Source organism: Botrytis sinoallii (genome assembly GCF_014898435.1).
Source record: "Botrytis sinoallii strain Bc 23 chromosome Unknown BSIN_012, whole genome shotgun sequence".
NCBI classification, from domain to species: Eukaryota; Fungi; Ascomycota; class Leotiomycetes; order Helotiales; family Sclerotiniaceae; genus Botrytis; species Botrytis sinoallii.
The window spans coordinates 167,628-311,806 of record NW_024066039.1 but is presented as its reverse complement, the minus strand read 5'-3'; the positions used below and the strand labels follow the sequence as shown (position 1 = coordinate 311,806).

General features: G+C 36.6%; 18 protein-coding genes across 18 annotated transcripts; 7 read left to right on the top strand and 11 right to left on the bottom strand.

Moving 5' to 3' along the window:
* Positions 1–27,691: 27,691 nt before the first annotated feature.
* On the bottom strand, positions 27,692–29,534 carry EAF02_007159 (uncharacterized protein; the record flags this gene model as incomplete). The annotated part of the gene is made up of 5 exons (XM_038903207.1): positions 27,692–28,025; positions 28,080–28,364; positions 28,433–29,062; positions 29,181–29,252; positions 29,301–29,534. 5 exons carry the CDS (start codon positions 29,532–29,534, stop codon positions 27,915–27,917), a joined length of 1,332 nt encoding a protein of 443 aa, XP_038756686.1. The 3' UTR covers positions 27,692–27,914.
* A 1,956-nt stretch (positions 29,535–31,490) lies between these two features.
* On the top strand, positions 31,491–32,084 carry EAF02_007158 (uncharacterized protein; the record flags this gene model as incomplete). Its single annotated transcript, XM_038903206.1, has 1 exon — positions 31,491–32,084. One exon carries the CDS (start codon positions 31,491–31,493, stop codon positions 32,082–32,084), a length of 594 nt encoding a protein of 197 aa, XP_038756685.1.
* Positions 32,085–35,821: 3,737 nt separating this feature from the next.
* EAF02_007157 (uncharacterized protein) lies at positions 35,822–38,025 on the bottom strand (the record flags this gene model as incomplete). Its single annotated transcript, XM_038903205.1, has 3 exons — positions 35,822–36,958; positions 37,022–37,547; positions 37,717–38,025. The coding sequence occupies 3 exons, from the start codon at positions 38,023–38,025 to the stop codon at positions 35,895–35,897; spliced, it is 1,899 nt and encodes a 632-aa protein (XP_038756684.1). The 3' UTR covers positions 35,822–35,894.
* Positions 38,026–41,583: 3,558 nt separating this feature from the next.
* EAF02_007156 (uncharacterized protein) lies at positions 41,584–43,235 on the bottom strand (the record flags this gene model as incomplete). The annotated part of the gene is made up of 3 exons (XM_038903204.1): positions 41,584–42,601; positions 42,852–42,984; positions 43,136–43,235. The coding sequence occupies 3 exons, from the start codon at positions 43,233–43,235 to the stop codon at positions 41,584–41,586; spliced, it is 1,251 nt and encodes a 416-aa protein (XP_038756683.1).
* A 2,750-nt stretch (positions 43,236–45,985) lies between these two features.
* On the top strand, positions 45,986–51,659 carry EAF02_007155 (uncharacterized protein; the record flags this gene model as incomplete). The annotated part of the gene is made up of 6 exons (XM_038903203.1): positions 45,986–46,390; positions 46,512–46,560; positions 46,642–47,502; positions 47,630–47,724; positions 47,797–50,462; positions 50,510–51,659. The coding sequence occupies 6 exons, from the start codon at positions 45,986–45,988 to the stop codon at positions 51,657–51,659; spliced, it is 5,226 nt and encodes a 1,741-aa protein (XP_038756682.1).
* A 1,148-nt stretch (positions 51,660–52,807) lies between these two features.
* Positions 52,808–54,708, bottom strand: EAF02_007154 (uncharacterized protein; the record flags this gene model as incomplete). The annotated part of the gene is made up of 5 exons (XM_038903202.1): positions 52,808–52,899; positions 53,028–53,258; positions 53,331–53,676; positions 53,752–54,077; positions 54,189–54,708. The coding sequence occupies 5 exons, from the start codon at positions 54,706–54,708 to the stop codon at positions 52,808–52,810; spliced, it is 1,515 nt and encodes a 504-aa protein (XP_038756681.1).
* A 3,635-nt stretch (positions 54,709–58,343) lies between these two features.
* EAF02_007153 (uncharacterized protein) lies at positions 58,344–58,691 on the bottom strand (the record flags this gene model as incomplete). The annotated part of the gene is made up of 2 exons (XM_038903201.1): positions 58,344–58,515; positions 58,636–58,691. The coding sequence occupies 2 exons, from the start codon at positions 58,689–58,691 to the stop codon at positions 58,344–58,346; spliced, it is 228 nt and encodes a 75-aa protein (XP_038756680.1).
* A 5,349-nt stretch (positions 58,692–64,040) lies between these two features.
* On the bottom strand, positions 64,041–66,026 carry EAF02_007152 (uncharacterized protein; the record flags this gene model as incomplete). The annotated part of the gene is made up of 2 exons (XM_038903200.1): positions 64,041–65,378; positions 65,475–66,026. The coding sequence occupies 2 exons, from the start codon at positions 66,024–66,026 to the stop codon at positions 64,041–64,043; spliced, it is 1,890 nt and encodes a 629-aa protein (XP_038756679.1).
* A 798-nt stretch (positions 66,027–66,824) lies between these two features.
* EAF02_007151 (uncharacterized protein) lies at positions 66,825–67,399 on the bottom strand (the record flags this gene model as incomplete). The annotated part of the gene is made up of 4 exons (XM_038903199.1): positions 66,825–66,876; positions 66,937–67,120; positions 67,188–67,313; positions 67,384–67,399. The coding sequence occupies 4 exons, from the start codon at positions 67,397–67,399 to the stop codon at positions 66,825–66,827; spliced, it is 378 nt and encodes a 125-aa protein (XP_038756678.1).
* A 1,489-nt stretch (positions 67,400–68,888) lies between these two features.
* EAF02_007150 (uncharacterized protein) lies at positions 68,889–69,098 on the bottom strand (the record flags this gene model as incomplete). The annotated part of the gene is made up of 1 exon (XM_038903198.1): positions 68,889–69,098. The coding sequence occupies one exon, from the start codon at positions 69,096–69,098 to the stop codon at positions 68,889–68,891; it is 210 nt and encodes a 69-aa protein (XP_038756677.1).
* A 641-nt stretch (positions 69,099–69,739) lies between these two features.
* Positions 69,740–71,342, top strand: EAF02_007149 (uncharacterized protein). The gene is made up of 2 exons (XM_038903197.1): positions 69,740–70,167; positions 70,298–71,342. Exons 1-2 carry the CDS (start codon positions 70,023–70,025, stop codon positions 70,924–70,926), a joined length of 774 nt encoding a protein of 257 aa, XP_038756676.1. The 5' UTR covers positions 69,740–70,022; the 3' UTR covers positions 70,927–71,342.
* A 1,849-nt stretch (positions 71,343–73,191) lies between these two features.
* Positions 73,192–74,454, top strand: EAF02_007148 (uncharacterized protein; the record flags this gene model as incomplete). Its single annotated transcript, XM_038903196.1, has 1 exon — positions 73,192–74,454. The coding sequence occupies one exon, from the start codon at positions 73,192–73,194 to the stop codon at positions 74,452–74,454; it is 1,263 nt and encodes a 420-aa protein (XP_038756675.1).
* A 190-nt stretch (positions 74,455–74,644) lies between these two features.
* On the bottom strand, positions 74,645–77,866 carry EAF02_007147 (uncharacterized protein; the record flags this gene model as incomplete). Its single annotated transcript, XM_038903195.1, has 4 exons — positions 77,259–77,866; positions 75,930–77,041; positions 75,619–75,882; positions 74,645–75,571 (listed from the first exon to the last, which is right to left on the bottom strand). Exons 1-4 carry the CDS (start codon positions 77,509–77,511, stop codon positions 74,645–74,647), a joined length of 2,556 nt encoding a protein of 851 aa, XP_038756674.1. The 5' UTR covers positions 77,512–77,866.
* Positions 77,867–78,054: 188 nt separating this feature from the next.
* Positions 78,055–81,034, bottom strand: EAF02_007146 (uncharacterized protein). Its single transcript, XM_038903194.1, has 2 exons — positions 80,658–81,034; positions 78,055–80,603 (listed from the first exon to the last, which is right to left on the bottom strand). The coding sequence occupies exons 1-2, from the start codon at positions 80,985–80,987 to the stop codon at positions 78,444–78,446; spliced, it is 2,490 nt and encodes an 829-aa protein (XP_038756673.1). The 5' UTR covers positions 80,988–81,034; the 3' UTR covers positions 78,055–78,443.
* A 260-nt stretch (positions 81,035–81,294) lies between these two features.
* On the top strand, positions 81,295–82,884 carry EAF02_007145 (uncharacterized protein; the record flags this gene model as incomplete). The annotated part of the gene is made up of 1 exon (XM_038903193.1): positions 81,295–82,884. The coding sequence occupies one exon, from the start codon at positions 81,295–81,297 to the stop codon at positions 82,882–82,884; it is 1,590 nt and encodes a 529-aa protein (XP_038756672.1).
* Positions 82,885–83,798: 914 nt separating this feature from the next.
* Positions 83,799–84,805, top strand: EAF02_007144 (uncharacterized protein; the record flags this gene model as incomplete). Its single annotated transcript, XM_038903192.1, has 3 exons — positions 83,799–84,094; positions 84,147–84,272; positions 84,361–84,805. The coding sequence occupies 3 exons, from the start codon at positions 83,799–83,801 to the stop codon at positions 84,803–84,805; spliced, it is 867 nt and encodes a 288-aa protein (XP_038756671.1).
* Positions 84,806–84,996: 191 nt separating this feature from the next.
* EAF02_007143 (uncharacterized protein) lies at positions 84,997–87,316 on the bottom strand (the record flags this gene model as incomplete). Its single annotated transcript, XM_038903191.1, has 5 exons — positions 84,997–86,256; positions 86,309–86,498; positions 86,681–86,786; positions 86,837–86,903; positions 86,987–87,316. 5 exons carry the CDS (start codon positions 87,314–87,316, stop codon positions 84,997–84,999), a joined length of 1,953 nt encoding a protein of 650 aa, XP_038756670.1.
* A 2,418-nt stretch (positions 87,317–89,734) lies between these two features.
* EAF02_007142 (uncharacterized protein) lies at positions 89,735–91,516 on the top strand (the record flags this gene model as incomplete). The annotated part of the gene is made up of 4 exons (XM_038903190.1): positions 89,735–89,947; positions 90,014–90,492; positions 90,548–90,885; positions 90,936–91,516. The coding sequence occupies 4 exons, from the start codon at positions 89,735–89,737 to the stop codon at positions 91,514–91,516; spliced, it is 1,611 nt and encodes a 536-aa protein (XP_038756669.1).
* Between the last annotated feature and the right edge of the window lie 52,663 nt (positions 91,517–144,179).

Here is a 144,179-nt window from a genome sequence, read left to right as displayed (position 1 = left end):
TCTAATACTTGTTTCTATAGGGTTAATATTGATAACCGTCACTTATACTAGGCTTATCAAAAGATTTAGCTTTATTGCTAAACCAACATCAATTAAATTGATTATCAATCCGGAATCTGGAATTGCTTTAATAGATCCATAACCATTAAGAAATATTCTAACATAAGAAAGGTTTTCCCTATCATCCTAAAAGAGTATATTTACCATATTGTAAATAACTTCCAAATGAATTATCTCTAGAGCTCCAATGTATTCTACCAATTTGAAAAAAATAAGAAGTTTATTAATCATCTTTATTATAAAACTATTAAATACTAAAAATCTTATTGGATTATCTACCTTCATAGTCCATCTTTTCCATATATTGGAGTATTCCTTAATAATGAAATCTATAATAATTAGGATCTTAATTGAAAATATCTTTTGATTGATAACTTTTATTGTGCTATAATTATTGTTTATTACATGGAAGATTATTTTTTGCCTTAATTTCTTAATCTTGTTTAATATCTTTTCAATTATAATTTTTATAATAAAGTTTTCTATATCATAAAATTGAATATCTATAGGACTTTCTTGTACAATACCCTATAACAATACATCAACAATAAATTGTTAACAATTGAACTTAAGAATTTTATTTGTAAATAAAATAAAAGATTTTGAAAAGGTATTTGAATATGTTTTTGTTATTCTGTTTGAATTATTATATAATAATCTGTCTTACCTTCTTTATGCATCTTCCATAACATTGATATACTTTTGGATTGTATATGTTTTATCATCCACTAGGGTATTGATTGGTTTATTTTTTATATTTACAAATTGTGTAATCTCCTTATCTTCCTCAAACTTTATTTAATTATTCTGAAGAGCTTGAATTCTGATTTTCTTGATTAAACTTGGGTTGCTTTTGCTGTTATACATAATTAGAATAGGATTATTTGATTTATCCCTAAATCCCCAATTCAATTAACCTATTTTGTTATAATGTATAAATCCTCTTTTGATATATTCTTGAAAGATTGGATAATCTTTCTTAAGGTTATATTTCTTATCTTTAGGTTATTTATTATTACAACCATAGTATATCTCTTATAGACTAAATACACAGCTTCTAGTATTTTGAGATTAATAATAGTATTATCAATAACTATATTAATAATAACAAGAGGAGAAATCTGAATTAACTCACAGATTACAATCTGAGGTATTTCTATAGTATTAGGATCAAAAAGAATCCTTTTTATTTTAATCTTTTCTCCAACCCTAAATCCTGTTATAACTTGTTTCTTCAGAAAAAATATAAAATCTTTTAGGGCCTTAATCATTTTTTTTATTTCATTTATTTTTTGAATTACTGAAACTTTTTTTCTTTCTCACGTCTTCTTGATTGGAATAATAGATTTCAGTAATTTATCAAAATCAGAATCCTTGTTATTACTAATATTAAAAAGAATATTGTCACGGATCGCACCCCAATCGCAGCTGCGATCGCTCACGTGCGCGCTTGCGCACGTGCACGATCACGTGTACATAGCTAGTATATAGGAGTGCTCTACAAGCACTTTGCTTCCGATTCTGTAGTTGTAGATTCTAAGAATAAATTGTACCCTGCTCTTGCAGTTCTTCTAAGGTAAAGTGTCACATTATCTACAACTCACTATACGATCGCACGGCCATCTGGTGGCCGATCAAATAATACCTTATAACCATAATACCTTCTTGGATATATCGAGGACGTTCGATATTACTTATAGAAAGAGGGCTGATTCCGAATAAATCTATTCAACAGAAAACAACAAACCCTCAACATACAGAGTTACAAGTACCGCTATCATATCCGACCCATTTACCTCAAAGAAACTCCATCGCTTTCCCCCTCTCGCCGGCCGAGTACCCCCAGCCAACGACAGTCAATCTCAACGGAGCGATGGTTACAATCCTTACAGTTCTAATATAAATACTGGTAAACATGGAAAGAGTAAACAACCTGGAAACGACTCCTCGATCGAGGCATTAACTCTCGAGGGTAGCATACCGACACACACTCTCCCATCACAGGAAGAACAAGTGCCGACCCTTAGAGACTTTGAGGACTTATGAAACGAAATCGTAAGACTCAAAAACGAATTGCTATAATATAGTTTTAATACCGCTCACCCATCTCAACCTCCAAAACACCGATAGCAATATCACACAGATTCCCTTGCAAATCGCGAAGTCCGGATTCCTGATATTCTAGTTGATTTTATTGAAAGGGCATTTCCTACTACCAGAAAAAGGAAGAATAAGAAAAACCCCCGCTCGCAAAGTCAGTCTTTACAACGATTCTTTCTGAGTACCAATAGCAGACCCCTCTCAAACCCGATCGCCCTGCCGAGCGACCCACAAATTCACCGAACACCCCACTCTCATTTACCTACCACTGCAATAGAGCATCCATACATTCCGAAGCCCACCAATCTTTCATCCAAACTCAAAGATGGTATAGAGCCGAAAGCAAGCCTCTAACAGCTATTGGTCACCGAGCGACTCGAACTTTACGAAAATTCGCTTATCTCGGAAACGCAACAGCGATCTTATATAATAGATCAGACAGAAGGAGAGGCACAAGAATACATGTTCTCGCTGTACATTCAAGTACCCCCGCTTGATAGGATAGCAATTAATCAATCAGCTCGCAGCCATTTACAAGAACCCGGCTGAAGCCGATTATACACGAACTGAGTACGAACACTGGGTTATGCCTAATAACATCTAACAAGGAAACTTCCTAGTATGGTATCGCAGGTTTAGATTATTAGCTACACAGGCAGAAATTACCGATCCGACAACTCTCCTCCGCAATCTAGAAAGAAAAATATCCGATTTCCTTCGACAAGCTATTAGCCTCCATATCAACGAATACTACACTGTTGAGGACCTAGCTACCAAGCTTATTGAGATCGATGAACTTGAAGTTACGCTTCAAAAACGCAATCGTTACAAAACGACTAAAGAGACACTTCTTAGAAAGCCATCTAATAACACCGATTCATTAACTATCCCTAAAAGCACTCTTTGCTTATCGGATAATTCGAATCCATCTACTCAGTTTCACACTTAATATCCTTTTTGTATTCCTATTGGCTATACAAGAACCTTCAAGCCAAACAATACTCCATTTCTAGGAAACAATTTCAATTGTAGTACTACCGCCTCTGTATCGGGAGTGAATCGTAGTTTCACGCTATACACAGGTAATATAAGCACTATAGCCGAGATCCAAGAGATTGGAGAAAATAAAGAGTTCTACGATGTAGAAGAGAATGTCGAGAAGGATGTAAACCAAGAAGTGTAAGTGGAAGCTATCGAGTCTATTTGCATTGCCAAAGATTAACATTTAAATCAATACGCTTAGATAGAAGTTTTCTTCTAAACACGATCCGGAACATGAGATTCCTCGATTTGATAAAACTAATAGGAAGTGATTCCATAAACCTATCATATACACTTTCGAAGAACGGATATTCATACAATACTTAATCTCTCATAGATTCCGGAGCGAATAGCTTCGTTTTTATCGACAAGACACTCCTTTCATTATTATTCCCTATATTCAAACCCCACTTTATACTACTCGAACTACCGATTGAAGTCAAAAGCTACAATGGTATACAAAGTGAAGCTATTATTCATTTTACATTTCTTAATTTCACAATTGATGCTCGATAACAATCTTATTTGCCATTTCTCATCACCGATTTGGATTCATATAGTATAATCCTAGATCGCAAATGATTAGCAGAGACCCGAGTTAAAGTCGATTGTTTTAACCGATGCTTCGAATAGCCTCCCGAACATCCTCCTACTGTTTCCTTATCAAAAAATATACTTTTAACCAAAAACAGTCTTCAATAACCCAGAATCAGTCACTTGAGACAGAAAGATGCTGATAATCGGAACGCCCGATTGGAAGAGATGTACCACCGACTTGATAATAAACAACCGACTATAGCACCGATCGTATCTGAGATACTTATTACCCCTCTCCAAGAGACTAATATAGTAATCTCAGATGCGATCGAAGCTCAGGTTCCAGTCAATCTGAAGAAGAAACCTACTCTCGATCAAATCTCTATTCAGTCTGTTTACGAATCCCTCCCGCTTCGTATCTCCGACACATTCAACATCTATGCACTCAAGCCGACTCAATTTCAATTCACCTGTAAGAGAAGCAAAGATTATGAGATCTTTACAGTCACATATACAGAGATTAACGACATCATCTCGATTCACAAATCTAGTCAAGACAACAACCATCAAATCTCAACCGCAATTGCTGCCTTAAACAGTTCTAAACCAGAAACTATCACTGCTCTCAATCGCGTCATCGCAAACGTCGAGACAGAGCCTCCGATCCCCGAAGCTTACCAGCAATATCACCAAGCGTTCTCCAAACGCAAATCCGACATCCTACCTCTCTCCTGGTCGTACAATTACAAGATTATACTTAAAGGAGAAGGTGAAAAAGCTCTCAAATACAGTCCCCTGTATAAGATGTCGTTCGAACAGCTTGAGGTCGTTAAAGAATACATTACAGAGAACCTTGCCAAAGGATTTATAGAACTCAGCCAAGCACTATTCACAGCACCAATTCTCTTCATGAGAAAACCGAATGAAAGCTTAAGGTTCTATATAAACTTCCGACTATTCAATTCTTTAACACACAAAGACAGGTACCCTCTACCTCTTATTAACGAGACACTCGTACAACTCACTGGTGCGAAGGTGTATACCAAATTAGATATTCGACAAGCATTCCATTGCATCCGCATGGATCCAGTTTCCGAAGAATATACTACCTTCCGCACTCGATATAGTTCCTATAAATACAAAATTTTACCTTTTAGACTAATAAACAGCCCTACAACTTATTAACGATATATAAACGATATCCTATTTAACTATTTAGATAACTTCTGTATTACTTATCTCAATGATATTCTTATATATTCTGAAAACGAAAATGAATACAAGGAATATGTCAAGCACGTCCTCAAACGACTTGAATCTGCTGGCCTTTAGGCAGATCTCAAGAAGTACGAATTCAATATCAAACATACAAAGTATTTAGATTTTATTATCTCTACAGACGGTGTACAAGTTAATCCAGAAAAGATTGAAGTGGTCGCTACTTGGACTTACCCCACTACTGTAAAGGGTGTCCAATCGTTCTTAGGTTTTTGTAACTTTTACCGCCAATTCATCAAGGATTACAGTATAATAGCAAAACCTCTTTATGAACTTACAAAAGCAAACATCAAATTCCACTTCGATGAAATCTATCAAATCACATTTGATATACTCAAAGACAGACTCATCTCCACTCCTCTCCTGTAGCATTACGATTATATACTATCCTGTATACTGAAAACCAATGTATCCGATGGTGTAGTCACTAGTGTGCTATCTCAGAAGCATAGCGATAAATGATTACTAGTTGTTTACTTTTCGAAAACGATGGTTGTCACCAAGCTGAACTATGAAGTTTATGATAAAGAAATGCTTGCGATCATCAAATCCTTAGGTCACTGGAAAGCCGAACTTACCGGATCCCTGTATCAAATCAAAGTGTACACCGATTATAAAGCACTCGAGTACTTTATATCAATTAAACAGCTGAACGCTCGACAAGCACGCTGGATAGAACTACTCGCCGATTATAACTTCATTATTATATACCATACTGGAAAGAACAATCCACTCGCAGATGCACTTACACGCCGCATTGATGAGTTGGATCAACAGAACAGTATTAAGAAGAAGAATCGTCTTCAGCAGCTTATAAAAGATGATCAGATGGATACAAAGATCATATGCGAATCTCTGTGGCAAGACCTGGATGTAGTCGCAAATATCGATATATACGCAATCACACTGCTTTTCGATATCGTAAATTGTATTATTGAAGCAAATAGATTCCATCCGAGTTTAGAAGCTCTGCACGTTCAGATTACCAAATCGCACAAGTATTTCACATTCGAGAAAGGACTCTTGCTTTACAACAATCGACTTTACATACCGAACACCGAAAATCTATAAACCTATTTGATTCGCGAAGTTCATGATTTAGTTTCTATTATATATTCTGGTGTTAAAAAGACCTATACTCTTTTGGCCAATCAATACTATTGAAAGAACATAAATGATACAATCGATTAATATATACGGAATTACCACAAATGCAAGCACAGCTCCATACTAAGAGATCGCACTCCTGGTCTCCTCCACCCGCTCCCGATCCCTACGCGAGCATAGCAATATATTACCATGGACTACTGCAGTTTCAACAAGGATAAATACAGTTACAACAATGTATTCGTCATTATCAACCAATTGACCAAACAAGCTATTTCGATACCCTGTCATAAATCAATCAATTCAAGAGATCAGGCCCGCTTGTACCTATACCATATATACAAATACTATAGTGCCTTGGAGACTATAATCTCTAATCGTAGTCCTCAATTTATATCCAAATTCTGGTAAGAATTCAATAATATCTTAGAAACGCAAGTTAAGTTATTTATCGCTTACTATCTGCAAACTGACAGTTAAACTGAGATTTATAATCAATATCTCCAATAACACTTGTAATCCTTTATAAGCTATTATCAAAATGATTAATCTGAATTCCTATTAATAATAAATTATGCTCAATTTACGCTTTCCCATAAATCACTAGGTGATCAAACCTCATACGAGATCTTGTATGACTATTTACCCCCACAATCCCTGGGATTGGAAACCTGATTCCACCACGCCTATCAACGATTTGAATATAACCGATGCTAGAGAGTATGCCAAACACAATAAACTAGTATTCGATCGAGCAAAAGAAAATATCTTGTGTGTGCAAGAAAAGATATTTCGATCGGCTAACTTGTATCACCACTTAATCGACTTTGATGTAGGAGACTATATATAGCTCAATATGAAGGACTTTCCGATACAACAACCATTCAAAAAACTGGATTACCCTACTCAAGGGAGATTCAAGATCATTGATCGGGCCAGAGATTCCTTCCGATTGGACTTACCGCCCACTATGAAAGTCCACCCCGTGTTTTTCATCTAGCAAGCTCTGCAAAGCAACAAACAACCCACTTCCCGGACAAATCCTCGAACCATCGCCTTTAATAAATATCACCAGTAATACCAAATAGGAAATGAAGCGTATTCTAGTTGTAAAAAAAGTATACTAACAGCTTAAATACAGAGTATCGTGGCTGAACGCCGATAACGATCTCATCTGGTACCCCGCCTCTGACTTAAAAACTGCCTTGTATTACTTTTGTGATTTCCATCTACAAAATCCTACTCTGCCAGGACCCCCTGCGCACCTACCGGAATGGATTCGTTTCTACAAGAATGAAAAGAATAATTACGATTTCACAAATAATAATCAATATATGAATGAAAAAGACAGAAAGAATTTCTTTAATTCATTATTGTAATAAAGAAAATCCTAATCACACGAGAGGCTGAAAGCAACCGGACAAAGATGAAATGTCAACAAAGAAAGTCTTTTCCTCTGCCCAGCAGGTTTAAACTAAGCCAGAAAGAAAGCCCCTACAACCATCAACAATTACAATCAGGCGAGGCACGACAGCAAAGACTGGATAGTTTAAACCGAAATACCAGTCGAGTCCCCAACCAACAGCAACGACAAGCACATACAGGACAACCACAAGCCGAAAGACAAAACGACCCTTAATCACAGCACACATGATAACAAGACTGAGCTGGCGTTTAGTTGTATCTAACCACTTGCGAGCTACCGAAAGCTTTGTTTTTATCTGAATTACAATAAGCTGGTGCTGCTGCTCCAATTTGTTTCCCTACGCTGCAACCTTTGTTACGTGATACTCCACAGCTTCTTGAGTAAGAGTAAGAGGAAGCATTTCTTTCGAAACGCGACTTTTTAGCTTCTCCTGTATATCAAGCTATCTCAAGAGTTAACTTTGCTAAAAGCTAGCAAAAGTTGTAACTTATCTCTGCCATATTGCTGTATTCAGCAACAGCCAATTAGTATTAAAGAAACATCTTGTATATATCCCTATCAGGCAAGCGCTCACATTTATACTTGCTAGCCAAACAAAGCAGACAACGAGATTGACCAGACGATTGTCCAGGAAGTCGATAGCAAACGCTATCTCCCTTGCTGGAAACACAATTGCGTATACAGCCAGCACAAACCCAGCCGTCCTCCCGAACGCATTGTTCCCGCTGTGGTACCGTCTTTTTTGGTGACCTCTTGCTTGGAGATCCCCACTCGTCAACGTCAATGAAGCCAATGCTTCTGCAACGGGATGTATCGAATTTGCGATCAGGTTGACTTTAACGCAAGGCCTTCAGGATGTCTTCCTTAACTATCTCGCCATCATTTTCGAGATCACGAAAATGACGTACCGCTGTGGTTAACTTGTTAGCGAACTTCTTTTGTAATTATCAATACGATCAATCAAGGGATCATATTCTTCCTTCGAATTCTGCCTCAGAAGACAATAGAATGAATACATCCAATAAGCATATCGAAGATCAACCCCATTCTCAGATATATTGCCTTCGGTATTTGTAATCACACTTGTTAGACAAGCCGACCGCAAGCTGGAGATACTAAAAGAAAGTCTCATTTACATGTATCTTTGTTGTCCAACCCATCTTCCTCATTATCCTCCTCCTTACCAATAGGATCACTGTTACTCTCGCTGCAGCTCAACTCTTTCTTTTTTTCAACAGGACGCTTGCCTTGCATAACAGAAAAGGCAAACACTCTTTTTGCCGCAAGCTGTAAAGAAGTATATCAGCAAAGCAAACGCAAAAGAAAAATAAACAATTCATTGTTACACGTATGTCCTCCTGTTGCTTTAGCTGCGCTGGCGACAACTTGCTCTTGCTACTGTATTTTCTTGATAGTGTGGAAGGCATGTTGATTATTGATCAAAGGATATGAAGAAAGTAAGTGACCAGAAAAGATTTGGAAGAGAGAGGGAAATTCGAGCGATCTATATGTTTCGAAGGCTTCGCATTGTTGCTAGGCTACAGAACGGTTTCCTCTGTTTCCCATACGCCTTCCCATCGCGAAAAAAGCAAAATTTGCGTATATGCTTGTTTATCATACTATGCTATAATGTAAACAATGATGCCTTATTGGGATCGCTGATGCGTTTACGGATTAGGTAATTGTGAAGCTTAAGGGCAAGCTTTTTCGAAAGGGGGGGTAGTATTACGGATTGCACCCAATCGCAACTGCGATCGCTTATATACGCGCTTGCACACGTGTACGATCATGTGTATATAGCTAGTATATAGGAACGCTCTACAAGCGCTTTGCTTCCGATTCTGTAATTGTAGATTCTAAGGATAAATTGTACCCTGCTCTCACAGTTCTTCTAAGGCAAAGTGTCACAAATATATTGAGATTCAGATTCCATATACTATACCACCCAACTATATACTCTATCCCAATCCATTATACTGAATCACTTTATATCACATTTGACTATAATAATACACTTTTGAGAGACTTTGGGCTGTATATTCCTAAAAAAGAGTTTGGTAACTTCGCTTTTTATCAAACTTTATCCTTAATAAACCATTATACGGGATACAATGACTCTCACCTATATGTGGTATATCCTACGAACCTTCGATCGTACGATCGAAGAGCTAAGTAGAATCAGCTGGAGCCGGGTGGTGGTTATACACTAATCGGAGGCTGTACTGGAAGTGAAGATACGCGTAGCTAATCACCAGAGGGTGATCGTGAAGATACTCGGAATAGAGGACTATCAGTAAAACGGAGATGAAAATTATTTGATGGTAGAAGGGAGATGAGAGTGGGATTGATGCGGAATCATATTTTTATGAATCTGTGTGGGGAGCAGAGCTAGAGTATATTGTGGCAGAGCATTTGCAAAGCGAAATTAGCTTTGAAATAGTAGATAATGAAGCTTCTATAATATAGCTGAGTCTGATTGAAGTTTGTGTTGAGAGCAGGGCCGATATCCTTAATTTGACAAACGAAAATCGATAGAATACCTTTGGGACATTAGTGTGCAGAGTTTTCACAATCCAATAATATATATAATCTGTAGGTATACTGAACCAGATATTTATAAATGATAAAAGGAGTAATAGGAAATATACAAAGATTAGAACAATATTTATTGAGGCTGGCAGGAGTATATATAAAGTAGGAGAAGGGATGTTTTTAATATCTTATCTTCAAATACACAAGAGTGATATAACGGCAAAAAAGCTTCAGTATAGGAAGGACACTTTTAGCAAGCCACACTCGATAATGCTCGATCAGTATTACAGTGGTGGAGGATCTTAGGCAAAGGCTAATCCTATAATATATATGTGCAACACACTTCTAGTGCTTTATTTTCGATTACAAACTATATATTGAGAGAATGGATTTTATAAGCAGAGTTTTGATTAATGGATTGGAAATATTATAAAAGGGCTGCTTGGCTAGAGATCTGAAATAACAAACCTGCGAGATATAGTTGGCCTTGTTGTATAGGAGAGATTCGTAAGGTAACGCGAAACGGTTATTAGCCGCGAGGTGTAGTATATAATGATAGCGATAGTGATACTATCTATATAGCTTGAGAGGATAGATATGTATATCGATCTATAATCGAATACTATAGAGCAAAGGGTATGATGAAGATATCAGATAGGCTTTAAGAAGCAAATAGGAATAGAGGTGTGAAGGAATGGTTTTGGTTCTGGCTAAAATTTCCAAAGGTAATTATGCAATAGGTGATTTAATGTAGTCAGAAGATTCTATAGAAGCTTAGTATTAGTAGTTTTATCATAAGTGAATCGGGAAAGTGTTTGTAGGTGTAGTGAACCTACTTTGTATTATAATATATTCTAGAAAGTAGTTATAATATAATTCATTTCTGCCCCTGCCCTATTTTTCAGCGACTGGTGGTGTTTAGAACCGGATATGGGGACTTCGTGTTCTACCACCGATGCTTTCAGTACAACAATGTTACTTCAGAATGCTCTTGCGGATACAGCAAAGAGCCTAAGCACTTGATACTCTGCTAACACTCTTGTACCCAATTCGACAACTAGCCGAACAAACCCGGCTTAATCCTGCGAGACACAAAGGGTGCAATCGATTATTTCTCTCTTCTTCTGAAGATTTCAACAAATTTTATAATCTTTTTAACAATCATTAATCACTTCGAGTAACCACGCTCAATTTCTCCAGAGATCCTCTGATTTCCTATTTTCATATTGCCAACCGGGGCTGTACCCTCTCTGAAGCCGCTTTCCCTCTTCCACTGCTGTGTATAAACTGTATCAAACAAAAACTGATAATATAGGGCTCTCTGGCTAGTTGCAAATTTGAGTTATTTAGTATGAAGTAGGTTAAACAGTACCGATATTGTAAGCAGAAGACAAGCGATAGGAGTGTGTACAGTGCTCCTGGCTGCTTTTCTCCTCAGTCTGTATCACAGCTGTAGAAGAACGGAACGTGTGGCTATGCCGGCACCCCCGCTAGTATAGTCCATCCCTAGTACCCCCTGGGAGGTCGTGGCGAGCCCCTGCAGCTTGCCCCCTGGATGTAAATTAAAATAAATAAATAAATAAATAAATAAACCATTATACAATCTAATTAAATTATTAAATATAGTGATTGAGGTCCTCAACTTCTATACCTCCCTCTTTTTTATACTTTTTGACAAGCTTTCACAAATAATCGCAAAAGTATATCTTTTGAATAAGGTTATTATTGAGATACTCTTTAAGAAAAACAGATTTGAAACACTTTTTCTAATTTCATTCTTTTACCTACCATTTTTTTATAACTTTAATCTTCTTTTGAAGTGAACATTCCATTTGGAGAGGTATATGTATTCGGAAGTCTTTGGCTTGTATTCGATAATTCTAAAGAAGGTGTTCCATCCCCTCACATTATTTAGTAACATTGGAACCTTTGAACTATAGCATTCCAATTATCTCAAAAGGAGAAACTAGAGATGCAAAAACTTTAGAGAAGTAATTCAAGCAGACTGTAAGCTATTTAACATTGAGGTTTCCTTCCATCTATTTTAAATCGAAACTTTTATTGGGTTTTTTGTTATCACTTATCTTTCGATTAGTTGGAGTTGTATTTGGTTCGGAGAGTCCTTTTCTTGATTATCAATATTGATAGTATCGATATTGAATAATAAGTTTGAAAATTCAGATTCTGTAATAAATAAATTATTATTCTGAAACTTAATTTCAAAATCGGGAGTAGACATATTATTAATTGATTATTATTCTGTATGGGATTATATTGATATAATATAAAGAGTAATTAAATAATTGAATAAATAGCACTTCTGTATACGATATAAGTACAGATTCCTCTTATCTCCTCTCCTAATAACTTTGCCAAAATTCAGCAAAGTTATATTCTCCATAACTCTTATTCCCTTAAATCTTATGAGAGAAAAAAAATAAAAAAATATGGTTTGGTATTTTATTATGGGGAACCTCAACCACAAATTTCTCTTGAGAATATTTCTGAATATTCTAATCTTGAGCCAAATAGGTCTTTTCTATAAATAATTTTTTATTTAGATTAAATAACAATTCTTCTCTGATCTCACTATGAAACTATTTTGAGTTTCTTAGAATAATCAAATCCCATTTAGGTATAAGCGATATCGGAGGACTAAAAGGTTTCTCAGAAAACTCAAAATTTTTCATACCTGAATATAAGAAATAAATCTTGTTTAATTCTTTTTAAATCCACTTTGTGAGAGAGAACTTTTCTTTTCAAATCAGATTGTTTATTCAGATTCCTGTGAGTACCATCGAAAAGATTTCTATGAATTATTCTTGTAGCCTTTTTGTAGTGATAAGATATAATTTATTTAAGGATAACACCATCCTGTTTCAAGCTTGTACAAGGCCACAGATTGGTTTTAAAGGGGGGATTGTTTTTCCCCCTCTCCATCCATCATCGGACTAACATCGTCCAACTCTTTCGTAATACTAGGTAACTCCTTGTTTCCCCATTTTCTATCGACTTTTTCAAACCAGTGACTTTCTGCTTTTTGAAGCAATTCAAAAGCTCAGGTTTGTATACAACTTTCTGACCTTTTAACATTCTTCTCCCTGCATAGATCACCAATATAAAAGAGTAGAAAGTGATAGGGTCGTAAAATAATCCTTCATAAATACCACAAATAAGTTATTAAGACATAACGCCTCTGGTAAAGAAGAAAAGGAGAAGGCTCTATATAGCGCGTTACAAAAACATACAAGAAGATAGATGGAAACTGACTGCTTTCTCTAAACTACACAAAGAAGACCTATAAATACTAGCTACAGAAAGAGGTCACGTGACCAGTACCAAGTTTCGCTCACAATATAATAATAGACAAGTATTTCCTCAAAATCAAGATTTTCTTTTTTTGATAATATTCTTAATATAACTATCATAAATATATAGAATAAGCTTAAGAATCTTTGAAGAAAGTTTTTATCTATAAATATTTTAATTGGTACTTTGTATATAGATAAATCACTTTTTCAAAGTTTAGTCTTATCTTTTTCTAATAAATATAAAGTCATTATTAATATAATTTGTATTATCAATTCTATTTTAAATATTAATAATAAAATCAAGTATTTACAGGTCAAAGAAGTTGAAATACAGAATTCTGGAGATTCAGTATATCTTATAAAAGAAAGGAAATATGTTTTATTTATTGTCAGTATAAAGTCAGTACAAACTCGGAGTTTGATATATCTGTTGTCATTTGCGAACTTTGCAACAAACCTGATTATTCAATTCTAAAATGCTTTTAATTCTGATATATTAAATGATTTTGAAATCCGATTCAAAGTATAAATAAAAAAGAAGACAATTTATTTTTTTATTGTAAAGAGATAAAAAGTATAGGGAATATAAGACTTATATTGCTAAATCAAGCTCTGATATTACTGAGAGTATTGTTAATGATGAGTTTGATTCTGAGTATTGTTTATTTTATTAAGAAAAGTATTAATAAGGTATCCTTATTGTAGTGGTATGCTGATACTGATATTATCTTATATATATCTGATCAATATTCTCTTTTTTTTTTTCAATTTTACTTTAAGCATTAATAATAAGATCAAGCATTTATAGATCAAAGAAATTGAGATATAAAACTCTAGAGATTTGATATATCTTATAAAAAAAAGGAAATATATTCTATTTTCATTTCTATATGAGTTTATAATAATTATATCTATAGATATCCCGAAATCATATTATACAATATATATTAGTGCGATTGCTGTAGTATTTCGAGTTGTTTGGTTTGAGAATGCTGTTATAATAGAATTAGAGAGGGCTGGCGAGTTAGCTGTTATTTATAGGGATAATGGACTTCCGATCGATTTCGATAATTGTTTCTCAATTATTATTTTGAAGAGAGTATGGATTAGCAACAAAAGTATTGGTCCCTTTTTAAGCTTGTTCGAAAACGGCCAGAATATTATTGAAATAGTTGTAAAGATAGTTATTCAGAAGAAGATTGATATACAATGGAAGCGTATTACAAACAAAACTCTAGTACTCACCAGTTTCGAAATGATCCTTATACAATTCGCAATACAATTTGTGGAATAGGATTTAAGTTGATTGGTAGGAGAATTGATATATAAAGTATTAATAGTTATTATAGATGGTATAAAAAGGATCTTCAATTTGAAGTTAGTATAGAAAGTATAAAGCCAACTATATAAATGTATGTGGGGATGTTTTGAATCTTTAAAATTGTAATTGCTATTCTTTTGGCTCAATTGTGAAAGTAGGAACTGTAAATGGGCCCAAACGGGTGATCAGTGGAGTATCGAGATTAAATATATAAACAAAAAAATTCTTTTTTCGATTCGATAAACAAATCAAAATAAAATTGTTCTTATAAGGGATTAGATAGGTGTTAGTAAAGGCAATCCTAGAGATTGCTATTCTAGGGGCTAGAGCTATTGTGGTAATAACATTTATTCAAACTGGATAGACAGTCACAGTTTCCCTAGAAGTCTGTATAATCCTTTTTGTGAACAAGCAATAGATTATAGTAATTATTAAAGTTATAGATCTTGCAATCAATGAGTTATGGTATACATATATAATACTAGGGGTCCCAATGATCATTATTGATCTCCTGGGAATATCCATAGAGATTAGGGAAAAACAAATAAGGGAAGAAATCTGATATTAGATAGGATTATATTTAGTATAGATAGCGAGATCCAAGTTCGGAGTAGATAAGCAGAATCGGATTATCTGGATATTATCCTTCCAGAAACAGTTACTCTTCATTGTAACCTATTCAACAAGATCCGAATATTTCTAGTAAGTAGAAGACAAGCTTTGGGAAGATATAATCTAGAATATCAGTAATATTGTAAAAACTGGAAATACAAAAAAGAAGTGATATACAGAAATATATATATCTGCTATCTACTTATAAGCTAATTGGAGATTATAATTATTTAATATAATGTGTAGGATATCGCGGGCCCTTCTTAACGGATCATGATAATTACCTTACCAAGCTTTAGTAGGTAAACAGCAAGATAGTATATTTAGATTGAAAGCAGATCTAGATTATTTGATGAGTAGAGAAGATCAATATTATTATTGTTTTAGTATTAGCAGTAATAGTTCAAATACTGGTGATAGTGTAAGGAAGGAAAAGGAAATCTAGAATGGATGTAGTTTCTTGATACAAAGATGGCAGCAATTCGGAAAGCGATATTGGAAGAGAGCAAGTGAATGATATTTTGGGGAGTTTAATGGATGAAAAGCGGGATGTGCAAGGTTAATGTATTATTTGTAATAGGGTAGTAAAGATTAATAAGAATTTCAATCTTGAAGCTTTGAGTAATTAGGTTATGATTGGGGGATATGATATAATAATGGAAGATTTATATGAATAGATTGAATCTGTTATTTATTGTTTGGATAAATATATGGAAAAGTCTTGTATTGTATGTAGTAGTATTGCAGTGAGTGTTTGAGGAAAAGATTGATGTAATATGTATATAAGAGTTTTGGGTATTCAATATATATACTCAAATATATAACGGATACCAATGTCTGTTCTTAGTAATCTTTGAAGGGGGAGTGGGATGTGTGAGGAAGGGTAGGGACACTTACGAGTAATGATATATATCAGAATTGAGATTAGATTATAAGTGTTACAATTAGTAGGAGAGGAGTATAGAGATTATATGTGGTTTTCTATAAATGGAATTAAATTATTAATCTATATAGGGAATTGAATATCTTAGGAGTTCTGGAGATGATCCTTGATCTAATATCAATTGGGAATACGATTATTGGGGGAGATTTCAATGCTTATTATATATTATTCGAGTTAGATGTGAATATAGTGTATAATGGCAATCGGCTTGTGGAATGGTTTAGCGATAGAGGCTTCAAGTTTACGAATATCCGGGTCAAGTGATATATAGAGCAGGATATGTGATAGATCTAATCTTTTCCAATATTTTAGGAATATATATAGAAGTAAGGGCTGATATGTAGTGCGGATCTGATTATAATATCCTTTTTATTATTATATAAAGAGCAAGCTTAGTATTGAGATTTCAATATATGTATTGTATTAGAGAGGAAGACTTATTTCTATTTCAAAGAATGGTATCAATTAATATAATAGGAATCAAATGGAGGTACAGATAGTAGTTATAAGTATAATCCTGAATCGAACTATTGAAAACATGTAGAAGGTATTACAACAGGTAATCAGAACGATAGGAAGACTGGATTGGAAGATAAGAAAATCAGTTCCCTGGTGGATATCCAATTGTATGATTATTTGAGATATATATTTCTGAAGCTGTATAATCAATAGTAATTACTTTACAGAATATAGAGTATTCTTATCGTGTATATGATAGGCTAAAAGAGGGTACTAAAGGAAATTCCTTAATGAAATGAAATCAGATCAAGATTTATATAGAGTAATCGGATAACACGACCTGAATCTTATATATTGCTTTCTACTAATCATAATAGGTAAACATATTGTTATATCAAATAAAGAAAAGACTGAGCTGCTATGCTTGGAGATTCTATAGTATTTCAAAGTTATTGACAATCTTCTGAACTTTGGATACAATCAAAGTAAAAAAAAACTACCCTGGGGGAGTTTATCTCTATAAAGGAAATGGAATATAATATTATAGGGATCTTGAGTATATCCCCAAGAACAAACCAAATCATAGTGAAACTACTGAAACTATCTGGATGGAAATAGACCCAGTTCTATATACCATTTTCAACAAGTATTTATAGCTCAATCACTTCCCTACAGCATGGAAGCAAGCAGAGGTAGTTATATTATCAAAAGTGGGGAAGACAAATTAAATATCCCCACAATCATGGCGGCCTATCATCCTCCTCTTCTATATTGAAAAGGGTCTGGAAAGGATTATAGCAAAATGTCTAGTGTAAATAGCCCTAATACAAGAAATACTCAGCCTATAATACTGCAATGCCCTTCTGAAACGATCAGCTATAGACTTAGTAGCATTGTTTGTTTATAATATAGAAGTAGTACTTAATAAAAACTACGAGATTATAATGGTTATACTAGATATACAAAAAGTATTTGATGTTCTATTTAAAAAACAGATTTCTGAAACGAATGAGGGGATAGAGGTTTTTATAGAATCTGATTGTTTTGATTGATTCCTTCTTAACTCAAAGGCAACTTAGGGTTAGATTTAACAAAGTAATAACTGGTTATAGTATAATGAAATATGATACCCTATAAGGCTTACCCCTCTCACTAGTTCTGTATATACTTTATCTTACAAAGCTACTTCAGCAAGACTCTAAACTCCGATTCGGGTATATAGATGATATCTGTCTATACCAATCATCAACAAATATTCAACAAAATATTGTAATATTAGTAAAAGATATGAAAAGCATATTCCACTAGGGAGTTAGGAACAAAATAATCTTTGTATTCGAAAAGATAAAGATGATTTACATAATATAACACAAGCATTCTATCAACCCGGTATGCGAAATAAACCGCAATTGCATCATCTCTCTAATCGTACCAGGATTGGCTTTATGATGGCTAGGTGTGTGGTTTGATTGCAAGTTTACATTCAAATAGTATATCAAAATACAAGTAGTCAAAGACCGGAAATTGGCTTATCACATTTAAGAACTAGCCTGAATCATAAACAGACCCCCAGCAGTATCCTTATGAAAAGCAGTAATCACTTGCTTATACTCAGCCCTATTTTATGGGGCAGAGGTATGGTATACAGGACAAACAAAAACCACTGGATAGTATTGAGATGGGATATCAGTAATAATAAGTGTTCGATTAGAAGAAGTGATTCTAACTATCAATAAGATCCTACAAATAGCAATTAAAGAAATTCTTTTAGTTTAGCGAACAATTCTGAATATAGTAATAATGAGGGACAACACTCTCCTACTAGCAAAAGTAATATTAGAATAAATAAAATGGAGAGCAGCCCTTTATGTTTAAATTATTGATCCAAAACATCCTCTTTATTACCAAGAAATAAAAGCTATCTATTTTTCTGATAGCAGAAAAGGCTAATTGCAGTTAGTTAGAACAAAGATCCAGGTAATTAATCAATACCTTTCCTGAATTAAGGAGACGATTTTAGTAGGGCTTCACTATATATTAGAGTATCGAATGGATTCCATTAGAGGCTTTACAAAAGAGATAGCGGTAGAATAGTTTCAGGAATAGTGGAATAAGTGTATATACAATCAGATTACTATATTCTCTAATAAATCAAAACAGATTAACAAGGATGGTAAGTGAATAGGATATGAATATATTGTATATAGAGGATAGACAATAGTATATAAAGGAAATGATAAATTACATTATAACTCTTATATATTCGATGTAGAAGCGATTGGGGTATATCAAGGCCTCCAAATAGCGATTAGAAATATTATTGGTATAAAACAAATAGAAATCTGTATATACATTAATAGCACATCAGTAATATAAGGAATGAAAAGCACAATCTCTATTACATCACAATAAGCTTTCCTCAAATATTACAAATTGATGTAAACACACTCAATCCAAATCAAATAGTTATTAGGTCATATAGAGATCGAAAAAAATAAATATACAAATACATTTACTAATAAAGGAATAAGAAAATCAGTTTCAGGGTATGCAAATCGATCTACAATAAACGATATCCACTTTATAACAAAAACTACTATGAAATCGACAGTACAGATATAATGAATCAAACAGAAACCAATGCTCTCCAAATAATACTAGAAATGAAATCCAAGGAATACAAATAAATACCCTAATAAACTAGAACTCTTATGAGTTATTTTTTATTGTATATTAGCAATCCACTCAGTATATAACAATTTCGAAAACTATCACTGACAATTTAAATACGAGGAAGTAATAATCCATTACTTATGTAACATATATAAATCCCCCAAGTATATTGTATACTATCACAAAGTCCTTACAACCTACAAAACCTAGCCCTCAGACATTAGGCTCAAATACCTATCTTACAATCGGGTGGCTTAAGAACGATTATTGAAACAGTTAATATACATATTAGCTAAGTTCACTGAATTTATTACTATAATAGACTTCTATAGGAGTATATACTCTAAAACATTACCAGAAGAATAGGAAAAGGAAATGGAAATAGATTGATTGATCTGGATGAATACAAATATAGAATAGGAGATAATTGATATAGTAAGACTATAAAGAACAAAATTGATATATGCAATACTCTATGCTATACTAGAATATATATAAAAGCTACCCTTATAGAATAAAGCAACTTTTAATCAAAACATTATATAAAAGATCGGAAAGTGTATACAGAGGTACTTAGAAGATTGAAGACAAAAGTATAAGCACACTAACTATCGCTTGGGAGGCTATTGAGGGTATTGAGACCTCATTTTTAGGAGAGGGGGATCATATAAATTAGAGATTATCCCGCAGTTAGCCCAACCGTAATGCCCCCTGGGAGGCTCGCCTATACGGCCCGGTTGAAAATTACTAATAATAATAATAATAATAATAATAATATTCTCTTTTTAAAAATCTAATCTATACTTTACAACGAAGGATAACAATTAGTAGGGGAGCTATATATTTGGATAAATAAGGAACAGTGGATATGATATGCAAGGATGGGATAAGAATATTGTTAGCTAAGATGCTATATATATTAGGATTAGGGGTTATATCACAGGGGCAGGCGGGCGGGATAGGGTTCTAATAACTTTACCCTAATCTGGCAAAGTTATACTGATTCGGGTAATAGGTTCAGATTGAAGATTAAGACGTAGCTCAAAGAGCTATAATACAGGATCTTCTGAGTTGAAGATATACGGAATTTTCATAGCGAGCTAGCCCGATCGGGCTCTAGCTCGCTTGCGCTCCGGTGCGAGCGCTCCTTTCGGTCCTCTCCGATAGGACCAGCATATCACGTGAGCTCACACCGTGACAGGTTAACCTGTTTTTAGCTAAAAGAATTTGTAAGGCAGGGTTTAAGGGTATATTCAGTCTTAAGGAAATGTATTTCACATCAGAAAACAATAAGAATAATAAGATTATCAAAGTTATAGTGAAAGATGGGATATATATCATTTTATATATGAAACTAGAATACAAGGATTCTGTATTCTTTATATTTTTTGCAGAGATTATTGATAGAATAAAAGAGGAAATCGAAAAATTAATTATAACGAAAAAGAAAGATATTTTTTTTGGTATAAACACTTTCTCGATCCAGATCAAATGGTCGCCAGGCCACACAGGGATCGAAGGGAATGAGCGTGCGGATGCACTCGCTGACAAAGGGACAAGAAAATCAGCCTCAGGGCATGCGAATCGACCTACAGCAAGCGGTATCCGCTCTATAGCAAAAACTGCTATGGAATCGGCAGCACAGGCGTGGTGGATCAAACAGATACCAACGCTCTCCAAACAGTACCAGAAATGGGACCCAAAGAGCACAAACAAATGCCCTAAGGAACTAGAACTCTCACGAGCAACTCTCCACCGCATGCTAGCGATCCGCTCAGCACATGGCGACTTCGAAAGCTACCACCGACGATTTAAACACGAGGAAGCAACAATCCACTGCTCATGCGGAGCATTCAAATCCCCCGAGCATATTGTGCATTGCCGCAAAGTCCTCGCGACCTATGAAACCTGGCCCCCAGATATCAAGCCCAAATACCCACCCTGCAATCAAGCAGCTCAAGAACGACTACTGAAACAGCTAATATATACACCAGCCAAATTCGCTAAATTCATTGCTATAACAGATTTCTATAAAAGCATATGCCCTAAAACACTATCAGAAGAATAGAAAGAGAGAAGGAAAGGGATCGATTGATCCAGGCGAACATAAGCAGGAAGTAAAAGGGGATAGATCTAGAAAAGCTATGTGGAAGAAAATTGAAGTATACAGCATATCATATTGTAATAGAATGTATACAAAAGCTATTCTTATAGGATAAAGCAGCTTTCAAACAAATACTATATAGGAGATCGGAAAGCGCGCATGGAGGCGCTTAGAGGATCGGAGACAAAGGCGCAAGTGTGCTAGTTATTGCTTGGGAGGCTATTGAGGGTATTGAGACCCCATCCCTAGGAAAGGGGGATCATGTAAACTAGAAGATCATCCCGCAGTTAGCCCAACCGCAATGCCCCCTGGGAGGCTCGCCTATACGGCCCGGTTGAAAATTACTAATAATAATAATAATAATAATATAAACACTTTAATCATTTTAGTTCTAATAAAATCAGGAATCTGTATAAAATCATTATACTCCAGAGACCAATCAAGATTCCTTTAATTCTTGATATTTATAAAATATATATTCTTATAAAGATAACTAATAGAATCCCAAGTCAACTAAATGCACAAAAGTCTAAAAGGCTGGAATTGATTTATTTCGATGTTACTGGCCCTTTCCCAAAAACCATTCGAGAACATAAATACTTCCTCCTTATTATAGATAGTGCTATAAGGGTAAATTAGGTTATTCTATTGAAACAGAAGAGCAATGCAATATTCTTACTGAAAGTCTAAAAATAAGAGATTGAACTTACTACAGAAGTAACTGTAATTGCTATCAGAACCAACAATGCACCAGAGCTTCTTCAAGCCATTTGGGAATGGAAGATTGGTGTACAATCAGAGATTATAATGATTACATTATCTCACCAAAATGACCCAGTCGAACACAATATACGCACTACAGAAACCAATATGAGAGTAATATTGAAAAAAGCTCATTTACTATTAGAGTTTTAGAACGAAACTATCGAATATGATATATACATTCGAAACTGTATTAGTATTAATCCAAATGCAAATAGAATCGATTAAAGCTTACTTGAAGTATTTACAAATATATTATTAGATATCGATATATATAAGATCTAGGGGAGTCAATATTATACTTATATCAATTTCAAAACTATTTTAATAGGATAAAGGTATAATAAATTTTGCAATATAGTAAGGGTTGGGATATTCCTGGATACTCAAAAGATATCATTAAGCATATAAAGGTTTATTCATCAGAATTAGATTATACTTATTATTCTTATCATATTATAATCAATAAAAGCTACAAAGAAGGGAATCTGAATCTCAAACTCAAAAATTATACAGTTGGATCATAAGATACCAAGAATATAGAATCTAATTACAAATCTTGCGATAGATTTAAGAATATCTCTGAATCATTATTTATTTCAGTTGATTTATTAATATTATTAAATAAAATAATCACAAACTCAATAAAGGTATACTTATTAATACTAGAATAAACAAAAATTGGAATATTATACTTTAATAAAGATAAATATAGAAATATCCGATAAGTGATTGATGATTTATTAAAACTAACAAAGGAAAACAATAAAAAAATAGAGATTATCTTATCTAAGATTACTTTAATTTCTAATTCTATATTATTGGATTTGACTATATTATCTTATAAAACTTTATTATCTATAGTATCTGTATTTACATCTACTTTAATATTATCAAATTCAAGGTATAATTTTAGAAAAAGAAAGAGAAATAATAACAATAATATGGAAGGATATACCTCCAAGATTATCCGGTTTCTACTTGTCTTTTTAAATAAGCCAATGTCAGAATCAATCGAGTATGTTATAATTTGCGATCCCAAATATTCATCAATTCGAGATAAAAACGAATGATGAAATTGCTTCCAGGATTTTGACTCTTTTGGAGAATATATCAATAGAGATTAAAACCGCTTTATTAGTAATATAAATACTAGGGATCAGGATATTAAATATATATAAAGATGCAATAGTAGATAAGAAGTATACAAAGATTAGTAAGCTGTAATTTAAGAAGAAGTAGACTTATTAATCAAAAATAACATTTAAAAAGAATTTATTTTATTATAAGGAAACAATCTAATTTTAACAAAATAAATATTTACTATCAAAACAAAAGATAATAAGATAAAGCGATTTAAAGCCAGATTGGTGGCTAAAAGATTTAGTCAAGTTTTAAATAAAGATTATAATAAAACCTTCATTTCTACAATTCGATTCGATACTCTTTGCCTTTTTCTTATAATTGTTATAAAAAAAGATCTTGAATGTTTTCATTTCGATATCAAAAATGTATTCACCGAATCACATTTGAAAGAAGAAATCTATTTAGCGCCTTCTCAAGGTGTTCAAGTTTGTTATGATTGTATTCTATATGCATTTTGGAGTCTTTATAGGCTAAAGCAAATTGGTAGAAATTGGAGTCTTTTTCTAAAAGAAGAATTAATCAAGATGGGTTTTATACAAAACCTTTCAAACCCATATTTATATATTAATTATTTACAATAATTATTTCTTTTAATTTATATAAATAATATTATTATTATTATTATTATACAAAAACAAGATATTAAATGGTTTTATTATAACCTTTTAACTTAATTCAATATTAAAGATCTGGGGGAGATTAGTAAGATTTTAGGAGTGTGTATTATTTGTAATAGATCTGAAAGAGTGTTAACTATAAATCAAAAAAAGTATCTGGATACAATGCTTATCCGTTTCGGGATTTCCTATGGTCAATACATTTCAAGGAAGATATTAATTTCGAATTATAATTAATTACAATCAATGCTTCTAGATAATGAGCTTATTGATATAAACGAATATCAACAAGTAATTGGCAGTACAATCTATTTTATGGTTTATATTAAATCGGATATTGTATTCAGTCTTAGAAGATTAATACAAGCTATATCGAATCCTGCCAAACATTATAGTGTTGTATTTAAAAACCTTATAAGATATTTGAGGTCGATTATCAAATAGAAATTATGTTTTGGGCCTGGGGAAATTCAATCAGATATTTGTAAAGAATATAACCTCTTATAATGGATTATCAAAGTATATATTGATGTAGACTGGGTAAGTGATAGAATCAATTGAAAAAGTATTTTTAATGGAGTAGTAATATTCTATAATAAATCAATTTTATAGATAAACAAGAAGTAGATATTTATAACTATATTTAGTATAGAAGCTGAATATATTTCTATAATAATATTCACCAAATAAAAGTAATGGATAGCTCAATTTTTAAGAGACTTAAAGCGATTATAATATATCAAAAACAATAACGAAGTTCAAATATTTGGAGATAATTAAGGAGTACTAGTATTAATCAAGAATCGATATCTATATAAGTGATCAAAGCATATTAACATATATTATTATTTTATTCGGGATTTTATAGAAAAATGTTTAGTCAATATTAGCTATATCAATATAAGTGATATGGCTACAGATGGATTAACAAAACTATATACGAGAATAATATTTAAGAGATTTAAGAATATGCTAGAGCTTCAAAACTAACTATAGAAGCTAAAAGAGTATACTCTCTGAAGGAGTATTGGAAGTTGTGGTACATATGCTACGCTACTATGTATATATCATTTCTACTTCATAGTTAGATTTTACCTTAGTATTATTAATCTATATAGTCAATATTACATGCATTCCACTGGCCTGCTCCTTTATTGTGAACATTAATGTATAATCATATTTGTTTCTGGTAGGGGTGATTAATGATATTCAGGAGGCATTCTAGTCCCCGCCACGCGTTAATCGCCTCAGCGTCAAAAACATGCGACTGTTCGCGTACACGGCCGTAGCCGCTGTCGATCTGTTGCTATATCAATTTATATAGGATAATACTTTTATATATTGTGCTTATAAGATATTAGATTAGTTTTGGGAAAAGAGTATTTCTTTAGTTGATCTTTGGCTTTCTTATAGTCTCGAGTTCAATTTTATAGAGTATATCTGGTGGTATTTAAAAGTATATATTTTTGAAATGTTTTTAGATATTGTAATGAATAAAAGCAAATCAAAATATATTAAATAAAAGCTAGAGGAATACTCTGCAAATAGTTTGGGATATATTGAATAATAATTTATTTATAAATTTGGGAGCAAATATAGGGAACAGAATAAAGACCTATATTACAGCAGATAATTGGTATACTAATATTATTTATTTATTTATTTATTTATAGTGATTAATGTCTAATATCTGACCTCCCAAAGGGTTATTCTAGATATACTAAGAAGTGGGCTTATAGATCGCTAGCATTTTAGTTGCTTATAGTAGTGTAATATTAGCTAATTAGAGGCTTATTATTTTTGATATTTTCTGTTTAGTATTGCTTGTAGCGATCTTATAGTTGTTTTGTTTAAAGGTTTGTGATTTTGTTTCAAAAGGTTTTGTTTTGTATATTATTTAGGTGTGGGTGGATAATTAGATTGATTATTATTGATTAGAAAAATGCTTAAAATGCTTATAGTTGGTTGATGTGGGTTTTAGGTTGATTAGGGTGGAGAGTTTATTCTTGGGGTATTAAAGTAAATTGGAATTTGTATAATTTTGTATAATTTGAATATATTCTAATATAAAATTTGGATTTAGTAAGAAGATCAATAAAGCTATATTGTATTTACAGGATGTAATGATATATATTATTATATTTCCATTTAGATCGAAATCGATTTGATACAAGTGATTAATTGCTGTATATTTGATTATTGATTGAATATTGAAAGAAGTATAATGGGCTTTCTCAATCCTGTATATATAGATGTTTATGTTATTTTTGTGATTAAATTTGATGTGATAGGCTGTAAAATCATTATATTCAATCTATATCGTTATAAATCTATGTAGTATCTTATAAGAAAGCTGAAGCTTTCTGGTTTTGAGGTATTATATATTGGTTTCTATGTATTGTATGTTTTAGAGATTAGGCCTTTTTTTTCCTTTTATTATTTATTCTTAGAGTACTGATACTTAGTAGTATAGAATAAAGCGGGAGCTGCTGGATTATAGAGAAATAGGATAGGCTAGGGTTAAGCAATCTAGTTATATTTTTAATCAATAAGACGATTGGTTTATCTTGGTGCCTTTAATCTTAATATATTTAGGGAATCATTTGATTATACTATCGGAGTATTATATTATTTGATAATACTTATAATAATATTTATTAAAAGGAGGCAGTAGTGTTTTCCTTATATTCCCCAGATTACGAAGTGCTATCAATATATAATCATATTTGTTTCTGATAAAGGCGATCAAATAATACTCAGGCGGCATTCTAGTCCCCTACCACACGCTGATTGCCTCAGTATCAAAAAACATATGACTGTTTATGTATACAGCCATAGCCACTGTCGATCTGTTGCTTGCCGCGATAGATTGCAAAGCCGTACCCCACGCGGTGACCGTGTTCATTGTATTGTTCAGACCCGTCTGAAAACACAGAGTAGTCTTCTTAAGGGTTAAATCCCACCATTCCCTTGAATGCTTTCGCGGCGTCCTCTTTGTCCATACCATTCGTTGGATATACTAAATATTAGGAAGATTGTATTATAATATTTCAATGAAACTTTATATTATTAATATATATATATAGATTAAGAATATGTTCAAATTTTAAAATAAAATATTGAATAATTGATTTAATAATAATGATTGAATTGAATATTGATGTTAATGAATTCTGGGTAAAATCCGGCCGGCTAGTAGCAGTGCGTTAGTACTGTATATCCCGGAATACCGTGATTTACGCCTATGCATCAGGTCTCGCATAGGGATAGGTTTGAAGCTGAAACCGGTTGATGAGTTAAAGTGATTAATAACGTGTATACGCAAGTGCGTACCCTGAGAGCCCTTCGGACGCGTTATGACGTTGCCCCTATCCACCAAGGGGGTTGTAGATCGTCTTATCGGGTTCAATCTACGCTGGGGGGGAAGATGGTGTGAAACAAGTTACCGTATCAAATTGACCCAATACTTCAAACGTTTAAATTCACCTTTTAATATCTTACGACCTTCAGAATGAATAAATTCCCAGAAATCCTAGCGACAGTTTATTCCATTTCATCATCTCAAGAATTGTTTTTGTGGGGGGGATGGGTGTATCTTGGTTGTTATCCGCCAATGGAAACGGTCCACAAGCAAACTGAAGTCTCCCTGAGCATGAAGGGGAAACAACATAGCCGCCTACCCTCGATCGCAATTTGCAAACATCACCGTCACATATGCCATGGAGTTTGTTATTTATATAATAGTCCACGCAAAAACTCATTAGCACCTATCATAATACAATTCAGGTTATCGAAAACTCAACTCCACACATTAATCATAACTCGGTGTTTTACAATGGCTGGCAGAATCCTCACGTCCACCAGTCAGTGAGTGTCTCATGCCCATTAAAGTGGAACAATTCCACTTGGAGACAGAACTTGTGGTCTCTTCGCAGTAATCACATGGTTCCCTAAAATACCTGCTCGGAAGCCTGCTTCGCAATAACTAAAGTAACCCTAGAACAAACATTAATAACGGTTGACTTCTTGCTATGAATATTTAACACTTACAATCCACCTTCTTTGAAAAGTTTCAAGATCTAACAGCGTCATGTCTCCTCTTTCTTTCATGTACAAAAGTTTAGTCTCATCCCAGTTCTGGATAAAGTTTTCCCTCCATAAACGCAAAGTTCGCACATAATGAGGACCTATACTTTGCACACTTTCAAGCTCTAGAGACCCAGTAGATCCCGCTTCAAGACGTTCAATAATCTCTCTTACGGTGGGGAGATATCCTCCTGGGAAAATGTAACGCTCCATAAAAGTGTCGATCTTGGATCGAGTTTGGTGGAAGGCCTGTTGGATATTTAATCAACGTACTGATTTCAAAGAATGAAAATTGGACTCTTGAAGATTTTAACCACCATAGCCAACTCAAGTGGCTTGGATTGGACGAGTCGAAGGGTATGTGAACTGACCTGATTCGTTTCGGTTGTACTTTGTATTACCATGATTCCATTTTCTTTGTTCAACAATTCGCTAATCGTCCTAAAATAGGCCTCCATGTACTCCTCCCCAACATGTTCCACCATTTCGACACTGATTATTCTATCAAACCCCGCAGGACTAGGCTTGGGAGTCTGCCTATAATCGCAAAGCAATATCTCAATTCGATCTTTCATTCCCGCCTCTTCTACCCTTTTCTCGCCCAGAGTTTTTTGCTCAATTGACAGAGTTGTCACCGTGAATCTACATCCAGTTTTCTTCACAGCTTCGATAGCTAGATAAGCCCATCCGCCTCCAATTTCGAGGATGTGATGTTCTGGCTTGATATCCGCTTTATCAATAATATTATGCACTTTTCGTCTCTGTGCTTCCTCGAGAGTCTCTTCTTTACCAGTGGTATCCCATATTGGACATGAGTAACTCATGTCTGGGGATAGAAATGATGAGAAAAGTGCGTTCGAGGTATCGTAATGGGATGATGCGTTCTGGAGAGCGCGTCGACTATCATTTGAGGGTCTGAAGAAGAATTTTTGAATACGGGGAATTATCTGCAGAAAGATATTACCAGTTCCAAAAAGTGCGTAATTTTGTATGTATATCTGTGGTTTTCTATTGTGAGCCCAGATAATTTAAGCTTGATGGGGTTGAAATCAGAAGCCCACATACGGAAACAAGAGCAACAAGATCATCACACTCCAATTCTCCTGCCATGAACGCCTCAGAAAACCCCTCGAGAATCTGATTAGTACCTGCGACAATAATTCAATCATGTTCAATGAGGCTCACCAAATCAACATTGATAGACATTCGAGTCCAAACTTTGGGACTATTAATGATAACTGAGCATTTGGGTTCGCTTGAATCGATCGACTCTAACGATGTGTTACCGAAAATTCTTGGTTTCGTCTCATTCTGATCTTTCATTGTGATGTATAGTCTTCCATATTTAATGCTAGAGAGTTTTTCAAAGATGAACGAACGATTGAATGAAGAGAAGTGGGAAATAATTGAATTTTCCATTATCGTTATTGCTAAAAAAAAAAAAGTGTGTACCGTTGAGTTTCAAAGATTATTATCAGTATTGAAGAGAGTGAGAGGGAAACTAGACGATTTCAGTGCGGTTGATATCTATAATAAGAAAATGAATTTTGTGTCTTAGATAGATTGCGCAACAGGTACCTGCAAAGCAGGAGTATTTGCTTGTAGATAATCTGCTGATCACTGCTTGCAAGGCAGATTATTGGAAAGTTCAAATAAATGATCTGCAGGCATATCTAAGGTTAAAGCCTATTTTTTATTGACCCAAGCTTAGATTTATAAAAGATTTATAAAAGATTTATACTTGATTATACTTGATTTATACAGATGTGTTATATTACGAAGCAGATGATAGATTATAGATAATGTGCAGAATAGGTAGGGACTTGGGAAGGTGGGAAACAATTTGACGATTGATGTATCATACAAATCTGGTAACCTAGATTCGACGTGCGAAATGAAATACATAGGTATGACTCGGTTACTCTTAATTTAAGTCCTTTCAGCTTGTGTCAATCTCTAGATCCCGTCTGATTTTTAAGGCTAGTTCATAGTCTGCAAAAATCAGTACCACCTCTGTTCAGCTCTCCAATCTCTATCAGCCTTTGCGGTTGTTCCTATCACAGCGACAGCAGGCAAAATCGTAATGTCAATTACCAAATGCCCCGAAAGTATAAAGATCTCCGCAGCAGTCCTGATGACCACCGGAGTCAGCTTAATGTCTCACCTAAACATCGAATCAAACGATGCGAACATGCAGCAGGTATAATAGGTCTTCCTCATCTCCCATAACACACACATCCTTCATCAAGTGAGCTCCGAGTGAAGAAGAAAACTTCCTCAAACCAATGGTGAATATTGTTACATCAGCTACTGAGTGGCTATGTATTCATACCAATGGATACTTTGGATCTCCTTCAACCTCTCAGATTACAGAGTAATCACATAACTGCATGGTTCGAAGCCCCGACTTGAGCCTGTTACAAAACTTTAATAAGCAGCGTTCTTAAATTTTGCGATGAAACTTATTTACCAATGGATGTTATCAAGAGAATCACTCGGTAGAATGTTTTATTTAATCACTCGTAATCAATTCAGAGCTCATTCTCAACATTTTGAATGAGCAAGATGATCTGGGGAGTAGATGAATTATTGGTACCCGAAAAGTTCCCGAAAAGTCCCCGATAACACAGCATAAACTATCCGAATAGACCACCGACAAAGTTACCATTCTCAACCATCAAAATGTGTCATATTAGTCGAATCTTTTGTGTCCGAAATGTTTCCAGCTCTGAATATAAGGACCAATTGCAAAGCCATTTCATATACTGTGATCTAATTTCATTGAAAACAATCAACGAATATTTAAGTAAATCATTCTAAACAATTGAAAGACACATTGCAATCCGTGGCTTCGACTCACCTTACTATGTCTCCAAAGTCACTTGTAGACGTCCTGATCATTGGAGCCGGTCCAGCCGGAATATCTTGCGCCGCCGCTCTTGCGCGGCTTCGTCATACCGCTATCGTATTTTTCAGCAATAAATTCCGGAACGAAAAGTCTAAGCACATGCACACAGTCTCTACATGGGATCATCGAGATCCTTCGGAATTTCGCGCTGCTTCTTGAGAGGATATTCTGGCCAGGTACAAGACCATATGTTTTGAAGACGTGGGCATTCAAACTATAGAGAAGATATCCAAGGATGGAGAGGGGGAGGGGAGTGGTATTTTCAAGGCAATCGATGATACTGGAAAAGATTGGTGGGGAAGAAAAAACTCGTTCTTGCTACTGGTGTGAAAGATATGCATGGTAGATATCTAAGGCTATGAAAAATGCTGGGCTAACAGCATGTAAGTGCACTTCGATAACTCTTCCCTGATTGGATGTTTTTCGTCCGAGCTTTTACTTCAATCCATTATCTTTCCATGACTAATATGACTACAGCTTTCACTGTCCTCTATTGCCACGGCTATGAATCGTCTCCTGCAAAGTCGGCTGGTGTACTTGCAATTGGTGACTGTGCTTCACCCCATTTAGCTCTTCATCTAGCTCGTCAGGCACTTCGATTGTCTGAAAATGTCACGATATATACGCACGGAAACGATGCCTTAGCTGAAGAAATAGAAGCTGCAAAAGTTGCGTCAAATCCGAATGACAACTCCAAGTGTCGCAGTAAAATCGAAATCTGCAATTACTCGATTCAGAAATTCATTCCAAATGATGATCCATCGTCTGGTCTCACTGTTTCTTTTCACAAAAATGGTGGGGCGGGGCCGGAAGATCATACACACGCATTCCTGCTTCACAAACCAGTAACCGAGCAGACCAACGATCTTGCTCATCAACTCGGGATCGAATTAACCGAGCAAGGAGATCTTAAGGTCACGGCGCCTTTCAACGAGACAAGTGTAAGAGGGGTGTTTGCAACTGGAGATTGCGCGTCAATGTTAAAGAATGTTGTAGGTGCTATGTATAGTGGGACTTGCGCTGCTACTGGTGTTGGCTCTCAGATTCAAGGAGAAGATTGAACCTTTTTATGTCTCGGAATAGCTGTGTCGCTTGTCAATCTCTCTTTTCTACTTCGCATGTACAGTTTGACTCTCTTGGCAATCTTCAAGGCTGTAAATAGATCGTTGACAATGCCACCTCACTTCTTGTATTGCAATTTATAATGTAGCCTCCGCGCTTTAGCGTGTGAGAACCTCAATTTAACAGTAAATGTATTAGTAATCCTTTTATGTCAATGTGATCCCATAAGCGATAAGCATCATCTTCATTATCAAGCGAGTCTCAATATAGTACGCGAGTCAAATCTCCAGTATTTATAGTACGAAATCTTACAAACCGATGTTAGGGATAAATATGGAAGATGTAATTATAACGAATCTAAATAATCTGAACTCTGAATATCAGCAAGTCTACACCTCTTCTACACCTCCAACGACCCCCTTCACCGGCTCGCTTTTCTCAAGGTGAACCAACATCATCATTCGCTTATTTCAATCATTAAGTATGTCGTGGTAATATTACCTAAATGCCATACAATTCTATTCACCTCTATTTTCTCAAGACCAATCCATTCCCAGAATAGCAAGTAGAAGCTACTTCATTGAGTTAGAAATTTGATAAAGATGTTAGGGACGTTGCTTGATTAGGACGACTGCAATATGCGGTATATAACTATCGGATTCAGGTGCCACTATCATACGTCAAAAAGATAACCATTCGCGAACTCACATACCTTATGAATATAATTATTCACATCATTTACGAATTAATACGGCGAGTGCGACTCTAAGATTTATATCATCTCATGATATTAGATAACTAGAATGATGAATCCTTTCGTACTCAAAACACGCGTCTGGAATTAATCTAAACGATCTCTATCTGCTGCTTTTCCCCTCGAAAAATCATATCCACACTTCAACCATCCACCAATCTTCTCATTCACTACCATATTGCTAACCCCTCTCTAATGCTTACTCATAGCCGCTAATCAATATCTCACCATCGAGAACTATTTAAAGCTTCAATTATACACTCTAGCCTTGAAACCACGCATCAATTCGTAGTAAAAGCGCGCCCCAAGTGTCGAGCTCCTGGGTTTTGTGTTCTAGCTTAGAAGATTGAAAAAAGAAAGATACGGATATTTGCGGTTAGGGATATGCAGAAACAGATGTGGAAAAATGTTTTCAAATGAGATTTTGGATATTGATGCTGTCAAAATTCGAAAAGTCACTATCGTTTACAAACTTAATATGGTAAATAGACGAGATGAGATATAGAACCAGCAGTGTAAAAGTCAGAATTTCTGCCAATATGAAAAATTAATTCAAGTGTTGTTAGCGCGTCGATCTGTGAAACACATCAGTCTCCAGATCTAGTCTCTGCTTGCTTGTCATGTTTACCTAGTCTAAGATGATGTATTTATAAAACTATCAAACCAAAATATTTTCCCTCTTTCGCCAAAAAGTCGGTTGTAAGTTTTAGAGTGAATCTAACCATAAATTACAAAGTCGAGTGCCATCTACCGTTACTACCCCTATATTCTCTCTTTCCCCTCCTCATCCGCGAAATCCTCGTAAAGAAGATACGAGGGTGAATTCCTGTGATTCTAGCTTACCCGTAAGTGTAGATCCCTTTTTCTATAAAAATCCACAATGAGCACTCTCAATATCAACGATTAAGGAAGCAAAAATTCACAAGTTCAAGAACAAGAGAAAATTTGCCAAGGTAGAAGATCAAAGATAGTAATATTTTCCTCATTTCGCGGATTGGAATTTTCGAATCAGGACTTCTCTTTTCATCTCCTGTAGCGGATGAAAGATGCAGGAAGATCAAAGATGAGTTCTAGATGTTTTGTTGTCGATTTTGTAGAGAACAATGATTGTTGTTACAATTGTGCTACAATATTATTATCGATGATTTACAACTCATTTAAGAGGTAACTTTTCGTTGTACACTCTGAATCTACTCTTGAACACCAGCTTAAGCTGAAAAGGGGGGGATAGAGACTATGTGAGAGTATTACTGATGCTCTGAGACCCCGATTTGCTTGTTTGCTTTTTGTGTTTGACTTTTAGATGTCTAGCCCAGGGTAGCTACTCATACAAAAGAGTTGGAAGTCTCATTGCCAAGATGTAGTGATTCCTATTATGTACGGGGATATTTCAGTGAGTTCTGGTATATGTCAAGCTCTACCCTCTGATTCACACATATCTTTTGGCATATTGAACTCATACTCTCCACTCCCTTGATTACCCTCCAGTCCCACTCCGGATTTACACATAAACATTTCTCCTTTTTTATCCCTGCCCCCTCTTCCCCCCTTAAACTTCTCCTCAAACTCTATATAAACCCCTCTACCTACTCCCTCACAAACCCAGATTTAGAATAAGTTCGAAAGCCAAAGTAATAAGGAGCTGTGTGTTACAATCACCCTACGTATCTTATTCGCTTTTATTATTTCCAGAATTATAATCTTGCCTCGATTTCCGATTCAAAAGTTTAGAGGAAGAAAAGAATTGGGAAATAGAGTTGAGGAAAAGAGAATTGTTACCGTCATCTTATTCCTCATATCAAACTTTAATGGTTATTGATTCATCGTATGCATTGTCGCTGGACTTCACTTCCCCACCGCCACATACTAATTCTCATCAAGAACCAAGACACCAGATAAACATTTACATACTTCCTTCCCTTCTCCCTCCCATTCCCTTCATATCTCACCCCAGAGCCCTTTCCCCCAAATCATCTCCTCCCAGTAATCTCTGAATCATACTCAACTGCGAACCCAAAATATAGCGGCAATATTATCTTAAAAGGTTGTGAAACGTTGCATGATAATTTGTATTTTCTCAGAATTAATGAAGTTGGAGATATTTATACACCTATATACTCGTACCTTTAACTCAGGTATCTAGCCGGGGAGAATATAATTAGATTACCTATGTGGATAGAATACGTGGGGGTGTTGATAAATCATGTATATTCATGATGCATGAGAAACCCTCCTCTCCCTTTCTATCTAGTTACCAATTCACCCCCTTACTACCCCCTGCCTCAAACTCAATCCTCAATCCCCAAGATGTCACTTCTCACCTCTCATCTCTCACCTCTCACAAATCCTCTCTATTTAATCCCTCCGTCCGCCGCTCTCAAGATCTTCGAAAAACCACCACCAAGACTCACATACAAATGCATACTGACTCAGGAATCGCTCTCAAATTTATTCTCATCCTCATCCTCATCCTCATCCTCATCCTCATTCTCATCTAAGTTTTAAGTTAACCAAATCATTAGACATGGCGCGCGAGGCGCAAAACACAAGGTACAAGGTACAAGGTACAAGGTAAAAGGTACAAGGTACAAGGTAGTAATGAGATAAACCCTTCACGATTTCCATAACCTTAAACGACAATCCCAACATCCGAAAATAAACAACAGCAACGGTGGAACATATCACCAATCTATCGACAACAAATTCTCGAAATCAAATTCTCGAAATCAAACCCTCTTTCTTCCATTCATCTCCCTTCCTTCAAAAATCAATTCAAAACATCTGCATCCTCAATTCTTCATATTCACTGCCATTTTCACATTACTTCCGGATCCGAGAATTGCCCATTTCTGTCTTTAGTTATCATCATCTGTCAATCTTCGCAAGACCTACCTACCTGGATAGATATTGATATTGCTAAAGACATTGACGATAATCATGTATGGATTTACCATCGACTTCTATTTTTGAAGAAAAAAAACACCCAAAGAAAAATTCATATCTCATTATTCATCTTCTCTTCAAAAGCGGTATCTACATAATTCCCCTCCTAGATTTAAATCCCGTAAACATCCAATGCATGTTCATTAATATACGCAATTCCCTCTTTCCTGTACGTATCATCCTCAGTATAACTACCCGTGACATTGAACACCAAGTTCTTTTCCCCTTCCGTGGTATTTCCCGCATAATTGGGCCAGCTCACTCCAGTCTCCCCATTCGGAACCCCATGGACAATAAATCCTACCCATCTCTGACTCATTTCTTGAGCCAGGTCAAAGTAGTTCTGGGTTTTATTCGCGAATGGATTGACCGCGACTAAAGTATCATATCCAAGTCCTTGAGTATTATTAAAAACAAATGGTATCTCCTGGAAATGTGTCGCTCCAGTAGAAGCCGGTACACCATTTACGAGAACATCGAATCTATAGGTATAGACAGGCACACCGAACTTGGTCCAAGAATGGGCGGTAAGACGTCGAGGCGCTTGCATGGTGAGATCTCCTATGTAAGCGCAAACACGACGGTACTGAAGGCCGACTTTTGCTGTTAATGGGTTCTCGGGTGTGTAAAGCTCGGGATACATTTCGAGACTTGGAATGCCGACAATTTGATCATTTGGGTAGAGTTTCTGAATCTCCAAATTGGCATCGGAACCGGTGAGCAATCCGAGGCTGTTTAGCATGTCTGAGAATTCAGAGTCGCTGTTGACTCCAGTACCATTGGGTCCATAGCCGGATCCAAAGGCCGTTCCTTCATCGGTATTCGTACCAATGAGATATGGAACTCTGACGAAATTTCCAGAGGAAAGTTGTTTGCTGGGATAATCGGCGATGAAATCATTGTCGAGGTATGCGAAGAAAGGACCAATGCCACCAGCTGTTGTGTTAAGTGCTGCATTCATCTCTGAAAAGGGAAGTTTACGAAGACATTCCAAGGAATCTGTAGAGGTGGTGTTGAGACCGAGAAGATCTGCACAAGTTGTGTTTGCGACGACGGATGTGAAGAGTTTTTGGGGTGTTGTGGAGTTATAGACACCGGGGTAATCATTTGGGAAAAAGGGAACTGCTGGACCACCCGATTCAGAAATTGCGGCGCGGAATAAACCATCATCTCGTCCTATTTATTGTTAGTAAGTGGTCAAGTAGAAGAAGGAGTCGAGGAATCAATAGAGGAACAAACCATTGTAAGCCAATATTTGAGCACCAACACTGGCAGCTCCAGCGCTTTCACCCCAAATAGTAACCTTTTCTTTATCTCCTCCAAAAGATCCGATATTTTCATGGACCCATTGTAAAGCCAATCTTTGATCTCTGAAACCCAAGTTTGTATTTCCAGTCTCTAACATCTCACTACCACCCAAAAAGCCCCATGCAGAGAGTCTATATTGGACTGAGACACCTATCATTGGTGTGCCCATATCTACACTGTTTTGAACAATGAATGATAGATTATAGCGAGCATCTCCTGAGCCACCTTCATAGAAACCACCACCATGGATCCAAAAGGCTACAGGTAGTGATGCATTGAGCGGAACGGATGACGGGCGGATTACGTTCAAGTAAAGACAATCTTCATCAGTTTCTTGTTCGAAATCATCTGGTCCATATCCTACACAGAATGGAGGGTATTCTGTTGCTGATTTGGAAGTTGTCCATGATTCATTTAGACTTTGAGGTACGCGGAAACGGAGGTCATTAATTGGTGGCTGTAAGTGTGAGGGTTAGTCACATATAAGGAAGAGGAGGGTGGAAAAGGAAATAGGGAGATGGAGAGGAGGGAGAGAAAGAGAGAGAACGAGGGAGAGAAAGAGAGAGAACGATGGAGAAAAAGAGAGGATCAGAAAGATGGCATAAAAAAGATAAAAGATGACCAACCTGAGCATAGGGAATTCCCAGAAAGAAATCTTGATTATAGTAACTATTGTGAAGTCCCGTGTAGGATCCATTCTTGACCGTAACACTCGGTGCGGTGGAAAGAATCGTAGGAATTGCCGAGACCAGAGGAGCCCAGAGGGAAAGGACGGGTATGAGATCCCGATGGAGGAACATGATCAAAGAGGTGACAGTTAAGAGAATAAAGAACTTGATGGGAAGAGCTGGATTGGTGACGGCGGAATCATCGTGTATTTGTACCTTTCTCGGAACGCTCTCTCCATTCTTGTTTATGGATATTGCCTTGGCCATCTTAATTCTCATCCATACCCATATCAAAGACTCGTTTGTCATCTGGTATACGAAGGGTAAAATGATAAAGTGGAGAAGTGACGAGTGACGAGTGACGTCTCGATGGATTCGATCTGTCATTGGATGGATTGAGAAGAGGATCCATTAATTGTTTGAATTTGCGGAGTGCATGGGTAAGTGCCGAAGATTTACCTTTAATTTTACTGTCAAGTGAAGGATGAAAGAGAAAGGGTGGATTGTCGATGGTGGATGGTGGATGGTTGATTACTAGGTAGTGTGAGATGCAAAGGAGGATGGGGTTGGGGTAACCGATATCCCTACATCGTGCACATCCCTGTATCGTGCACACTTTTTTAGCTTTCAAAAACATCAATATCACTATCTAAATATCGCGACAATATATCTTTAGAAAGCTATATAGAGCTTGTGCTAGATTATATTAAAAATTAAGAATGTTCTAAATATATTTAGATAGCTTATTTATATGAAGTCGATTGTATTACATTCTCAAAACAATATAAAGGCAAAACCACCTCCTATAAGATAGGCTATACTGATATACACCAATATCTTTATTAGAATAGGAAAAGGCTTTATTAGATTAGATTAACAAGTTAATATAAAGATCTATGTTTCCTACAAATATTATAATTAGGAATTTAGTAGAAGAAATAAGAGAATGCTCTATAAAGAAGAATTGGATAGTTAATTTCGTTAAATAGTATAAAAGTTGTATTTAAAGTTGGTATCTTTATTGTATTGATAATTTGTATATCAAGACTGATAATATGAATATGTTTGAATACTTTTATAATCTTATTGATACTATTTTATATTGTTATTGATTTATATTATTTAAAAAAGCTTTTGCTAATCTCTTTCTTTTATTATTTAGTTAGCAAAAGCGATTATAAAATATGATATTGTATCAAAAAATATATATAATTGGGATAAAAGGAGTTCCTGATTGGTTTTGAGAAAGTTATAAAGAGGATAATGAGTATTAATATATATAAAAGAAATAAAGTTACAAAAGCTAAACAAAACGAATCGAAAAAGTTTATTATTTTTTTAGTATATATAGTTGCTAACAGTACAGCTCTATTACCTACCTTAATCTATAAAGGGAAATCAGGCGATCTATAAGATATATAGATTAATAAGGTGGATATAAAAGATCAAGCTTATTTCGGAGCCTCAAGTAATGGGTAGTCATTTAATGCTTTTGGGCTTAATTAGCTTATAAAAGTCTTTCAACATTATATACATCTAAAAGCAGGTAAAGGATACTGGTTATTGATTGTAAATAGTTATTCTAGCTATATCAATATAGAATTTATATCAAAATACAACGAATTGAAAATCATATTATTGATTCTGCCTCCCCACTCTATATATCGATTATAACTACTCGATATAAGCTACTTCCTCCCTCTTTTAACGAATTATAGTATAGAACTCAATAATTGGATATATAAAAGCAGAGGTTTAATTAGCATATCGAAACACAACTTTTGGGTTATCTTTAAAGTGATTTGGGCTCAATCTGCGACTTCTCATAATATACTACGATTCTTTGAAAAAGTAGGTATTTATTCATTTAACAAGGAGGCTATTATATCTAGCATAAAGCCAGAAAAAGTTACTATACTATTTATATCGATACAGCTTATAGGGAATAAATTTAAAACACTATATACATCAAAAGCTCTATATCGACTTAAATTAGAATTTCGACGAAATCAGAACCTCGAGATCATTTCGAAGCTTTTTAAGACTGCCTTATTAATATAGCTAAAGCTGATATTCAATTGTATAAAGTAAAAGGTCTAGAAGAGGCTCTAAAGATAGAAAAGAAGAAAAAAACTCGTTCCAAATATTTAAATCTTATAGGGGAAGAGATTAGTGGTGCTTTTTATATTCCTTTTTTCAGATTGAAAAAGCTAAGATCTTTTAATCAAAGAAAACGCTTATTATAGAGTAGGAAAAGGAAGTTAAGATATAGGAGAAGATTAATAAGAAAGCTAAAAAGGAAAAGGAAATGATTGAAGTTAAAGAGAGGGTAGTATAAAGAAAGATGGATTGTTAATTTACAAAAGATATTAAAGAGGAGATTAAAAGAGTTTGTAAATCAATAGGATCTTTTATTAAAAGAGATTTAAAAGCTTCAAAAAGGTTTATATATTATAGATCTAATATCTAAGAAAACTATAGAGCCCTTTAATATAATAATGGTGGATAAATCAATAATAAAAAAAGAGAAGGGGGTTATACGGTCGAAACAAGGCTGATAGATCAAGATTCCTATAAGGTTTAAATAAGAAAGTTTTAAATCTTCTTTTTTAATCTATTATATCTTATTATACTTTTAGATAACTTATAGCTTATATCTTATTGAATATATTTATTATTAAATATTGAAGTTGTTGTAGGGTGAGTTTAAAAAACGTGCACGATATAGGGATGTGCACGATGTAGGGATATCGGTTACAGAAATCTTGCAGAATTCCCAGGAGATTCCCAGAAGATTGGTGGGCAGTGGGGTAAAATGAAAAGTGTGGAGATGCGGAGATGAGGGGGGGGGGATGATTGTTTCCTTGGATAGCCTGGTGAGCGTGATGAAAGATAAAAGTTGAATCGGCAATTAGTCTTCACAAGTTTGAAGACGGGAATCAAAAGGTCATCGAGAATCAAGTCAATTCTTGGGATTGATCGATGAAAAATGTAACCTCTCATTGAGGCATTTAATTGACGGGCAATTGATGCGAATGGGTGAGCAATGCTTCTGATTAGGTTGGACCTCGGGAGATGAACCTACAGTATGCGTACGATGTTGTTACTGGGTGGTGAGGGTAGTACTGGGTAGCAGGTATACAAAGTAAGTCAAGTGTCAATATGATGGTGGGGTTAGAAATGGAGACGCTTGGGTCGCCGAGAGCAAAAGACTTTTCTTTCGCCGATGGGATGAACTAGTCCTGTCTCTCTGGAAGGATACCAGTCTTGGTCATCTTTCATCAAAGGTATAGAGAGATGTATACAATATATTAAGAACGTATGCTCTGTTGAAAAGTGTCAATGAGACTAATGAGAGTGGATTATCTTTCTAAAGAGCTTCTACCATCATCGATAATGGATAACGCGTAGTAGACAATGAATCAACCATGATAGATTTGACGTTGCCATTGGCTCACCGCTGGATAAGATAGAGCACATAACAGTAGCCAGAAGTGATGGTGAAAGTGGGAGTTCGACTAAAGAGCGAGAGTCCACAATCAACTTGCACTCCACTCCAACTTTCGATTTGGTGTGATTTGGATTGAAGAAGCTCGAGTACATACCGAGTACCTAATACCCGATACGTATACTCTAATCCACACCTGGGCATGTCATCATCCCCTGCTTGCAGACATCTGACAAGTATATATCGGGTGTCGATTCCAAACAGTTCAATTGTAAGATTACCTCGAATTCGAACTCATTAACTCACTCCTAAGAATTGAGTCCCTGGTTCGAAGTGGATTGTTTCAAATATACATAAACTCTATTCAAATTCCACCGTCAGGCCAATTCTTCCCCTTCATCCGAATCGCTATCCTCAATAACAGTAATAAGCTTTGGTTTGGTAATAGGACCGATTGTCTTCTTCCGCTTTAGTGATTTACTGCTTTCCATACTGATATTGGATACAGCATCGGAGTCGTCGGGATCAAGATAATCCATGAATTCATTCTCCTCTCGCTCGACATCTTGTGCAAGAAATTCGTCTGCATCAAAGTAATCTTCTGATTCCTGTTCCTGTTCCTGCTCATCCTCTTCTTCCCCTTCATCGCCCTCAGCTTCCACAATTACCTGCGATGTTGCAGGGCCCTTTCCCTTCCTTGCTCTTTTTGGTTTCAATAATTTCTCCACCACTTTTTGACCTCTTGTTCGAAGAGATAATTCTTTCACCACATCATTCCATCGAATTTCGGTCTGACAACCAGGACACATCCCTTTGACAGGAACCAATTGTTCACTTGATTGCTCATCCTTCTCGCCTTGGAGAAAGTGTTGACTCAAGCATGTCATGTGGGTGATCGAATTACAATCTATGTTCGGGCAAATAGTGTAGAGACCCGAGTTGTGTTGAAGGTCTTGGTCACAAATATCGCACGATTCTTTCATATCAGAACGAAAGACTCGTTCCCCTTTCTCTAAATGCGATTTGATGTCCTCGTAGGCTACCTTCAAAGCTTCAATTCCATAGGGTCGGTCTCTGGTCTCACCATCCTCGTCACTCACTTTTGATTCCGCTGGTGGAAAATCTGTAATGATGGGCAAAGTATCCCTCAGAGATCCAGTGGCCGCTTTCGACCATTTAACCCAAGCCTTATGAACATCCGGTGCAAAGAATCTTACTTCTAATGGCCATCGTGAAAATGATGGAACACTAAGTAAAATATGTAGGTTTGATAAGAGTGATTGAAGGGAATGTCGAGGTCTTTTTGGATGACCCGATCGTTTCTTTCGAGTAGCATGTGAAATTCGTGCTGATGGTGGGATATGAAGAGTTATGTGTGGATTTTGCCAGGCCCATCTGCTGGAGGTTAGTAAGTGGAGGGTGTGAATTGAGGAGAATCATGGTGAGCGTTGAACGAAGGGATACTGTAAGGGAGGGAAGAAAGGGTGAGTAAGGTAATGTATGTACTGAAGGGGTATATATGTATACATGTATGTATCAAGATATTTCAATTATAGAAACGTCAACTCTCAAGGAGTGTCACGTGGATGTATCAAGATGTATTAAAGATGTATCAAGATGTATTGTTCAATATCAAGAAACTTACTCAAATTGTAGAGCGGCAATGGAGGTAGGAAAGCCGGTAACGATACAAGCCATTTCCCATGGTCTTAAATTGCCTCGACTTGTTCTCACGGCACCACCCTTTGCCAATCCATTATGTTGCCGAAGTCGTCTGACTATTTTTTCATGGGGTTAAATGTCAGAAAATGTAAGCTCACTCAAGTCTCTCGGTTTGTTATGTTATGATATGTTGCATGGTTACATCTGATTATTGTACGTGGCCATGGATTGGATGTTGGGGAAGATTTTGAATAACCTCGGACTTACCTGGGTTTGGAGTGGAACCAACATATAAAGCACTATGTCGAATCGTTGAGCGAAGAAGGTAACAACAATAAAATGCAGGCATGGGACGATCGATGGCCATTTTTTGGTGAAGAAAATGAAGATATACTATAGAAGTACTTTTTTTTGACAATCCTCTTTATTTTTTCTTTGTTTTGTTCGGATGCCGTTCTTGACTTAATTGCCACGCCACTTATATCATTCTCTACGCACGCACGATGAATAAATTTGACGATATGGGTACTCGGTGAAATGGCCGATGTGACGGCGGTCCGGGGTAAATTCCCCAGTTCCTGGTAGTCTTATGCGGATAGTATCAAGGAATGTAGAGTTAATGTGTTCGATGTGTTGTGTTGTGTATGGTTTGTGTGTGTGTGTGTGTGTGTGTGATGTGTGGTGTGTGGTGTGTGGTGTGTGGTGTGTGGTGTTTAAGGTTGTTACCTTTGATCAATAAACAAAATACAATACTGTACCTAGGTACCTAGTACTCTAGACCATCAAGCCAGCATCAGCATCAGCATCAGCATCAGCATCAATCCTTGAACATCAAATGGCATTGGAAAAGCGCCAGAACCGCACATCTGGGAACACACCAACATATCAGATGAAAAGCAGGAAGGGATGGGGTAGGCAGGTAGGTAGGTAATCAAAACGACCTTCCTAATTGAAATTGATTAATTATTATTAATAGTATCCTACGTGAGATTTCTACAGAGTACTACCTAGTAGGTATATACACAACAAGAACCCAGCAGTAAGCAATAAGATGTTGGTTCAAGTACCTAGTACCTACCCTACATAGACACCTACATCAGAAGTTCTCTTCTTCTCAAGTTCCCCCGTCCCTGGTTGAATTGACAATTCTGACCACTTCCAGGTTTGAAGCAAATATTGATTGTACGCTGTATCCCCAAAAGACTCGGGGTAGTGTTTATCTTAGACTTGCATAAATGATTTCATACCGACGGGAGGAGCACCTACTTATCGCTGGGTGTCTAGGTATTGATAAGGCAAGGGCAGGTAGATCAGATCAGATCAGATCACCAGTTCAGATCAGTCAGTCCATCCGTTAATCTGAATTGCTCCAAATGAAAGTCACTCAATCACCCATCAACTCATTTACTCATCCACTCACTCATCCACTCACCAGTAAGTAGTCTTGTACTGTAGTCTACCTAGGTACTACTTATCCTACTCACTCATCAATCATCACTCCGCTCAACATCCCAAAATCTAGAAGAATTAACTTTGGCTCACTCCACTCCGTGAAAAAACCTGGAAGCCACTGATCCATTTATCCCGGTATACATCTAACACATCTAACACATCTTTTCTGAATTTTGATATCACAACCTAGGCAAGCTTCCCAAGCTAAACGCTTTTCGTCATTTGTCAACGTCAAATGCTTTTCATTGGTGAGCCAAACGACTTCTGGCCTGAGGTTGCAAAATGACCCCATGCAATATAAATCGCATAAGGAAAGCTTCGAATTAGTGCCTAGTAGGTGGGTAATAAATTGATACGGACGGGAGAACGGAGGAATGTCAATGTGAAGGTAAAATGGAAGAAAATGGGGAAGAGGAATGAAAACGATGGGGAAAATTGGATGAATGGAAAAGAATTGTTTCGTATCAAGATTTCCAATCAACATTATCATTCTTGCTTCCATCTGTATCTCAATTTATGATCCTCATCCCCGTCCTCATCCACGCCCTCACACTCACACACCACACAGATGCAAGGATAGTCGATATCATGCTAAGAGAAATAGGAACAGAACGCAGCTCGTATAGAGTATCAAGTCAGTCACCTCTCACTCTCACTGTCCATGGTACAATTTGAATGATCGAACGTGAATTCATTTTCCACATCTGTAATATCATATCAATTCACCAAGAAATAATCCCCAACCATACACCACTCTTTGTGCCGTAGCGTTCCCATACAGCAAGACATGCCTACCTACCTACTACCTAGGTAGATAAACCAACCCATTTTCCTTTCATCTTCTCCACATTTATCAAAATCCCATTTGATACACCTGGGTACCGGTACACCTGCCAGCCTACCTACGAGCCTACCTGCCCGCGTACGGACGGAATATGTGTTAAGGGTTTCCTTAGCGGCTTAACCGGATCTCTCTCTCTCTTGTGAGTCGTAAACATCCTATCCGCCCTCCACCATTCTCAAATCAAATCCTCCACATCCAATATCACAATATCACATCCACATCCACATCCACACCAAAATCCACACCAAAATCCACATCCACCCACACCATACTTCATTACTCGAACTACAAACCAACCTCACTCAAACTCATTCTCACTCTCACAGGCGAATCATCACATCTTTCTCCCCAGATAATTAATACGCCCTTCACAAGATCTCTACGTACCTACCTTTGTCTACCACCTTCGTTCACGCCCAATTCAATTCGCCCTTTGATAACCACACCAGGGCAATCAAGAAGTGATAAACCTTCATTACTTGATTTCGAGCCAAACTATTTTAGTGTATTGACCTTAGGTTCCTGATATGCGTTTGCATTGATTAGTTTGATATCGGCTCCAAGACACCACAAACCACACCGTACCGTCATTTTTCTCATCCTTTCTTTCCATCTGCCTTACCAGCCCAGTACGAACGAGGGGAACGATCTTCCACGATTCTTTCACATAACGATCACAACGATTGGTACACGAATATCATTTCACCATCTTTCTTAATTCGATGTCGATAATTTAACCTTCGTCTTCATTTTCGCAATCAACATCTACCTACGAGCATTGCACCTGTCTGCCTACCCCTTTGGTGGATTAAATCGCCAATATGGTTCAGGTACCCATGAATACAACGGCTTCGAGCTCGACCATGAGAGCCTCACCTTCCATCGGTACACCAAATGGCAGCTCAAGTTCCAATCGAGGAAAATCAAATGGAAATGGCAATGCTTCCAATCCAGCTGCGGCGCCTACAGCTTTGAGTGCGATGATCTCTCCACCTTTGGATTTGACCAGCGTAGAGAGGAGGGGACAGCCGACGGCCAGCCGAGAAAATCCAAAAAAGATGCGTCCTCATGGTTTGGAAGAAGCCCCAACCTATAGACCAACGGCAGAAGAGTTCAAAGATCCCTATGCATACATTCGAAGTATTGCGCCAGAAGCTGGAAAATATGGCATTTGTAAAGTTATTCCACCAGATTCCTGGAAACCAGAGTTTGCGATCGACACCGAGGTACGTTTTCACCACCACTTATTCATTACCATCGCAACCACACAATTACCTTGCGAATCTGCGACTCACACCATTTGGTCACAACATAAAACATTTGCAGATCTATTCTAATGATTCATAGCGTTTTCACTTCCGCACGCGCAAACAAGAATTAAATTCAGTCGAAGGCAGTAAGTTCAATCGCAACCTGGATCCATCCCTATAACCCAATCCTATTAACACTACCCATTTCCACTACTAACAACATCTAGGCACACGAGCGAATCTTACGTATCTCGATCAACTTGCTAAATTCCATAAACAACATGGCACAAATCTCAATCGGTTTCCTAGTGTCGATAAACGACCTCTCGACTTGTACAAACTTAAGAAGGCCGTTGATACCAGAGGCGGATTTGAGAAAGTCTGCAAGCTTAAGAAATGGGCTGAAATCGGGAGAGATTTAGGATACAGTGGGAAGATAATGTCCTCATTATCGACGTCATTGAAGAACTCATATCAAAGATGGTTGCATCCTTACGAAGAATACCTACGATTGGCCAAACCAGGAGTACATCAACAACTAGAATATGAATACGGAGGACCACTTACACCATCTCCTGCAAACTCGCCGATGAAGAGATCAGTACAACATACACCATCGAGTCTGAGGGGTGAATCTCCTGCGATGCGCGCATCGGATGCTTTGAACACAAGTGTAATGAAGGAGGAGTTCGAAAAGAGCATGAAGAATATTCCGATGTTAGATGCTCCGGTTGTACCAAAGTCACAAGCTACATCTAGTTTTACTCCGGTGAATGCTGGCGGGTTTACAGCTGTCAACTCTACACCTTCATCATTTACACCTGTCAATAATAATCGCCGTGAACGAGAGTCAAGCGCTACTTTTACACCAACGCCAAGAAGACCATTCGATAGTCCGATTTCATCAGCTAAAAACACCCCCGAGTATAAACCATCTGCGCTGAGTTCAGCTCCGGTATTGAATGGTTTTACTTCTAATCCATTACTCAAGAGACAATTAAGTCATGAAAGTTTGGATTCGGGTAAAGGGAGTCAACCACCGGAAGATTCAGACAATGGTGGAAGACGTAGCAAACGACTTAAGAAAGGTAAAGTTACATTTCTCATATTCATCATGCATCGAGCGAATGCACCATTGTAACATTGTAAGGTTTAAATGAGAAACCTCGATGTATCATTGGCGGTCAAGGTTCCCGGCTAACACTACCCCTGCAGATGCTGTACCAACTGTGGCTGGATCACATATGACCCAATTTCGACCAACACCACCTAGAAATCCAGGAGAACGTGGATCCTCAACACCTGGGGAGGTCAGTAGTGATTCTTCTTTATCTTCTATCTCCTCTACCATTTGTTCGGACACATACTTAGATTCAGATCAGAAATGTGAGACTTGCGGCAAGGGTGATGATGCTGATAAAATCCTGATTTGCGAATCTTGCGATTATGGTCATCATATGCAATGTCTTGATCCTCCCGTGACCCATAAACCAGATTTTGATTGGCATTGTCCTAGATGCTTAGTTGGAGATGGTCAATTTGGATTCGAAGAGGGTGGAATCTACTCACTAAAGCAGTTTCAAGAAAAGGCAGCAGACTTCAAGGAAGGATACTTCCAAAACAAAATGCCATTTGATCCCGTTCTCAATTGCCCTCGACCAGTTACGGAAGATGACATTGAAAGAGAATTCTGGAGATTGGTTGCGAGCCTAGAAGAAACTGTCGAGGTTGAATACGGTGCTGACATTCATTCAACTACACACGGAAGTGGATTTCCTACCCTGGAAAGACAACCACAAAATCCCTACTCTACCGACCCCTGGAATTTGACGAATATGCCACTTCATGGAGAATCCCTATTCAGACATATCAAATCGGATATCTCCGGTATGACTGTACCTTGGTTGTACGTTGGAATGATCTTTTCGACTTTTTGCTGGCACAATGAAGATCACTACGCATATTCCGCAAATTATCAACATTTCGGATCAACAAAGACTTGGTACGGGATTCCAGGGGAAGATGCCGAGAAATTCGAAGACGCCATGCGAGAAGCTGTACCCGAATTATTTGAAACACAACCTGACTTATTGTTTCAATTGGTCACATTATTGACCCCAGAACAATTGAAGAAAGCAGGCGTCAGAGTGTATGCTTTGGATCAAAGAGCTGGTCAATTCGTCATCACCTTTCCTCAAGCATACCATGCTGGATTTAACCATGGTTTTAATTTCAATGAAGCCGTTAATTTCGCACCCACGGACTGGGAACCATTCGGGGATTCTGGAGTTGAGCGCCTTCAACAGTTCAGACGACAGCCATGCTTTTCCCATGATGAACTCTTATGGACTGCAGCTGAAGGTGCGGCAACTGGCGGTGTTACCATTCAGACCGCCAAATGGCTAGCCCCTGCTCTTGGACGACTTCGCGATCGAGAGGTTTCACAAAGAAAAGATTTCACTGATAAACACAAAGAAGATGGTCATACATGTGTCATTACTGATGTCATTGAAGGTGCTGGTCCCAGGTGTCAGATTGGATTCCAGATCGATGAAGAAGATGTACCAGAGGAGGAGTATCAATGCACTCACTGCAAAGCTTATGCGTATATCTCAAGATTCAAGTGCAACAAGAGTGGCAAGGTGCTGTGTCTTCTCCATGCGGGTACTTATGAATGTTGCGATATCACCGAAGCAGAAAGATTTGCGGGTACTGACCATACTCTTCATTACCGTCGTACAGAAGAAGCCATTTCAAGTATGCACCAAAAGGTCGCTGATAAAGCAGGTTTGCCTGAAATCTGGGAAGAAAAAGTGGAAAAGTTTCTCGAAGAAGATGCGACTCCATCGTTGAAAACTTTGCGGACCCTTTTGAATGAAGGAGAGCGCATCCCGTATGATTTACCATCCCTCCCTTCACTCAAGAAATTTGTTGATCGTTGTAACGAATGGGTGGAAGAAGCAACAAACTACACCGTTCGAAAACAGCAAAACCGACGAAAGAACGAAAAGGCCTGGCGCAAGGGCAGTAGAGCCGCAGAAATGGAAGAAAGGGACCGTGAATTAAGAAAATTCGAAAACGTTGTCAAGTTATTGAAAGATGCGGATAGAATTGGCTTCCATTGTCCAGAAGTTGATCAATTACGAGAGCGAGCGGATGCCATCACGAAGTTCCAGACCGATGCCAGAGCGGCTTTAGCCCACCCAAGTTCACGTCGTACGACTGAGTTTGAAGAACTTCTAGAAGTTGGACGAGGATTCAATGTCGACATGGTCGAGATTGATAAGCTTGAGAAGGAAGTTCAACAAATGAAGTGGAATGATCGAGCCCGTGATAATCGTGGAATCTTTCTCTCTCTAAAGGAGGTCAGCGATATCATCGACGAAGCTACAAAACTTCAAGTTTCCGACTATAACGATTACTTGAGCTATTACAAGGAACAAAAGATCGCTGGTATGAATTGGGAAATCAAAGCCAAAGAAGTTATTGGTGCAGAGACTGTTCACTATCCACAGTTGGAAGCTTTGTCTCAACAAGCTCAGGCTGCGTCGCTACCTGTATCACAAGAAACATTGGCTAAGGTTGATCAAATCCTGAACAAGCATCGAGAAGTTCATAAACAGATCGTTTCGCTATATGACCGTTGTAGGGATCCCGATTTCATGAAACGTCCTGCCTATGCGGAGGTCGCTCTTCTTCAAAAGGAACTCCAAGGATTGGGCAGTAAACCAAGCGGTACTCTTGATTTGGAAAAAGAAATCAAGCGACATGAGGATTGGATGCGAGAAGGGAAGAAATTATTCGGCAAGGCAAATGCCCCTCTACATATTCTCAAACAACATATGGAGTATGTTATGGAACGAAATGTGGATTGCTTCGATATCAGTCAGGATAAACCACGACTTCCGGCTGAACCGTTATCTCGCGAACCTTCTCCTTCAAATGAAAAATTACACAGTTGGGAAGATCCAAGATTTCGGGAGGTATTCTGTATTTGTCGAAGGATTGAAGCCGGTATGATGATTGAGTGTGAGCTTTGTCATGAATGGTCAGTTATTCGTCTCTTTTCCCTGGAGTCTTGCTAATTAACAATAGGTACCATGGCAAATGCTTAAAGATTGCTCGTGGTAAAGTTAAGGATGATGATAAATATACCTGTCCCATATGTGATTGGCGTGTAAAGATTCCTCGCGATGCGGCTAGACCAAAGCTCGAAGATCTACAAACATGGCAAGATAAGATTCCGTCATTACCATTCCAGCCAGATGAAGAGGCTATCCTCGAATCAATCATAAACAATGCTCAGGAATTCCGAAATCATATTGCACCCTATTGCAATCCAGTCATGTCAACAGCAGACGAATCTGAAACCCAACGATTCTATTTACGAAAGATTGAAGGTTCAGAAATCTTACTTGCCTATGAAACCAACTTCTTTAGACAAGAACTTCACAAATGGTCACCAGTCGCGCCAGATCCTCCGCCAGTACTTGAATCTTCGAAATCAACACGAAAGCCTAGACCAACAAAACTTCAAAAGTTGATGGCACAGCATGGTGTTAATGACCCCGAAGCTTTGCCACAAAATTTGAGAACCAAACCTCATAACTTCAAAAGGAAGAGTAGTGAGCCTAGTGGAAGTCGACCAATGCCTTTGCAACCTGCCCCAGGAAGATCACAGCCTGGGACCCCTACCACTCATAGTTTTGGAACTAGTTCTGGACCAAACATGGCAACTATGGGTTCACATGGTCCGATTCTAAGTGGTCTCCCAAGTGCTCATGATCATGCGCATCCTTATGCATCTTACGGCCACGATCCGTATACCAGCATGGCGGCTTCGGCAAATCCATCTCCGGCTTTTGCACCACATGCTTATCTGAATGCAAACGGTACCCCTACATTCGGACATGCATCTCCTCAACAACCAAATATTTTCAGTGAGGCAGGATTGTCAAGGATGGATCCTTCTGTTTCACTCCATAGTCCAATGAGAGATAACTTTGTGATGGGCGTTAGTAATGTTGGTCACACTCCTCTAGGTGTTACTGCTGGCGAAGACAAACTTTTGGGAGATAGGATGTTTGAACAACTTACGAATGTCAGTGGAGATGAGGAGCCGATCGGGAATAAAGAGTCAACATCGATTGATAGGAAACCAATAGATGATGATAAAGATTCAGCCGACGCGACTAAATGGGACGTGGAAAATAATAATATCGAGTTATTCTTCGATGCACCTTGATTAGTGCAATGGTTGGTCATTTGCGGCATTTGCAATCACACAAAAAGTCATATAGGATTTATGACTAGCGAAGGAAAACATAGAAATGGCATCGGGGGCCGGCTGGTAGCATACATACGGTGTTTACTCCCGTGGGATGGTTACTTTATGGATTCAAGGCGTTTTTCATGGGATCGGGTTCCAAATTCCGACTTGCCTTACGATGTATTATTTAACGACTGATTTCTGATTTTCTCGTCTCATGCATGAATTAATGGATCAAGTGTCGAAATGGCTTCGGTTTGGGTTTGTTATTGTGTCTAGGTTTCGGTACGCGTCCAAGTTTACACAATACAGAGATAGATGATGATTGAGGTAATTGCATACATACATTTGGGTTTATGTTTACAATGCAATGGGCGGGTTTATGTTGGGGGATTGCTATCTTTGCTTTGCTTTTTCTGGTGGGTGGTACTGTGTGAGGCGAAAATGGGCATGCGGGAACGGGTCGAGTTTTGAGGGGGAGCATTTTTGGGTTAACAGCGATAGCTCGCTTTGGCTGGCTAGGTGTATAGCTAAAAAGTGGGTGGCTTTTTATGACGCGTAGAGAGAGAGCGGTATGATGATTATCTTCGCAATAGAGTTGCATAATACAACTAAAAAAATACTTGTGCCGATGCAGTGAATGAAAACTTCAGAAATATACTATATACTCTCGCCTTTCCTCGATCAAGATATCCGACTTACACAAAGCTCGTTCAAATATGTAATTATGCCTCGCAAACTATGGAAGCATTGAATACATTGATTCCTCTTTAGATCAGAGGTTCGTTTGAATAAATAAAATGGAACAAAATTCACATTGCAAATGCATGTGCTTCACTCCAACCATTGGCATACATCTGGAGCAAACTCAAAAATCAAAAAAGGTGGCTAGAAAATAGCTATGCTTCGAGAGAGCAAAGAAATTCCTGTAATGACAGACAAAATACGGAAAACAAAATGCAGAAATCTTAGACCCACAACCTATCCGTCAATTTATCGCTCGAAAACTTCTAAACCTCCTCTTGTCCAACATCTGAGTAGATAAGCCCGAATTATTGTACAATTCTTCCGAACTATTAGAGAGATTTCTTGTAAGATCTGGCTTTGAAAAGTCATGATGACTCCTAAGAACACGGTGGGCAACTCTTCAACCAATCTTTGATAGGCTGAGAAGCATAATCGAGGAACTTATGGCCCCAGGCATCTTGGGCACATACTATTTTCATATTAGTGTCCATTCAAATTCGTTCATATGCCGTTTATTTACTAGGCTGCTGCTTCCATCACGCACTCTCCATCATCTTCGACTATAATTTGGAAAGGGGGAGAGAGACATCTACTCACGGCAATCACAAGGAGGATCCTTATGCATGTTATCACTCTGTTTCCAATTGTAACCTTTCAATTCACAGACGGGCAAGGTGAAAAATCCAGCGGTGGAATATGCTTTGTTAGCATCATTGTTGCCGACGAATTCACGTGCGATGTTGTTCATGTGCCAGGTGATGTCTTTGTAGGCGTCGAGGCCATGTCCGGTGTACATGTTGTAGGTGCTGGCGTAGAGTTGTTGGAGTTCTGAGAGAGAGTCAATGGAAAAGCTTAGGGGGAATAGGAGGAATAAATTAGATGAGAAGAGGGGAGACGAACGAATATTGAATCCTCCAATAGAAGCAACCTTCCCATTATCAATACCCGTCGGAGCAGAAAACTTGGAGTTGTTGTCAACGCCTGCTAAAATCATCATACCCTTTTCGCCGCAAAATCTTCTGGGATCACCAGCATTCTTTCCACCGGTATTACCGTGCCATCCCGAACAATCTTTGACGACATCTGGGATGTAGATGAAAAATGCATTTTGCGCTTCCCAATATGCCTGCAGGAGTTTGATAGCTGCATAGCGGGAAAAAAGTCCGTCGAGACCATTCTCGCCACCAACATAAGCTTGTAAGACTTCGTCGCCGGCGAATGCACCGCCTGTGAGGAGATCTTTCAACTAGATGACAAAGTTAGTTAGGTAGTTAATTCTTCGCACAGAAAGCAAAGCATGCAAGAAATGAGAACAACATACAGTCCCCACACTATTCCCATTCACCTTTCCATTCGAAAACGTTCCGCTGTGAGAAAATTCCAGCGAGCTCAACGCCAGTTGTTTCATCACCGGTAAGTAATCCGAGAATTCCAACACGCTCAGTTCATCAGATTCCTTGCTATCTTGAATGTCATTCGCGATGGTGCCGGCTAAACTTGCTGTTCCGGCAGCAATGCCAGTACCAATTGTGAGCATACCGGCGGTGATCTGTGTACCAAGTACCGGGAGAGTAAAGGCGAGGGCTCCGGGTACCCAGCAGGTTCCGATTACAGCTGCGACGGCAAGACCGCCGGAGATAACCGTCACTGCGTTTTTGGTACCGATTTTTGCACCAGGGGTGGTAGGAGCAAAGTTCTAGGGGATGCTGTTAATATTCTCCTCTTTTCATTGTGAAGGAAAGATTTCGAAAAACGTACAGATTGAAAAATCCGCACTAGTCTGCGTAAGCGTATCAAGCGAATTACTCATGACTTTTTCCCATTGCAGATACATCTGCTGCACATTCATCATCGCTTTGATTCCCAACCAACCCTGTTCCTTTTCTGCAGGCGTTCCGCTCAGAGCGCTGCAGCTGGCGGGGGTAGTGTCGCAGTTATCGAAGCTGTTGGGACAGTAGAAATCTACATTGTAGCGGTTGCCAAATGTTTGGTGGAAATCGAAATTGGGATCGCTCATTCCAGTTGAGAATATGTCGCTGATTAGTTGGTCCATGTTGTGGGATGTCCATGTGTCGCGGTTGAGAGTGATAGGGCCATTGCCGCAGTTGTCGGAGGCGCCGCCGCCGTTGTTGGGCTGTATGGCGAAGATTCCGGGGTTGAAGTTGGAGGGGATGGGAGCGAGTGCTTCGCGGGCTTTGACGGGGGCGGGAGAAGCGGTGGTTGTAAGGACTTGGGAGATGATGAGACAGAAGATGGCTTGGGATTTGGAAGAATGCATTTTGTAGTGATGGGAAGAAAAGAGGAAAGAAATATTTGGGAGAATGAGGGAGAGATGAAAATGGAAAGAATGTGTTTTCAACCAAGTAAATAAGGGAGAGAAAAGGAACAGAAAAGCTGATCGGAAAAACACCAGAGAAAGAAAAGGGTATAGATATGTGAACTGAGGAATGAAATTGATAGCAGATCAAGAACTTTTATATTCTCAAGATTTCCAGTTTCTTTGATGACGACTTGGCAGAATTCAAGATGCCAAGATCATTACTCACAAGAAGGATTCGATACTTCAGCCAAAAAATGTACCAAAAGCGTCGAAAGTTTGCATTTGGCTCAAAATACATCATATACATGATGCTAACCTTGGCTGGCGTTAGTATCCCTAAGAACTTCTAAAGCGCCATCTCTGATGTTCTACACATGTAGAACGTTCATAGCCCAGCTAAGAGACAAGCCAAGCGCTTATATCGAGATACTAGATGATGATGTGATAGAATGCTGAGAGGCTGATGATCGGATAGGCTGTTCAACTGTTTTTGCGATTCTGTATTTTCTTTCTTTAGAGTTATTCTACGACTTGGGGTTTGCGAATGAGGAGACAATCTCTACAACCAATCGAAATAGTTAGCGAAATGATAGGATATCCAAATCGTCAGCTCGTTGAATTGGGATGATAATGTGATCGATATGTAGTAAGCTTATGCCAAGTTTTCCCCCAGATGTATTTGCGTTGCGGCTCAGCCTTCAGTATTGATGATTAAGTGTGAGCCAAGAGCGCCGTCATGTCGCCAAGAGAGTACAATGAGTGATGGGATGGATTAATGCTCATGAGTTTAAGCTTAAAAGATCAGATCAATGCAGGCACGATTTTGGAGGAGGATTTACGAAGCCCCTCAATTCGCCAGTCCAATTTGCCTTGTTTATTATCACCGACTGGCTACTCAGAGCCCGACAATTGCTTATTGGGCCCATGAAACCATTTCCGTTTCGAGTTCTTTTTCGAAGGGCAAACATGTACTTTGCCTTTGAACGGGTGAATGTTCGTTCGTCGAGAAAAATATTCCCATACTTACGTGGTGATGACATCGTAGCAATTGAACCCCATTCAGGACTCAGGAGAAGCGGGCAATATATACAGTGTACATTTGACAATGACTCTTGAATTTTCAGGACTGGGATGGTTTTTTGGAAAATCATCTGCCAGGGTGACAAGCTTGTCTTTGATTCACCAAGAACTGAAGATATCTCAATGAGTGGTCTCAGCAGTTAATAAAATGTATCAACCAAAAAAATGAAAAAATTAAGAGAATTGATGGCCCAGTTGTACCTTGCCATCGATTTAGAGATGTAGCGACTGATCAGCTCTAGCAATGTTGAATACTACCTCGCCGTCTCGTACCGTGGTAGCAACGACGATCTTGAGCTCATGTCTTGGCATCTGAATCCAAGAGAGTTCCTATTGTCGTACGAAGGAAACAATACATATGGAACTCATGACAGTTCAGACGGAAATCCTCCTGATATCACGAGACCGGCTGGAGAGATATTCTGTTGCAACTATGCCAGATGTAACCCCACGATTTAAACCAAGAAAGACACATAAACTATATTGAAATTCTACCCCGGACGTGGACTGACTATTTATGACTAGAAAATGATCGTGAGAGATTCTCATGCAGTAGCGAGTGAAGTATAGAACATAAGTGTGTTTTCCCCATGTTTTTAATCAAGGAGGGCAGTCTAAGAACCCTGATCCCAAGTGAAGTAGCCCAGGGATTTATGTAGAAAACCCAAGAGAAATAACAAGCACGTACTCTCGTAACAGAAGGAGTCTATTTCCTGCTTCATTCTCAACCATCGACATAATGACTCAAATTGCCAGAACGTCGTCGATATCTACCGTAGAACGGGCGCGAGATAAATCAAATTTTAGATTCTGCCGGGACTGTTCAGCTCAGTGGTTGGTTCGCAAGCGCGAACCAGGGGCAAGATCTTGGAATGTTCAATGGATCTGTGATCATTAATGCAACGAAGGAATAGCCCATATATGATCAGAGACGATTTGAAAGAAGGAACAATAATTGGAAGAGGCCATCATCAGGATAGAAGGACCCCGTGTTGACCACCATATCGCGAATTGAATTTATAAATAAAAATTGAGAATGTAAATGTCTGGAAGATAATACATGCATGAAAAGGGAATATAAGGCCAGGCTTGAAAGATGTATAAGAGTACTCATAAGGCGACGAAATGCAATTACACATTGAATAAGATGAAAATGGAATGTGGATTTCTTCATGTGAATCAAACATGGAGTATCCAGACTGAAGTGATCTTACTCACCCTCGAAATGGCAGTGACAGAATGTGGGTAAAACCCTCTCCCTCTATCCTTGTGCTTGAAATTTCCTCGATGAATGAAAAGAATACCACGAGTCAACTTGCAAAAATGAGATGTGCAACAAATGCATTCTATATTGTCAAGATATATTGAAGCCTCCACTGCAAACAAGAGAACGAGTCAATATCAAAAACTGAGACATGCAACAAACATTGAAAATATACGAAAGTCTTCACCAGAAAGAACTGCGAGTCAACATTCAATATTTCAGACATGCAACAAACGTTCAGAACCCACGAAAGTCTCCACCAGAAAGACCTACGAGTCAACATTCAAAATCTCAGATATGCAACGAAACCAAGGTTCCATCTGACGGTTCGAATACGAAGAGGCCAGAAGGAGATTATACCCATAATGAAAGGTACGAGTCAATGTTCAGGTATGCAACAAAGGGTCTTTTCCCTGCTGCGCTTCTAGAGGTCGGGGATGTCCGCAATGTTTCCACAATTTAGAGAAATAACTCGGGGTAAGATGGCGCGAGTACAAATACCCACCGATGTGTACAAAGCTCAGCGAGGCGTGCATCCTCACCACGACTCAGACTCAGTTGTTAGACGTGCAACAAAATGATTTCATGGACGGATGAGCCAATACAATGCCTTCTGCGGCGCAAAACTTTAATACTGTGAAAGGAACTCCGTTTGTGTTCGATTAGAGGTGGAGTTAAAATGGTACGACAATTTGTGCCCTTGAGTCAGTCGTAAATGTGCAGTCGGCGGTCTCCGCCACGGCGTTTGTCATGGGATCTTAATTTAGAATGCATGGCCAACGGGTATGACCCGCATAATTGACAGGCATGACGCAAAGATGAAATGTGCAACAATTGTGCATAATATAGATATATACTGAATACTCTGTCTCTTTGAGATCTGGTGAGAGTTGATGAGAGGAAATTCTGAGCGATAGACATGCAACAAATATTGCATGAATTCATGCTGTCACGGATGTATGTCCATTTACGATTTGACATTCCACAAGAAGAAGCATGTCCGAGAAGGGGTGAACCCGATATGGCAGAAATGAGCGAGACTAGCTGCCACGTTTTCCTTTGGAAATTGTTAGTGAGTAGAGCTGACTAGCCATCACGCAAAACTGTATTGACTACAAGATTATCACAACTGTCACGAGTCGTGGTACGAGAGGAAACCCTTTTTGAGGCCCCACTACCTTAGATAAACGCTTGGATGGACCTACCCATGAAAAGGAACGAGGAAAAAATACCCATGTTATTGAGGCTCTTACACTTTAGCATATGTGCGTCGCCAACGTTCGCCAACCCAACGGTCAACTGGAACAAATCCGAGATCATAGAACACGATGGCCTTGATCTCTAAATCACTGCTTGACTTTGTTGCATATCTAGAACGGAGACGGGCATACTTTCCGAACTTGTCAGTATTCCCGTGGATTCTGGAAGACCGATATTGTAGGTGAGTGGTTGGAAATAACTCATGGAGGATCGCCGAGATGTGATATTTTCGACAATTAGCGGCTGAGCTGTAAAACCTGGGGAGGCTTACGATCAACTACTGTAGCCGAGCCATATCCAAACAAGGCTGAGATGTGAGATCGTCGTGATAGAACATATTTCTTTCAGAGGTTCAGTGCTTGGTTCTAGTTTGCTGTCATGTTCCCTAAGTCCGATTCTAGATGGCCATAGATGACCTCAAAGCTTCCATATCAAAAGCTTCTTTTCTTCAGCCGGTTTCACACCCGTTTGTCCATACACAAACCAAACTGCCAGGCATCATCCTTGGATATCTGGGAAATGATCACAATTATGCTTTTGATGGGAGAGGTAGATGACTCGCGCGTGTCTGTGACTAGTGGGAACCTTAATTGTCAGATTGTGGCTCTCGAGCTTCGTGGGTGTTGAACCGATATCATAATCTCACGATAATAGCTTCTGCAATCCACAATGAATAAGAACGAAACTCGTTTCTCCGTCCGTTGTACAAAAGTCATTTCAACTGATCGAGGTACATGATCAAGTTCCATGTTCAGGATTGTTGTTTCAATTTGCTGAGGGTGGTCTTAGTCATCCAAACGTTAGTAAGCACGCTTATGTTCCATCCCATAGGAAGTTTCACTCAACCACACAACAAATTGACAACCATTACCACAACAGTACCATAATGCGACAGTCCAACAGTAAGAAAGAAGGATAGAATTGTTGCGTATCTCAATTCTCAACATTTCAACTCGGTCAACAAGTTTTATATTGCTACATCCACTAGCTACTCGGGTCTCGGATTTCACGCCATAATTCTTCCGGAATGGCATTGATATTCAAGAGCGGCTGTCAATGTTGCACGTCTCAATTCTCAACATAACGCTTCGCTACTCAACCCCAAAATGGCCTTGAGAATTGACTGACTAGAGCTGAGGTCAGGGCAGACAACGCAACAACACAAAAGATCTCTTTCTGAATTCATTCGAAACAGTGATCATTTCATTTGAGAAAATCAAAACATACACAAAAATTCACAACTACTCCAGCATTGAACACATTCTCATTTTCGGTACTGTTTCGACTCTTTATGTGTCCAGGTTTCAGTTGGACTCCCGAATTTTGAGGTATTCCAAGCACGACAATGGCCAAAGACCCAAGATGCCCATTCAGCATGATAGAGGCTGCTTATGATGTACCGAAAAAGATCAAAATGTTGCATATCTCAACATCTGGGCATTTTCAGATCTACACTTGGCAATAATTCAGAGCTCCAATTACCAACACAAGCATGCCCGCATGTCTTACATGACCATTCGGAGGACAAAATTGGACCCAGCCGAATTTGTACACTTCTCGTACTCCTTATTGCAGCTACAACTACCCACAATTAGACAATGAACGTCACAGAAAATTATTTTTGTTGCATATCGAATTATTTGCCAAGGGTGAATAGGGGCAATTGACAAGAATGAAATAAAGTAAAGACAGCCAATACGTCACATTCATCCCCAAGGTAACCGCCCCTCAGTGATTTAGATTCGGGTGCTCGGGAATTATTACCTCAATTTTCGTTGAGGTGAAATCACATGTCAACTCTTCAAGATATCTTGATATGCCCCAACCTCTTATCATTTGAGTTAGTCTCTCATGGCATGAGGGGATTCTCGATTGGAAATATGTGGAGGTAGTTTCTGGATCTACACATATCCTCTGCCTGCTTTGTTCTTACGTACCCTCACCAGCACCAGCACCGGCATCATAAAATCCAGAATTCTCGGAACGTTCAGCACCTCAATCAAATTACCCCACTGGTATCGGATCGTCTCGCTCGCTTTCCCCTTACTATCAGCACTTGCGTAGCTTTCGATCTCAACGATTGTGCCTGAAAGTCTCCATCGGGCTTATGCGCTACTTTCGATTGTGAATGCCTCGCTTGTTTGTTTTCTCAAATCGGAATTTACACGTTACTTCCTACTTCAATCTTTAATATAGATCATCCTAATTTTGTTGCACATCTCAGTTTCCATGGAAGTAACGAGATTTTCCATTGCTTCTTTCATTTTTCCATCTTCCGGTGTGAGTGGTCATTGCATTTTTGAGTTTTGAGTTTAGGGTTAGGGTGCCACATCATAGCACGTGTACTTCATTAACACGTCGACGATCATGTGCACGACCCGGATAATTGGTAGATTTAAAGGGAAGACTAATCTGTTGCAAATCGTAAGGTTACCCAAGAATTTAAGGTTTGCTGATCGCAAACATTAATTGACAGAATACGGACGTGATGAAGTTCTCCGACCGTCGTTGGTACGGAATAATCTGATTGTTCCACAGATCGGTGAAGTATCACGGCATGAATATCAAACCACCAAGATTTGTTCACCACAATACTCTGTACGTTCGAAACAATTGACAAGTTTGGAAATTCTCGACTGTAGTCAGTGTCTTATAGACCTATCCGATCAATTCATCAAATTCTTACGCCAAGGATATCATTGTGGTTAATTCTCAGATTAGCCGAACCATCCAATCAATCCCCCCTTCATTTGAACTGGAAAGACTAGATTCATACACCTCATCAGAAATCCTTTGAAATCTTTCCATTGCCTTTGTTGCAAGTCTTATAACCCATGGCAACTTCATGATCCACTCATTTACCAAGGTGACCCCTGTCTTTGGATGATGAGTGGGAGTTCGTCTGCGCATTTAAACCAGATATTCGGGACGTTATTGTGCAAAGGCATGGCGATATTCTTACAAATCATGGGGGCTTTCATTCGGAGAAGTTCTAGGACCTCTGTAAGTCATTGCTTGTTATATGATGAAGGCGTTAAATCTGGTAGGTACTTAACCTTCTTTCCAACCCAATGGGTACTTTATCGTAGGCTCCTGAATTTTGATTCATGCATTGTGAACCATCAAACATCTTTCATATGTAATAACGCAGTACATTTTCTTCTAGCTACTAGTATCGGAGGGATCGCGGAGGCTACATTCAAATTATGATTCAAATCACTGGTTTTGATTACAGTGGTCAGGAACCATAACTTCGCTTTCAACTTGATTGCAGCGGCTAAGTGTAAGTGGCTCACATCTTTTCTATTAAAAAAATCAGAAGCTCAAGTACTACCTCCCTCAAGATGTTCGAAGTTCTCCCACCTTTCAATGTATTGGACTGTTGATAGAAACCCCATGGCAAGATCTAAAAAACCCCGATTGATAAAGTGAGCCAAAGCAATAGTAATGCTGCCCATTGACTTTCCACGACTTCGGAGTGTTCGTGCAGATAGTGAAAAGCCTATCACTGACAATTTTAGTAGTCTGGGTGAGCGGGGAAGAGTCTATTGCATCAACAACGGCTTTAGTTTCCCCAAATATGACCAGCATGTGCAGTGCTATTGTGTTCTATGACATTCACCTCTCAAATCAACTTCACTTGCTGGTCAAATGTACCAATAACACATCTTACATCTTATCATTCACCTGTTTTCTAAAGTGGATGCTAGTGAATGAAATGTATTTAATTTCTGCCGAACGGCTGAAAGATACTCACTGGTACCGCCACGACAGCATGTTTTTGCGGTGAAAATATCCCTTGTAGTACGAAGGATTGGCCATATATATCTAGATATTACGAATTTTCAGAAGAAGACGAAATTCTGTCTTGGTGCTTCTCAGTCGGTGGAATCTTGGCTTCATGGCTGCCCTGCCTAGTTTGGATACTTTTGTATATACAAACCTCCATATATGACTACGAGTTCGCTCCCTTTGTTCCGATAGTTGTAAGAAGGAGCGCATGGAACGAGCTCTTTCATTGATTTAAACTGGCGGACGAAAACGCCCAGTCCTCCCAGACCTGCCGAGCTCTCTTACTACATGTCATTGATACATTAACGAGAATCGTTTTCAAGCATTCAATCGATCGTTTTTTTTTTCCTCCAATAGCCAGCAGATGCACACTGAAGATTGATTAGATCAGCAAAATGCGAGTCCTAAATTTGCTTAAGAGTTCCATGCATTGAAAAGGCACTAGAGAAGCATCGCTGATCCTCAAAGGATACGCGACGGGGCAATATTGTTGTGAACGTTTATCAAATTAATATTCATATAATCATTGAAAAAGTGAATTCATACTTTGGTCTTTTAGATAACAGATGTGCATTAACTGGACACCGATTCAAAATGGCAGTCTCTCCCCCGAGAACGCCGGACAACAATGCTCTAGAGAAAGCGATACTGAACGTAGAAATTCACAAGAATGACATCGAGAAACCTCGAAAATTTGGACAAAGTCTACGGAAATACACAATTTTAAGGTGTCGATTGAAATCTCTATCTAAGACAACGAGATCGACTCCTCGCATTCTATCCTTTTCCTAAAAAGCGCAGCGATCAAGCTCTCTCGGTCTAGATGCATGAGCTCAAGTATTCTAGACGTAGTATCGACCTAACCACTACTACTGTATTGTCGATCTTGATGAGAGTTTTTGAAAGTATCTTAAACAGGAGATCACCCTTTTCAAATCATTCGCCTGAACTGTTTTCTCACACTCAAGGCAGATTTACTTCTTTCCGTCATGTGTTTGAGATCAATTTATTCACCTCAGGATTTCCAATAAATTATCACTATAGGCTACGAAAACTAGTTCAAAATAGACCCAGACTGCAAGCCCAGAATCTCCTCGCACGCCTCAACACTTGCTTGAATCCAAATTCTACTTTTTAGATCCCCTCCACATTCTCCTGTCACCCCCGTATCTCTATCAGACCTTTGTCCGATTCATATTTGTGGAAGGGTTGTCTATTGATATCTCTTACCACTCCACATCCTGTAATATCTTATTTCATAAATTCAAACCCCAAGAATCTTCGGACGTCTTCAAAGCTCACCAGAATCCCATCAATGCCAATCTCATTACAAACCACAACCTCGCCATCCTCACCATTTAAGTACTTGTCTGGGTGCTCTTCTACGCTTGTGGGTAGAGGACGAACGTATATAAGCTGCTTATGCGTCATAGAAACTGTGAATCCAGACACCTGTGTGCACTCAAAATTTAGCTGCTATCGATTCACTCGCTTTCTAAACATAGAACATAGCTGGATACCCAATACTCGTTCGAGGAGGGCGTTGATCTCAGAAGCTGATTTCGTGATATATTCCACAATTTCATTAACCTGATTGAAATAAGTCTAGTAGCAACAAGCATAAAAATTAATACGTAAAGCCATAATAAAAACCGATATAATATGCTAATAAGCTAAAAATGCATTCTACGATCTATCTATGTACTATATATGTGACTTGGGACGATGTTAAATCCTTCCGCTCACTCATCCCCTCAATAGTGCTCCTTAGTATGTGCACAGCTTGTATCATGACGCATTCTTATGTAGTACCGATCCTCAATCTTACACCATTCCATACTATCTCGTATCCGAGTAGCCTTCTCAAATAATCAATTAAAAAAAACAAAAATGTCTACCATCCTTTACCTCCGGCAATCTCCTCGTCAACACTTTCCCACCCTGCAAAAACACCCTCAATCATCTTAGCCCCCAATCCTGGATCCTTAGATCCTGTAGTTGCTCTGATACTGTGCATACTAAGTTGGGGGATTCCAACATCAATAGCTCTAACGCCCATTGCAGAACTCAACATCGGTCCTACTGTACCTCCCGATCTAGAATCATTTCTGATCATAAAAGTTTGCAACTTTTGTCCGCATTTCTCAGCCAGTCTCTGGAAAATAGCGGTCGAGACAGAATCCGTAGTAGTGTGACCATTACTATCTGCTTCAACTGTCAATCCTACATTAAGTCTAGGACAATGATTCTCGAGGTATTTTTCCAGGAAATTAGGATTTGTAGCATGTGTAACATCGAAGGAGACGAGAAAAGACTTGGCATATGTTTCCATCAGAATATTGGGGCTGTATGTGGAATGATTGAAGCACTCCACGACACGTTCAATTGTTCCGGGGAGGAAATTACCCCTTGCACCCTGACGCAAGAGCGAGCCAATCTCTTCGTCATCGAAAAGAGCAACCATGGAAATGATACCAGATGATTTGGAATCTTCAGAGGAAGAGTTGGAGAGTAGGGCCTCAATGGAAGACCAGGAACAAACTTTATCATCAATACGTCCTGAGAAGATGAATTCCTTGTCGAGCCCACCGAGTTGAGATGGCTGGGTATCGAAGAGTTCGAGTTCCCAGTTGATGATGGTTTCTTTATTTTCAATGCCCAATTCTTTGGCAATAAGATTGACAAGTTTTGGTGGTTGGGTGGAGACAAATGAAGATTTTGCACCGGATATGTTTGATGTTTGAAATTGCTCGGATGATGATGAGGATGAAGCCGAAGATTCAATATCGGAATTGTCGAGACCAATGATTGGTACGAGTTGGGTTTCCTTATTGTTCTGACCAAACATTCCAACACCAAAGTGGGGAGCTAGAGTTGGAATGCGTGCAATTGGCCAACCCAGTTTTACCAATTTTTGAGAAATGTATCCAGTTTTCTCATCTTTGACCAAAACTCTACCACCAATACCAAGATCTCTATCCCACCATGTTTCATTCAATGCGCCAGCATAAGGAGCAACTCCGAGCTGTACAAATCCAGCTTTATTGTGTTTGGTACTGATGGGCTTCAGGCGAGCTGTGAGAGAATCAGAGTGTGCGGCAACCATTGCTATTCCATTTCCAGATTTGTATGCACCACCAACGGAAAATGCAATCAAGGATGTTCCGTTGCGGTTCACGTAGTATTTTCCGTTGGGCTCAAGCTTGCCATTCCATGAATCACGCGGAGAGAGCTATTAACAAGATATCATTAGCGTTGTGCTTCTTGAATTCGAGTGTGCATTTGAATTCAACTGTGAAGAATCGGAATGATTGAGAGTTGCACTAACCTTAGAAAACCCAGCGTCCTCCAACTTGTTCTCCCAATACTCAATAGCATGCCAAACTGTTGGGTTCTCCGTCATGAAGTTGATGAACGGTTCTGCATATTCTTCGGGATCTTTGAGAATGGTCGCATGCTTCGCGGAATTGGGCGCTTTGGTATCTAAATTGCGAGGAATAAGAGAATCATTGGGTGAGTGGAATGCTTCGAACAAAGTTTGTGCACCACTCGTAGCATTAATTTCCGTCTCGGCGGATGGGAATTGGTAAGATTTTCTCATCTTCTCGAAGAGTGTTTCAATCTTCTCCTGTTCTAAGCGCGCTTCTGAGTCGATGGAACCTGGAGGGCCCCATGAATCACCCCCAAGGGAACGAATCGGTAGACTTTCACGGGCTGTGAAAGACTCCTTATTATTCGGGTCGGTAGGTTTAGAGACCGCCAATTTCATTTTGGCAAATTCCCCCATCAACAGCTCCTGGGTAAGCTTCTCGTCAGAAGCAATCTGTTTCTCCATGGCAGCTTTGTGAAGAGAGGCGGTTGACGGCTTGTTCCTAACCATTGTGTTGTTGTTACTGGGAGATTGGTCTAACTTGATGTCTGCGGTTTCAACGGTAAATAAAGATAGAGGGAGCGATTGCCAATATAGGTAGTGAGTGTAGAGCGGTAGTGAATCTGACTAGGCAGATGTCGTTAATGTGAGTTATGATTTGATGGAAGTGATGCAATTGATGTAAGATTGATTGTGAATGGAGTATCAATACCTACCTAATACATAGATTCCGAACAGTAACTATGATATGAGAGTTGAAAGTCAATTGAAGGCAAAGATGGGATGTTGTGATTATTGTACTCGATTGTCTATTGTTGTCTTAGATGTACAGCCTCTCCAATATTGAGCTACACCGATACCGATACCTAGTCTTGGCGATAGCCTTAATCCACATCGCCAAGTATGCACTGTACCTGAACCAAGAGATAAGATCTCACAATGGAGACATGTATGTACCCTCCAACGTCAACGTCAAGTCAATAGGTTTACCACCGGATTGTACCTAGTATATCTTCACATCAATGATCATCGATCCATCACAAGTTGATGAGTGTTTGGATACTGGAAAGCACAAGAAAAAAACAACGTTGTTGGTCAAAATCCTTTTATTTCGATTGAGACTATGTTCTGTGGAGAACCTAAGCTTCTGCCAGGCGGTATCATCCATCATAAAAAGCCATGCATGCTATATATATAAAATTCGTCATCATCATCGGCAATCTCCTAATTGAGACAAAGAAATCCCATCAATTCATCATACTGTCAATTCTGATATCCTCGATCGATTCCGTGCTCTCAATTGTTGATTTACCAGTTGTTGTCGTAGCTGTTGAAGTGCTCTGGGGGACCACGTTGGTTTCTGTAAGAAAGGGCATGTTAGTAAAAGGGTAACAACAAAAGCAAAAAAGAGATAACATACGGGTCGTATTGATCATCCTGGCCATAATGTTGATCGTACAAGTGTTTGGCTTGTTCCTCTGACCTTTCTCTCATTCGATGCTCACGGATCCAGTCCTCACCCTTGGTCTCAGCCAACTTGTCGACTTCAGCGGAGGCGAAACCGGCGAGAAGCTCCTTAGCAAAAGCGTGGGAGACTGGCTTTCCTATGGAACGTATTCGAGTCAGTACATTGATTTGAGTGGAGGTTGAGAAGTGAGGATTTAAACATACCTTCCTTGCGTTGTCTGTCTTCGAACATCTTCATGGCGGCGAAACCAGCACCTCCTGCGAGAACCTCATGACCGAGACTGGCAGTGTCTTCGCTTTGGTATTGGTCGTAGTGTTCTTGAGATTCGCCTAAGTGGAATCGTATGTTAGTATAAGCTTCATCTTGTATGGAGTGTCAGAGTGAAGGTGGAAGACGTACCCCAGCCGAAAACCATTATGATAGATTTATGTGGTAAAAGTTAAAAAGTTTGAAGAGTGTGGTATATAGTTGTAGACTGAAGTGATGTAGAGATGTAGAATTGTAGTTGTTGATGAGAAAAGGGGAAGAAAGATGTTGCGGAGGGGAGATATGAGGGGTTTAAATAGATGGAAGTGTTACCGTCGAACCCTCACCCCTCTTTGACTATGCCTTTACGGATTTCATACATTCACACCCGCCTACCAGTTAACTAGTACTTCTTAACCAAAACGAGTAGCATATGATTCACCGTTTAATTCCATTAAGTATCAAGCCCCGCTTATAGGTAACATGAATGAGTGTATCGTACTCAAGTAGGTACAGAATGTGTGATCTAACCAAAGTTGTACGGAGTAGACATTCAAGGAGAATATCTTGGATGGGGCCATACAGCTTCCCCCTTTACTGTCTATGGTCATGGTGATTCCTAGTCATCGTAATTCACACCTCGTACCTCATACCTCATCTTGCTTGATCTTGTTTTTGATGGCAACAACTTTTCAGGGTATCATATTGATGAACCCCACATTGCATGAAACTAATACTCAACCCACAATCTACCGGGCACTCATAGACAAGTGTCAAGTTCTTCCAATAGTTTAGCACCTAGTAGTTACACGGCTTGCGTGGCTTGTAAAAGAATGTGATGGAATCATTATATAAAAAGCTTGTTTGGGAAGGACTGGTTTGCTACGAGAGCCAGCCGTGGATACTGATGAATGGATGAATGGATGGATGGATGGATGGATGGATGGATTAACATGCCGTTGTTTCGGTGGGATGGCAGTGGCAGTGGCAGTGGCAGTGAGATGATCATTCTTGCCTAGGTAAGGTTATGCCAAATCTGGAATGCAATGCTCCCTATCCCTCTTTGCTCTGTATATCTATCTGCGTCAAGTATGTATGTATCATTTGTCTTCCTGAATACTGGGTAGCTATCAATGCATGCCATGAACTTTACTAAATTTATTTTGTTGGAGTACTCGTGGAAAACAGAATGATATGGTAGCACATTCTAGAGTCTACGATACATAACCTTACAGGTTACTATATAAAGTAATAAGTCCTCGTACTCGTGGCAGCAAGGGTAAAGCTCCCATTGCATTTGTACAACACAGCTATTGAGGGGCAAAGTTAAAACATAAAGCATGAAATGTGCGGTTCTGAGACTCTCAGACCCCCTCCATGATCACTACATTACCCAGCATCTATGATGATATAGTGAGTACCTATGACATCAAAGCTTCTCTATCTCTTACGATACAATCAAAATTCAGGAGAATCCCTTCACCGGTAGTCGTAAGTAATTCGACCTACTAGGTATTCCGTACGAGTATATCTCAAACTGAACTTACTGAACACACCTACATCTCTCTGTGTCTTGACGCTCGAAACCCCAAGTCTCTAACATATTACATGGTGAATCCAGAATTGAGAAACCAGATCTTCAGGGTCGATCAATCAGCCTATGACACGCTGACGAAAGCTCCGAAATCCATGAAAGGGCCATGAAAATATACATCATCACAATCACTTGGTTCCCAATCATTTGGGGGAAGTACGAAGTGAGGAGTCTTAGACCATCCGACCACCGTGGCTTTACCACTTTCATCTTGCTTTAGATTATCGTTGGTACTGTTGGTGCTGTTGGTCCCCATCAAGGTTATAGATTGCATTGCTTGACTGCTACTACTTCACCCCTCCATGCGTGCATGCATCGGATTCGGATGGGTGGTTGGATAAGTGGATGGGTGGATGGGTGGATGAGGAGAGGAGGGGTTCAAACACATTCATCAATCCTGGGATAGCTGGACCCTGTCTTCAAGTTGATACCGCAAAATACAATTTGGGGAATATTATAGAGACCATTATAGCTCCTTCTCCCCCCTTGAAATATCATCGGCGTGCGCGTAACATTGTAGAATGTCCAACTGCGACCAATGATAAGGGCACGTTGAGATCAAACTGGTGCAGCCATGCAAGATGCAGGTGTCAAGTAACCCTCGCTTCTGGCGGTAATGCACGATAAAACCACAGACAAAAAGAGTTCATTCGTCTGTCAAACGGGCATCGCATATATGAGTTGAAGCATCGATTGAAGCACCAAGCAAGGTTCGAGACAGACACAAACGTAATCGGTACTCTACATCGTATACGGGACCAACCAGTAACAACCTGGGATACCTGGTAAGCATAGGGCGAACGAACGACATCGAAGCTTTAACAAGCTTCCACTCTCTCCCTTCCGCTCCTTCGGCAATTCCCACTTTGCAACCAATAAATAGATAATGGATACCTTCCTGGCGAGCCTGGGTAGGTTCTACTAGATAGTGAAATAGTTAAGGGTTCAGCTGAACAAGCTTCATTGGCTTCTCCATAATTATGGCTTGGTCAGATGCTTGTTTTATCCAGCGAGGATAGCCTTGTAAGCTTTCAAGGTCGGCCTTTTCGTCATTTGCATAATTTAATGAGCGTTCAAAGTTTTTATGAATATTTTATGTACCCACTTGCACCTGGGCGGGAAATTAATATTGAATCAGCCTCGTCAGAAAAACAAGCAAGGCTGACGAAATTCGAGGTGGAAGAAAACAAGAGTAAATATGACAACACCACGTCTGCCAACTGTAGATGATCTACCAAGGAATCTATTATGTGATATTCTACCATCCAAAGATGGAAAGTATACCAACATTTTGATTCTGCTTCATGGCTTGGGGGATACGAAGAATGGATTCACACAGCTTGGTGAGATCTTATTTACCATATTTGCATTTCCTCCCCTCCCCCCAATACCTCTCATATTGCCAACACCCTCTCATGTTTTACAGTTTTTATCATTTCACTAACTACTCCGTCAACTAACACTTCCGCTCAGCCAAAAACTTATCTCTGCCTCAAACTGCGTCCTTAATTCCTCAAGCTCCAACCCCAATTCCCGCCCTCATAACTGGTTCCGACGTACCTTCTTTCCATTGGGCACGCGATCTTGAATTCGACTCTACGACTGGCTCTCTAGACCTCGATGCTGATCTCACACCCTCTATCACAATTCTGACTTCTATGATTGAGATGCTTATGGAATCATGTAATTACTCGCCGAGAAATATATTTCTCTTTGGGTTTGGACAGGGAGGCATGTTGGCTCTTTCGACTCTTGCACAAACTACCTCTTCACTCCTCAAAGATGTGGAATTGGGAGGAGCGATTTCAATCGGTGGACGACTTCCTACCTCTTTTTCTCCGCCTTCAAATTCAGCGACAACTCAAAAGGATAACAAAGGGAAAGTCAGAACACCAATTTTGGTAGCGGGCGGAAACAGAAAGTCTGAAATAACAAGGACAGCGTTGGAAAAGGTAAAGGGTACATTCGCGGAAGTAGAGTATGTTAAATGGGAGAGGGAAGGTGATGGTATGATGAGGGGGAGAGAGGAGGTGCTGCCACTAATGAGATTTTGGGGTAGGAGGTTGAAAATGGGGGCTCCGGAGGGGATGACTGAGGTTTGAGATGGAGAGGTGAGGTGAGATGAGGGAGCATAACGAGAAAGTAGGACGTTATGAGTGGGATTTGAGTGGGTTGATTCGTCAATGATACTCAGGTTTCAATTTCAAGATCCCGGGGGTCGAAATTGCCGGCGGCATATTGCTTTGGCCTACAACACACTGCAGACAGTTCTGTATAGGTGTTTGACTACATCTCTGCTATCCATACTCATCTTTCATTGTCTAGGTATGAGATAGTGAGCTTATATTGCTATGGATAATTCAATAGGCTTGGTCTGGGTAAGGGTACCGAAGGGGAAATCATTTCCTTCTTGAAGTTAGGAAATAAGATATTCTAGAGACGATTCGTTTCACATGGCAATTTTAGAATGCTCAGAGATAGCACCGTGGATATAAAATGGTTGAGTATGCTTCAATCATCAAAGAGCCATCAGCAAGAATCTCAGATAGATGTCGATCTTCGCGTTTGCCATTTGCTCATAGTGTTCCGCAAATTATCATTATCATCAATTATCTGATAACCGCAGCTATTTATTCAGGTTTTATATCATCTCCCATTTGTCTTCCTCGTTGTCATTTTTTCTACATTCAATTTCCCCTCCCAACCTCCAACCCTAATATCGTTTACCCAAAAGTAACCCATCGCTGTTTACTTTTTTATATATTCTTGAAACTCGCTTTCTCTAAATAGAAATCTTATTTCATGTTTAATGTACTGTATTTTTCCCTAATCTTTATCATTCTCGAAAATACAAGTATTTCCTTATATGTCTAGGGTCGACTTTTTAATTATATACTTTGGGACCACCAATGTTTGGGAGTTGTTTTCAAGGTGTGCTTATGGAAGTCATTTGTTTATTTACTCTCATATGCCAATAGAAATATGCTCGCCTGAAGAGTATATCGAAATGAGACGATGCCCGAGGGGTAACTGCCGTCCAAGTATGTCAGATTTTGAAAGGCAAAAGATTGTGAGGAACATTGTAGCCCTTAAATCTACCATTAAAAAAGCATGAGATAGATATGCACAAGAGATGACTGTGACGCCTAGGAAGGACTGATCCTCGTTGTCATTTAAGTTCCTGAAATATAAACCCAGCTTTCCTTTGATTATGATTCACTCATTTTTGTACCAAATCACCACTATTCTCTTTCACTCTTTTTCATGAAGATGCGCGTTCATGTAACTTAAATCCTTCTTAATATGTTTAATTGCCTCATCTCTTCCTACCAGAGTCTTGACCTTTCTTACAGTCTGTATTCAAGTGATGCCTGGTCTTTCGAGAACTACGTTGTGGCTCTCAAAGATGTGGTTATGCTAATCCCGATAATGCCTGGGTTATTATATCTTCAGAAACCTAGAGAAGACGGATTATTAATTTGCTGCTGGCGATACTTACGTCTCTTTGTATGTTGTTTTGTGCGATTGCTCATCGACGATACATCTTTTCTCATTCTACCCAGGTACATTTGTTTCAACGTTTCAACCCCCTTTAAACCCATACTTTATTCTGTATCATACGTCTAATGGAACTCACGCCTTGCATTATCAAATGTGCTCTGCTTTTTCGCGCCTTTCCTTAGCTTTTATACTCAAGATGGCGAGAGCTGGCGGGGTCTACAGTCGCAGTCTGGCTTGATGCCCGACGATGAAAGCTTTTAATTTCTAAATTTACTTGATTCTGTCAGATGAGTTGGGATTCCCAGTTCGAAATGAAGACATGCTCTCTCGACTTAAGAGACTCGGAAGAAATCAAATAGCTGATAAAGGGGCCATTTTTATTGTAACTCATACTGGAGGAAACATGAGCAGACTTTATTTTTTTCTTGAGAATAATTACAAATTCTAGATTCCACTATGGATAGCTTCTGTGACCACCCGAATTTACCACCGTCACCTCTATTTGTGTATGCGGGAGGGATCGTTCAGCGAATTGACATGGTCAAATCAGATGCTGGTCTCGGATGTTAGAAAAGCCCGAAGGCCCGGTTACCGAAGCATACTTGATCCCACTTACCGGACGGGGACACATGGTGTTCTCACGAAGGATCTATGACTATGCCAATTCGCATCGAGAAGCGAATTCAAGTGAGCAATTCACCAAATCACATCAAAATCCATACATGCCAAGGCCATGCAAATGTATCATACCGCTGGTCTTTGACCATACTAGGTTCAGTTCTAAAGTGCTGCCTAAATAAGAAGTTGTTTTGATAAGCATCTCGAAACTCATATAAAAGCATATGAAGTATGAAATCAAAATAACAATGCAAAACATAACCAGAAAGATGGTGCCTATGACTACACCTAAATTGAAAGTCCTGATTTCAGGTGCTGGCATCGCCGGGCCATGTCTCGCATATTGGCTTGCTAGAACCGGACTCACCGCTTCAATCACAGTCATTGAGCGATCACCGGTTCCAAGAACCACTGGACAAGCGATCGATATTCATGGTGCAGCTACTGAAATTGCGAAGAAAATGAAACTTGAGGAAGCTATTCGCGCGCGAACGACAACCGAAGCGGGTACGATGCTTTTGAATTCTTCAGGGAAGCCATTCGCGACATTTCCAGTTGGTGACACCTTCACATCACGTTACGAAATTTTGCGGGCTGATCTATCTGATCTCCTTTTGGAAGCTAGCAAGAAATTCGATAATATCAACTATAAGTATGGTGATTTTGTCCAGTCTCTTAATCAGACGGAGACGGGTGTCGATGTACTTTTCAATGGGGGAGCAAAAGAGACATTTGACTTAGTTGTAGGTGCAGATGGGTCCACATCAAAGATTCGATCTATGATTCTGGAAAAGGAAGCCCTGAAAGACAGCTACAACTTCATCGGTCAATACATCGCTTTCTTTAGCATCCCAAGTCAACCAAATGATTCGAAATATTGGGAGATCTTCAATGCACCAAAGGGTCTGTGTATGATGACGCGACCACATCGAAATCCCTCTACCAAAGGCGTTTACCTGTGTATCACGATGCCAAAACACGGAATTTGCGACCCAGTAGTGGAGAAAGCCATGGAGGGAGGGGTTGAAGCAACGAAGCGTATGCTACATTCATACTTCGAAAATTGTGGTTGGGAAGCAAAGCAAATATTGGAGGGATTGGATAAGTCCGACGACTTTTATATGGCCAAAGCCGCACAGGTCAAGGTACCAAAATGGACGAATGGGCGTGCTGTAGTGATTGGAGATGCTGCAATGGCAACCTTCGGCGTTGGGACTACTTTGGCTATTGACAGTGCCTATATCCTGGCCGGAGAATTGTCAAAAATAAAGAGCAGTGCTGAAATTCCAGAGGCGTTACAGAGATATGAAAAGGCATTCCGGCCAATTTATAAAAAGATGGAGGACCTTCCACCTGGCTTCCCACAACTTGCTATGCCTCAAACTAGATGGGGCCTGCGGATTAGAGATTCAATAATCTGGTTTATTGGTAAGACAAAGGTACATAAACTTCTCCCTGAAGATCGGAGCACCGATCATGAGTTGCCGAAATACGATTGGATAAAAAGTTAAAACGGAAATTATGATGGATGGGCGAGGAACATCAGGCAGAGAGAATTGCGCCATTGCTAGAATTTATAATAACAGTTATAATTTACATGAGTGGCGAGAAAGTAAGCTCGATAGTTAGCCGAATTATAAATAACCAGTTATTGAAGAACTGATCAGTATAAAGTACAAGAACCTCATTCAAGACCGTTTCTCAACCCTCAAATCCCGCCAGAATTTTCCCGAACATCTCCCCCATCCTCCAGCACCCAAGCCCCCTCAAACCTCTCCCCGCCCTTCTAATCGCTTCCTTGACTTCCTCCCTCTCCGCACCCTCCAGCCGCGTCCTTAACTCTTTATAAACCCAGCAGACCAACCCCCCCGTGAAAAGACATACCGCAATCTCATAGCTTGCTTCTTCTGTTCTCTCGCCGGCTAGTCCCATTGTTCCTAGTATACCATCCCCTCCACTCCTATCCCTCAATCTTATGCATTCTTCAGATAAATTGAGCATTTCATACACATTTCTCATTGTTCCACCGACAATGTCTGAGTTTGCCCAATATTTCAGGTTGATTGCCGCAAAATCGCAATCTTGGCGACTTGAAGACCGACCTGCCATTAAGTGCACATCACTCAGACTAACGTCCAAACTAACGAATCCCAGCGCGCAGAGAAGCCTTCCAGCTACAGATATCTCTCCGGGAGTTGCCCCGTAGCATTCATTCCACGAATCTAGTGCATCAATTAACCATTTTCTTCTACTCAAAAGCCCAGCACCAATATCCAGTGCGTGATTGCCCATGGTGCCCATCAATCCTGTAGGATTTAACATAGAAACTGATGTACGCCAGTCAAATATCAGAGTGTGTATTGCATAAAGAACGAGGGTTTTCCCAAAGACTGTAGTTGGGATGACAGGTGGAGGAGGCTTAGTCCATTTATGAAGAAGGATACCATTCAAAGCATGGAGATAATATGTTGCAGGTGGGATGTCGGCTGGACCAAGAAGCATCTTCCAGGCTTGTGGTGATGGCGCTTCCCAATGCTGTTCCGGGCACGGGAAGACGCAATTCGTGGTTTCCGCTCTACTAATAGACGGTTGCACATTGAACAGGGTAGCGTATTGGCAGTCAAAAATCTGTTCAAGTGTCAGCAACAAAAATGCGAGTGATAGAGAAAGCATACGTAAATAGACAGCCCAAGCCGCTTTCTTTTCTCGGTCTCTATCCACGAAAACCATTCAATCTCTTGTGGTGAGCTTCTGGGTAGCGAGCTTGGATCAAGCTGCACTCTCGAGATTGGTCTACAATCCAGCAAACGAGCTCGTCGACCAGCCGTTATCAGAATACCCTTCACACCTTCAGCGAATTCGTACATTTTCTTACTTCCACCCCAAGCTCCCGCGAGTAAAAGGTTAAATAATGTAAAGATGTTGTCAAGAATCCGAAGCTACACAATTGTTAGCTATGAGAATCACTGTTGGAAGACTAACTAACGTGTTTCTCTTCGATCTCATGTAATCTCATGCTCGCTACCCTTGCTCGATTATGAAATAGCCGTAAGAATCTGCCACGATCTGCCCTTGAATAACATGAACCAAGAAACATCATCGACAACACTAGAAGAGGAGAGCTGGCGAAAATGTCAAAGGTTGGAACATGGGCGATAGGAAATCGCGGATGCACATGTCGAAAATAAAGTCGGAGGAAAAAATCCAGTACTTCTGAGGGTGGAAATGTCGAGACATTTATTTCGACATACACCGCATCACCTGATTCGGCAGGAAATTCAATTTGTAACATGCTTAGTAGCGTGGATCTCAATACATCGTTCACCTGCTGGCTTGGACCTGCCGTGAAGCCGCTCCTTCTCGCTTCGTAAGAAGTTGCATGCCATGATTCTGGACCTAGCCGGGGAACAGGCCTTGGGCCCCATCGTGGTGGACTTTCTAATCTACTGACTTTATCCGGCCAATCTTCCTCATCCCCTTCGGCGTCCAGGTCAATTGATTGACCTCGAGAATCAGACTTGACAAAATCTGAGCTGCAAAGACCGAAGTCCAGATCCATATTACTCCAAGAATCCTGACTAAAGCAGTCCAATGTCCAAGAGATATCTGCATCATATGATCCCATGTAGATACTTGGGCTATCATTGTAAAGCATAAAACCATCCCATGAGCTGGGATTCAAGCTTCCCGAGACTTGAAGTCTATTGTCACCAGGAGGTGGTGCCAGTGCAGCTTCAACTAGACTTGAAAGGCCTTGGGATTGAGTTGGAGGTGTGCGAGAATCAGAATATAATGCTTCTTGAATTGGTGGCAAGCTATCGAGATTGCCACCACGCCATTGCATGCTCGGAGGTAATGCAGTTACAAAGTCATTATTGATTGGAATAGAGGCCTCATCACGATGGACAAGATTGGAAATTGGTTGGGGTTCAGATGGGGAAGCTGAAGCAGATTGAGGCATCACGTGGGATCGTGCATTACCAGCGCGTTTATCTGAACCATGATTTTGGTTATGTATCCGACGATGGCGACTTAATAAGTCACTTCGCGTGAACCTTTTCCCACAAACTGGACAAGCAAATTTGCCAACTTCATCATCTGAGTTTAAAGAAATGCGATTAGCACGTGACACATCACAATACCCAGCTTTCTAGGTTTGCTTTTGAATCATGAAAATTCGGCAGGTAGAGTTGTTAAAAGTTGGAGGATGGGTGCAAGTGAGAATCAAACAGGTATCAGAACAAGAACAAGAAGGAGCGAAGCGACAGATCATAAACAGATGAACACGAAGATGGACATGAAAACGATTACTTACGATTGGCTTGATGTCTAGTTAAATTTTCAATCCTACTAAAATTCTTTGGACATTGAGGACATTGAAATCGATTCCCGGTGACTGTTGATTTAGCCGGTGAGGGTCTATTTGGACTTCCCTTCGCAGAACTGGTTGAAGAAGTACCGGTAGTACTTTGTGGAGTTTCAGTAGTACCACTACCAACGGCAGTGAAATTTGAATTGGAGGCAGCTAAATCATCATACGAAGCAATTGGATGGTTACTAGTATCCATGCTCAACGTTATACAGTGGATTATTTTATCTCATAGGAAGGCGAGTGGTCTCGTTTCCCCTCGGTCCCACGGTCTCTCCGGCTCCTCGGTATCGTATGGTATTGTTGTTTGTATTGTATCGAATCGAATCGTACCGTATCGTATCGTATCGTATGCAATTGATCAATCAATCGTGTGAGATGTCATGTCATTGATCAGCTTATTTCATAGAGAAAGGTGGACGGTGAGGACGGAAATTAAGATCATGGAGGATGGCGGGGGAGGCTGGTCAAATCATGTAAGATGTTTGGGGTACGAAGTGAGGTTGACGGCTCTGCATGTGGGGATTTGGATCAAGTGAAGAAAAGAATAGAAGGGAGTGAAGGAACATCAGGTGGAAGACTCCATAGAAATCCATAGAAATCATTGTACTTATGGTTGATGTGGGTTACCGGAAGTGGACGGAGAATATCCGGTTAAATGTCACTGCTACCTTGTCTTGTCTCGAGCTTGTCTACCTTGTAGCTAACAGATCACTTTCCTTTCCTCGACTACTCTACTCTATTCCCAACTTTGATGACACTCCCATGGGCCACTACATTGAAGACTATTTTGCTTCGCTCCGATGGAAGGGAGTTAGGTAGCAGGTAGGTAGTAGGTAGGTCGTAGGCAGATTGAGATCCCTATCTTCATTGAGGCATTCTAATCGATCGCAGCGGAACAATCTCCATGGTAGTGATTCAACGGAGTGTCATTAAATCAACAAGATAGCATTCAAAGTGTCTAATCTTTTCTGAACATGTGATCAAGAGTATAAGGTAGAAACGAAAAAGACAATAGTTCTATATTCCTTTAGGATACGTCGTAGAAGCAGAAATTTCATACTCATCATCTCAAGCTAAATCACGCTTTCGCTTTTCGCTTCCCCTTCATCAAATGAACTTGATGAGCCCTCATGACTGCGCCTTAGCTTTCCAGTCATCATGAGCTTTCTTCTGTCTGTCCCAATCCTTCTTCAATTTTTTCAATGCACTTTTGGGTACATCTTCCCCGTCTTTCGTCTTCGTCGGCATACCATCAACATCCCATGCACTAAATCTATCATCCTTGAACATATCCACTGGACTGAGTTTCGCTTTTTCGATCCTTTCTTGTTCCAACTTATCTCTCGCAAGTTTGGCGGCTTCTTTTTGTGCTGCCTTCTCTCTTTCCTTAGCGGCCTTCTCCTCTTTTTGTGCTAAAAGTTCTTCCTTTGGAATGAACTTAATAAGCGAACCTTGTTCGTCTGGTCTATCATCCAAATACACACCAAGATTCGTGAGATCGTTGTCCCGAATTCGATCAGATAATGCCAGGATATGTTTTTTATGTTCAGAGGTTGGTGCTACTCGCCTCAACTCATCTCTAGTCCTCGCAACGGCCCGAATATATGGGAGAGCGAGAGCTTCCTGATCTTTTGTTCCCGAGGATACAAGCAATGAGAATTCGCTGTCAACATCCATGGCGAGCAATTTGTCAAGTGTCTCAGTATGTAACGACAAACCCTCAATTTCATCTTTGACTTGTCTGAAGACGTCGGCAAAAGGTGCCACAATCTGTTCGGGAGTATGATTACTATCAACAGAAGCGCTAGCCCAACCAAGTCCATCGTATGGTGCATTTGCATTTGCATCGAGACCGAAGATTCCAAGTATCTTTGTAATCCATCGAGCAACTTTCACTAGTCCCTGGATGTCAAGATCAGATTTGTGAGAGCCAATGTAGACATTCGATTCCTTGATTAGCTCTTGCAAAATAAGCATGGCTCTTGGCGTATCAAAGGATTCTGTGAGGGCGGTCTGAAGATCTGTCTGTGCCTTGTCCAAGGCTGTTTGCAATTCTGGATGGATCGAAAGAGATTGAAAGTCCTCGACGGATGTCGAATTTCCACCCTCAATGATGTGGGATTTGACATTGACGAAGAAGTTGTTAACGGTCGCTTCCCATGCGTCGGCCATCAGTCTCATATCTGGCGAAATCTCAACACCATCATTCCATCTTCCCATCAAAAATACTATTCTCATTGACCTTGGAGTATAATCAGTAGCTAGTGCATCTCGAATGGTCTGGAAATTCTTCAATGACTTCGACATCTTTGACCCTGCAATAGAAAGATGCCCCATGTGCAAGAAGTAGTTTACCCACTCATGTGGGCCATGCTCATGCTCGCAGAAATATGCCTCACTTTGTGCCAATTCATTGTCGTGATGAGGAAACGCGAGATCAATACCACCGGAGTGTATATCCATCTTTGACCCTAAAACATCGGAAGCCATGACGGAGCACTCAATATGCCATCCAGGTCTGCCTCCACCCCAGGGACTTGGCCAGCTTGGTTCTCCTGCTTTGGATTTCTTCCAGAGTGCAAAATCTCCTGCCCCTCGCTTACCACCCAAATTCTTCGATAGTGACCCTTCACCTTCTTCTTGCAAGGCTTTGTCGTTTCTACTTTCTGGTCGTAGTCGCGCATAAGGATTACCAGCTTTCTCGAATGCTGCAATATCGAAGTAAACCGATCCGTCTGATTCATAAGCAAAGCCCTTGTCGATAATTTTCTTTACGAAGGTTGCGATCTTTGGTACATAGGTGGTAACTCGTGTGATAACATCTGGTCGCATGACATTTAGTGCGTCCATGTCTTCCATAAATTGATCCTCCCAGTATTGAGTGACATTGGTGAAAATGGTATGGTCTTTCGCGTCGATCGAATCCTTATACAAAGAATCAAGATACGGAAGAAGAATCTCATCTGCTCCACCGAAAATCTTCTCTTGTTGGATGGCTTGCGCCGCAGAAGAAAGATTGCTTATATGCATCTTCATCTTCGCTTCCGCATCTCCTGGTTTTCCTTCGCCTGTCAATGTTCCGCCCGCCAATACTTTTCCATATGCAATATCTCTTCTTTCTGCATAATTGTTAGGTGTAAGTTGAGTGCCATCTTTCAGCAGTTCGGGGAGGTTTGCTGTTGCGTAGGATTGGAAGGCTTCTGCGGCTAATTTTGCGAGCTCCGGTTCGGTATATGTTTTCGACTTTTCAAGCTCCAGTAGCTTTTGTCTTCGGGCTTTCAAGATAATCTGTCAAATGATCATCAGTCAATTACCCGCCATTCTAGATTCTATACCCCCCACCTTGTCATCGACATCTGTAATGTTCATAACAAAATTCAGATCAAAACCAAAATAATCTTTCATGATTCTTCGTATAATATCAGTAGAAACATAGTTCCTAGCATGTCCCAAGTGCGAGTGATCATATACTGTTGGTCCGCAGACATACCAAGAAACCTTTCCTTTCTCAATAGGTACAAATGGGACTGGACCACCAGGCTTTAAAGAGTTGTGAACTTTCAATTGATCCATTTTTGTGAAATTATTCGTAGTAAACTTTCGAACTGTGAGCAAATGAATATAAGAATTAGAGAACGTAGAAAATCTTAGAGAGCGTAAGGGAAGAAACATTCAGTTGGTAGAAATGTCATGAAGAAATTGAGTCACTTCTTTGTTTGATAATGTAAGTAAAGGGCGGGCTGATTCGTTTATTTATTTAATCCAATGTTGCTCAAGTACCGGTATGACTCGGTGGGCTGAAAATAAATTTATCGTGGGGCCATCTTTTTCAGCCTCGTTGTAAGGTTCAAATCTAGCCTTGCGGTTATAAAATTATTTCTTTCGCACAGAGGGAACGATGCAAATAGAACAAGATACAAAAGTCCAGAACTTCTTGAAGTCCTTATCACAAGCAACAACAACCTATCAGGTACTCACGATGAGTAATAAAAGATCACCATTTCTTTATCCTGGAGCAGTTTCGTCTTCAGATCAATTGGCAATCTTACACTTAAAAAGAGATCTCCAAACTCCAACAATTCTCAAGAGCACCGACGAAAAGGATGAAGGATACGCAGAGGGAAAGGTGACGAACACTCGATTCGGATCTTTTCCGCACACGACGTTGATTGGAATACCATGGGGAACTCAAGTACTTGCATCCAAAGTTGATACTGGATCTAGAGGGCGAAGAGGTGACAAAAAACGAAAGCGAGACGATGTGGAAGCTGTCGAGACCCTGAAAGCCGAAGAAATTAACACAGAAAATGCAGAAGATGGATCGCCAACAACTACGAGCACCAAAGAGATGACGGAGGCTGTAGCTGCTGGAAGCGGATTCATACATTTCCTACCCCCTACACCTGAAAATTGGACCAATTCCTTACCACATCGAACGCAAGTTGTTTACACGCCTGATTACAGTTATATTCTACATCGTATACGCGCAAGACCTGGAACGAGTATCATTGAAGCCGGAGCTGGTAGTGGATCCTTCACACACGCATCTACAAGAGCTGTGTTTAATGGATATCCTGATGAACATACATTAAAGAAGCGCAAGTTGGGCAAAGTCTGGAGTTTCGAATTTCATGAACCGAGACATGCGAAATTAGTTGAGGAATTGCAAGAGCATGGATTGAATGAACTTGTGGAGATCACGCATCGAGATGTTTGTGAAGGGGGATTCTTAGTTGATGGAAAAAATCCAAAGGCCGAATCTATATTTTTAGACTTACCTGCTCCATGGTTAGCACTCCCGCATCTTACTAGATCTCCTCCGCCTCCTATCAAGAACCCTAACGGCGAGCTATCTCCAACGAAGCCCATCGCCGAACCATTCGTTTCTGCTCTCAATCCAGAAGCACCAGTTCATCTATGCACTTTCTCCCCATGTATCGAACAAGTTCAACGGACTATATCTGTTATGCGACAACTTGGCTGGGTCGACATTGAGATGGTAGAATTATCAGCAAAGCGATTTGAAATCCGGCGAGAACGAATAGGTATCGATAACGGAGTACAGAGGGGTCTGCAAACTACACCAGCAAATGTCGAGGAAGCCGTGAGTCGGTTATTAGAAGTCGAAATCGGACATCAAACATTTTACAAGAAAGGCGATGCTCCAGACAAAATGCCAAGACAAAATCCAAATACTAGGGAAACACTGATAAAGAGTTTGGTCGACGGCAAGATTTATAAGGAAGGAAAATTGATACACAAGACAGAACCAGAAGTCAGGACTCACACTTCGTATCTGGTGTTTGCAGTGTTGCCGAGAAAGTGGAGTGAAGAGGATGAAAGAAAGGCAAGAGAGAAGTGGCAAGTGAACTTTAATGGTGAGACGGAAACTAATACCACAAAACAAGTTGAGCTGCCTATGAGCAAGAGACAAATGAAAAAGGCCGCGAGAGCCAGCCATATCAAACCCGAGGCCGCTGCTGCTCCGCAGGCTGGCGATGGTGTAGGATCTGCAAATGGGGCGACTGGGCCAGTCAAAGAGAAGACGGGAGAAAAGCCGGAGGCATAGGCCAGGTAGCACATAATAGGCGTTTCAAGAACATACTAGATACTCTTAAGATATATTTCTTCTCGCCCACAATTGAATAGTTTAACCGAGAAGGCTTCTAATTGTGCATGTATTCATTTGGTTAAAAAGGGCCAATGAGGATTTAAATCAAATCTTTCTCTACTTTGCGTTTTACCTCTTCCATGAGGACAATTCCTCACATGCAGACTTTTGATTTGAGCAAAACTACAATGATTATTAATATTTGCCGTTTCTTAAATCTTGAAACGAACCCCTTTGTTAGAACGAAAGCACAAGTCAAGTGTGTTGTTCGAAGTAGAGTTCGGTCTAGTGACCACAATGAGTTTCAAAGAAAATTCAACTCTACAACTGCAATGGCTCCTTCATCATTCTAGAAGCTTATCTGGAATCAATTTCTAGCATGAATCCAGAATCATTGGCTGCAATTAGTGTGCACCACTCACTTACTCGACTGCGATCCTGTTGATATCCCTCCACAATAAGTTCGGGACCTCCTCGTTTTGATAGAGCCCTCCATATACTTTCTGGCTGTGCGCATACCACCCCATTGATTCAACTCAACCTCTTCATTCTTACTTTCAACACGTTTGTGAGCATTCGCGGAACTTCGATAGCTTCATCCTGTCAGCTAAGCATCCCTTGGCACCAAATTTTTTCAACTTGATATAAAGTAAAAGTAGCGACACGATATTATAGCTTGTAATATTGTAAACATTCAGCTATCTAGGTAGGTACTCAAGGGCTTACCGTAATGGTGGAGTTAATAGTAACTCCATTGGAAGCATGCTAACCCCGACAACCGTTTTGCTTGATAAAAGCCCCGAGTTTGATATCGTATTTCAATCTGCTCATTATTACCAGAAATAGTCCCCGATCAAATACCAATACAAACTATGACAGCAACAATGTCATCCACCTGGCTAATAACAGGCGCCTCCTCCGGCATCGGTAAATCTCTTGCTCTTGAAGCTCTCAAGTCTGGCACCAGAGTAGTTGGGACCACTCGCGACATAGGCAAAGCCGAAATGTCTTTTCCTGAATTCGTGGAAATGGGAGGAATTTGGATAACTTTGGATCCCGCCCAAAAAGATGCTTTTGAGAGATTTTCGAAGTGCGCAGCAGAGTATGACATCGACGTTTTAATTAATAACGCAGGTTATGCATTTATTGGTGGAGTGGAGGATACAAGGTCGGGTTTTGAATCATGCGCAATAAGTATTTTCACTGACGTGTACAAATAGCGAAGATGAAGTACGAGAGCAGATGGAGGTCAACTTTTATGGGCCTCTCCGAGCTGTACGGGCCTGTCTTCCAGCAATGCGGTCAAAAGGATCAGGAAACCTTGTCCTTATAAGTAGTGGTGCCGGGTATGTCAAAACCAGCTCGTTGGGCCCTTCTCCACTGTCCATTATACTGCTTTCGGAATTCCACTGATGAAATATTGCGCATGTGAAGGTTTATAGCGCGTTCGGCACGATCATCATATTCCGCCAGTAAATTCGCAATTGAGGCAGTTTACGAATCCCTCTCTCATGAACTCAACACTTTCGGCATCAAAGTTCTCATCGTAGAGCCAGGGGCATTCCGAACACCGTTCGCAAGCAGGATCAGGACACCAGCTCAGTATCAAGTCAGCAATGATTTCAGTGAAGCATACAAAGGTACTGCGGTTGAGCAGATGGTGAACGGAACTGTAAACATTATGTCTATTCCGGACTTTGTGAAAGGAGATCCTGACAAAGCTGCGCGAGCAGTTGCCAATGCTGTCATAGGAGGACATGATTATCTGCGTATGCCGCTAGGACCTGACTGTATGACTGCATTAGAAGACAAGATTGGACAATTGCAAGAGGATTCAGATGCGACCAGATCTATCGCTATCTGTACCAATTTTGATTGATGGATTCGACCAAACAATGATTTGGGATTTGACCAGTTGATATGAAATCAAGGGCTTGCTGTGTCGATAACTCGAATTGCATAGCAGGGCTTCCCAATGATATCCACTGAATGCAAACAAATATAAGTGGCCTGCACATGCATTTATTTACTGATATAATCGAGTACTGGACAAAATAACAAGTCTCGATTTCAAGTACACAGATCTCCTTTCCTTAGTTGTCCAACATTGTGTTCAATCCCAAATGCAACATGAGAATGTCTTTCCATCTGCCATTGACTTTCAGATTCTTCTTCAGCAGACTTAGGATTGCCTGTTATGACCTGATCTAATAGCGGTCCAAATTTGAGCCTACACTGTCCGGGATCCTTTTTCAATGGTTCGGCACCTAAACAAGACCTCCCCAAGATTTCGTCCAGTTCCGGGTTACGAGTAGTTGCAACAATAGCTGAAAAGGAATTCGAATGTACTACCCCGTTGGAATTTATAGCGTGAATACCGACTGCTACAGCCATGATGGAAAATAAGAAGGCCAAGCCATACGATATGAGAAGCCAAAAAGGATGGTATATATAATAATTGTTTGTGTTGGAGGTGAGAATTTTTTGTAGATCGCCATCACTCGTCAAATCCGGCGAGCTAAGATAACTGATGGTGATATTGTTTGCTAAATCTTCAATACCACGCGCCAAAGTTTGATTTCGACATAGCCAAGGTCGTGTTGTTGAAGTGAAGGTATTGGTAAACGTAGAAGAGGGATTGCCGATAAGATATGAGCTTTCGTTCTTGAATGGGGTACTGGCGATTTCCTCACAGGCCATCAAACCTGTCCCAAGAATATTAGTTGTTCCATAACCGCTGTATTGTTCATTCTGACTACTGCCAAGAGTGACATCTCGTAAAGTTATGTTCCCGCCAAGTATAGCTCCAAGAGCATACACATGCGGAATATATTGATTCCACAATACCTTTGCCGATCCACCAGTTGCTGTTGCGGTTGTAACACCTTTCGAATCAGTAACTGTAGGTCCGCTTTCTATATCACCGACGTCCATATAAGAAAGATCATAACGTCCAATAACTTCGATGTTTTGCTGAGTGACATACTGGACTCCATCAATGTACGATACTGCGATATTGAATGTCGCGTTCACCGCAGTACAAATCAATTCCGAGGTTGAAGTCTGGATCCATAGTTGAGGATAATAGGACCCATGTAATGCTAGTGGTGGTGGAAGAAACCCGGCATTTGGTGTGCCTCCTGCATACCAAGTGCTCCACGAACTGTAAACAATTTTGCCAGAGCCCACACCGAACGTTGTATTTGTACGATTATCATTTTGATCGTCGTATGTGAAGACATTGTTTTGCTCATAATACTTGGTAATGTTGTTGAATATGGCCTGCTGGGTGTTGTTCGGTTCGTTGCATTTTATCGACGGGCCATAAAACTGCAAAGTATATGACCATTCAGATCCGGACACTTGTCTAGATAATCCTAACACATTGATATTTGAGGCTGTATTTTATCGCAATGGTATTGGTGATCGAGACTGCATTATACTGGCCATCCACAGAATTGTTCCAAATGGCTTTAGAAAAATCAAGAACTGGCAAACGCACTTCCTCGGAAATGTTCTTTGCAACAATTGTCAAGGTTGCTGCTGGTGCAATACTTGCGAGTCCCAGAAGCCTGTAAAGAATCAGTGACGGCTCTTATTACACTTCACATGTAGGGTTTCCAAGAGTCTGAACTGGCAAACTAGATGTGAAATTTTGACATCTGATACCAACTGAACAATCGGAGTCATTTCGATTTCCTCTATTATTGTGATAAAATTCAGACTATTAGACCTCTGATATTTTAAAACATACCATGTAATGGCACCTAACAAGATGGCAAGTTTTGCTCCTTTTAATAGCTCGATACTGAATAGGGCTATGGGATCCGTTGACAAAGCAAAAAGACGATCCAAGTTTCCTATTCTGGAGATTAGTCTAAGGATCTTGAAGCCTTACTACAAACAGTACTTATGCTCAATGGTTGGCGTTTGACAACTGTCCAAATATATTGACCTAAAGCGGCCGTCGTTGTTGCCTTAAACAAGATGTAATTAAAAAGGCAAAGCCGGTGCCAATACGGGTGGGCCAAGCTTGTTTTTTCTCGTCGCCAGTTCTTACGCCGCTGAGCGACATGTAGTAAAGGTGATGGACCAATGAAAGAATGAAGCCAACCAAAAACATTAAGCCAATGAACGAGGGTTTCTTCCAATGAATTCCCCAGGGAGCGAATCGAGGCCTTGAAATTTGTGTAGACTTCCTTTGAGCGTAGGAGATATCATCACCATCCGTCAAAGATTTATCGGATAATGATGATGATGATGGTACAAAGGTATTTTTATCACTGTGCACAGGTGTCGAGAGCGATTCCCGGTGGAAAGTAACATCATCGAGTGCTTGGTAGTCAATTGACTCATCATCGACTGCTTTGCGCCGACTTAATTCGATCATCTTCAAAGCTTAAGAAGTCTTGGTGAAGAATGGAGATGCCAGACTTTGACACATGAGGCTGAAATTTTCTTCCGTTTCTGCTTCTCCTATATAATGTCTGCTAATTTACTATACTACTATACGAACTAATTAGGTAGCTGGCCTGGCCTCGCCCACGTCGATGCCCCATAAAAGGTATTATAGTAGTGCTTGGGTGTCGCGTCAAGCCCACTAAATGAATGGATTTTCACCGCCTGGCTCTGAACCATTCTCAGGAACTGGATGACAAGCTCAGCATCAAGCCCAGGTAAGACCGGTAGACCGCAATGATGAAAATTGATTGCTTGGTTATCAGAGCATTTTGTGCCTTTGATGATGGAAAATAAAATTCAATGTTCGACCTTGTGCTTGACTTTGTCTCCTGCCCCGAGTCGTCCATATCAATATAACCTCCCGAATTATTGCCTTTGAGATTCGTGGCCAGCACCACAGTACCTCAAATGCTACCTAGTATTCCATCGCGAAAGATTCGGGTTCAAATGCTTTACAATTAAGTTATCGGCCAGCTACCTTTCACATCGATACCATTGCTCCTACTAGGTATATATACCACAATGTACGGAGGGTGCCATGGGTCGCAGTGATGAGCTGTTCAAATTTCAGGGTTAATACTAGGTAGGTATCAATACCAATTCCATTTACTTTTGAGCGTCAGGTGACTCGTTCATGTGACAGCGCAGGGATGTCTCGACCGAATTGGGACTCCCCAGCCATCCCATCCTCCATCTTTGAAAGGAGTCCATTATGCGAAAGCATTCTACGCCTTTGCACCAAGGTGTCAGTCAACGTACCCTAGATCTCCGTTGTCGTTATCTACCCCGGTTTCACAACTTCAGCACTACGAGCCGCCGCCGCCAAAAAGAACTCCAATCCAACCAATGAGAATATCCTTCGCGCATATCAGGCAACGATTCCCCGTCCACCGATTGGCTCCCCATTTACGAACTCAATACACCTAAGATGAAGCGGACATTGTGCATCTCATTCATAACATTGTCCGAAATTATCATCGCTTGTCATCAATCTCGGAGTATGAAGCGATGGCAATCACCTCGACAAGACGCCTTGGAATGAGCTTAATGATTCTGATGCGGTAAAATCACCGATTTGATTTTTTTTTAACTTTTTCAACACGAGCTGGTCCAGACCTCAGAATGGAACTAGAGGCTACCATTACATGTCGGCAAGGTCGGGTACCGGTATCTTTGTAAAAGCGCAATTTAGCTTTTGTACGGAGCAAAGAATTCACCTCTTTCATAATCAGATGATCTCGTAGCCATCATCCCAGATCACTGTCCTAATATTGGGAATACTAGGGTCGTGCGCCACCATCTGATTCCTTCATTGTCATTGGATGGTAATCACCCTCGAGTACCTAGGTACTTAATAGCAAGCATGTGATCAAATCGCCGTGTCAATCTGGTATCCCTGAACTGTCATCTCAGTTCCCCCGAAGAATCTTTTAGCCCTTCCAATTAGCATCCCCCAAAGCTCAGCAAATACATGCAGCTGTGAACCAGGGAATTGGTTTCGGCCAAGTTGATTATAATGACCCTGCATACAACAGGTCTTAGCAAGAGCACCTTTCCATGTGCCAATTTCGCTATGGCTCGGGCCACCAACGCTTTGAATCTGGAAGGATTTCGTACAATCAATCTAACAAGATCAAGATGTTTGTCTTTTAGGATTTGTTGTTGACAGGAACGACTTCCTGGGCATCATCTCAAGAACCTGCTCCACTGGTGCTTTATTATACAGGCTGACAGGACAGCAATCATTATGACAACAATCACCATGCAGTTTGAACTTGAGATTCAGTATTTCGGGTACCAACAGCATTTGCTGCACCGGCCTCCATGCCCCCCTGCTGCATTAGCTACAGAGTACACCTGTTGTGTCTGTAATCTTACCAATGATACAATCCGCTCTGCCCGAACTCACTCTCTGATTCGCTGGGATCCTTCCATCGACTTTTGCGAATTCGAACATGTCAGTGAATTCCCGTTCCACCGACTTTCGGAAGCTTGTTTCGATGGGTTCCATGATAAATGAGGATCCAATCAGAAATAATTCCAACCATCCGAGCCATACAAACATAACCGCAAGGATTCAATTCCTCCGCTTAGAAAAGTGGAAGCCACTGGACGGCGCTAACAACCCCGCACTGAATTTTCCCCAACACCCCAACACCCCAACACCCCAAACTCCCCAAACTCCCCAAACTCCCCAAGTTCTCCACCTTCGGGTGAATAATAGAGCGACCCAATATTCCGTCTGCTTTATGCGCGTTGTCGCAGGGATAAATATTTAAAAACCCATAAGACACCCACTTGCGCCTGCCTTTCTTTCTTCTTCACGTTTCTTCCACAAACCGACAATATGAGTAACGCTATCACGGAAGAAAAGCCGACCATATCGGAAGTCGAAGCACATCCCACCTCCGCCGACATACCTGTTTACCATGATGAGAAGATCGATGACAGAGCGCGCGCCATCAATGCCGAGCAAATTGAACATGACATGACGGTGCTCCAGGCTGTGAAAGCCTACCCCGCCGCCAGTTGGTGGGCATTCGTCATGTCATGCACCATTGTAAGCTATTGGCCCACGACAGGCTCTTGCCACGATTGGAAAATCATTTCTCTAACTTGGTGACAGATTATGGAGTCCTACTGTGTTTTCCTGATGGGACAGTTCATCGCTACAGAGGCGTTCGTTAGAGATTTCGGTGTGGTGAGCGATGTGACGGGAAAGAAAATTATCGAAGCTTCATGGCAATCAGCATACCAGTGTAGTGGACCACTAGGTGCCTTCATCGGTGTCTTCATCGCAGGTCCCATTACTAGTAAGATTGGATATCGATGGGCAACGATTGGCGGTCTCATGGCTCTGAACGCCTTCATTTTCATCTTCTATTTCGGCAACAGCCAAGGCATGTTTTTCGCATCTCAGATCTTAGAAGGCATCCCATGGGGTATTTTCATCGCCAATGCACCCGCTTATTGCTCCGAAATTGTGCCACTGAGATTGAGAGCTCCAGCGACGCAGATGCTGCAGATGTTCTGGGCCATTGGCGCACTCATCGTCGGCGGTATCACTTACCACTACCAATCCAAGTTAGACTCTTCGGCGTACAGGTTTGTCTGCTCCCATAGATACTATCGAGGAGGTCTGTACTAACAATCATATCAGGGTTCCCATTGCACTCCAGTGGATGTTTCCCACTCCTCTCGCTATTCTACTCTTTATTGCGCCCGAATCACCCTGGTGGCTTGTACGCAAAGGTCGTCTCGCCGAGGCAGAGAAGGCCATTGCACGACTTGGGCGCGCTTCTGCAAATGATAATCCCGCTGACGCAGTCGCAATGATGCGACGTACAATCGAGCTCGAGAAGAGCGTAAAGCAGCCCAATCTTGCTGAACTCTGGAGAGGTACCGATCTTTACCGCACTTTGATTGTTTGTGGTGTATACGCGTCTCAGAATCTGACGGGTAATCTGATCGCTAACCAGGCGGTGTACTTTTTCAAACGTGAGTCTACCTATTCCTTGTAATGCCGAAACAAACTGACATCAATTCAGAGGCCGGCATGGCAGACAACACCGCATTCGCTCTTGGTCTCATCACTTCCGCCCTCCAGTTGATCATGGTCGTTATCTCTTGGGTCCTCACTACATACCTCGGCCGACGGACCATTTATGTCTATGGTCAATTCATTGCCACTGGATTTTTAGTCGCGCTTGGTATTGCGGCTTCAGTTGGTAAGAGCACTGCCGCTAGCAATGCACAAGCATCACTTGCCTTGCTCGTTTCAGTCCTTTTCTGTTTGGGACCTGCCCCTGCTTCATGGGTCATTATTGGCGAGACGTCTTCCGTTCGTCTGAGACCACTGACGACCGGTATTGGACGAGGTGCTTATTACTTGGTCAATATTCCTTGTATCTTCCTTGCTAGTTACATGCTCAACACTGATAAGTGGAACCTGGGCGGCAAAAGTGGCTACATCTGGGCTGGCACTGCCTTGTTCTGCAGTATTATGTCTTGGCTCTTTGTTCCAGAGATGAAGAATAGATCCTACCGTGAGATCGACATCTTGTTCACGCGTAAAGTACAAGCTCGCAAATGGTCGAGGACAGTCATCGACATCAACGATGATGAGTAGATGGAAGTTTGAAGAAGCCTAAGTAGCACTCTTTTGGGAATGGGCGGTAGAGGGGGTTTCTTACTGGATATTGTCCAATAATTATTTTCAAGATTAGTTGCATAGTAAAGATCATATCGAAACTAATATCATGTTCGTATTGCGTGGATATAGACTGAAATTAAAACGCGATTGCAAAAACGCGAGTAAAATTAGGAACATTTTTGTGATCGAATTGCATTACTCAATAGGGACAAAAATTCCCCTTGCGCCGCCGTAACACCACATAGATTTAAAATCATCTGTTACATTTCTTGAATCTACTGGAAACTTTTTGGGAACCCTTTTAAACATGCACATGAACAAACACGATGCTACTTGAGAAGTATTTAATATTTTGAGGTTAATGCTTCAAAGTCATTGAGGTTTAAAATAGGGTTAGTATAATTACAAGTAAACCAACATACATGAATGAGTAATTCGATTCTAGTATCATTTTCTACTAATATTCAGCTTTCATACGTGAATGTTCTCCAGTTCTCGTGAACATTGCGCGGACTTGTCTCCTCAACTATCAAATCTCCATAACTTCTGGTTGGCCCTGCTATTAACATTCCCACCGTTTTGAAAACATCTGTTTAGGATGAGCCCAAATTCTGCGCAAACAATAATACAACAAATTTCAAAGGAAACTTTTTCTTCGAAATATAATCCTTTCGCAATCGATCTAGATTATAATTATTAAACAAAATCAATTACAATTGCCTCTAAATGATTCTAATCAGTAATTGTTGTAATACTATTATCAGCACTCTAAATACAAAACTCACACAAAAATTCGCGTAAAATTTTCACCCCAAATCTTCAAAATAAGAATATAATTCCTAATATAAATTGTTTCAATAATTTATCAACACTTAGGAATACAATTATAATAGAAGCTTCAGAAAAAGTCTTTATTATACCAAACACTTATTCTATTATTATTCTAGATACCCCAATACCTTCAAGCCTTTTCTTGCTTTTTGAAAACTTTTAATTCGAAATCTCTAATCTCATTTTATTAACCAATTAGTTAATCAATTCTGGAAGAAGAGTTAAAGAGTTCAATTTACTTAGTAACCCTTTTATTACTCAAGATACAACTAATACTACTTATATATTCAATCAGAATAAGAAATATAGTCCTATAATACCCCTTAGTAATCAAAACAAATAATCTAGAATATAAAATAAGCTAATTATATTAAAGGAAATGATTCTAAAAGCAAGAGATTTTATATTATTAGCATTTATTTTTATTCAATTATATAACAAATAATCAAAGTTTCTAGATCTTTTCAAAATCTTTAAAAAATATATTGAAAAAGGAAAACTGTTACGGATCGCACCCAATCGCAGCTGCGATCGTGTTACGGGAGCTGCCTCTAGGGTCACGTGGAAGTGGCTAGAGATCTCTCGAGGTGGTTTAGACTAAACTTCAAGTAGGAATTCAATAAGGTTATAACTGGTTGCAATTCTCATAACTATAATAATAAAACTAATAATTGTTTTTGAGCACAAAGCTCTATATTATAATGAAATCTATTCCTTATATAGATCTTCATTCTAAAGTCAATCAACAAGTCGACCAACAAGTTGATCGATAAGTCGATTGGCTTTTGATTATATAATACTTATTCCGTGATTCCTATTATTCTAGCTTATCCTTTTGTTCTAGGGTTTAATCCCTTGGGATATTATTAATTCTAATAAAGCCTTCTTGCTTATTATATTCTATCTTTTCTAGAACCTATTATCCTAGAAACTATATTCTAGATTTCTAGAGTATCCTATGACTAATACTATATATATACCTAAGGCTTTCCTTGGGTGCCTAATGTTTCCCGGTATATTGTAGCTGAATCACTGAGGCTTATAATACTATTATAGTCTATAAGTCAGTGATTCTACAGCCTGTTACTAATCTATTGTAATACTATCCCTTTCTTAGTTTAGCGTTTATCCCAAGTATTTATATTAATATGTCTTCCCTTTTGTTTATTTAAATAATTATAATATTTTCTTCTTTAGTATACCTTCTATACAAATAATTTGTGATAATGAGGGACAGCGTGTTGGTTCAATAATGAGATCAGGAATACGGGAGACGTGGTTCCCACTATCATTAGTAGGCCCCTAAATGTCTGTATTGTATTCTATCTAAAGAGCTAGCTAATGAGGGGAAGTAGTAGGCCTTATATAGGCACTACTGAAAAAGCTAATCTCCTTTGTATTCGCCTAAATACCTTTAATACAGTAGCCATTATATTGAAATCATTCTTTTGAAGTAAATTCCCTTGTTTATATACTCGGAACTCTCTTTTATGGCTTCAAATACAATGGCTGAAAAGAAATTCATAAAATCATAAAAATCCTTCATCTGCTGGCTAAAGTCCCTAACCTCTTATCAGCAGAATCAATCCCTTCCTTTAATCCCGTTCTATTCACTTCATTGCCTTGATATCGATCTTATTTGTATTGATCAGATCAGCAAGAGCTTGATATGGCTTTCCTTTCGTCATCGCATCAATCGGATTAATCGGATTATCAATCTAGATTACTTCAACAATCTCTCTCCACTTGTAGGATTGATATAGTGCTATGATATCGATTATTAATCTCTTTCACTAATCGTTTCCAGTTTCGTAAATAGGTTGTATAATAACTTGGAATCAATATACAAACTAATAAAATCTCCTTGCCGAGAATGGCGCTAACTGTAGAAGTGATTACTATATCAATATCGAATCCCTAAACTAATTTATATAACTCGAATGCCAAAACATTACATGTGATTTTCTTGTATTTAATAGATGATCAATGAATAATATTAGTATTATTGTATTTATTTATTATAATAATTATATAGCCTATTTGGAATAAATAGTCCTTATTGTTTGCAAAAGAGATATCAGCAAAAATAACAATCTTAAATAAATCTAAGTCAAATAGTATGTATTTGAGTTTTCTAGCAGAGTTTTCTTTTTGTTATTTGATATACTTATTTAATACCATAATATCATCCTTGCTAGATTAGATCGTCTGTGCTACTATGGATAAATCGAAAGATGCCTCGGGTTGACATATAGTTGCAATGTATGCTCTGCAGGCTTGTTGTGCAATATACTATTCATGTGTAGAAGTATGCTTTCGAACCTTATTACATATACTATGCATATCCATGGATCCTGTAGATACAAGCTATAGATTGCCGTATTGCCTTTCCTGGTTAAGATGAATATTATCACTCTTAAATGTAAAAGTGATATTATTAAACTTTAATGGATAATTATAAATGAGTTCCTTACAATCCTTAGTTATAAAGCCAGCTTACTTGAATTACTCATCCTTAGCTTATATAAATGTACTATCCCCAATAATGAATGTATTATCTGTCTGAAGCCCTACAATACCAAATCCAGTTTTTTTATTATTAATATACAAAAGATAAGGGTTATATATAAATTATTGTATTTTAAGCTTCTCACAGTAATAAGTATGGTATATCTGGAACCAATGATTTCCTACCTTAGGAATACTATATAATAGCTTAATAACAAGTAAAATCATATCAATTGATAAATTCATTTCTTTCAGAATATAGATATAAAAAGTATGATACAAGTTCGAAATGGATTGAATATATATCTAAATGATATTTCGAATATACACTCCTATACCTGTTTTTTGAGTATTTATAATTAGTAAGATTAAAATGCATTGATATGATTATTGAATTATCGAGAATTATATTAATATAAATGTCTTATTAGTATTATTATATACTTGAATAACTAATCTCGACTTGCGGAATTCAATATCTATTCCTTTATTCTTAATCTCATTAACAAATCGCAATTTAAAAATATAATATATCAAAAGGAATATCCAAAAATGATATAATCTCGAATATATTTTTAATTATTAATTCATCAATCTCTTTCTTTCTAGATTCCTTATATATAATAGAATCCTTAAAATCAGCAATAAAACATTCGGGATAGTAATCTTGTATATAAACTCGAATCTGAGGTATAACCACTTACGGAAAAGATATTAGTATAGGTATCTAATTATTCTTGAATAAATCCAAAAGAGGTTCTTTTGGATTCGTTACATATATGATTGCTGTTCCTGAAGAAGGTAATATAACTTTACTGGAATTTGGTAAAGTTACTTCGAGATTAATATTATAATTAATTTCTTCAACCTCCTCAATACGTCCAGCTTCTAAATGCTTATAATACAGCTTTACCATATAGATCTAAATCTCATAAATCCATAAAATAGATCAAAAATATATATCTCCCCTTCCATATTAATAAATGAAAAAGGTTCTTTCCACTTATTGGTAACTATTCCATTACTCTTTCTCCAAACCAAAACCTTATTGTTTAATAGTAAATCATAAAGTATAATTGTAGAGGGTTTGTTGTATATATTCAAGACCTTTTATATTTATATAGAACTATGTAATCTGCGAATCTCTATTATAGCTTTAAAGATTGTAACAGTATATTATTGAATAATAGATATTGGAGGGCTAATATCAACTATACAGGGAAAAGTATCAAAAACGAGTAAAATAGGTATTAAATCATTAGGTCTAGTAATATTATTAATTGTCTTTATAACCATCTGAAGTATAGCTGCCTTACAAACACTAAGTTTATAAACCTCTTTATAAATAATTTCATAAGATCTTTGTAATAATATATGAAATCTCTTAATAATACTAATTGAATAATACATTTCTACAAGAACTGTTTTTGTTTGAATAAATATTGATATAGTATGTTATTGAAACTCTTTTCTAATAAAATTGATACCAGTATTATAAATGATATACTCCGATGGATTAATATATATATCGATTCAATACTCACAAAGTTTATCCCATATATACTTCACAGATATATTGTTTAATTATCGAGCGGCTTGAAAATATATGGCTTTATTAATAATATATAGAATTGGATCATTATTGATATAAAGCATATTAATAAATATAATATAATTAAATTTAAAATTCTTATTGGACAAAGAGAATTTGAATCTACCAAGCGATTTGCTATAGACTTGATAATAATAACAAAACTTGATAAACTGTTTAATTACTTCAAAATCTTCATCATACCCAGAATGTTTAAGTATTTTATAAAATTTGTATACAGATAGATAATCAAACTAATAATGAATTCGTTATAACTCGATTTTAGTAAGATAATAATTATTATTACCAATGGAATAATTAATTAGTTCTTTAATATTGATATTTTATAGTAAAAATGTATGGCTGAATTATTGATATATAGGATAGATGCCTTTAGATATAATAGCAATATCATCAAGATTGTTATACTTGAATCTAAGTCTGTTTATATTGGCTAAAGAAAGTAAGAATGGAAGATCGGCTTCTATTATGTTCCATTCTACTTCTTTAAATGAAAGCTTGATATAAAATGAATCAATAGAAGTTGTTGTTCCAATATCATATTGGACTATCACTTATCTAGCGATAGCTTATTGTACTCAATATCCTCGATTTTCTTTCATATCAAATACTAATTATATCCGACAGATAATCTCTTAGTCATATCTATATCGATTATGATGCCGAAGAATGTATCAGCACTATATCACTCGCTGCTTGCAGTAAATACCTCAACTATCAATTTATAAGCGTTTGCAGTATTATTGAAATTAATTGCTACTGAAGAATCATTACAAGCACCCATTGAGGTAAAGAATATCCTGGAGATCTTTCCAGAACTGCTTGTATTAATAAAATACTAATCAATGAGATGGTTATTATTATTATCATTATCATTATTTCAATCATCTTCTTATCTGATATCAATAACGAACTAATTATATTATTTTATAAAGCTCTTATTATCGAGATTGCTATACTTGGTATAGTAATTTGTTTAAATTGGTCTTTCTTTTCTTGTATATGCTTGTAGTATTTATAGTCCTTTTTCTTGTAACCAGGGAAGTAACAATTGTTCTTGCCTTTATTAGCTGGTGCAGAGAAGGATTGTTGACCGGTGTATTTATTATAAGGTTTCTGAGAGGAAGAGCTTGAAAATGTATTATTGTAGAAATGTCAATTCATAAGAAATATTTCAGGTAAAGAATATGGTTTTGGAAATATCTTTCGATAAGAGTTGATAGTTTGTTTAATCTAGTTAATAAGCTTTGTAATAATTGGATAAGGATTGTATATTGTAAAGTGGTATTCCGGAATATTATTATATATAAACAAAATCTTAATATAGTATAATTAAGGATTATATATTATCCTGGGAATAGTATATTGAAGAAAATGTAAATTTATAATTATTATATTAAACACTTTCTAAGGCTCTATAAATAGATTTTTCTTGATATAATTCTTAAAAATGATATTATTCTATTTAAGAAGTATATTTCGTTGATATTTAGGTTCTTCGAAATTATTAATTATTATATTGTATAAGCTTTGATATGAATCAGAAAGACTATTAAGATTTGTTTAATAGTAATTTTTAATTGTATTTATAAGTATAATCGGAAAGACTGTTATAGTTATCTTTATTGGTATAAATATTCTGTGATAATGCTCCTCGAATATAGAGATCTTTAGATCAAAAGAGTTATTGATATTCTTATATCTGTTGTTATCCCTATAGATTTTCGAAAGATTAATAAGACAATGGCTTTGATTGTGTTGATCATCGTCCTTGCGATTGGAATGATCAGAATGATCCCTATCCCTACCACCTCTACTACCGTCTCTATTGCTATTATCACTACCTTTACTATTATTACTATTTTAACCGCTACCCTAATTGTCATTATCATCCAGATCATCACTATCACCAGGTGATTCTGCAAGAACATCAACTGATGGAATTCTAGAGCCTGGTTCTGATGCTGGTAAAGGTGCACATAGGACTCGTACATCCCTAGATTGAAATGGAGCTGGTTCTTTATATATATCAAAAGGAATAATCGAACCACTTATAACTTTGCCGGGTTTTAGCAAAGTTAGATGATCAGCTGGAGCACTATTCTGAGATTCAACAAAAGGTTTGGCTTGTGGTTTCGAACCAAGTTCGATAGGAAGATAAACCCATTTCATAGATACGAATAGTTGTACCTTATTAATCTGATATTCTAGAAGCTAATCCATAATCCAATTGTAATACTCTTTATAAAAAAATGCTTCTATTAAAGTATTATCGAGATTTGCATTTATATTAATATAAACTTTATAACATCACAAAACCTTACAAAAGTTATATAATATCAACTTATCAATACTTCTGAGTAGGGCTTATCGAATAAGTTTGAAATCGAATATAATTATATTCTGAAGAAATACATCGATAATCCTTGTATTCGAGTATGCAGTTATTCGAAAAAGAAAGTATTTGTCAATCTAATACTTTGTCCCCATCTTAAATGTATATCCTTTATAAAACTATCTAGTTTTATTGAGATCTTTTGAAAAGGAATAATTTTGAGATTCTCTTTTGAACTTCAAATCCTTAGCAGTTTCCTGAGTTTTTCTTTTTTTAGCTATTGTTTTATCAGGAATATAGAGATTGAAAGGAGTAGAAGGATGAGGAGGAGCATTGGTTATATCTTTGTAAAAAAAAGTCTTAAATTTTTGTTACAGAGGATCGGTATCATCAGTTATCATATCGATAAATCCTTCTATGCCGGTAGATTGATTGGATAGAATAGGTTTCTTGTTAGCATCGGGTTTCTTACCAGTTTGCTTAAAGCTAATACTAGCACTTCCCCGGGATATCATAATACTGATAACAGGAAATAAAAGAAATAAAAGTGAGAAGGTATTTCGAATAAATAAGTTAAGTAATTTGTGATATTACTAATTAGTGTTGGTTCAATAATAAGATCAGGAATATAGGAGATATGATTTCCACTATCATTAGTAGACCCCTAAATATCTATATTGTATTCTGTCTAAAGAGCTAGCTAATGAGGGGAAGTAGTAGGCCTTATATAGACACTACTGAAAGAGCTAGTCTCCTTCGCATTCGCCTAAATACCTTTGATACAGTAGCCATTGTATTGAAGTCATTCTTTTGAAGTAAATTCCCTTGTTCACACACAGCGCTCTCCCACCAGCAGAAGTAGTACTAGAACAAATAAAATGGAGAGCAGCTCTTCGTGCCCAAACTATTGATTCAAAACACCCTCTTTATCACCGAGGGATAAGAGCCACCTACTCCTCCGGCAGCAGGGAAAGCCAATTGCAGCCAGCCAGAATAAAGGTTCAGGTGATTAGCCAGTGCCTTCCCCGAATTAAGGAGATGACTTTAGTAGGGCCTCACTATATATTAGGGTGTCGAATAGATCTTATTAGAGGTTTTACAAAAAAGATAGCGGCAGAGCAGTTTCAGGAATGGTGGAACAAGCGTACACACGATCAAATCATCATATTCTCTAATAGATCGGAATAGACCGATAAGAATAATAAGCGAGTAGAATATAAATATGTTGTATATAGAGGATAAACAATAATATACAAAGGAAACGATGGATTGTATTATAACTCTTATATATTCGATACAAAAGTAATCGGGGTATACCAAGGCCTTCAAGTAGCGATCAGAAATATTATCAGTATAAAACAAATGGAAATCTATATATATATCAATAGTATATCAATAATATAAGAAATAAAAGATACAGCCTTTATCATATCACAATAGACTTTCCTCAAATATTACAAACTAATGCAAACGCACTCGATCCAGATTCAAATAGTCGTTAGGTTACACAGGGATTGAAGGAAATAAGTGTACGGATATACTCGCTAATAAAGAGACAAGAAAATCAGTCTCAGGGTATACGAATCGATTTACAACAAGTGGTATCCACTTTATAACAAAAACTACTATGGAATTAGTAATATAGGTGTGGTGGATTAAACAGAAACCAATGCTCTCCAAACAATACCAGAAATGAAATCCAAGGAGTATAAACAAATGCTTTAATGAATTAAAACTCTTACAAGCTATTCTCCACTGTATGCTAACAATTCGCTTAATATATAACGATTTCGAAAACTATTACCAATGATTTAAACATAAGGAAGCAATGATCTATTGCTCATATAGTATATACAAATCCTCCGAGCACATTATATACTGCTGCAAAGTCCTTACAATCTACAAAACCTGGCCTTCAAATATTAGGCCCAAATACCCACCTTGTAACCAGGCGGCTCAAGAACGACTATTGAAACAGCTAATGTATATACCAACCAAGTTCACTGAATTTATTGTTATAACAGATTTTTACAAAAGTATATGCTTTAGAATGCTATTAAAAGAATAGGAAGAGGAAATGGAAATAGATTGATTGATTCAGATGAATACAAATATAGAATAGGAGGCGATCGATATAGCAAGGCTATAAAAAACAAAATCGATATATGCAATATTCTGTGCTATACTAGAATATATATAAAAGCTATCCTTACAGAATAAAGCAGCTCTTAATCAAAACATTATATAAAAAATCGAAAAGTGTGTATGGAGGTGTTCAGAGGATTGGAGACAAAAGTGTAAGCGTGTTAGCTATCGCTTGGAAGGCTATTGAGGGTATTGAGACCTCATTTTAGGAGAGGGGGATTATGTAAATTAGAGATTATCCCGCAGTTAGCCCAATCGTAATGCCCCCTGGGAGGCTCGCCTATACGGCCCGGTTGAAAATTACTAATAATAATAATAATAATATACAAATAATTTCTGTTTACAATATTTTTAACTTGATTTGTTGCATCGAGCATTCTGGTACTAAAAGAGATTTTTATAATTTGTATATCAAATCCAATTATTATTATATTATTAACAATAATTTATTACAACATTATATCGAGTATATCCATTATAAAAAAGGTCATTGTTATTTTGGATTAGAGATACTTATAGACTATGAATCTTTAAAATGATAGCAAGAGTTATTATATTTGAAGAAAGAAAAGGCTTTCGTTTAATTGTAGGAGATTAATATCCGGATTTTTCGATTACATAAGCAACAAGAATTTCTTTGTAATATGAAAAGGAAATGATTTGTTGGGATCTTTATATACTAGAAGAGCTTGATTTAGTTAAGAAGAATGAAAGATTGAAAAAGGAAAAATTGGAAAAGGAACGTGCGGAGAAAGAAACAGCAATCATTGTTATTATATCTACTTCTAATAATTCTTCTTTTGGTTTTTTAATCCCTTATTGCCTTTATTATTTGATATAAAGCTTGAGGTTTTGTTAATAGATATAGATACTTCAAATAAAATGCCCATAGTTTTTTAAAGCAACTGAGATCTTCCTTGAGTTCCTATATGTTTTCTGAATATAAGTAATCTAGTTATTTGATCAAATATTTGATCTTGTTTTTAATATATTTGTAATCTAATATTATTTCAATATCATATATGGCGTTTGGGTTGATTGATTCAATTTCTGTAAATAACATATTTGGCACTCCTGATAGTACTGGTTCAAGCAAGGATATATGGAATACTGGGTGGATATTCATTATGTCTAGTAATTTCAATCGATAATTAACTGTTCCTATTACCTTATCAATCTTGAATGATCCTAGTTTCCTGTAATTGAGTTTATTACTTAATCTCTTGGTTTTAATATTTCGTTATAGCAAATAAACTTTATTCCCCTCTTTAAGTATAGATTCTATACTACATTTTGTATTGTAATATACTACTATTCTGAAAGATATGAATCTTAGATTAAGAGCCAGTTGCTCTTAGAGATCTTTTAGCTATTCGACTTGTATTATCGCTGATTTGGTATTAACTTTTTATGGTATCGGAATTTTATATGCTTATAGATTAAATCCAAAATTAGCCTGTGCTGATATGATTTTCGTAGTTTCCGTTTCCGATGTATTATATACGAATTGTACTATAGGTAATAGTTCTATTTAATTGTCTTATCAATAATTTATATAGCATTTAAGATATACTTCCATTATCTGATTGGTCCTCTCTGTTTGATTATTTGTTTATAGGTGAAAAGATATCGATAGCTTTCTCTTGATATCTATAAGTACTAATAGGGTAATCCAGAATTTCGAGATAAAGAGCTTGTCTCAATCCGAGATTATCTTATTTGATACTCCATGTACGCTTATTATATCCTTTAGAAATATATATACTAATTATTCAGTATTCCATGTTTTCTTGAATGATATTATATAAGCGAATTTCGTTAATCTATCTATTATATTGAATATCGCGTTGTACTCAATTCCTATAATAGGATTCTTTAAGAGTGATTGATTGATTGATTAATTGATTGATTGATTTAATTAACGTCCTTTTCTCAGTCCAAGACTATTTAAAACGGCTAGGCTTTAAGAATCTAACAACTACTAGTGGATATCTATAGTAGATATATTCAATTTGGGGAAGTAAAAACGAATACTGAGGAACTAAGCCCGATCTCTATTCAGAATACAAATAGAGATTAAATAGTCTTCATTCTCTGAAATATTTTCTTCTTTATTCTTCCTTTATCTTTAATCTAATTAAAGTATTTCAATATTTAATTTCTCTTTTTAAAATCCTAAATCCAATTTGCTATCCCTCCCTTTCTATAAAAGGCAAGAGTTATCCCCTTCCGATTGCCTTCAATATAGCAAAGGGTCCTCTTGCTAGTAAGATAGCAGAAGAAGGCATTACTTTTCTCTATCTTTATCTCTTTTAAACTAATCCCTTGTATATCTTCATAAGCTTGATATCCTCCAGCTCTTATTAGATGTATATAATCGAAACTATTAAAAATAGTGGGGCAGAGCTGAATCCTAAGCCCTATTGCCCATACACAAATCAATTCGGAAAATTCGAAAATTCGAAAATTAAAAGAAAAACGTTGTACTGTATCGATGCCCAGAGTATGATATTAATTTGAAGGCGATAGCATTCTCTGTATTGTGTCGTCATAATATTCGAGTGGCTGAAAGCCAAAGGATATAAAAAAGGGTTGTAGTACAAGTAGAGCGGCGGTAAGCTCTATATCGAAAAGACTCTTCTAAAAGAAGAGATCTATTGTGTATCATATTTCTATATTTGAAATAGTAATCGATGATAAATATTGAATCTAACCAGAGCTTCCGTAACCTTCGTATCCACATCTAAAGCTGGTATTCAACTCTTCATAGGTATTGCTATCATAAAATCGTAATATAATCCTTCGCTATATCTCTGAACCTCTCTCCTTCCAATTCTTCCAATTCCATCTGCGACTCAATCTTAGCTCTGCAGACTCTCAAGAGAGAGCTGGAGGTTCGTAGGATGCACCGCGTACAGGTGTTGAGTCTTCGCATCCCCTTTAAGAGTGATAGTTTGACTACAAAGTCCTATGTGATGGACTTTCATGGTTGAGAAGGTATATCTAGGGTCTAAAGCTGGTTATATGGAGTATATCGTAATGATTTGTTTTGTATGTAGATATTACAATTTCCAATAACTTCTTCAATTATTATTCTCATTTGTAGAAAGTAATTGATTTCCTATATTCTTGCAAATATTCTTACAATTCCTTGATGTCCATATATTGGCAACCCATATTATTCCGTTACGAATTCTTTGATTATTTGACTCAGAATATATACTTTTCTATAAAAGTATATAATCTCGTTTTCTATCATAAATTCTGGTTTTATTGTTTTGTATATACATATAGCTATAGCATTCTTATCATAATATAATTGGATCTTGATCCTAAAATGGTTGTTTTTCAATATATATATAGCTGCAAGCTATAGTGTATTATAAATCAATGATTCACCTTCTTTCTTGAATATAATATATAATTTATACAACTTATTCTCTTGATATTCTGGTTTTTGGCTGAGAACGTCGGCCCTAGCGTTTTCTGATTCTTTAATATATAAAATTTTAAAATTGTAGTTAGCTATAATCTCCGACCATCTAACATGTCGTCTGTTTAATTGCTTCATTGTAATAAAGTAAACCAAGTTCTTGTAATCTGTATATATCTGTACTGTATACTTCGATCCTTCTAAATATATTCGCCATTTTCTAAATACATCTATTATTACTAGTAATTCTTTATCATATATCTTGTAATTTAATTTGACTAATAATAGTTTTCGGGAATAAAATATAATTGATTGTTATTTCTTATTCTAGCCCGGTTGGCTTAGAATTGTTTCTATAGTGAAATTAGAGAAGTCGGTTTCTATTATGATTAGTTTCTCCAGATCGAATATCAATAGTATTGGCTCCTTTGCTATTACTTATTTGAATATATCGAATACCTTTTGCACTTCAATGATCCACTCAAAACTTCCTTGATTTTTCTTGATTAAATTGATTAAAGATATTGCAATCCCTAAATAACCTTTAATAAATCTTCAATAAAAATTGATAAATCCTAAAAAGGATTATAACTTCTTAATTATATTTGGCTATTTTCATTCGAGCACTACCTTAATCTTATCTTTACTTATTTTGAACCTTTAGCTTAATACAATGAACTCTAAGAATTCTATTTCCTTGATATGGAATTTGCATTTGCTTGGTTTGCATAGTAAATCTGCCTTAATTAAGCTTTTGAGAATACTGCTAATATTCTTGATATATTGGCTCTTATTATTTGAATATACTAGAATATCATCCAAATAGTATATATAATAAATATCTAAGTATAATAACAACACATTATTCATAAATCTTATAAAAATAGCTGATATATTAATTAGCTTGAATAGTATAACTTAGTACTTATATAGCCCATATCTTGTTTTGAAAACAATTTTCCATTCCTTGCCTTCCTTTATTCTAATCAAATGGTATTCGTTGTACAGATCCATCTTAATAAATATAATAACTCCACCTAATCAATCTCTTAATTTTATAACTAATGGAAGTAGATATCAATCCTTCTTAATAAATATATTAAGCTTTCTGTAGTCTATAATTAGTTTCTTAATATTATCCTTCTTAGGTATCCATATAATTAGACTTATCATTTGAAACATGAATTCCTTAATCTATTTTTTAATTAAATTGTTATCAATATATTCCCTAAGCGTTTTAGCTTATTAGCTGATATTGAATAAATTAGGGTGTGTATAGATATCTTGTTTTTCTTCAATATTATTTTATAATCCTATAGTTTATATTCTAGTAAAACCTTATAAATCCTTGATTCTTTAAATATATATTCGTATTTCTTATATTGTTCTAGTATTATAGGCTCTTCTGCCTTGATTGTGATTTCCTGCTGTATCATTGACTTCTGCATTTGTAGAGGGAGTATACTGACCTTTGCTCTTAATAGAGAACCCTGGATTAGATATTCTATATCACCGAGATTATTCGTGTTTAATTCCCCTTGGCGTGTATTTCGTCTCGCGAATATCTTAAACGTATCCTTGTGACCATTCTTGTACTAATCGAATATCACTATTTTCTGTAATTAATTTATTCTAGAATTGTATGCTTTTAATTATAATATCCCTAAGATAATCTATTATTGGTTTAATAATACAATATTAAGTTGTATAATCTCTGAGTATTAGGTTATATTCATTTATACTGATTATATCTTTTGTAAAACATTCCTGTCAGATCCTGCTAATTGTTTATCAACTAGCTGCAATTGATAAAGTTGTTATTTCTTTTGGAATAGAACTCCTAAGTATTTGTAGTTTTTAATGTAATAAAGTTTCTTGTAGCCCCTGAATCTATCATAGCTTATTATATTTGTCCATTTATTTTGATCTTATAGTATATCTGTTCTACTTGTCCTATAACGTTTAATTACTGGATAACTTGTTTTTTGTTTGTTTCATTGAATTGTTGGTTTTTTGTTTTTCTTTTCTTGGGGAATCATTTGGTTACTTCTTTATCTAATTAATAGATTCCGTAAAATTCATTATAGTATACAGTTTAATATAGTATAGTGTAATTGGTTTCTATCTCTTCCTAAGGATTCTCATTTACTTCTCTTTAATGGATTTCTTTGATTACAGAGGGTATTGGGGTTTGTAAATACTCTTGTTTTTATAGGTCTACTACATTTTCTCTCTCTTCATTTTGTAATAACTTTTAATACAATTGCTGGAACTCTTCAAGATAAAGGTATCAGGATTATCGAATATGATTGTATCTTCTTGGATTACGAAGGTAGCGTTGAGTTAGCCCTTGTTGAATTTAGGTTTGAAATTTCCCTATTTATTTTTGTCTTTTTGCTTTGATAGTCTGTTATTCGATGTTCTGCTTTTCCATATTCAAAGTATAAATTATTCTCTCATTTTTGTTTTTTTTTCTGGATTATTATTTCCCTTCTTGTAATATATGGTATCTAATTCTATAGAATTCTTATAACTCTGTATATTGTAATGTGGTTTGCCCTCATTCTTATAATAACGCCTTTATCTATGATTTGTCTAAAACTTATATAATTATTGGGTTTGTTTGTACCTGTATAGACAATTATCGGTATCGATAAAGCTTTTGATTAATCTGTTCAAATTATTATCCTCCCCTTCCCTATCAAGTTTCAAATGTATTTCTGATTTGAGTCCTTTACGATAATGATTTATAATAGCAATCTCGTTTTATTTAGTTGTTTTTGCATATCTTCGGAATTCTGTAGCATACTTCAATACTGATTCCGTCTATTTAAGGTTAAAGATCTTATCTTCCACTATCTCTAGCTTATTGGAATTTCCAAAGATCCTACAAATCTCTGTTTTAAAATCTTCAAAACTATTGAAGATTGTTCAAATGGATTGTATATGATCCGCATTGTTATACTTGAAATAGTTGCACAAATATAATTATATCCATTTGATTGTTTTTTCTTGAAGATATGATATAGCCTATATACTCTTGGCTTCCTTAATAATAAACTTATCCTTGTTAAATCTGAAATAGATTTTAAATTACAAAAGGAAGATATCGAGTTCCTGTCAACTATCTTGATATTTATCTGGTAAGACTATTTTGAGAGTTTCACTGATAGTAATCTCTTTTGAAGTGTTGATCATTTCAATATCATTGGTATTTCTGATAGACTATTCGGTAATAGGGTTTCTGGATGTTATATTTAATAGTTAATTTATCGAATCAATATTTAAAGCAAAAAAAGTACTTAAAGTATTACAGGAGCTGTTTTTAGGATTATATAAAAGTGACTAGAGATTTCTCGAAATGATTTAGATTAAACTTCAAGTAGGAATTCAATAAGATTGTAACTAATTGCAATTCTCGTAATTATAGTAATAAAACTAATGATTGTTTTTGAGCATAAAGCTTATATTGTAATGAAACCTATTCTTTATATAAACTTTGTTTTAAAATCGATCAACAAATCGATCAGCAAATCGATCGATAAGTCGATCGGCTTTTGATCATATGATACTTGTCCCGTGATTCCTATTATTCTAGCTTATCCTTTTATCCTAGAATTTAATCCCCTGGGATATTACTAATCCTAATGAAGCCTTTTTACTTATTATGTTTTGTTTTTCCTAAAACCTATTATCCTGAGAACTATGTTCTAGGTTTCTAGGGTATCCTGTAACTAATACTATATATATGCCTGAGGCTTTCCTTGGGTGCCTAGTGTCCTCTGGTATATTGCAGCTGAATCACTGAGGCCTATAATACCATTATAGCCTATAAGTCAGTGATTCTACAGCCTGTTACTAATCCGTTGTAACAGATCGCTCATGTGCACGTTTGCACATATGCACGATCACATGTATATAGCTAGTATATAGGAGTGCTCTATGAGCGCTTTGCTCCTGATTCTGTAGTTGTAGATTCTAAGGATAAATTGTATCTTATTCTTATAGTTCTTTTAAGGCAAAGTATTATATTATCTATAATTCATTATATAATTATATAGCTATCTAATAACTAATCAAATAATATCTTATAACTATAATATCTTCTTAGGTATATCGAGGATATTCAATATTACTTATAGGAAAGGGGCTGATTCTGAGTAAATCTATTTAATAGAAGATAATAAACCCTTAATATATAGAGTTACAAGTATTGTTATTATATTCGATCTATTTATCTTAAAGAGATTCTATTACTCTTTTTCTTTTACTAGCCAAGCGCCTTTAGCCAATAATAATTAATTTTAATAGAATAACAATTACAGTTCTTATAGTTTTAATATAAATATTAATAGATATAAAAAGAATAAATAGCCTAAAAACGATTCCTCAATCAAAATATTAATTCTTGAGAATAATATACTGATATATACTTTTTTGTTACAAAAAGAATAAATGCCAATCTTTAAAGATTTTGAAAATTTGTAAAACAAAATTGTAAGATTTAAAGATAAATTGTTATAATATAATTTTAGTATTGCTTACCTATCTCAATCTTCAAGATATCGATAACAATATTATACAGATTCTCTTGTGAATCGCGGAATCCGGATTTCTGATATTTTAATTGATTTTATTGAAAGGGTATCTCTTATTACTGGGAAAAAGAAAAACAAGAAAAACCCCTATTTACAAAGTTAGTCTTTACAATAATCCCTTTTAAGTATTAATAACAAATCTCTCTCAAATCCAATTGTTTTGTTAAATATCCACAAATTCATTAAATACTTTACTCTCGTTTATCTATTATTATAATAGAGTGTTCATACATTCCGAAGCCTACCAATCTTTTATTTAAACTCAAAAATGATATGAAGCTGAAAGCAAGTCTCTAGTAGCTATTGGTTACCAAGCAATTTGAACTTTACAAAAATTCATTTATCTTGAAAGTACAACAATAATTTTATATAGTAAATTAGATAAAAGAAGAGATACAAGAATATATATTCTCGCTATACACTTAAGTACCCTATTTGATAGAATAGTAATTGATCGATCAGCTCACAATTATTTATAAAAACTCTATTAAAACTAATCATACACAAACTGAATATAAATATTGGGTTATACCTAATAACACTCAATAAAAAAACTTCCTAGTATAGTATCACAGATTTAGACTATTAGCTATATAAACAAAAATCACTAATTAAAGAACTCTTTTTGCAATCTAGAAAAAAAAATATCCGATTTCCTTTGACAAGCTATTAGTCTTTATATTAAAGAATATTATATTACTAAGAATCTAGCTAAAAAGCTTATAGAAATCAATAAACTCGAAGTTACACTTCGAGAATGCAATTGTTACAAAATGATTAAAGAAATACCTCTTAGAAAGTCATTTAGTAATACCGATTCATTGATTACCCCTAAAAGCACTCTCCACTTATCGAATAATTCGAATTTATTTATTCAATTTCATACCCAATATTCTCTTTACACTCCTACTAGCTATACAAAAACCTTCAAGCTAAACAACACTTTATTTCCAAAAAACAATTTCAATTATAGTACTATCACCCCCATATCAGAAGTAAATTGCAGTTTCACATTATATATAGGTAATATAAATATTATAGTCGAAATTTAAGAAATTAAAAAAGATAAAGAGTTTTATAATATAAAAGAGAATACCAAGAAGAATATCACGGGGCAGGCGGGCGGGATAGGGTTCTAATAACTTTGCCCTAATCTGGCAAAGTTATATTGGTTCAGGCAATGGGTTCAGATTGAGGATTAAGATGTAGTTCAAAGAGCTACAATATGTGACGATTCAGTCCCTTTCAGGTTCCTTTCTCAGTCACTTAGCTTCTAGGACCTTAGCCTAGCACGTGACCCATTGGTGTATATAGTCCGGAGCCCTTACAGTTCTCTTCTTATTCTTTTCTTCCTTCTTTAGTTTTAGATTCTAAGGTAGAATTGAATCCTTTTATGACAGTCTTTCACATTATCTAAAATTCACCTATACCTACACCTCGTAAAAGGCGCTTTTCTACCCCGCATTCCTCAGATAGCTCCAAAGCGCCTAATCGAATTGCTCTCATTACAGGCCCTGCATTCCATTTGACCTGTATACGCCGACAAAACGATGAATTATTCATTAGCTCTTTCCACGAAATTAGCGAATTAATCGATCAATGCTTTGAAGAGGAAAGATCAACCAAATTAGTTGATATTGTATTGCAAGATTTTCGTTTTAGTCTATTGCAATGCTGTATAGCTGCACATTTGTTATTAGCCTTATTATTTGCGCTGGACGCAGAACCTTCTATTTTACCAGAATATGAAGGCTATGCCGATGTGTTCTCGAAAGCCGAATCGGATATATTATCACTACATCGATTATACGATTATAAGATTATTCTTGAAGGTGATGGTGAAAAAGCTTTCAAATATAGTTCTCTTTATAAGATGTCTTTTGAAGAGTTCGAAATAGTCAAGAAGTATATCACTGATAACCTTCATAAAGGCTTTATTGAATCTAGTCAAGCTCTGTTTGCAGCCCCTATCTTCTTTGTGAGAAAAGCGGATGGAAGTCTTCGATTCTGTATCGATTTTCGTGTATTGAATTTACTTATTTGAAAGGATTGATATCTTTTCCTTTTGATTGATGAAATCCTTGGTTACCTTATTGATACTAAGATTTTTATCAAACTCAATATCTGTTAAGTATTTTATTGAATTAGAATAGACTCTCAATCCAAAGAATATATGACTTTCTGTATATGCTATGGAGCCTACAAGTGTTGTGTTCTCCCTTTTGGCCTAACCAATAGTCCTGCTACCTATCAATATTATATGAATGATATTCTCTTCGATTATCTCGATGATTTTTGTATAGCCTATTTGAACGATATCTTGATTTACTCTTCAGATCCTTTGGAATATCAAATCCATGTGAAAAAGGTCTTACAATGTTTAAGAGACGCTGGTCTTTAAGCCGATCTAAAGAAAAGCGAATTTAATATCACTCATACTAAATACCTTGGCTTTATAATCTCCACAGAAGAAGTTGAAGTAAATCCTGAGAAAGTTGCTGTTATATGCAATTGGGTGTATCCAACTATAGTTAAAGGAATCCAGTCCTTTTTAGGATTTTGTAATTTCTATCACTGATTTATATATAACTTTGATATATTAGTCAAACCTTTGATTAATCTGATTAAAAATAATATCCCTTTCTGATTCGATGATAACTATATACACTTTTGATACTCTTAAAGATTCTCTTATCTCCTCTCCTATTCTACAGTATTATCGACAAGATCTTGAATGTATACTGGAAACAGATATCTCAGATAAAGTAGTGGCAAATGTTTTCTTACAAAAGCATAGCGAAGACTAGTTACCCGTAGGATTCTATTTGAAAACTATAACTCCTGCTGAACTTAATTATAAAGTCCATAATAAAGAGATGCTCTCTATTATGAAGTCCTTTAGATATTGGCATACTGAACTCACTAGTATACCACACCAGATTCGTATCTATACCGACCACAAAGCACTAGTCTATTTTATAACTACAAAAGCCTTAAACTCCCAGCAAACACAATGAACCAAACTCCTAGTGGACTACAATTTTGTAATATACTATCGTTTAGGAAAAGATAATCTATTAGCCAACACTCTTACCCGCTGTACCAACAAACTCGATAATCAAAATTAAAAGAAAAAGTTGTAATGCTATTAGCAACTCCTAAAAGATAATCAAATCGATCCTCTTATCCTAACTCACAAGCTTTGACCAGATTCTATCGAAAAAGCTCTTATCCGAATTCTAAACCTAACTCCGATTTTCTCAGTTTTACAGATTATCGATTGTATTCTACTTACTAATCACTATATTCCTTTTTTAGAAGCCTTATGGAAACAAATATAAAAAGACAATAATCACTTTAGCCTTAAAAATGGATTATTATTATATAAAGATAAACTAATAGTTTTTGATATAAATAACCTTTATATCCTCTTAATTCGAGAAGTCCACAATAATATTTCTATTGCATATCCAGATATTCGAAAAACTCTGAAGTTATTAACCGATCACTATTATTAGTAAGGAATCTCTCAAATAATAATTCAATACTATCGAAATTGCAATACTTGTTGTAGAATAAATATCCCCTGAAACAAAACCCCTAACTTGCTATACCCATTGCCAATACCAAGCCGATTCTGGGAATATATTACTATAGACTATTGTAGCTTCAACAAAGACAAATATGAATATAACAATGTATTTGTTATTATCGATCGATTTAGCAAATAAGCTATCTTTATTCCTTATAAAAAAACAATCGATTTAATTATAGTAGCCAAATTATATATTTATTATATTTATCACTATTTCGATCCTTCTCTTTCTATAATATCCAATTATAAATCCCAATTCATATTAAGTTTTTGAAAAAAATTTCAAAAGATTCTAAATATTAATACTAGCTATTCAATTATGGATTACTCTCAAACTGATAGACAAACTGAGATCTATAATCAGTATCTTCAAAAGAGACTCCGACCCTTCGTTTCCTATTATCAAGATAATTAATTAGAGCTCTTATTGATAATGGATTACACATAGCTTATCTTATCTCACAATTCTCTTAGTGGTATTTCTCTATTTGAAGTTATACACAGCTATCCCCCACAAACCTTTTGGGATTAGAAATTCCATAATACTAAAACCAAGGATAAGCTTAGTATAGATAAAGCTTATATTGTAGCTTAACAACACTACAACATATGGAAACTTGCTACAAAACATTTTACAAATATTCAAAAAAGAGTCTAGCTCAAGACTAACATACATTAACAATCTATTGATTTCAAAATAGACGATTTTGTATAGCTTGATATACAATACTATCAAACCGAGCACTTTTCAAAAAAGCTAGATTTTCCAATAAACAGCAAATTCCTTATTATCGAAAAGATAGGGTATTCCTTTAAGCTAGTGTTATCAGATACAATAAAAATTTTCGATACATTTCCAGTTGAAAAGCTATAAAAAGCTGTGAATAACCCTTTTTCTAATCAAATAAACGATCCTGACTCTCCAATCAACATTACTAATAAAGAAGAATAGGAAATCAAACAAATCATAACTTCAAAGAACACTCGTAATAGTATTTACTACCGAGTACAATAGCGTAATTACAATATTGACCTTATCTAATACACTACTGATAACTTCAAATACTCTCCTTACAAACTCAAAGAGTATCACCTGGCTAATCAAGACCTTCCTAGCCCGCCTAAGGCACTACCTTAATAGCTGAAACACTACGAAGATAGTGATAATGAGTATAATAATGTTATTAGAGATAAGGAGATGGATAAGTACTCGAGGGCGAGCTTTTTTCAGATGGGGGGGTAATGTAACGATTCAGTCTCTTTCAGGTTTCTTTTTCAGTTATTTAGCTTTTAGGACCTTAACCTAGCACGTGATCTATTGGTGTATATAATCCGGAGCCCTTATAGTTCTCTTCTTATTCTTTTCTTCCTTCTTTAGTTTTAGATTCTAAGGTAGAATTGAATCCTTTTATGACAGTCCTTCACACAATATAGGATCTTCTAAGTTAAAGATATACAGAATTTTCACAGCAAGCTAGCCCGATCGGGCCCTAGTTTGCTTGTATTTCAATGCGAGCACTCCTTTCGGTTCTTTTCGATAGGATTAGTATATTATGTGAGTTTACACTGTAATATTATCCCTTTTTTAAGGGTCAAGCTTTATCGAGGCGGTATGTTATGGTTTATAATTTATAGATAGGCGGGGCCTGGTTAAGCAGGACCGGGTTTGTTAGGGTATTTATAATAGAAATTGTGGATTAGTTCTTGTATATTTTCCAGATAGCTTGTAGGTTCTTCGGTTAGCGTATTGTAGCCAACCCAATGGATAGTATATTTCAGGCGAGGTCCTTTATAACCTCTTCTTTTCCAACAGGAGTTCAGGATTTCGGTAACCTCAAAACACTCGAGGCTATTTACTTTTATAGAGAATGGTGACAGATTACACTACCCAGGAATAAGATTATTATGTATAGAATATAATAGGTTGATATGGAAAACAGGATGAATCTTTATTAAGGCTGGAAGCTTTAGTTTATAGGTATAAAGGTTTATTGGATTTAGAATCTTGAAGAGCCTAAGGTTCTTTCAATCGAGCTTCTTCTGTAGGTGTAGAGTCTTGATATTTCTAGCATTCAGTCAAACCAGATTATTGGGTAGGTATCTATAGGCAGGAAAACAGTGGGTATCAGTATTTTTCGAATATCAGGCTTGACTGACAGTTAATTCGATCTATAGATATAAGGAAATAGTTTCCATTTTAGTGATGAATTCTTTGGTATCTTGTACGGCAGGATGGTTATTCTGGAATAGTACGGACTCGAAGCCCAGGCAAGGGTAAAATCCGTAGTTCGAGAAGAATAGGATTATTCGGGTATTTTCGAATTAGATATTGTTAATAGAGAATTCGATAAATGGGAGCCACTTTGTTCAATTGTTTTACAGGTAGGCTATATACAACCAGAGGTATCATTCCAGTATTGCATTAGCCCTCTCAATTTGTTCATTAGTTTTAGGGTGGTAAGCAATTGAAAGCTTAGCGGCTAAACCCAAGCACTTGTAGATATATTTCCAAAATTCAGAAACGAATTGAGCTCCACAATCAGATATAATAATTAAAAATAAGCTGTAGAGCTTCCAGATATTCTTCCAGAATAAGCAAATGATCTCTTCAAAGTTATAGATATTATAGTAGGGCAAGAAATATTTCATTTTCGTTAATCAATTAATTATTATCATAATAACATCGAAACCAATATTTTCGAATAAATATATAATGAAATCTATTAAGATATTTTACTAAGCTCTCTATAGGATCAAAAGTAGATAGAGAATTCCCTTTTAGTCTCTGCAATTCGGAGCAGTACGATAGCAATTATAATAGTTACAGACCTACTGCATAACATAATCATAATATTCAGACTAATAATAGTTTTGGGATAGTAATTCGAAGATTCGAATATAATGCAAATAACTGACAACAGGCGATTTGTAATATAGATGGAACAGGTAGGTTTTCAGGAGATTGTAGTCAGAAACGTATAGTTTCTCTCGGTAATACAATAGATTATTATTTTCAGTATACTCAACAAGAATGATTTTCGAATATTTCGGGGATCCCTTTCGTAAGGATTTCAGAACAGATTCGAATATAGAATCGGTTTGGTAGTCTTCATAGAATAAGGTAAGTAGATTAGTAGAAAGGTTTAAAGGGGTTTCTGGGTTTTCTAGTTGTATCGCAAGGTTAGATACAAATATAGTATATAGGATTATAGGCTCTATAACTTTATTATTTTCTAACAAAGTTACAGTATCATCAGAATCCAAGTGATCAGTAATGTTGATAGAATCAGGGTTTCTCTAATTACAGATAATTACAGCAAAGTATACTTTCTTGATAATCTTGAGTTCGATTAGAGTAATATCACGGTGCAAGGGATAGGTACTAGATTGGATATATAATATTCTACAAAAAGATTGAAAGTAGTATAATGTAACTTTGCTATATAATGGCAAAGATGACTAAGCATCCACTATACTAATATACTATACTAGTAAACTCATAACAGTACCCCCCCCTTTAAGATTTACTTATTTTAAGCAAACTGAGAGAAAGTATATTATACAAACTATACTTTCTTTTGTTATAATGAATACCTTTGCTTCCCAAGTTCTTTTGCAGCTTTTTATTTAGGAATCAAAATTGCCTTAGTCTTCAGGTTTTCTAATATTCATTTTAGTAAACTTGATTTCTTTGGGTATAAATAATAATAGTAAGCTATGATCTTTTCATTACCCTTAAAATCTGAGGCCGATTGCCAAATTAAAGCGTAATATCTCCATTTGACTAAATAATAATATCCATCCTCATTATGATTATCTAAAATGCTTTCGAATATCCACTTCTGGATTGGCTCCTCTTCACCGTCTTTCCTTTTAAGAACTTTATTTTGTATAGTAATAGTTTCTACTTTATTGATTTGGGATTATATCGAAAATCATTTATTATTATATATTGGTAGAAATAAAGAATAATAAAAGATAAAAAAGATTTATATATTCTCTAATAATTAAATAAAACAAGATTGTGAATAAACTTTAATAATTTTGTAAAATCCAATCCATTTATTATCTAGTTTTTTTGCCTTTTGAGAGGTCTTTATATTCTTTGCATTAACAAATACCTTCTGTTCTATACAATATCAAGGCAAGTCGATTTGGTATCGATTTGCATACTCCTCATATATATCTATAGCTTACCTAGCAAGTACTTGAAGTTGATTTAGAATCCTCTTTATTCTATTCACCATTTTATTACCCTTAAAGAATTCACGTTTTTGAGCTAGTGTCATTTCTGGTAGGCAGGGTTTGCTTGACTCCATACCAATACTTGGGTTAAAACCATAATTAACAAAAATGGAAAACATCCTGTAGTTTCCGAAACCATATTGTTAAAGGCAAACTCTACTAATAGTAGTCATTCCATTCAATCATTTTGGTAGAAGTTGACGAAAGCGTATAGGTATTACTCGAGAACTGAGTTGATACACTCTATCTGCCTATCCGTCTGCGGGTGGAAAGCTGAAGAGTATTTTAAAATCACTACTAATCTTTCCGACAACTGCACCTAGAATCCTGATACGAATTGTATACCTCGATTTGAGATAATATTGTTTGGTATACCATATAGGGTATATCCGACTAATAAATACATTAACCAGTTTTTCTATAGTCAAGGTTTTTACACTAATGAAGTAATACATCTTTGTCAATCTATATATTACTACCAGAATATACTTATATATCGAATCATAATGTTTACTCTCTGGAAAAGGTATAATATAATCGATTGATATATCAGACTATACTCGAAATGGGATTGGAAGAAATCTTAAAAACCCTAGTAGAGCTGACTTTGATAACTTAATACAAATACACAATATACATACTTACACATATACACCGATCTCCTGGTACATGTTTGGCCACTAATAGTGTTGAACCTTAATGCCTTGTATTTAAGGTTACTAGGAATGAGGGGTAATCAGGATCGACAGAGGCTTATAGAAGATTCTAGTCTTGTAGCGACAACGACATTGATTAGAAATACAAGAGATAAAACAGAAGGTTCTAGATAGTCCTGAAAGGCCTATATATACAGGTCCTTTATCATTGTAAATAAATAATCAAATTGAAATTAATATTTAAGAAAGAACAATATTAAATCTGAGTCACTATTTATACATATATTATATATCACTTATATATATATATATAATAAATCTCTGATTAAAAGATTATAAGCTTGGGATAATATTAGAACTCAGATATTTCAATTCGATTAATTCAAAAAGGAACTTATAAAATCGATTTATAAAGCTCAGTACATTTAGACTACAAGCTAGAATAAAGAAAGATTACAGTTTTGAAAAGCTAAAGATCAATAAGCTTACCGGTACGAATTATAGACTATAGAGTATCCAAGTAAAGCAACTTCTTAAAAGCCAGGGTTTTTGGAATGTAGTAAAAAAAGATACAGATATTAGAAAGGAGGCTTTAGAATCAAAGAATCCGGAAATCATAAATACAAAGACTAGTATAATCATTATAAGCCTTTGCAGAAGGGAAGCTTTAAGCTTTATATTGCTCTGCTCAATTGTTAAGAAGTAATAGAAAATACTAAAAGATATGTATCAGCTATTAGAGTAACAACAATTAAGCTCTAAAATACAAGCTTTTATAGAGTATAAGATACCAAAAGAAAGTTCAGTTAAGATAACAGAAATAGCTAATTATCTTAATACCTTGTAAGCTGAAATAAATGAAATATTATTAACAAAGAAGCTATCAGATATATTAAAAATATCAATCTTTTATAAGGTAATCAGGAATATGGATTCGCGGTTTGACTCTTTGATTTTTTAATTAGAGGTTAGAAATAAACCATTAAGCTTTAATGCTATAATAACTAAATTTATGGAATTCGAGTGTTGAATAGGCTTTAGAGAGAGTATAAAAGAAAATGCTCTGAATGCAAAAACAGATTCGAAAAGATTTAAAGGAAAATGCTTTAATTGCGGAAAGGGAGGGTATAGAAAGGCTGATTGTAGAAAGGTTAAAAAGGATCTGGATAGTTTTAATTCGAATAACCTAATTACTGGATTATTATCGATACCCAATAGTGATAGAGGCCTATCACCAAAAGCGGAACAAGCGAAATCAGTTGAGATTAATTAGATGGCTAATATAAGCCAAAAGTGTTCTCAAGAATCTATATAGATAGTGGATTCAGGGTGCTCAAGGTATATAATATATACTAAGAAGGAATTTAGTGATTATGAACTATTAAATGAATCTATTGATATTACTACAGCATCGGAAGCTGTAATTAAGGCTATTGATAAAGAGACTATAGTTTTAAAGGTTAAGGTTGAAAAGGAAATTAGGCTTACACCCTTAATTCGAATTCTATATGTTTCAGGACTAGCAGGATTATTAATCTTGGTTTTGTAGCTTCAAAATAAAGGACTGATTATAACAATTATAACTAGTTCTGAAAAGAAGCTATTGATATAATATCAAAGAGTGACTGTAGATACTGCCTATCGAATAGGGCATGCCTATACCCTTGAAGGATCTGATTAGTATAAGGTTAATAGCCTAAAAGCTTTTAAATCAATAGAAGCCCCTAAACAAAAGAAAGTGGTATTGTAGTATCGAAAATTAGGCTACTTAAGCCTAGAAAGCCTTAATACACTGTATAAAGCTATTAAAGGCTTAAAAGAACCAATTAAAGGCTTAATAGAGTTATGCGAAGCTTGTATTACCTCGAAATCAATAAAGATAATAAATCGGAAAGCTTCAGAATATTATAAAAGCCTATTAAAGAGAATCTATAATAACTTTTAGGGTTTTTATAAGATATTAGGCTTATTTGGAGAGCTTTATATGCTTACTTTTATAAATAATTATACTCGCAAATCATAAATTTATTTTATTAAAGATAGAAAATCATTGTAAAGTATATTTCAGGTTTTAAGGCTAAAATAGAGAATAAAACAGATTTAAAGCTCAAGATTTTTAGAACTGATAATGCCTCTGAATATAAGACATTAGAGTTTCAAATAGCTATTATTGATATAGTATTCGAATATACTACGCTATATACACCTGAATAGAATAGAATAGTGAAAAAATTAAATAGAAGCCTAATATTGCTAGCTAAAGCTATACTTCAAGATACAGAACTACTACTGAAGTTTTGGCTAGAAGCAGCTGTTATAGCTTGTTACATAAGGAATAGAATTCCTATTAACCCTGATGGCAAAATACCTGAAGAAGCATATAGTGGCAAAAAGCTATATATCGGATATTTGAGAGCATTTGGCTATATAGCTTATACTCATATTCCAAAGGAAAAGTGTTCTAAATTGGAATCGAATATTAGGAAAACAGTATTTATAGATTATATATCTACAAGTAGACAATATAGATTATATAATATTGAAAAAGGGAATATCATAATATCAACAGAGCCTAAATTCTTGGAAAACAAGTATTTAAGATGGCTAGAAGGTTTAAAAAATGAGGGAGAAGTATTAGTACTTTTTAATTCAATAAAGTCTGTATTATTTATTAGTAGTAATAATAAGGGATCTATAGAATTTTAATTAGAAGAAAAAGATATTAATAATACAATAATAATAGATACAGGAAATTGGATAGTTGGATCTAGATTTCCTAAAAACCCTAGGTTTAGGGGGGTAGAGGTTTTTGAAGAAGAAAAAAAGCCTGAAAGCGAATTTGAAGATACTTAACAAGAGCCGGAAACCTAGAATCCTCAAGATATATTAAACGAAGAAAGGTTTATAAGATATATACTTAAAAAGCGAAAGCTAATAAATTACACTTTATCGATTATATCGAAAATCAAAACACCTGAAAGCTATAAAGAAGCTATAAACGACCCTATATATAGTATATATTGGAAAGAAACTATTCAAGAAGAACTAAATAAATTACAAACTCTTAGAACTTGGGAATATATGGAATTGCCTAAAGAAAAGAAAGCAATAGGATATAAATAGGTATTTACAATCAAATATACCCCTACTAGCTTGATTGACAAATTCAAGACTAGACTAGTAGCCTAAGGATTTAAGCAGATTTCAGGAAATAATTTTCTAGAAATATTCAGTCCTATAATCAGATAAAAAAGCTTAAGAGTTTTATTGATTATAGAAGCTTATAAGGATCTGGAAATATGTTAAATAGATATAATTAATATCTATTCAAAAGTTGAACTACATACTATGATATACCTTAAGCCTTCAAAAATATTAATAAAATACCCAAAAGATAAAGCTTTATTTTTAAAAAGATTATTATATGGTTTGAAGTAATCAAAAAGAGAATGGTATATTAAGATTTATAAAGGATTAAATAAGCTAAGGTTTAATTCAATTTATAGCGATCTAAGTGTATTCAGAAATCCGGAAACAGGTATATTAATAGGATTATATGTAGATGATATGATTCTATTAAAATCCAACTTAAAGGATATTCAAAAAATCATAAAAGGAATATCGAAGATTTGGGAAATAAAAGATTTAGGGGATGTAGGCAAGATATTAGGTCTACAAGTTATTAGAGATCGATAAAAGAAGATCTTGAATATAAACCAGAAACAATATATTGAAGGTCTAATCGAGCAATTCAGAATGGATAAAGCTAAACCTGAGAAATTATTAGTAAATGATCGAAATATATTGGTTATAGGGCTTCCCGATGAAGTTTAAGCAAATCAAGTTTTATATTAGAGTGCTGTAGAAGGTATATTATAGGTAGCTAAAGGTACCTGTATTGATATAGTTTATATATTAGAACAAATCAGCCAATATTGTAGTAGGCCTATAATAAAGCATTGGAATACTACAATGAGAGTATTGTGATACTTTAAAGGAACTATTGATTATAGTTTAGAATATAGTTAAATAGATAAAGCTACAAAACTATAAGGATATTGTAATGCTGATTATACTGGGGATATAATGGATCGAAAATCGATATCAGGACACCTATATTTATTATTAGGAGGATCTATAAGCTGGAGCTTAATTAAATAATGCTATATCAGTATTTTAACAACTGAAGCTGAATATATAGCTTTATCGGAAGCTAGTAAGTAAGAATAATAGTTGAGAGGGTTATTGAAAGAGCTTTATAGGGAACAATATCTAGACAAGAGCTTAGAAGTGCCAGTCTATAGTGATAATCAAGGATGTATAGCACTAGCTAAGGATCCTATAGCTCACAATCGCACTAAGCATATTGATATCAGATATCACTATATTAGGGATCTAATAGCCTATGGAAAGACTACAATTGAATATTGCCCAACTAAGGATATGCTAGCAGATTTATTTACAAAGCTATTACCAGCATTAGCATATATGAATTGTATCAAAGAGCTATTAAAGATCTAATAAGGATAGGAATATTTACAAGATACAGGAAGGGAACTGTTGAACCTTAATGCCTTATATTTAAGATTACTAGGAATGAGGGGTAATCAGGATCGATAAAGGCTTATAGAAGATTCTAGTCTTATAGCAACAACGACATTGATTAGAAATATAAGAAATAAAACAGAAGGTTCTAGATAGTTCTGAAAGACCTATATACAGATCCTCTATCATTATAAATAAATAATCAAGTTGAAATCAATATTCAAGAAAGAACAATATTAAATCTGAGTCACCACTCGCGTATATATTATATATCACTTATATATATATATATGATAAACCTCTGATCAAGAAATAGATTCGGAAAATGATATCAATAATCTTGATACATCCAAGATGACCAACCGGACCAAAAGAGTGCATCCTGTAAATAATTTATACTTTTAGCTCATCATCAAGCAATATCCAAAGCTTGTCATGATAATATATCCTATTATTGGATACTCCACAGTCCTGCATAACAATTCTCATAGTCTTTCGGAATTCTACTGGCCATTTTCGTACATACAGATCTCTAATTGCTACTAACAATTGTTGTGCCATATCGGATTTCGTATAGGCATTGTTAATTAATTCATTAATAAACTTATCTCCCATAGATATTATCAAATCCATAGATGCCAGCGTTACTTCCCCTGTCAATTCTTTGTACAGATCAATATCGAACCTTTGTACTGGTAAGACTATTCTTTCTCTATTCTTCAGCCGCTTGTTGTTAGGATTCAAAAGATCTGATCTGTTTTCCCGCTTGCAGTTTAAGGCATCCGAACGAATGGCTTTAGTACCTGGTTTGTATACAATACAAAAATTGTATTGAAATAAAAACTCGGATTATTTAACTTGTCATTGATTGAGGGCCTTTGTTGTAATAAAATATTCTAAGTTCTTGTGATCTGTAAGAATCTCGAATTCCTATTACAAGCCCTGAAGTTCAGGTCGCCATTCTTCTATTGACTTGATTATTACTAGAAACTCTTTATTGTAGATTTCGTAATTACACTCTACTGCTGAATATTTCGATGAGAAATAGACTACTAATCGCAAAACATTCTCATTGTTGTATTGAGAAAGCATTTCTCTAGAAGTCCAATCCGAAGCATCAATCTCTAAAACCGTACATTTGTTATAATCAAAATACATAAAAACAGGTACAATTGTGAAAATCTGTTTTAGTATTTCAAAAGTATCCTTATACATTTGATCCCATACCCAGAAAATATTCTTGTATAACAAGTCGTTTAAAGGATAACAAATCTTCGAGAAGTCTTTTATAAATCGTTGGTAGAAATTGGCAAATCCTAGAAAATGCTGTAGATTCTTTACCGAAAGAGGTTGCTTCCAAGATATAATCGCTTTGACTTTATCGGCATCCATTTTGATACTGTCTGTAGTGATAATTAGGTTTAGATACTGTATGGATATTATTTCGAATTTGCATTTACTGATATCGATCTGTAAACCTGCATCAGCAAGTTTTTGGATAATTATTCGTATATGCTCCCTGTGTTCCGTCTTATTACTAGAATAAATAAAAACATTATCAAAATATACTATATAATATTTATCGAGTTCATTGAAAAGCATATAGTTAATATAATGCTGGAAAGATACTAGCACATTGCATAACCCAAAGGGTATAACAAGGGATTCAAACAACCCAAAATGTGTAATGAAAACTGTTTTCCATTTATTCCCTTCTGCAATACGCAGTTTGTTGAAGGCAGCGATAATATCCAGTTTGGAGTAAACCTTAGCGTTGCACAATACATCAAAAGTCTTTTATATAATAGATAAAGGATAGCGGTTTTTTATTGTAACATTATTTAATCTTCGATAATCTTGATAGATACGGACTCCGCCTCCTAGCTTTACTACCAAAAGGAGTAGTGCTATACTACGAGATTTTGATTTCCGAATAAATCCTTTAAAGAAGTTATCATTAATTTATTTCCGAATTATCTCGAGTTTCAATAATAATAGTAGTTGGTTTTTGAAATAAGATAATTCTTTACCTAGCATTAATTCGATTCTGTAATCCCAAGCTCATTATAGTAATAATACCTCAATGTTTCAAAAAAGGAAAGCTAATAATTTGTCTCGAAGTCAATTAGGGAATATGTTTTGTATTTCTTTATTATTGAGATCTGGTTTTCCTATTAAGAACTTTAATATATCAACCTCAGAGATCCTTTGTAGATAAGCCGATTTATAACAATCTTGAATAAAATCATATAAGTATAGTGATATTGTAGAAAGTGTTTCCATCAGGCTATCATATCCCTAAAATATGTTTTTATAACTTTACTCATTTTTGGCAAAATTGTTTACAGAGATATAATCGAATTTATATTTGAATACTATAACCTGATCTAACTTGTTTTAGGTGATTCGCATTATACGAACATTGTTTTGTTAACAAAAAGAAACAAAGCTCGAGGCATATAACCATCGAATGTTCTCTATATTTGAGCTTATTTCGTGTTCTCGAACTGTTGATAATAATACCGAAAGGGGTAATAATAGTTCCCTCGCTGGGTTTGGTTTTTTTTTGTCTTTATCCTGCAATCTTGTTTACTGCTGTTGGGTATATCTTCAGCTGGTTTTGTATCATCTGTGCTTGTATATCCGTATTCTCATTACAAGCCCTTATACAATAATGGTTTGTGCCAAAGGTAAGCGTTGTTTTAATAGGTATGTCTTGTTTCGTGTCAGGGTCTTCAGATCCATAACCACTATCAAGTTCATCATTATCCTCTACATATAATAACCGATAATCTTTTGTCTTATAAGCTTTTTGGGAAACGATCTTCGATAGCGGTAATATATCCAAAACCCTTTTGGTCTTTGGATCAATACTTTGAAGAGTTGAGGTATTATCAGATTATTACTAGATCGATTTGATTATAAATACTTGAGGGCATAAGCTCCCCTTGTAACAATACTACATTATGTAATATCGAGAAGTAAAAGAAAGTATCATATTCGTTCAATTTATATACGGGTTGTGGCGTTGTAACCATGGCAAGCCAAAAATGACTGGTGTATCGGGGAAGAGTTTTGTAATAAAGAATATCCAGGTTTCTAAATATAATCCTATTGCTATAGGTATAATAAAGTATTCCATGATGATATCTGCTATATTATTATCGGCTAAGTAAAGCTGTTGGTAATAAGGTAAGAGTTGGGTATGAATTTTATATTGGTTAACAAATGATTGGTTAGCGAATACTTTATCGAAGCATCCGTTATCAATCAGACTGGTTATATTAAAGGGGGAAGTGTGCATTGGAAATATAGTAGTTTGGATAAGTAGAGATTTGCTATTTATAAAGCTGAATTGTAATGGCTCAATACTATTTATAGTGTGTCTTATCCATTCCTCGTTTTTTGATAACCTCCACAGCCGACTTATTGCAAAGATAATATATTTCCCAGGAACTTGTATGTACTATTGAACGGTGATAATAATGTTGTACTATTGTGTGGAGAGATATTAGAAGCACTTTTCGAGGGTGCTAAAGAACCATTCTCGATATAGCTATAGATTGTATTAAGCTGTTATTGTGTATAGGGCTGTTATTAATGGCTATATTCCCGAAAGTCATTCTGATTGTGATTATTATTGCTTCGATATTATTTGCCTCAGTCGAATTGTTGGTTTTCTTTTTCGGTATTGCTGCGATTGTATCCTGATACCCCTCTTAGGGGTTCTGTATTATATCCTCTAGCCATTCGCTGTATATCGGCTTGTTTTTTCGTATTGCAATCCTAGATAGAGTAACCTGGTTTCTTACAGTAATGACAAAGGCCGAAACAGCGCTCCTCCTTGCGTTATTGTACCTTGTTTTGGAATTTGACTATATCGAGCTCTATAGGGTTACTATATAGAGCAGTAGCAAGTATAGGGGGGGTTATGTTGAATCGAGGTTGATTGTAGTTGTTTTTTGATGGATCTATATTATAATAATCATTTTCCTGGCAATTTTGACTCCAAATTGTGAATTTCTTTTTCTACCCTTCGATGTTATCTAATGTGTAGGGGCTTGAGTCTATACGAACCATAAGTTTTAGTTTTTTAGAGACTTTTTGCTTTAAAGTAAGAACTATTTCTCGATTAGACTTGTGATATTGATTGCCTAAGTGTTCCAACTATATATAGAATATTGCAAAGACCTATTTCTCCGGTATCTTGAGTTTATCGAACTAAATCGTTACTTCCTGCTCGGAATCGATTGTAATATAAAGGCTATCAAGCTTTTTGAGGAACGAATCGGCGGTTATATGGACCGAATTATTTTGTAAAATGTTATTAATATCTTTTAATCGTTTTTGGTATATATATCCTTCGATAAGGGAGGCTATATACAAAAGTTTCTTTTTCTTAATATCAAATATAATGGTATTAGATATCTAGCAGATTTGTAATCCTTGTTTCTAAGCTAGATATTCGTTCTGTTGTATTATTGTATTAGTCTTCTTTCTTTTAAAGGTTTCCGGGTTTTTGGAGATTTGTTGCCAAGCACCAACAGGTGAGTTGAGGATCTGGGCTGGTGTGTTTTGTAATAGTTGAAAAAGTTGGTTTTGTAATATTACATTCAGTTGTATCTAGGTTTATAAGTAGGTTTGTATGTCGGTTAGGGCTGTACGCTTGTTGCTTAGGTTTGCGTTCATCCTAGTCTGTATGTTATGAAATAACTTTAATGAATTATTAATAACATTATATAAATAATATAAATATAATTGTTTATCCTCAGAAAGGCTGAGCGCTGGGTTTCGAAGATCGGGGTTGGAGATGTTTGAAAGTTCACTCGCAAGCCATTGCCATTTAGCAAAGATAGTTTGAATACTTGTTCTAAGATTATCAGATATTTGAACTCCGTTTTTTGTAAACGATGAATCAAATGTATTTGTCATTTTAAAGGCGAAAACGAAGATGAGGACGAAAACAAAGACGAGGACGAAGACGAAGATGAGGACGAAGACGAGGGCGAAGACGAAATCTCTATCAGAGTATTATTGTCAAGGTCGGATTGCTGTTGACGTATAGCAACGGGACCTTTAAGAAGATAGAATATACTATCACAATGCAAGGGATAGGTACTAGATTAGATATATGATATTCTACAAAGAGGTTGAAAGTGGTACAATGTAACTTTGCTATATAATGGCAAAGATGACTAAGCATCCACTACGCTAATATACTACGCTAGTGAACCCGTGACAAGTAATCACAACAAGAAACAGATCGGAATCCAGATTCTCTTGTTTCAGAATAGTACGGCTTTGGTATAGAAAACATTCATCCCCCTCCTTAAAGAGATCTTTTAACCTCCTAATCAGCATATCAGGTTTGGCATCTAGCTTTTCGAAGCAATAGGTAATTCGGAAATTAAATCGAAATAGAAATTCGGATTAGCAAGCTTAACAATAATTCAATAAAAAGGTCCAGGTGATCAGCCAATGCCTTCCCCGAATCAAGGAGACGACTCTAGCAGGGCCCCACTACACACCAGGGTGTCGAACGGATCCCATTAGAGGCCTTACGAAAGAGGGTAGCGGCAGAGCAGTTTCAGGAATGGTGGAACAAGTGTATACACGATCAGATCACTATATTCTCTGATGGATTGGAACAGATCGATAAGGATGGTAGGCGAGTAGGATATGGATATGTTGTATATAGAGGACAGACAGTAGTATGCGAAGGAAACGGTGGATTGCATCACAACTCTCATATATTCGATGCGGAAGCAATTGGGGCATATCGAGGCCTCCAAGCAGCAATCAGAAATATCATCGGCATAAAACAAATGGAAATCTGTATATGCATCGATAGTATATCGGTGATATGGGGAATGAGAGGCATAGCCTCTATCATATCACAGTGGGCTTTCCTCAAATGTTACAAACTGATGTAAACGCATTCGATCCAGATCAAATAGTCACTAGGTTATATAGAGATCGAAGGGAATGAGCGTGCGGATGCACTCGCTAACAAAGGGACAAGAAAATCAGCCTCAGGGTATATGAATCGATTTACAGCAAGCGGTATCCGCTTTATAGCAAAAACTACTATGGAATCGGCAGTACAAGCATAATGGATCAAACAGATATTAATGCTTTCCAAATAGTACTAGAAATGAAACCCAAAGAGTACAAACAAATACCCTAAGGAACTAGAACTTTCACAAGCAATTCTCCATCGTATGCTAACGATCCGTTTAGCATATAGCGATTTCGAAAGCTATTACTGATGATTTAAATATAAGGAAGTAACAATCTACTGTTTATACAGAGCATTTAAATCCCCTAAGCATATTGTGTATTGTCACAAAATCCTCGCGATCTATAAAATCTAGCCTTCAAATATTAAGCTCAAATACCCACCCTGTAATCAAGCAGCTCAAGAACGACTACTGAAACAGCTAATGCATACACCAGCCAAATTCGCTAAATTTATTGCTATAACAGATTTCTATAAAAGCATATGCCCTAAAACATTATCAGAAGAATAGAAAGAGAGAAGGAAAGGGATCGATTGATCCAGGCGAACATAAGCAGGGAATAGGAGGGGATAGATCTAGAAAAGCTATGTGGAAGAAAATTGAAGCATACAGTATACTATGTTGCAATAGAATGTATACAAAAGCTACCCTTACAGGATAAAGCAGCTTTCAAACAAATACTATATAGGAAATCGGAAAGCGCGCACGAAGGCGCTCAGAGGATCGGAGACAAAGGCGCAAGTGCGCTAGCCATCGCTTGGGAGGCTACTGAGGGTATTGAGACCCCATCCCTAGGAAAGGGGGATCATGTAAACTAGAAGATCATCCCGCAGTTAGCCCAACCGTAATGCCCCCTGGGAGGCTCGCCTATACGGCCCGGTTGAAAATTACTAATAATAATAATAATAATAATAATAATTCAATAACTTCATTGTAATAAAGTATTCCAGATTCTTATAATCGATAATTATTTGAATTGATAATACAATGCTTTTCAATTCGGAGTGCTATTTTTCGAAATAACGGATAATAGTTAGCAGTTCTTTATTGTAAATCTTATAATTATATTTAACTACTGAATATTTTTTAGAAAAAAATATAATAGGTTTAAGTATTCTATTATCATTGTATTAGGAGAATATTCCAACGGATATGTAATTAGAGATATCGGTTTTTACAATTACTTTCTTTTCCCAATTGAAGAAAACCAAAACAAATGCTTCAATAAACGCTCACTTCAATTGGTCGAATATTTCTTGATAGGCAGGGCTCTACAGGAATAAAATATTCTTTTTGGTTAGGTTTATTATTAGGTTAATAATCTTCGAAAAATCTCTAATAAACTGTTGATAAAAGTTCAAAAACTTAATAAATACTTGGATATTGGTTACACTAGTAAGCGATTTTCAATTTACAATTGTTCGAATTTTCTCTAGATTTATTTGGATATTATTGTTTTTTATAATAAGGTCTAAAAACTTGGTTTTGGATTTTAGGAATTCGTATTTTTCGAATTTAGCAAACAAGCCAGTTTCTTTTAATACTTACAGAATCTTTTGGACATGGCGGACGTATTCCTTTCGAGTTTGGCTGTATATCAGAATGTTGTCCAAATAAACAATGCAAAATACATCCAAATATTCTTGTAAAGAATTATTGATAAACCTTTGGAAAATTGCAGAAGAACCCCTATCAACCCAAATAGTATAATTAAGGATTTGAACAATCCAAATCGAATACAAAATGCAATCAGGTATTCCTGCCTTTTTTTTACTTTTATATTATTGAAGATAAAGATAATATCAATCTTATTAAAATACTTTATTCCTTTTAAATTATTTAGAGATTCTTTTATTAATAACAAAGGATATCAATCCTTGACCAATAAATTGTTTAAAACACAATAATCTATACAAAACCGAAAGTCTCCATTAGCCTTCTTGACAAACAAAATAAGGAAAGCGGTAGGGGAAAAGCTTGGTTAGATGAATCCTTTTTTAAGATTCTTTTTTAGTTATTCTTTCAAGACTTCTAATTCGGAGCGGGATATAAAGTACAAGATATTGAAAAAAAGAATAGCTCCTTTTTTGAGACGGATTTTATAATTGTACAATCGATGAGGAAATAGCTTTTCTATATTCTTTAGGGAGAAGACATCTTTTCAATTTCGGAATTCAAGTAATAAGTTTTTGGGGTTGAATATTTTCTTTTTATTTAGAATATTATCGATTTGTTTAATCGATATCTAAAATATTTTATATTTCCAGTAGGTATAAGTCGAATAGGCTTTTAAGGAGATCGCAGCTATATCCTTATTCTTTAATCTTTCAAAACAAGCAGATAGGTATATAGGTTAAGCTTTTGAAGGAACATTTAACAGAGCTTTTATATAGAACGGATGGGATAGAGTATTACAAAATTCGTAACAAAACAAGCTATCGAATTGGAACAAGTTTATTACAAAATCGACACAGGGGTTGTGTTTCTTAAACCAAGCTATCCCTAGTATAATAGGATAGTGAGCTAGCTCGGTTATATACAAGACAATCTTCTTCTCGATATGATTATTGATTCTGAGTCCTACTTGAATATAAAAGGTAATTCGATTATCGAATAGAATATTTCTATTGAATTCTATAACTTCGAATATTATAAATAGTTGATATACTAATATTTTCTGGAAAGACACCTAGTTTCAATCTATAAAGGCAATTCCCTTATATCTGCTATCGATTATAATATATATCAGAAGGATATCTTTTTCCAAGAATAAGATAATAAATAGAATCATCAAATCTATATAATTGTTTAGTTTATCTTCCAAAAAAAGGCTATAAATAATAGCAGCAAATAAGTAAAGGGTATACAAAGGATTGTTTTGATTATAATTTAGATCAGGTGTATCCCGTTTCCCAAACTAATCGAGCCGAATAGCAAACGGGGAGGAGAGCAAGGTAGGGAACGAACAGGAACTCAGCCCCTCGAAGGATTATTCGATATAGGACTAATTCTTATAGGGCTAATTATAATAATAATAACTCGAAGTTAAACAGAATAGATATCAAGGTATAGGCAATCTTGTATTAGATAGCTAGCAGAGCTATAGCAATAATATTCGTCATAATTCTGTCGCAAACCCAGGTTCCTAACAATGTATTCCTTTTTCCCTAAGCTTAAATCTATTAGATCTCTAAAAGTGATCTTTAGACTAGCAGATTATAGAAGTGGAGTGGTGGTTATTCTTTAGAATAAAGTTTTGAAAATAATAGGATAAATATAATGGATTTATTATTAATATTAATAAAATCGATTATTAATTTTATTTATTTATTTATATTAATTAACGTCTGTTTTGGACCTCCCTAAGGGTATTTAGACGTGCTAAGATAAGGAACTATTTGAGCAGTGTGATTGTTGCGATCGAATTTAGCAATTTAACTTCAATGCTAGGGGCTATTCGCTTCTCTGCAGGTGTGATCTGTTTTTGTTTCCAGAAGGGAATGTTTGATCTGGGTTGTTGTTGAGGTAGAGTTTGGTTTTCGGGTGGATAGGCTTGTTGTGGGCTTTGATCCTTATAGTAGAGGAGAAGAAGCGAGAGTGGGTTGTTATTTGTTTAGCTGAGTAGTAGGGCTTTTGTGTTATATATTAGATTTGCAGTTTTTAGGGTGTAGTATATTTGAGTGATCAGTTAAGTGATGAGTTTATAAGGGATGGGCAGTAAGTTTTGTTGAAAAGATTGTTGCTTTCTAAGGGTTCTTTAGTAGTTAGGATAGATCTGAGTGTAGAACTCTGAGTTGGTGATTAGTTGAGTGAGTTTGCTAGGTGTATGTAAGAGTTTCTTGATATATGTAATCGTCTGTTTGTTAGATTGCATTTTTATAGGGGCAAGGGGTCAGTCTGAACGTTTTAGGTTGTTTATAGTGTATTTAAAGAAGTGATATGGTTCCTTAGTGCTGTTGTATAAATAGTCCAATTTGTTATTTTGATAATCAAATCGCTAATGATAAACAATGTAGTCACTATAGCTTGTTTTTATAGTTATTAATTGATATAAGATTGCTTTTGATAAAATTAGTTTCTTTGACTTCTTTGTATTATATCTAGGAGACTATTTCTTATAGCCAACGGAGAAAGAGGAGTTCATCTCTTTCCATTAGGTAGATTCTGTATGTAGGCGTTTTTGACAGATGATCGTTCGGACCCTATTGATTGTTGATAACTTGTCGATTGTCTGGTCTATAGGCCTAATTGCATCTGCGTTTGCTAAGCGATCTGCTTCCTTATTGTCTTCGATTTCTATATATTCAGATGACTATTTTATTTTAATGTTGAGTTGTTTTATTGCTTTGTGATATTTGTAAAAGGCTTATTGTATTGTGGGCAATACGTTTCTGTATATATTCTAGATAATCGATATATTGTTAATATATATCCAGATCCAGCTGTTTAAGGGATCTTCAAGTATAGTGATTAAATGCTTCAATCCGTATTATACTTCTATTGCTTTTGTATCGAATATATATGAATTGTTTTGGATTTGCTTAAATCCGGAGGCTATTTGAGTGCTATTGCGATATATTGTATATCTATAGCCAATACAATGTTTGTGATCAATAGTTTGTTCTGATCCGTCAGAGAAGATTATATAATCTTCGAGTAGAAGTTGTTATTATTATTCTTTGAAGACTTGAATTGTTTCTTTTTTGATTAATCCTTTTGTTAGATTTGTTTTACAATTATTCGAGAAATACAAATGAAATAGCTTCGAGTATTGTATCTCTGGAATAAAACAGCTGAGCTGCTGGATTCTTGTAAGAGGCCCTCTTACTGTGTCTACTCCTTATTTGCATTTTTATATTATTAACTACAAACGATTTACTAGCAAGTATTAATTATCAATCGTTTTTAAATAAAATACGAATTGCAGCTTGGCATATTCTAGCACGACTATCCCCAATGGCAGGCCCGCTTCTTTAATAAGAGCTGTAATCGGTATAGTTTTGTATATTGGGATTACTTCTCTTATAACAGTATTGATTACTCTATTGATACAACAGAGATAACCTTTTATGCCTGCACTTATACTTGGATCACTTTGGCCTAGGCTAGGCTTATATTTACCAGCGTACCATATTTCTATGCTGAATAGTGCTATTAGGAGAATGCAGGTGATCACTGCTTTTCTTAGAGAGGAAGCTGGCGGCCTATGTATAGTGTGGGTGATCGATCTGATATGCAAGGCTACTTTTATAACTTTCGCTATATATGTTTTAATATATTGTAAGAACGAAAGCTGGCGATCGAAGAAGATACCCAGCTATCTCAAAATAGATTGAACGCTTCCACTCATTGCAATCAGTATTGGAATGATTATCAGATCTGGATTTATTATCAATAGTGGATTAGTGATATTATGTTGTCTGATAATATAAAGTAATTCGAACTTCTCAGGAACGAATAGGATTCTGTTCTTCTTATTCTATCTGATGATCTGCTGTATTTATTATTACAGAATCCTAGTATTCATAAAAAGATGCTTGGAAGAATAATAGATTGCGATATCATCTGTATAACCGAAACGGAATTTCATATCTCGATTAAGGAATTCAGCAAAATAGAGTATATAGAGTATAGGTGATAGTAGGAATCCCTGAGGAATACTGTATATCACTAGATACTCCTTAGTTGTAATACCTTTAAATCTCACTCTGACTTTTCTGTTTGTAAGGAATGAGTTTATTAGTTTAAGTAGTAAAGTTAGCTATTTTTATTTGATTATTCGGCTTAAGAATCAATGTTTTAGGAGAGTATCAAAAGTTTTCTATATATTTATAATAATAATCGAAACTATATTACCAATTACTAATACGAGCTTTGTATTATGAGTAAAGGCAGTTATTAAATTTATCCCTAATCTTCTAAAAAGCGCTTCGCAGTATTATGGGCTGATTACTTTATATCTTAAAGCTATTCAAGATATTTGGCTGGCTATATATTATTCGAAACCTTTTCCAATATAGGAGATCAGGGCTATTAGTTGTTACGACTGTAGTGACGTTTTGTTTTTCTTGTTTACCTTGGGAATTATTATTATTTTCATTAGCTTCCATCCTTTTAGGTAGTAGTTTAAAGCTAGGTATGATATAAATATTTTCCGGATTAGTAATTTGATGCTTGGCCAGTATACCTTAAGGAGGTATATAGTGGCTCGATCCATTCCTAGTGTAGTATATAAGGCTCCTATGACATGCTTTTCTACCTCTTCAACCGAAATCATTCTTTTCTAGGGAAGGGTCCCCTTGTATGTTTGATTGTATAGTGGATTGTTTGGAAGATTATTGTCCGCCTTGAATCGATTCAAAACCACTGTAAATAGAATATCCGCTTTCTCTCTTATATCATAGATCTCCTGCTTACCGATTATTAGGGAGGGGGATTTTGTATTACTTTTGGGGGTCAACTTATACTATTTTATAATTCAATAGAGTTCTTTATTATTCTTAATCCTATTTAGATGTATAGCCTAATAGGATCTCTTGATTTATTGTATTACTTTTTGTAAAAAGTGTGTAGTATAAGTCTTCCTTTCCAAATCCGTTCCCTTCCATACTTTTATATATATTCGATAAACTTCTCTGTATTCATCTATCCATCATGACAAGGCTTTCCTTGCCTTTCGATTAATCTTGTTAACCATTCGGATTGATTTGTTTAGTACTTTCGCAAGCTTACTAATATAAATCTCGATCTTGATTATAATCTGGATATCTATATTACTAAGGTAGGCTAGCTGATTAGCTATTAGTTTATCCAATCTCGGCAGATCCGCCTTCTTTATCTGGTAGTGATATTGATCCCATTCTATTGTTCTGCGGTTTGCTAGGTTGGTAATCTGAGTAGTATAATTAGATTCACAGTGGAGTTCTTCCAGTACCTTTGTGTAAGTGAATGGTATATTGGAGAAGGTTAGATTTAGCATATGCCTTTTTGTATAGGTGGGTATGTCTGGGGTATTTATAAACTTTATATCCTGTTCGTTTGCTTATGTTGCGAGCTGTGCCTCTTGATTGATTACGATTACCCCCAGTTCTCACAGCTTGTGCTTTGTATTAAAGTCTCCTTTTATGATTGTATACTTATTTGGGATCAAGTGTATAATATAATTAATAATATCCAAAGTGTATAGAGCTCTATAGACATTTAGGATCGAGTATTTATTGACTTGTATTCAGAGTAGGTCTTTGTTTTCGAGTCGACTTATTTGCTCTACTTTCAAGTGTGTATCTTTTTGTATATATATTATAATCCGAGGGCCTTGTTCGTTCTTCTTCAAGTCTCCTTGAAAGTTCCAGTTATCGATTGGCTGATATCGATCGTATACATTGTGATTTTGTGTGGTTGAATTCCAGTATAGTCTTGGCTCCTGTAAACAGATCATATCCAGCTAAGTTTCAGCTGCTAGCTGTAATAGTATGATATGATTCGCGTGTCCCCAGTCTACATTCGCCCAAGCGATAGTGAGACTTTTGTTCCTCTGAGTATGCTTGTCGATTGTGTTATTTATAAAGAGGATTTAGATATAGTGTTTATCGTTATAGAGGTTTTTGTATTGTTTATCTTTAGATCTATTGGAGTGAAGGCTTTTTCTGTTAAGGCTTCTATATTGAGATTCCGCTGGCTTTAACTATGAGCTGGGCGTGTGCGTAGTATGGTTGGTGTGATCGGCAGATTTGTATTAAGCTTGCGTGAGCATTTACTGAAGCGTTTATTCTTATATGCTATAATCTTTGTCTTCAGAGTAATCGGGGTTTCTGCAATTGTTACTCTAGGAGGCAGAAGTGGTTCAGGAATGTGATCCGTTTTGTTTGTATTTGCTCTGTGTAGTATTTTATAGTCTTTTCTGCCAATAGCTCTGACTACAGCTAGTTCTTTTGCAGTCAGAACGATCCGTCGTTTAGTATAGACCCTAGGAGCAGCTGGGCAGTTGAAATAGCCAGCGCGGAAGGGCCTATGACAATTAGCATATTGAGCTGTTTTAGTGTATTGTTGATGTATAAATGTGCCCTTATGCTTAGTGTTTAGTTTATTGTATGTCGAGCATCTTGGAGCTCTATTGTAGGTGAAGGGGTTACAGTACCCTAAACAGCCAATACTGTAAAATTGAATTTCCCAGAGTTTGTCTAGAAGAACCGAGTAGAAACTGTTATTGAATAGTCGAAACCGCGGTACTGCAGTATTGAAGCCAATGATCCAGGTGATTTTTTTAGTGATCGGGTTAACCTTACTATATGCCAATCTGTAATTGATTGGTTGCTTGCTGGTTTAAGTTGTAATCTCCTCCTTGATAAGCTCAGTGGGTATAGGAGCAGGAGCACCTTCAATGTAATAGAAATCGTATGGTATTTGTGGGATTGTATACATAAAACATTTTTCTAATCTATACATACTTGTTGCATGAAGGGTTTTAAGTACCCGCTCAACATTTTCTGTTTTCATAATCTCCTCCCGACTAGCACCAGAGCTGCACCTTAATATCCAGCCTGTGTTATTCCTCTGAAGAAAGGGGATCTCTGCTAGTGTAATCCCAGTAACTGCCTCTTTTATTCTGAGTCTTAACAGGAATGGACTAGTCTCTAACAGCAAAGCTTCCCCGCCAGCTATTATAAGGATCGTTTTCTCAATCCGATCATTCTCCCTTTTGAATCTGTGTACTCCCGAGCAATCAGTGTTCGTGCTTCCACTAGAAGCAGAACGCATTGTATTAGTGGAGCCTGTAATGGGGCTTACTGCCTCAGGCCTCATCTAAGTTTTCAGTACATCAGTATAGGTTTTCTGCGTATTGCTTTCTGACTGTAGTTGCTCCATTACAGACTTTCTCCCTTGATCAAGAATAGTCTCCATTACTCCTAGCAAAACAAAAATAATCGTGCTCTTAAACTTCGCAGCGAGTTTGCATTATTGGCCTTGGAACCCTTGTACAAGCTTATCTGCTAGCACCGCGAATACCTCGATCACCTCCCGTCTCTCCCCCTCTATCTTATCGATCCTTTCAAATCGTTCCTTGATTACACCAAAGGCAAAACCTGTAAGCGATCTTATGATTGATAAGGGCTATATACCAGCCCCTAAAATGTTGATGACTGCTTGAAAGGGGAGCGCCCCCTGGGTTGAGGAACCGCTCGGCGCGCCAGGGGCGCACATCGCCATCGGCGTGATGGGAGCCTCCTGTGGTTACAAGGTTTGATAGGATTAAGCCTGCCGGGGCAGGGGAAATAGATAAGGAGTATATGTTTGATTGAGAGATTTATTGAAAAAAAAATCGATTATTAAGTTATTATAAATAATTAGTATATTAACGAAATTCACAGGTTGGAGTAGAGTTATACAATAATATTGTGTGAACAAGGGAATTCACTTCAAAAGAATGACTTCAATACAATGGCTACTGTATCAAAGGTATTTAGGCGAATGCGAAGGAGACTAGCTCTTTCAGTAGTGCCTATATAAGGCCTACTACTTCCCCTCATTAGCTAGCTCTTTAGACAGAATACAATACAGACATTTAGGGGCCTACTGATAGTGGGAACCACGTCTCCCGTATTCCTGATCTCATTATTGAACCAACAAGTATTATTCGGTATAGAAGTATAATATACTGATAAATATAAATCTAGCCTAGGCTAAAATAATTCAAGTATAAGTATAGATATAAAAGATTATCTTTATTATATTAATAGAATGATCAATATTGCTATAAGAAAAGCAATCCTAATATACAAGATTACATCGATTGTAATTCTTATCAAAGAAACAGGCTTGTTATTGGGAATAATTACATTAAAACATACCAAGCTACAATTTATACTTTATTTAAAAACAATCAATAATTAATATTTACTAGTAAATCATTTAAAGTCAGTAATATGAAAATGTGGATAAGGAGTAGATATAATAAGAGGACTTTTTATAAGAATCTAGTAATTTAATTATTTCATTTTAGAAATATAATACTTAAAGCTATTTTACTTACATTTTTCGATTAACTATAGAATAGATTTAATGGAAGAATTAATTAAAGAAGAAGTAATTTAAGTCTTCAAAGAATAATAGTGATAATTCCTATCCAAAGATTACACAATCTTTTCTAACGGATTAGAATAAATTATTAATTGCAAATATTGTATTAGCTACGGATATACAATATATCACAATAACATTCAAATAGTCTTTGGATTTAAGTAGATTCAAAGCGATTCACATATATTCGATATAAAAGTGATAGGAGTATAACATGGATTGAAGTATCTAATCATTATACTTAAAGATTCCTTGAACAGCCAAATCTGAATATGTATTGATAATATATTGATTATCTAGGGTATACACGGAAATACATTACCTATAATATAATAAGCCTTTTATAAATATCACAAAGCAATAAAACAACTCGACATTAGGATAAAATAGTCATCTAGATATATAAAGATCGAAGGCAATAAGAAAGTAGATCGCTTAGTAAATGCAGGTGCAATTAGGCCTATGGACCAGGCAATCGATAAGCTATTAACAATTAGTAGGGTCCGAACAATCATTTGTTAGAAATGTCTATACGTAGAATCTATTTGATGGGAAGAGATGAACTTCTTTTTTTTCCATTGGTTACAAAAAGTAATCTTCTAGATATAGTACAAAGGAGCTAAAGAAACTAACTCTACCAAAAGTAGTCTTATATCGACTAATAACTATGAAAACAGATTATAGCAATTATATTACTTACTATTAGTAATTTGATTATCAAAACAATAAACTGAACTACTTATACAATAGTATTAAGAAACTATATCATTTCTTTAAATATATCATAAACAATTTAAAGCATTCAGATTGACCTTTTGTCTCTATAAAAATGTAATTTAATAAACAGGCGATTATATATATCAAGAAACTCTTACATACATTTAACAAGTTTATTTAGCTGATCACCAACAGAAAGCAGGCTAAACGCATTAGGCGTATTACGTAATCATCTTGATTGATATAGTCAACTGGATTGTACATAGCTTTCAATAGAATACGCACTACACTTAATACCAATAAATCTACCTATTCTACACGTCTTTTCTGATGACCTACACAGGGATTCAAGATACATTCAATATCTTACCTCCATTCTCTTTGTAATTAAGCCTTTTAATTAAGAATATTTAGAAACCCTTTTTACCTCTAAGTTCGTCGCATGGCAGCGTCTGTACGACGATCAATACACTGATATCAAAAGAGCTTTCAAAAGAGCTATAGATACTATACAGTCTTGTTGATTTAAAGGACTGTCATATAGTTATAGAAATCCAGTGTTTAAACAATTCCTTCTGATTTTTCTTTTTATCTTTCAAATACCCCTCTTTTCAGAAATACTCTACATATTCATTTTTACAATACTTTCCGTAAAAACTCAGCATCACTTTACTACCAGAATACAAACTCCTTTCGACTTTTAAGATACCTTTTTAATACTACTCTTGATTCCGGAAATCTGTGGCACAGGTTTTCAATCTCACCCTGGACGACACCAGCACCATCCCCTTCAAGCGAATCCAAACTATTATTTGATTCTTTCGATATTACCCTCATTTTAATCCCGAAAAACGAAACCTTTACCTCCCACTCACTCAGCAATTGCTAGAGGACATACGAAACCCCTCCGAAGATCTAATCCTACTACTTATCAAACTACGACTTCGACTTTCCATCCTCCAAATTCAAGAAATCCTTCCGATATACCATCCGCCGAATCCTCCTACGATGTCGAATAACTTTATTGCCTCAACAGCTCGTGCTGAATGGGCTAAAGTCAAGGTTGACAATATACCATCTTTCTCAGAAGAAAAGAATACCACTAAGTCATGGGTTCGGAAAGCCAAGCAAGCTATATATCTTGCTATTAACAACAATACTTATAAGCTATATGCCTTTTTCAATCTCGTTTTGTTTAAGTTCGCTGGTAGAGCTAGCGAATAGCTAGACAAAGACAGAGAGTTTTCTGAGGTTATGAATGATATTAATTTAGCAAACAAAGCTTTGCAAAACAAGTTTATTATTACTCTTATTGATTGTTTCTCGAACGAGGAAGATAAAGATTCGATACAAATAGTTCTCAATGCTATGAGCTTTTTAGCTCAAGAGAAAGACAAATCCATTCAAAAATACTATTAATATACTAAGGATCTACAATCGGAAATGGGTTACAAAGATATACCTTTCTCCAAGTGCAATACCGATATTCTTCAAGCCAATATTCAAGAAACCTTGATTAAAGCATTTGTTACCGGTTTTATCGATTCTGATCTCTGTTCAGGATCCATTAAGCTAAACGCTATCTGCAGATTCCTAAATGAGAGCTATTCCATAATATACAATACTCAGAAGAATATAGAAATAGAAAAGATGTTCACCCAAAACGATATCATTAATCACATCGTCAATACTTTAAAAAAGCAAAACCTTAAGGATTTGTTTAAAGAGAAGATTGAATCTTTTTTAGAACAAGTATCTCAATCCCAATCCTCCAATTGACAAAATCGGAATACCCCTAACAACAACTATAATTTTAATAATAGGGGAAACAACAGTTCGAGTTCGAGACCATTAAATCCAACACCCCAATCTGCTTATATTCAAGCTCCTATACCGATAAGCATACAAGCAAAAGAGGCTGGACTAGATCTAAAGAATTCTCGGAATAATATTGTCAACAGAATAGAACAATACGACTACTCAAAAAAGCCTTTATATTTTAAATACGGAATCTATAATCACACCAAGCCGGATTACATAAATCAACCTCTTCAATACTAAGAACAAGTTGTTTTAAGAAGTATGGTTTTCCCAAACCATTCTACTATAGCTACATCAATAGCTTATATACACCCTCAATCGTTTAATACTAATAATTGAGTCGATCTAAACAACTACCAGAAATCTAAGCCTTCCACCAGCTCGGACTCAATCCCTTTTAGATTAGGTTTCATTTTCTTTTTGGTACAAATCAACGATGATTTAGACTATTTAAATAATAAGACGTCTATACCTGAAATGCATTCCTTTAATATAGAATTTAATATAAACACAGATAACAAACAAGAAAATCAAATTCAAGCTTTTAATCTATTATCTCGCAAAAGAGCTAGATCTAATAATATATCTAGTACTACTGGAGATCAACATATTATACCTTGTACAAAGGATATTCATACAAAGGATATTCTCCACAATAGATATCCCGATATCTTTGCTCCTCACTCTCATAAAAAACCCAAATCAATTTTTAAAAATTCGCCTCAATCTCTATCTCATAATTTCATACCTCAACCTTAACCAACTCGAGCTTCTCTAAGCCCTTCTATAATACACAAACATAAAAAACATGTTTCAAAACTTATATTCTATTTAGTTCCAATAAAGAGATCCATTAAGCTTCCTAAGCCTTTATCTAATATTATAGTAAAAGCAGGAGAAACCCTTATTGATTATAAAAACTTGTTTTCCACTTTTAAGTTGAGAATTTCTGGAATTGATATATTGATTTTTTATCAAATCTCACTCGATGTATCTAAAAACCTATGACGTTTTACGATTCGAGAGAATACTATTAAGAAGAAGAAGAAGGATATACAACCTATTATCGAGATTGTAAATGAATTTACCTTATATACTATGATATAATCCGGATCTGATAATGACTTAACTAAAGTCTATTATATTTGTATTGCGAATATTATCTTGAATCAGAATCAAATGAAGCAACATTTTCCATACCTACCAGATGATACAAACTATACACTAGAATTCCGAACCGCACAAATCGACTTTACTAAGTCTATAAATCTGTAGGCAATTAAGATCCCGGTCTTACTCATCATTATTAAGATCTCCAATCAGGACAAAGCTTTTCGAGTTTAGGGAATTGTTTCAATCCCAGAAGAGGGATATACTACTGAAGTTGTTTTAAACAGATCTCACTGCATTATTGATTAAGGATCTGATAATAATATAGTCTTCCTAATACTTATTGATCATTTAGATCTATTACGATACTAGATTGCCTCGAAAAACACCATTTCCATGGGAACAGCTGATGGCGGGAATACTAGATTGAGACAATATACTACTTTTAGCTTTATGGTTGAAGGCATTCAACGCATTGTATATACTTTTATTTGACTCGACGGTGAGAATCACCCCAATAAGGATGAAAAGAATCTATTTCTTGGTTTACCATGGCTTTATACCGTTAAAAGCCATATTGATGTTTTCAATTGCATTATTTCTATTAGTAACGAGGATCTTTCAGAATCTTATATTTTTATTCAAACTCTATAATTAGTACAATCACTTTCTCATCAATTAGTTCTTTATCCGGCAGATCCTAAATATCAGACTGCTAGATAAAAAGCTAAGATTTCTATAAAAAGTGAATTATTGAAATCAAGCTATTTCGATGTAGATATAGTATATCCTAAGGGAAAGGTTTTCTTGTCCGACTACGACGATATCGAAACTGTTGAAGAGGTCTTTGAGATTGAATCCGATTTTATAGAATCCCTAACTTTATCTAGTTCTTTAAACTTTTAAATCCCAAGTATGATTTTAAACTACAGAAAAAGACTATCTCCCGACCGCCCAAACCCTCTTTGTATACAAGAGCTAGGATACTATATTCTTTAAAGAATATTATATAAATATACAAATCCGATATTCCTATTAATATACTTGAATCTATAAATTTTTTATATAAATCTTCTACTCCCTAACTCAAATTGAAGTCTCTTCCCGGAAATCAATTTCTTATACTTTCCTTTCAAATTAAATCAAAACATTCTATTCTATCCAACCATGTATATCCTATTGAAAGACAACCTATTCCTCAACCATTATTTACAAATTCGATTGAATTAATGCAAAAATGGTTTAATACCAGCAATGTGTATATTAGCCCTTTAGCTACAGAAAAGCTACAACAATATATCAAGTATCTTTTATACACTTACAGGGATTTGAATATAACCGAATTAAGACATATTCCCCCAACTACTTTTTTTATTTATCAGGTATATTTAAAGAAGGGTATACTTCTGTATAAATACAAGTTTCAATCTCGATATAATCCTCAACAGATATACTGGTTGAATAAGATCATTCAAGATGGCTACAAGTGTTTTATGTACAAATACACTATGATAGCTAATGGCAAGTTATTCGATTGGTCTGCAATGTCTCTCGTTATCGAAAAGCTTGGTATTGTATATTCTATATTATCTCCTCACAAACCTGGTCCGAAACAATGAATCGTTTTCGACTATTCGTAAATGAAAGAAGAAATACCTGGCAGCTACTGTACACTAGCTCAAGAAGTTTATGAATATTTATTTTATTCTAGTTATATAGTTTTTATACAACTTGATTTTAAACATATATATTAGGTAATGCCTCTCCATCTTGTGGATAGACATATTTTTGCTTTCTTTATAGGAGATTCCGCTTAGATGCAATCTACCTGTGTTCTATAAGGTACTCAAACTGTATGTTTTTCAATATTCGAGTTTTTATATACTGTTTATGGTTACATTCCCCGTTTTCCAGAGAAACATTACTATTTAAAGGATAGCGTTCTTCATACTGGCGAATATCCTTCTATTCTTGAATCTAACTTTCTAAACGGTTTAGCTTTAGTCAAGTTCTATGTGGATGATATATTTTCTGGATGTAAGACAGCCGAAGACGTTTACGATACCCTTACGAACCACCTCCTCCCAAGACTAGCTTTCGTTCAACTACATCTTTCTTTTAAGAAACTATATATATTTATAAGTGAAATGAAAGCTTTAGGTATATTTCATTAAGCGGGCAGTATAATGGTTATCAAGCCAGCTTGAGCTATTAAGATTAAAGATTTTCTTACTCCAAGGAATCCTATCGAAGTTTGCAATTTCCTAGTTACTATTCAGATGACCTGCTGGGGTATTAAGAATTTTGCTGAGATATTTTACTCTTTTTTTTGTTTTACTGGTAATGTTGAATGGCAATAGGGATTGTATGAGCAGTTTGCCTTTGAGTTTT

What these genes read in the sequence shown, in the direction of transcription:
- EAF02_007149 (XM_038903197.1), top strand. Translation starts at nt 70,023, where the DNA reads ATGACAACACCACGTCTGCCAACTGTAGATGATCTACCAAGGAATCTA. An exon ending in GAATGGATTCACACAGCTTG is followed by an intron (nt 70,168 to 70,297) that starts GTGAGATCTTAT and finishes ACTTCCGCTCAG; the next exon opens with CCAAAAACTTATCTCTGCCT.
- EAF02_007146 (XM_038903194.1), bottom strand. Translation starts at nt 80,987, where the DNA reads ATGTTTCTTCCCTTACGCTCTCTAAGATTTTCTACGTTCTCTAATTCT. An exon ending in TTACAGATGTCGATGACAAG is followed by an intron (nt 80,604 to 80,657) that starts GTGGGGGGTATA and finishes ATCATTTGACAG; the next exon opens with ATTATCTTGAAAGCCCGAAG.